This window comes from Sphaerodactylus townsendi, linkage group LG13 (assembly GCF_021028975.2).
Source record: "Sphaerodactylus townsendi isolate TG3544 linkage group LG13, MPM_Stown_v2.3, whole genome shotgun sequence".
Classification (NCBI taxonomy): Eukaryota; Metazoa; Chordata; class Lepidosauria; order Squamata; family Sphaerodactylidae; genus Sphaerodactylus; species Sphaerodactylus townsendi.
The window spans coordinates 56573065-56713216 of record NC_059437.1 but is presented as its reverse complement, the minus strand read 5'-3'; the positions used below and the strand labels follow the sequence as shown (position 1 = coordinate 56713216).

Below are 140152 nucleotides of genomic sequence, written 5' to 3'. Positions count from 1 at the left end.
GCGCAGAAAGAATTCAGAGTCTGAATATAGGAGGTGCTGGGGGCGGTATCTGTAGCAACTTTTTAGGGTTGCCAACTCTGAGGTGGGACATTCCTGGAGATTTGTGGCAGAGGGTGGAATCTCGAAAGGGAGTTGAAGGCTTTCATGGCCAGACTCAACTGGCCATGGTGGGCTTTCTGGGCTGAGTGGCCGTGGTCTGGTAGGCCTTGTTCGTAACGTTTTGCCTGCATCTGTGGCTGGCATCTCCAGAGATATATCACAGAGGGAAGTGTGCACTCTTCTCTCTGGGATGTGAAGTTGCCAGCCACAGATGCAGGCGAAACGTTAGGAACAAGATCTACCAGACCACGGCCACTCAGCCCAGAAAGCCCACCACGGCCAGTTGGAAAGGGAGCTTTGCAGGGAGGTGGTTCCACAGAGTCCGCCCTCCAAAGCAGCCATTTTCTTCAGGAAATGATCTCTGCAGTCTGATCTCTGTGGTTTGGAGACCGGGTGAAATTCCTGCAGAGCTACAGGCCGTGCCTGAAGGTTGGCAACCCTATAACTTGGATGGCATTGGGATTGTTCCCCTATTTCAGTGGAAGGAGAAATAAGAGGAACTGACCACCAGCACCAGGTTGGAAAGCACTTGGAGATTTCAGGGGTGGAGCCTGAGGAGATCTGGGGTTTGGGAAGGGGAGGGACTTCAGTGGGCTCCAGAGCCAGGCTCCGCCCTCCAAAGCAGCCATTTTATCCAGGTGACCTGATCTCTGTTGCCTGGCAACCAGCTGTAAAAGTGGGGGCTCTCCAGCCACCCCTGGAGATTGGCAACCCTAGAATTGATTGTGCAAGACTTCCCAGAGAGCACGCTGCTACCCTAGACCAGTGGTGGCGAACCTATGGCACGGGTGCCAGAGGTGGCACACAGAGCCCTCTCTGTGGGCACGCACAAACAGAGTTGCCCCCCCCCCCCACATATACATCTAGACTGGCCTGGGCCGCTGGGCTCGATGATTAGCATTAAACTTAAGACCTAGTTTTGGGGAAGCAGTGTAGGTAACCCTGTTAAGCGCTGTTAAACCCCATTGATTTTCATGTGAAGAACTAAAGCGTCATCCTTTACCAGGGAGTAAGCTTGGTTGTTGGCAATGGGGCTTGCTTCTGAGTAAACCCTCCTAGGGTCGTGATTCACCTGTTGGAAGAGTTGGCAATGGATTTAGCTTCAAAGCGAAGCCACCGGAGCTACCACCAAGCTTACTCCCGAGTAACCGTTTTTTCTAAACTAAAACCTCAGTATTCAGGTTAAATGGCCGTGTTGGCACTTTGCAATAAATAAGTGGGTTTTGGGTTGCAATTTGGGCACTCGGTCTCAAAAAGGTCCGCCATCACTGCCCTAGACCCAGTGGTGGGATTCAGCCGGTTCGCACCACTGCCGGTTCGCACTTCGGCAGAACCGGTTGTTAAAATGGTGCTTGTGTACAACCGGTTGTTAAATTATCCCACCACTGCCTAGACCCCAGCAACAGAAAAGAAGAAGAAGAGGTGGGGTTTATACCCTGCTTTTCTCTCTTGCAAGGAGTCTCAAAGTGGCTTACAAAAGCCTTCCCTCCCTCCGCAACAGACACATCTTGTGAGACAGGAGGGCTTTGTGTGTAGGAGTGGGGAAACAAACCCAGTCCACCACTCATGTGGAAGAGTGGGGAATCGAACTCGCTTCTCCAGATTAGAGTTCACCATTCTTAACCGCTGCACCATTCTTAACCTGCCGGCACCTCACTGATACAGCCAGTGGTCAGGGGCAGACCCGGGAGATCTGCTTCCTTGACTTCTGCCTTTTAAAATATTGGAACTGGCAAAGAATCCTGCTGGATTCGATTTCTCCTGCCGATGGTGCTTACTGTTAATTGGCCATGCTGGCAGGGGCTGATGGGAATTGTAGTTCATGAACATCTGGAGTGCCGTAGGTTCGCCACCACTGGCATAGGCACAATCCAGGGGCATTTTTTCAGGTCAGTTGGCTACCCAATTGGCCATGCTGGCAGGGGCTGATGGGAATTGTAGTTCATGAACATCTGGAGTGCCGTAGGTTCGCCACCACTGGCATAGGCACAGTCCAGGGGCATTTTTTCAGGTCAGTTGGCAACCCAATTGGATAATGGATTCAACTAGTCAAACCCCCTCTGTAGCTGCCCCAGTCATTTCTGTGGGGCTGGCATACGAGAATGGCCTGGTGGATTGGGTACTCCCAGCCCTGACCAAGTACCTCCACCTCCTGCAAATAGGCCTTGCTCTCACTTTGCCCCTCCGTGTTATTACTACCATTTTTTTAAAAAAAAGACTCCCAAAAAGGAGAGCTGAAAAGGAGTGTGATCGTTGTTCGTGTCTAATTGCAACATTAGGGACATTCTGTTTCACACCTCCTCTGCTCAGTTGTCAAGCTACTACATAACGCTCGGCTCTCGTGTTTGCAACGTTTGACGGAGTGCTAACAGGGGTTTCCCATTATATAATGAACCGCCATGCAAATCACGAGCTGCAGGGGGGAGTGGGAGAGGCAAGTCTCCCTGTGGCGGGCCCTCAGCGGCGGGGGACGGGCGGGGGGCGGCGGGCGGGGTGTCGCTTCATGAGTTTTTCTGGTAATACATAAACAGACGTTGAAGTTGCTCTTTTTTCTCCCCTGGATGTGCCATCCCTTGATCTTGTTAGACAGGATAGCCGAGTGGAGCCTCCATGTACAAAGGCATTGTACCTTTGAATGGGGGTAAGACAGGGGGGAATGGTTGTCTCGCTGCCCCTTCAGGGAGGGTCCTGGCTGACACTGTTGGAAGCGGGACTCTGAACTGAATCGTTTGACTCAGGAAACCACTTTTCATGACTCCTGCTGAAACCAAGTAATTTCCTGCTCTTGATACGATGCAAAGCAGGGCTCCCTTGAGGCCTGCTGAGTGTCTCAGACAGCGAGTGGGGCAATTATAAGGCAAGGCTTGCTACCAGCTTCCCTGATTCCTATGGAGGTTTCCTCCGGAGGATCCGGAGGGCTGAGGAGCCAGTGTGTGGTTCCGTGCCCCCTTCATGGCTTCCCAGAAGAGGCTCCAATTGGCTCCATCTTCTTTGTGGTGGTGGCGCTCACCGCCACTTCTCAAAATGCCAAAGGGGCCCAGCCTCTGATGTTGAGTCTATATATTAAAAAGAAGAAGCGTTTGGATTTATATCCCCCTTTCTCTCCTGTAGGAGACTCAAAGGGGCTGACAACCTTCCCCCCCCCCCCGCCACAACAAACACCTTGTCAGGTGGGTGGGGCTGAGAGAGCTCCGAAGAACTGTGACTAGCCTAAGGTCACCCAGCTGGCATGTGAAGGACGTGGGACGATGCTTTAAGATACGACTGTTGTTTTAATTATATGTATGTTTTTAGATGATGTTTTATCTGTACACCGCCCTGAGCCCTTCGGGGACAGGGCGGTATACTAAATTTAATTTATTATTATTATTATCATCATCATCAACAACAACAACAACAACAACAACAACAACAACAACAACAATGTGGTTCACCAGATAAGCCTCCACAGCTCAAGTGGCAGAGCGGGGAATCAAAGCAGGTTCTCCAGATCAGAGTGCACCTGCTCTTAACCACTACACCATGCGGGCTCTGTTTGCAGGGTAACCAGCAGGCCTCTCCTAGCTCCTAGAGAAGGTGGATCTCGCATGCCACATATGACAGATGCTGTCCAAGGCTTGCATTCTGCTTCCACGTGGCTGGTGTTCGAGGCCAGGGCGGATGGGCACAGAGTGCCCTGCTCCTGTGCCCCTGTGTGCACATTCTGGGATGGCAGAAGCTCTCCCACGACAGCACCCCCAACGGCTGGCTCCCTGACACTCTGTAATCTGCCACACTTGGCTTAGCACAGCGAAAAATAAACTCGCTTATGAAAAATCCAATCTGTTGGTTTTGGAAGGACGCGCTCGGCGGTGGCAGCCACCCTGTCATTTGTCTCGGGAAGCAAAGTGTCAGGCCCAGATATGGAGGGCGCTTTATCTCCAAGGGAGTGCAGCAGCAGCAGCAGCCATGCGGGCCCCCCCCCCTCCTCCCCGGAGGCACACCGTGGCAACTCCACTGGCAGCCCAAGGGCCTGCTGGAGTGTGAATTGTTTGATAGCACAGGATAGCAGGATTGTCCTCTAGACTCGGAGGGCAGGGAGGGGGAGCAGAGGGCCAGAGGCTGCGGAAACCCAGCCAGCAAATCCTACAGTGAAAAGAGCGTCTGAGGGATGGGGGGGGGGATTAAGGGGATGGGGGGGCACTTGACCTGTAGAGTCATGATTTGCTCCAGGGCAGTATGTTCAAATTTAACTATCAGGGTAGGCAAAGACTGGGTGGGTTAGCACTGGGGTGTGTGTGTGTGTGGGGGGGGGTGTCTACCAAGCCAGCAGCATGTCTCAAGAACAAACACCAGTTTATTGCCTGGGGGGCACGTGGCGTGCACAGCAGCTCCGTCCTGTTTGAAAAGCCCACAATATTCTAGCTCTTATGGTGGAAAGATACCATTAAAGATGTACAAGCCGTTGCAGCCAAAATCTCAGCATCCAGGAAAGTAATCCAATCAACGGGTCCAGCGTTGGGTCTCGCAGTCACCCTCCCGTGACAAGTCGGAATAAATTATTCAAAACATCAAAAACCGTTTTCCAGAATAAGAACCGGGAAGCAAATTTGCTCAGTTTGCATAACTTATGCAGCTCCGCACAGAACTGAGTGGGTCCGAGTGCAGAATTATCTGCGTCTTTCGGCGAGGGGGTCGTGGCTCAGTTGCCGAGCGTCGGCTTTGCCTGCAGAAGGGCCCAGATTCACGCTGCAGAACATTTTCCAGTTAAAAGAACCAGATAGCAGGTGATGTCGAAGCCCTTCGCCAGAAACCCTGGAGAGCCGTTGCCTTTCAGCAGGCCTGACCGATCTGGGTAGACAAATGTGCTGACTCGCACACACAACTGACCACATTTCTCTTCCCAGATCATTCACCACTTGTACCCCATAAGCACGGTTTCTTTCGCAGGGGGTCTTTAGGTAATGGCCCTGTCAGGCTGTACAGTGGCCTAGATTGACATCTTGTAACCAGGAAAGATTTCGCAGACAGCTTTAGTTAAAACAAGAACACCCCTTTCCAAAATGTGTTCCTCTACTGCATGCGGGAGGTAGGGAAGGGAGGCCAAGCCAAGGTAGGGGGCTTCCTCCAAGTTTTGCCGGCAAAATTGATCCCTTAGCTTTCTTTCCATCATTTTCTGGGTGTATCTTCAACCCCATCTCTTTACGCTTTGCAGAATCTGCACCCCCGAAGCTCTCCTTCACAGCTGCATTATTCAGCTCAGCTGTTTGTATCACCCTCTTTTATTATCTCTTCTAAGTAACATTTCTTTGCTAATCTACCAACGTCTGTCTGTTCTAATTTAAATCGATCACAATGACAGCCAGGCAAATGCACATTTCAGCTGGCATTAACCCGGATTCTGCTCTCAGTCTTGGTACCAGACATGCCTGCCTGCCTGCCTGCCTGCCTACCAGGTGAAATAAATAAAAGAGAAAAACGAGCGGCTGGCACAAGCTCCATCCAAGTATGGCTGCCGCAGTGGTGGGATCCAAAAATTTTAGTAACAGGTTCCCATGGTGGTGGGATTCAAACAGTGGCGTAGCGCCAATGGGGCATGGCATGATGGGGGCGTGGCCAGGCATTCCAGGGGCGGGGCATTCCTGGGCGGGGCTGTGGCAAGGACACAGCCGCTCTGCCGGTCCTTGGGCGGGAAACGAATGCACGCAGGCGCAGGCTGCCACGCCCGCCCATGCACCTCCTGCTAGACTGCTTCAAGTTCTGCGCGCTACTGCTGAGAGGAGGGGAGTAACTAAGGCAAAAATCACATGGCAAAATCACCAATTAGTAACCCCCTCTCGGCACACACAAATAATTAGTAACCTACTCTCGGGAACCTGTGAGAACCTGCTGGATCCCACCTCTGGGCTGCCGGCTCCAGAGACGGAGCCCAGGGATGGCAGGATTTGGGCAGGGGAGTCACCTCAGCTGGGCATGATGCCTGAGAATCCACCCTCCAGAGCAGACATTTTCTCCAGAGAGACTGATCCCCGCCGTCTGGAGTTCCCTGATTTCTATTGTAGATTCCAGCACATCTACAGACCCCACCTGGAGGTTGGCAACCTAACCCCAGGGAATGATGGGCCTATCCATCCTTTGCTCACCAGAAAGCCTCCCGGTTTAAGAACACGTGCCCCCATGGTCCTTCCCAGCTTCCTTCAATTGCCATCAAGCTGACGCCCCTGCCCTTGCTGTCCTAGAGGCTCATGGGAGTTGGTGTGATGGCAATTGAAGGAAGCTGGAGAGGACAATGAGGGCACCTGTTCTTAAACCAGGCTTCATGATAGGTCTCTGGACGAGACACAACAGACCACTTCTTGTTGGCACCCCTGGAACAGGCACTCAATTTAGACTCCAACAACAGTCCCAATCAGAAGGCCAGTCTGTGGTTTCAGCTTACTGTGACCTACAAGCAGTGATGGGATCCAAAAATTTTAGTAACAGGTTCCCATGGTGGTGGGATTCAAACTGTGGCGTAGCGCCAATGGGGCTGGGCGGGGCACGACGGGGGTGTGGCAAGGGTGGGAAACGAGCGAAACAGCGAGGCTGTGGCAAGGATGCAGCCGCTGCGCCGGTCCTTGGGTGGGAAACGAATGCACGCAGGCGCAGGCTGCCACGCACGCCGGTGCACCTCCTGCTAGACTGCTTCCAGTTCTGCGCGCTACTGCTGAGAGGAGGGGCGTAACTAAGGCAAAAATCACATGGCAACATCACCCATTAGCAACCCCCTCTCAGCACATACAAATAATTAGTAACCTACTCTCGGGAACCTGTGAGAACCTGCTGGATCCCACCTCTGCCTACAAGGCAGAAGGCCACTCGGCTCTTGACTGTTGCCACCTGGAGGAGGTTCCGTGCAAGCCTCACCCAAGCCAAACAGACTTCGGGTGCCCCTGAAGAGCCAAACCCAGAGTTTTGCACGGGTGCAAACAAAAGGAGGGGGGCTCATTCTTCCCACTGCAAACATCAGAGAAACGTGCGGGTGGCCAAGGGCCACGATTGGGTCACTTGAGCAGAAGTCTGCTTCCGAGGTTATTGGAGGGGTCTGGAGGTTGCTGGAGGGGTCTGGAAAGAAGGAGGAGGAGGAGGAGGAAGAGGAGGAGGAGTAGTTTAGATTTATATCCCCCCTTTCTCTCCTGTAAGGAGACTCGAAGGTATTGTCGAAGGCTTTCACGGCCAGATTCAACTGGTTGTGATGGGTTCTCCAGGCATGCTAAGTTCATGAACAATGGACTCCACCCAAACATAGGATTTGCATTCACCAATACTGCTGCTGCTGCAGGGCATGAAAAGGTGAATCACTCACTGGACTGATAAGCCCCACCCGCAATACAAGAAAAAGAGAAGAGTTTGGATTTATATCCCCCCTTTCTCTCCTATAGGAGACTCAAAGGGGCTGACAATCTCCTTGCCCTTCCCCCCTCACAACAAACACCCTGTGAGGTGGGTGGGGCTGAAAGAACTCCGAGAAGCTGTGACTAGCCCAAGGTCACCCAGCTGGCATGTGTGGGAGTGTACAGGCTAATCTGAATTCCCCAGATAAGCCTCCACAGCTCAGGCGGTAGAGCTGGGAATCAAACCCGGTTCCTCCAGATTAGATACATGAGCTCTTAACCTCCTACACCACTGCTGCTCCTGCAATACGATCAACCACATCTTTGCATAACAAGTTCTACCCAAACACTTACTGATTGGTTCCCCACCCTGGGACATGGACAATATATACACAGTGGTGGGATTCAGCAGATTCGCACCACTTCGGTAGAACCAGTTGTTAAAATGGTGCTTGTAAACAACCAGTTGTTAAATTATTTGAATCCTACCACTGGAACTAGTTGTTAAATTATTTTAATCCCACCACTTTATATACCCTAAACATTCCCTTTTCTTTGGACACAGAGGTGATACACCTCTGAAGATGCCAGCCACAGATGCAGGTGAAAAGTCAGGAACAAGATCCACCAGACCACGGCCACACAGCCTGGAAAACCCACCACAACCAGACTCAAAGGGGCTTACAATCTCCTTTCCCTTCTTCCCCCCCAACAACACCCTGTGAGGTGGGTCGGTCTTGACTTTGGCCTGTCTGACTACACCTTTGCTTGCTTCCCACCTTGATGTTGGACTGCCTGACCTCACCTCAGCAAACACCTGCCAGCAGCACAGCTGGAATTAGGAAGAAGAGGTTTTTTCCCAGACTTCCTTAGCAGGTGGTGGCACTTTTGTTCTTTGAAGCAAAGAATGATCATGAACTCCCTATAGTGTAAGGTGACCAGACGGCCTGCTTTTGGCGGGACAGTCCCGCCTTAAACCAATTTGTCCCGCGGGGTTTTTTTTCTGTCCCGATTTTTGGAAGGCTGCCGCACTGCCTTCTGGGGCGCTCCCCTGCCTCCCCTGCCTCCTCTGCCTTCTGGGGCGCTCCCCTGGGGCGCTCCCCCTCTGTCACAGGGCGGGAAAGAGGGAAGTACCCCAGAAGGCAGTGCGGCAGCCCTCCCTGCTGCAGCGGACCCACAGGAGCACTTACTGCCTTTAGAGGCTCCCGGTTTCCAGCCCGGTCACAGGAAGCGGGGAAGCAGGCTTTAAATCTTAGTCGCGCCCCTGTAACCAGCAATCTTTGCCTCTGTAACCTCAGCTTGTGGGTTCTGTGGGGGCAGAACTCTGGAAATGAAGGATTGGTAAACAACGATTTTGAAAAAAACAAAATGGTTTACTTTCTTAACACATAACATATAACATCAACATTTCACATCACACTTCAAGGTCCTGTTCAGGTTGCATTTTCAAGTCCTTATATTTACAGTCTACTGATATTGCCAAGTCCAATTCTTCTTTGCAAGTGGGTTGGCTCCTGAAGACTCCAAGGGCTTGGTGAACAGGATTCAACATGATGAGAAGGTTTCAGGAGATAACTCAAATTCCATCATTACAACCACAAAAAGAAACCCTTAACAAGGTGTTAAGGGCTTATAGAAATCAAGGTCCAAGTCTGGTAGCCTTGTCTCCTCCAAACTACATGAGGTCTGCTGCCTCGTGCTGCTCTGAGTCTCCACCCCTTACTGGGTCAACCCATTCTGAGCATGGGGGTTACACACGCCCACCCTGGTCCCCGTTTTAAAAAGTGACAATCTGGTCACCTTACTATAGTGGCCCACTCCCCAGGCAGTCCTTCCTTCAGCAAAACGGCACCCAGCGCCTTCCTTTGGACTCTGAAGACTGGCACAATCACATTTATCAATTACACCTGCATTTACGTCCCCAGCTCCTTCTCATCCCACAGTCAAATTAAATCTTGGAGGTGGGAGATAATTAAAACCCAGCAATTTGTCACCGATTGCAGCAAAGCGGCGGGTGTCCCAGTTCTTAGGTCTTTGCCTGCAAGGAACAAGTTGGGGGCAGAGCAATAAAGGAATTGTATTGTCAAAGGCTTTCACGGCTGGAATCACTAGGGTGTTGTGGGTTTCCCGGGTTGTATGGCCATGTTCCAGTAGCATTTTCTCCTGACGTTTCGCCTGCATCTGTGGCTGGCAACTTAACCCGGAAAACCCACAGCACCCTAATAAAGAAACTGCTTGCCCAGCCCACTCCTTATTGCCCACGCTGGACCATAAGCAGTGGTGGGATCCAAAAATTTTAGTAACAGGTTCCCATGGTGGTGGGATTCCAACAGTGGCGTAGCACCAATGGGGATGGGCGGGGCACGATGGGGGTGTGGCCGGGCATTCCAGGGGCAGGGCACTGCTGGGCGAGGCTGTGGCAAGGCAGTAACGAGCTGGCATCTTGCCGGTCCCATGGCGAGAGAGGAAGCGAATGCACGCAGGCTGGGCTGCCGCGCCGCGCCCGGTGCACCTCACTGCTAGAGCTGCTTCCAGTTCTGCGGCTGCTACTGCTGCTGCTGCAGGAGAGGGGCGAACTCAAGCGCAAAAAAATCCGCGAGGCAAAATCACCCATTAGTAACCCCTCTCGGCACACACAAATCATTAGTAACCTACTCTCGGGAACCTGTGAGAACCTGCTGGATCCCACCTCTGACCATAAGCACTGCCACCTGGATGGGAGGGCAGCTGGAGTCCACCACCGTCCCTGCTTCTCCGCCCTGTCCCCCAGAAGGGGCTAGGCTGCCGGCCCGTGCTATTGCGAACGTTTCTTATTTCAGCAGGGTGAAGCTGGGAAGCTGAAATATCAGCCGGCTATTAATACGCTTGGAAGCAGGGTGCCCTGGACTAGCTAATGTGTTTGCCGTACCAAAAGCTGTCAGAAGCTCTTAGGGGGAGAAGTGCAGAGAAGCGAAAAGAAGTGTGGCTTTTACGCCGACCTCTCCCGACCTTTTGCGCTCTTTGCCCTTTCCCGTGTCTTCCTCCAAATGCCACAGAGCCCCTCGCCCTGTCAGATTAAAGGTCAATCAAAGGTGCAGCCTGCATTTCTCGGTCTAACCAGGTGGGTCCGGAGGGCAGCAGTTTGGTGGAAGGAACCGGGCAGGATTCTAGCTCTGGCGGATTCTGCACTCCGACGGCAAACCAGTGGCATCCACAGAGCTGTTCAGGATTAAACAGATTTGTAGTGCAACGATCCAGGTGCAGTGGTGGCGAACCTTTGGCACTCCAGATGTTATGGACTACAATTCCCATCAGCCCCTTCCAGCATGGCCAATTGGCCATGCTGGCAGGGGCTGATGGGAATTGTAGTCCATAACATCTGGAGTGCCAAAGGTTCGCCACCACGGAGGTAGAGCAAAGAGCCTCAGCAGCACTTCACGATCACCGAAACAGAAGTCATAGGTAGAAATTAGACTCTACGTTGCATCCTGTAGAACCATTCTGTTAACAGTGGCACTTTCTCTAGGAGCAAAAAAAATTCCTTGTGGGGGAAATACTACCCTCAGAGGAATGGATCTGTGAGACCCAACCCAGGGTCTAAGACTCTCTCACTCATTTGGAGAGTTCTTGGTTGCAGCTAGAATTTCTGGTTGATCATCCTCTTTTATTAATCTTAGCGACTTCCCACCACCGTTTTCTGGCCTCCTGATTGGCACCTGTGGCTGCTTCTGCAAATTGTTTTGCAAGAAGGAGGAGGAGGAGGAAGAGGAGAAGTTTGGATTTGTACCTCCCCCCCCCTCTCTCTTGCAAGGAGACTCAAAGGGGCTAACAAACTCCTTCCCTGTGTGCTGTGTGGTTTCTGGGCTGTATGGCCGTGTTCTAGCAGCATTCTCTCCTGACGTTTCGCTTGCATTGATGCAGGCAAAACGTCCAGAAGGGTTACAGAACACGCCATAGAACTGCTAAGAAACCACACTGTAACAAAGCCTCTTTAACTGATTCGGCCGTGAAAGCCCTTCTGGACTAATACATTAAACTCCTTCCCCTTCCTCTCCCCACAACAGGCACCTTGTGAGGTTGGTGGGGCTGAGAGGTCGGAACCGTGACTAGCCTATGGTCACCTGGCAGGAATGTGGGAGCAGGGAGACCAATCTGCTTCCTCTGATAAGAGTCTGCCACTCATCTGGAGAAGTGGGGAATCAAATCCAGTTTTCCAGATTAGAGTCCACCTGTTTTTAACCACTACATCATGCTGGTAAGTTGTCAGCTCCTAAGAGCGGAAGCACAGCCATGCAGGAGGAGATGAAAGTCAGCCCAGGCCCAGCCTCCTGATATCAGCAGCAGCTGCCCAACGCCCCCAGGAAATCTACAAGGACCCCGCTTGCTTAGTCCAGCATCTGCTCTTCAGAAATATGCTGCCTCTGAACACCGAGGCTCCGTTTAACCAGCAGCCACCGAGAAACTTCTCTTCCTCCACGAATGTGTACAATCCTTTTAAAGTCCCTTGAGGCATCAGACCTGGATGACCCAGCCGCTAGACCAGGGGTAGGGAACCTGCGGCTCTCCAGATGTTCAGGAACTACAATTCCCATCAGCCCCTACCAGCGCGGCCAATTGGTCAGCGATACAGAGGCGTGACGAAAGAGCTGATAAGGTGCCTGGACCTAATTTATCTGGAAAACACAGGATCCATACCCTGCGCCTAGACTGATCATGTTGGATCTTACAAGCTAAGAAGGGTCAGCCCTTGGCCAGCCCAGAAGGAATCCCAGGAATGCTATGCTGAGGAAGGCAATGGCAAATCACCTCCGTTCGCCTCTTGCCTTGAAAACTCTGCAGGGCTGCCAGAAATTGGTTGTGAAGCGAGGGCGCTCTCCAGAGGTGGGATCCAGCAGGTTCTCACAGGATCCCCGAGAGTGGGTTCACTGGTTATTTGTGTGTGCCGAGAGGAGGAGGGGTGACTTCTAATGGGGATTTCTGCCATGTGATTTCTGGGCTTTCAGTTACTCCCTCCTTCTCAGCAGTGAAGTCGCAGTAGAACTGAACTGCCAGATCTAGCAGGAGAGTGCGCAGATGCGTGGCAGCCTGCGCCCTCGTGCATTATCTGATTTCCGCCCAAGGACCGGCACAGCAGCTGCGTCGCCTTGCCACAGCCACAGCCCTTCAGGAGATGCCCACGGCCACACCCCTATGCAGTAGGTGCCTCTCGGGCCTAGCCCTATATTGGCGCTATGCCACAGTTTGAATCACTTTGCATGGGAGAGACCTGTTACTAAAATTTTTTGGATCTCTCACCTCACTGAAAAACGCTTCCTCACTTCACCACCAAGAGTGAAGGAGTCCTCACCCATGCACAGCGGGGTGAGTGAATCCCACAAGTCAGAGACAATCCACACTGCACAAGTGAGGCACTCCTCTTCTGCAACTGACCGTGGGTGGAGCTGCAGATGGTGTCATAAAAACCCATCAAGGCCTACTGCAGGCTGACTCAGAAGTCAGATCATAGAATGATAGAGTTGGAAGAGACCCCAAGGGCCATCCAGTCCAGCCCCCTGCAATACTTGTCAGGAAGTTTTCCTTGATGTTTAGGTGGAATCTCTTTTCCTTCATCTTGAACCCATGACTCCTGGTCCTAGCCTCTGGAGCAGCAGAAAACAAGCTTGCTTCCTCACCGGACAAGTGACACTCCAGCCTGGAAATATCCTAGAACAGCTGGCTATCGTAATGCAGCTCGCTTCTTAACCTTCTCTTCAGCAAAGCTAAACATACCCAGCTCCCTACCGTCTCTCCCTCGTAGGGGCATGGACTCCAGACAACTGACCATTCTTGGTTGCCCTCCTCTGGATGGCCCTGTTCCAGCTCGTCAATGTATCCTTTCTTTGAAATTGCAGCACCGGGAACTGTACACACAATATTCCGAGTGTAAAAAGCTCTACAACCAATGCAGAATAGGAGAGAAACAATGAGAGTACATCCTTCGATCTAGGACACTTTGTACTCTGATTGGATACAGGTGCCAGTGAATCAAGGCGTGGCTTTCTTGAAAGCTGCCCCATCCAGCTGCTGACTCATGTTCGGTTTGTGGTCTATTCATTATCCCATTTAGCCAGCCCAGTTCAGTAAAAGGCCCCAGTTTTTCCTGGCAGTCTTCTTCTTTTTGTTTCCTTACGTCGCTGACTCAAGCCTTTGCATGTAAAATTGGGGCCCGCGACAGCACTGGTGGATCGAATTCATATCGTTCTTGTTAGTAGAAGAGGAGGGGTAAGAGCTCCATCTTTTGCCTTCCGTGCAAAGGTAACTGTTCATGTTACGTGCTATAATTTGCAACAGTGCAATGATCATAAATAAATTAGGGAAAGAAGAGTGCCCTGGACTGCCATGTGAAAAGCGGCACAGAACCACTTTCTCCCCATTACCCACTTCACTGATTTATAAATTTCCTGGCCAGCCACCAGAGAACAGGAAGTAATTAAGATGGAAACAGAAGGAAAGGATTAAAATTTAAAGGGCCCCGAGAAGTCTCCTTAGTGCATTGGCTGTGCATGTGTGTTAAGCGCCGTCAAGTCGCTTCTGACTTAGAGAGATCCTATAATTAACGACCTTCAAAATATCCTATTAATAGTCTTGGGCAGGCCTTGCAAACGGGGGGCCGCGGCTGCCTCGGCTGAATCAATCCATCTCGTGGTGGGTCTTCTTTTCCTGTGGCAGCACTGTCGTGTTTCCAGTGACTCTCAGGTCTTCTCTAAATGCATGACCAAAAGGAGGATAGCCTCAGTGCTCTAGTCAGTTTAGCCTTCTAGGACCGCGTGGCAGGATACAAGGAAGGAAGTTTCAAACTGCTCCAAAGCCAGATCCACAGGCTGTAGGCACCAGAGCCATACAGTTTTTCTTTATGTCATGATTCCGGCAACAGGAATGTGATTGAACCAGCCCGCTTGAAAGCCTCTGTGGTCTTGAGTTTGAAGGCAAAATCCACGATGCAAGATCATCACTTGACGTGTTGTAGAGAGTATCACTGAAATGTGACTTCTTCTTAGCGCAGATCCTATTATAATCTTCTATTAAACTGCACAAACGTTCTGTCACAGTTACACTCCAAGTTCTTTTTAAAGGACCAGAGCTGGTGAAAGATTCTACATTTGTTTGCCTGAGTAAATTAGAATCTGAAGATGTGGCATGAAAAAGATCCAGTCAAAGCGATCTCCAATAATTGGGATCTGGAGAAGGAACTTCCTGGAGCCCTGAGAATTCTGCATAATCCAACTCACAGAGGCAAGATTAAGGTGTCTGGGTTCAGGAATCGCAACCTCGCGGCTCTCCAGGATGTTCCATGGACTACAACTTCCCATCAGCCCCTGCCAGCATGGCCAATTAGTCCTCAGGAAGTTCATGAACGATCTGGAGTACCATAGGACCGCCACACCACCACTATAAGCGTTTGGCTTTGATTTGATCTAGATCTCACCGGATGTGTCTTTTGGTGGTCCACAGTGCATTGACAACACTTTTGACCAACCAAATCCCACCTTAACGAAATTCCTCTTTAGAAACTAACCATGAGTCGAGCCTGGGATTAGGCATTTTGAATTAAGGAGCAGCCAGGAATTCCTGGAGTCACCAATTAGAGCTCTGCAGTGGCAGGAAACATCCAAGCACCTCTGTTGGTCCCTGGCCTTGAAAACCCTCTGGGTTTGCCACAGGTTGGCTGCAACAGAACAGCCCTTTACATCCACAAATGGTACCTGCTTCAAAAAACATGTACCCAAATCAGGTCATTTAAAAGAGTCAGGGGAAAATGGCAAGGAAAACACGGTAATAAAGACTGGATTCCTGATGGGAAATGAAACTAGAATAAGAGGGTCTTTTTAGAGGGCTACAGGGCTGGGGAGGAGCTCCGTAAGGGGGCGATGCCATAGAGCCCCCACCCTCCAAAACTGCCCCCCCCCCAGAGCTTGCTGGGTGATTCTGGGAGCAATCCTGACCCCGCCTGGAGGTTGGCAAGCCCGTGAGCCTTTCCTGTGCTCAGCCATCGAAGCGGCATCGCCTGTGGCCAGCGGTGCATTCGAGCTCGAGCCATCTGCATCGGCGCGGCAGGAAGTGAACGATGCTCCGCTGCCTGCAGTAAATGACCCCGCCAGCCGCCCGCGTCAAGATTGTGGCCTGCACCTGCGCCCACCATCCCGTCAGCCGGCCAGGGTTTCTCGAAAGAGCACAGACTTGAAAACTATTTATAGAGGATGGAGCTCCTGTAGCTGTGACTTTATGTGTGTGAGCCATCCAGTCACTTGTGACTTTATAGTCAGCATTACAAAATGCAAGGGGCAAAGGGTACGCAACAGTTAAGGGGTACAAGGGAAAAAAATCTTTAATGGCAGGGAAATGCTGAAGATGCCAGCCACAGATGCAGGTGAAACATCAGGTGAAAATGCTACTAGAACGTGGCCATACAGCCCGGAAACCACACAACATCCCAATGTACAGTGGACATGCAAGAACAGGTAATGCATACATGTATGTCTGGAGCAAGGGTCTGCAACCTGCGGCTCTCCAGATGTTCATGGACTACAAATCCCATCAGCCCTTGTCAGCATGGTCAATTGGCTGTGCTGGCAGGGGCTGATGGGAATTGTAGTCCATGAACATCTGGAGAGCCACAGGTTGCAGACCCCTTCGCTAGAGAGAACAGAGAACAGTTGTGCAATGCTGTCTTTGAAGCATGCAATAACCAAGCAGGTGGCTGGTGAAAAAAGATTGATATTATCCTGCTAGGAGGCTCAGTGGCCTTCCCTCAGCAGCATTCTGGCTGTTTGGAGGAGGGGGAAACATGAAAAGCTCAAGAAATCAGAACACAACACTGTGCAGGAGCAGTCTCTCTGAGCAGTGAGGGCACTAGAGTTCAACAGCAGTACACTTAAGGACCTGTAACTGTTCTTCATTTACTGGTGAAAACTGAAGAGCAGAAGCTGCTATCGAGCGGCCGGCTCAGTGCCTCTGCCCGCCTGCGTCTCCGGTGCAAAAGCCCTGTTTGGAAGGAGGGAGGGGGAACGAACAAGCTAACCTTCCCTCTTCACCTTGGGACTGGCGAGATTAATCTCCAAACCAATTCCTTCTGTATGATGGGATCAGAAGTGCCACAAAGAAGGATCTTCGTTGGGCTGAAAATCCGGAGGGGAGTCACATAAACTAATCCCTGCTTTGGGGGGGAGGGGGTCCTTCTCTCAAAAAGAAGAGGGGGGATAGGCTAAATAAATACAATTCCTTCAACTTTCCCCAATCATTGTGTTGGGTTGGGGGAGATGTTATTCCAAGTGACAGACAAGGGCAATTATGTGCTATCCGCCAGCACTTTTAGCCTAATTTCATTACTGCGGTGCAATTCTCCCTCGGTTGCTAGTCTATCAATGTCTCCCAGAAAGGATTAGCCTGCACTTTCTTCATCTTCAAATGAATTTTAGCTGTCAATCCCTTGATGAATTGAACAGCCAGGGCTGCTGCCTAACCCTAGAAGGGCGTAGCTGTGTTATTGGCTGGGGGGGAGGCCCAGGAAAAAAATCCACACAACTGTCAGGGGGTGGGAGAGGAGGAAGAGAAACGGTTGCCCAGGCTGGGAGCTGAACTCACAGGCGTGGTTTCCCCCAAAGGTCAGCAGCACATGCAGGGATAGACTGGACCAGGGGTAGGGAACCTGCAGCTCGAGAGCCGCATGCGGCTCTTCTTGTCACTGCACTCGCGGCTCCACGCGTTTGGCCTTCACTGCCATAACCCCCTATCCTTGCGCACCCAATTCTGCGGAGCAGCAGGGCAGGCGCGCCAGCGCTGCCCGCGGCTGGCTGGGCCACGCTGTGGGCTTCCCCACTCCAGCGCCTGCGCCATTGGGCCGAGGCGGTGGCTTTCCATGCTGACGGCGGGGAGATCTGTCAGCCGCTGTCCCCATCCTTGCCCGGCCTCTGCAGGCAGCGAGCCCATCACAGCATCCCTAAGCCTCTTCTCTCCAGGGAATGAGGCGAGAGTAAAAGGCAAAAAAACCCAATATATACAGTGTTATCTTTATTTTAAATGTAAAAAATTATTTGCGGCTCCAAGTGTTTTCTTTTTCCCGTGGAAAACGGGTCCAAGTGGCTCTTTGAGTGTTAAAGGTTCCCTACCCCTGGACTGGACCATTCACCTCCCTGGAAAGTCCCTGCAGGGCAAGGACCGTTCTCCCCACCACTGGCCGGCCTGCTCAGCTGACCCAGTCTGCCCCGAGGATGGCTCAGACAAGCAACATTGGAGCCTCCAATTCAAACCTCCATTCAGCCATGAAGCTCACAGGCCTCCCTACAGCCCTGAGATGCTGGTCTAGCTGCAAGTGGGTCAGGGCTGCGTGAGCTTCAGATCAGGAAATTCTGAGAGGTCTGAGGGCGGAGCCTGAGGAGGGTAGAATTTGGGGAATAATGACAAAGCCCTCAGTTTGGAGAGGAGACGGCTGAGGGGGGATATGATTGAAGTCTACAAAATTATGCCTGGGGTAGAAAATGTGGACAGAGAGAAATTTTTCTCTCTTTCTCACAATGCTAGAACCAGGGGGGATTCATTGAAAATGCTGGAGGGAAGGATTAGGACTAATAAAAGGAAACGTTTCTTCCGCACTTGTATGTGATTGGTGTTTGGGATATGCCACAGGAGGTGGTGATGGCCACTAACCTGGAGAGCTTTGGGGTAAAAAGGGCTCTTCTGGCCGGATTTATGGCGGAGGAGAAGTCGCATTTATGGCTACTTCAATCTTGATCCTCCTTGATCTCTAGATTGCAAATGCTCTTTAGCAGACCAAGTGCTTTCGGGGCAGCAGCAGCAGAAGGCTCCTTGCTTTCACATCTCCTGCAAGTGAGCTCCCAAAGGCACCTGGTGGGCCACTGCGAGTAGCAGAGAGCTGGACTAGATGGACTCTGGTTTGATCCAGCAAGGCTCTTTTCTTATGTTCTTATGTTCTTCAGGGGGTTTCTGGAGATCAGATACAATTCCAGGAGACCTCCAGGCCTGACCTGGAAGTCAAGCAACCCTGACTGAATTTGACTGGGGGGATCTGAGGACTGGAACTTCCTGTTCTCAGAGCAACACTCGAACTGCTCCAGTCGACAGGCTGACGGGCAACGCCAGACCCGCTGAAAGATGCACTGGGCTGGTCGGCCAGTTGCCATTTTAGTTCGAGTGGCACCGTGTGGAAGAGCGCCCGTGGAGGAAGGGCCTCCTCCCCACCTACAGGAATAAGCCCAGCAGAGCGGGCTTCACATTTCTAAGCCTGCGGAAAAAGTCAAAACGGGTGAATTGCAGATTGCCATGTCAGCACCCAGAGCAGGAAACAGAATCCATAATGTAAGCCTCTCCTATGAAACCCAATCTGGAGGAGGAGGGTCACTGAGGCGGAGGTGGTCCCTGAGGGATGCAGCTGCCATTCTCTCCCCATACAACACACAAACACTTAAAGGCTCAGTAATTCTGAGGAAAGATGCAGAGCGTGGAGTTGTTCAGTCCTGCAAACCTCAGCATTCACATCTTAGTGAAGGAAATCCAACCCTAATATCCAGTTTCCAAATCCAGCTGACGTGGACAAGCAAATGCATTTCAGCAGCACTCAATCTCATCACCTGGAAATGCCAGTTCGTCTGGCCAGAGCTATATGAGAGACATCGCGGAATTGGCTACAGTTTAGAGAAACTTCACAAGCCATCCTTCGGCTCAAACTTCCCTCATTTCGACCAATCAGGAAGTTCTCGCAGCTTGTGGTTATTGGAGCTTCCTGAGCTGCCTCGAAATACTCGAGGAACCAATTTTTTAAAAAAGAATTATTTAAGGGAAATTTCATCATATTCATAATTCATATTTTATTTCAAGACATCTGCTGCTGATTACATTACATTTAACTAAAATTAGATGAAGCTCAGAGTGTAATTAAACCCCTGCCAAAATTTCTGGCCCTCCAATACCAGCCGAGCACAGCGGGGGCCGTTCGCAGCCTAATCTGTAATTAGGCGCTATTTTCTAGCTGTTTTTAAAGTCTGAAAATTAGCTGCCTTTATTAATCACACAGACAAATATAAAGCCAAGCCAATGCTAGCTGAAATTTCTAAAAAGGATTTTTTTTTAATTATACACCACACTGCACCGAGACTCATTTTGAATGTTGATTTGTTGTGCAGTGACATTTTGACAACTAGTTCTCAATTCGTCTGTCGCAGTTAAGCAACAACAAAAGGCGGCAGCAATGCTTAACTTTCAAACCTTCAGAGCACCACGAGAGAAGGGGGGAACCTCACTACGTGAGTCCATCAGCGAGTACAGAGCAGGCAGGCCCCGCCCCCGTTTCTCCCGCTGCGCGGGGCCAGTTCTGTCCATTTCATGCTGGTCCAAAGAGGAGTAGCAGGGTGGGCTCAAGGCCTTTTGTCCCCTCCACGTGAGGTACGCCTCCCGCCTCCTGGGCCCAGGTCTCCACTGGCCTTGTCCATACTAGGCCCAGGAAAGGAGGGCGTATGTCTCAGTGGGTAGAGCAGGCGCAAGCTCCAGCATCTCCACTTCATACCTGGTAGTAGGTGGTGGGAAAGATTCTCACCTGAGGCCCCAGAGAACTGCTGCCAATCTGAATAGAGAGTGCTGCATTCGACGGACCGCGGGTCTGATGTGGAAGAGGGCAGCTTCATGTGTTCAGGCTCATTAAACTTTAAAAACGTTTTATTTATGCCAGTGTGGAATATCTGCCTTGCCTGTCAAGTCCAGCATCAGTCTCTTTCTCCCCTCCATCCCCCAGAAAAAGCCCCTCCCTCCTTCCCTGGCCGAAGAGGCACCTGGGCTGCCTCGCCTCTGCCTGCCGGCCAGCCTGTGAATCGCCTTGTCACATCCAGAGCTCGGCGTCAGTGCCCGGCTGCACATGGCCCTTTGGCACATCTGCCAAGATGAACAGGATGAGGATGACATTGAATTGAACGAGCAGGCTCAGTCCCGGGAGGGCGATTCCATGAGCCACCCGAAGCCAGGTGGGGGCGGGGGAGATTCAGATACTGGTACAGGCATAAGAACATAAGAACATAAGAACTAGCCTGTTTGATCAGACCAGAGTCCATCCAGTCCAGCTCTCTGCTACTCGCAGTGGCCCACCAGGTGCCTCTGGGAACTCACGTGCAGGATGTGAAAGCAATGGCCTTCTGCGGCTGCTGCTGCTCCTGAGCACCTGGTCTGCTAAGGCATTTGCAACCTCAGATCAAGATTGGTAGCCATAAAGTCTACTCTCTCCATAAGGCAACCCGGCAAATGAAGCGGCCGAATAGACTCACCTGAGCTTGGCTGGATGCTATAAAGGAGCCCGCAAGGAGCCCAGCCTGGGCCTTTTCTATCATGGCTTCCTTAAGAGGGGGGGGGGGTCCTCCTGGGAGGCCTTCGGATGGTGCAAAACCTGCCTGTTTGTACTTAGCTCCAGGGGAGCTCCTGAACCGGCTGGGCGCCCTTCTTTCTGCATGGAGGGACTCGCACTTCACCAGGCACTGCAAGAAGTCAGCGGCAGAGAGCTCCCTTTGATGTATTTGTTGTCATTGACGGTCCACTTTCTTACTGGGACAGAAGGTGAATTGCTGGTAAAACAGAAAGCCTGCTCTCACCCCAACACACCGCACCGCAGGGAACGGGTGAACCACTTCCAGCCAAGAGGAAAAACACTCTCAGCCCAAGCAGTGTGGAAATCCCACTGCATAGTCTGGGGTGCCGACGGTCACTTTACCACCCCTGGATGCTGTGATGAAGGGATGAATACGTTTGTATGAATTCCCCCTCAGACTGGGTGCAATTTAAGAAAGGGGGAAAAAAGAAGGATGAAATTCACTGAGTGAATTTCCGGGAAGCTCTAAGGCAGTGGTGGCGAACCTTTGGCTCCAGATAAGTTAGTGGATCATACAATTCACATGACAGCCTTCTTCCAGCATGGCCAATTGGCCATGCTGGAAGGGGCTGATGGGAATTGTAGTCCATAACATCTGGAGTGCCAAAGGTTCGCCACCACGGCTCTAAGGGATGGAGGAGAACCTCTCTATTTCCTACCTGCTGTTTTGCTGCCAAACACCTGAGCTCAGGAGCTGTTTCCCCCTTTCTCCTCTAAAGCAGTCTCAACAGCCCCGCGCAGGGCCGTTGTTCAGGGGGGCCAGCCACGAATGTTCAGCTCCTCAGTCCGGTGAAGTTCAGGCTGCATTCAGACAGTCTGCTCATCCAACGCCAGATCAAAACCCCTGGTAGTCACAACACACGAGTGTGAACAAAACTGGATTTGCTGGTTGTTAGGACAGCAGCAGGTCACACCATGATTTGTTGGCCACAATTTGGACTTCCTGTGAGTCCTGAAAAGCTGTTTGTTGCCTAGATCCAAAGGAAAGAGAATACGGCCTTGGAGACAACCCGGGTGACTGTTCTGCGTTGAAAAATACCCTGGGGATTTGGGGAGTGGAGCCAGCTGAGGGTGGGGTCTGGGGAGGAGACGGACCTCAGCAAGGTACAATGCCATAGGGCAGGGTTGGCCAATCTATGGTGCTCCAGATGTTCATGGACTACAATTCCCATCAGCCCCTGCCAGCATGGCCAACTGGCCTCCAAAGCAGCCAGTGTCTTTGGTAGAACTGACCTCTGGAAATCGGTTGTAAAAGTGGGTGACTTCCAGATCTTACCGGGAGGTTGGCAACCCTACTAGTAGACCAAGCCATGCGTGTTGGCTGCTGTACAAACTACACCAGTGGTGGTGAACCTTTGGCACTCCAGATGTTATGGACCAGAATTCCCATCAGCCAATTGGCCATGCTGGCAGGGGCTGATGGGAATTGTAGTCCATAACATACGGAGTGCCAAAGGTTCGCCACCACGGAACTACACCGTCTCATAATGTCTGGACGCAGTGCTAAAGTTCAGTTAGCTAGTTCTGAAAGGGGGAAAGGGAAGAAGAAAGGCCATCAGGTTGAATGGAAGATCAGCAAGAGACCCAAGGAAGCGCTGGGGCCTTCTGGGTGGGGAGTGGGGGTTCTCTTCCCACAAGATGGCTCCCCCACCCCCCCCACCCCCGACTCCATTAGAATGTCAAGCTGCTTGCCTGACTCTTGCCGCCTCTTCGCCCCCTCAAGGGCTTGGCAGTCATTTGCCTCGGAGCAGACAATGAGCACCAAGTCTCGCTCGCTCGCTCGCTCGCACCCACCCACACCCCCAAAACAATGGAGAGCAGGGCTCACCCCCCCCCCACCGCCCCGCTGCCGCCTTTTATCTTTGCGCTCTGACATTTTCTATCACTGACCCTTTTTCTCTTCTCTCTTATCTCAAATAATGTCACTGCCTCTTTAGAATCTATTCATCAGAGCAGAAAGAAGCCTCTGCTGACATTGATTATAAAAAAAAATGCCATCTGTGCCTCACAGGGAAAGACGGAGCGCCCGCCCCCCCCCCCCCCGCTGCCTGCTTATCGCAGCCCCCCATCTCCCCTCCTCGCACCTGCCATTCCCATAGGAAAGCAAAAGAGGAATTAAAAAGTTCTTATCAAGGTTAACCACACAAAAGGGGCAGCGTTGGCGCAGGCCACAAAGCGCGGCACCATCCATTCACCTTCCCTCGTTCCGGGCAGCGAGGAGAGATGTACTCCCTTCACGTCTAGCATCTAGCAGATGTTCAGCCCGGGGGAGGCGGCCACGCAGGGCAAGATCTCGCCAGCCGGCTCTGCTAAGAGGGCATTTCCCTCTGGCACGGGGCCACGCAAGAGTCGGAAGGCTCCTTCCCCCACAGGGAGGCATCACAATTAGTGGCCCAGCTCCACGCGATGGCCTCTAATATCTTGTTCATGTGCTCAGCCGACCGTGCGGCCTCAAGTGCCCACACTGAAGCGCACTGACCGGATGGGAAGGAGGGAGAAAGCGCGGGCACGGAGATTTAGGAACCCACGTCAGGATGCGCTTGGCAGGGCTGGCCCCTGCAATAGAAGCCAGATCCGCTGGGTGGTTCCGCAGGCTTGTCAACTTTTAAATGGGGGCCCCAGCCTGCAGCCCCCTCCTAGCCACAGACTTAGTGCTCATTGCCCTCAAGGGATCTGCCCACAGATCAGTCCCAGAGAAACTGCTGGGTGAATTCTAAATTACAGGTCCATAATATACACTCCGCTGTCTCCCCCCCTCCCCCCACGGCTCTCCACCTGCTAATAAGCTGGGAAATAAACATTTCTAGCTCACTTTTGCTTTTAACTAGGTTGCTAGTTTAAGGAGGGAAAAAACCCAACACGGCTCAGATCTGGGGGACTTTCTCACATGCCAGCCAATTGCAAACGGAGCTACAGCCAGGAGGTCTTTTCTCTCAAGGTAGGATAACCTTTTACTGGCTTCCATGATCCCCTCAGGGGACTGATGCTCACCTTCACAGCCCTTCATGACGGGAACCCACAGATCTGACAGGCCACCTCCTCCCCACGCTGTAAACATGCGTGCCAATCACCTCCCCGCCCCCATTTTGAGTCACTGCCACCTGTACCACGAGCAAAACACACTTCATGCTGTGGCCCCTTCCCTGGGAACGCACCTCTTTGTGTTGACAAATCAGGCTACTGGAGCATTCTTATATCTAAAACCAGGAGGAGTTTGACAATGCTGGGTTCAAGGTACGCTGGCACAGGAGTGGAAGGCATTTTCTTTAGACTGTGGCGGAAAAACAGAGCACTTAAATCGGTCCCCACCTGGAGCTACTTAGCGGAAAATGCATTTCCTGCTGCCATTTAGGAGCACTCTGCCGGATCTCTGGCTGGCAGCTTGGCCGGGAGAAGTTCTCCTTTCCCGGGGGAGAAGCAGGCTTGGCTAGGACCTTGCCAGGTGGGGGGAGCCCTCTGCCCCCCACAAGCTTTCATTGAAAATGCTGGGGGGAAGAATTAGGACTCATAAAAGGAAACACTTCTTCACGCAACGTGTGATTGGTGTTTGGAATATGCTGCCACAGGAGGTGGTGATGGCCACTCACCTGGATAGCTTTAAAAGGGGCTTGGACAGATTTATGGAGGAGAAGTCGATTTATGGCTACCAATCTTGATCCTCCTTGATCTGAGATTGCAAATGCCTTAACGGACCAGGTGCTCGGGAGCAGCAGAAGGCCATTGCTTTCACCTCCTGCATGTGAGCTCCCAAAGGCACCTGGTGGGCCACTGCGAGTAGCAGAGAGCTGGACTAGATGGACTCTGGTCTGATCCAGCAGGCTCGTTCTTATGTTCTTAAGGCCATTGCTTTCACCTCCTGCTTGTGAGCTCCCAAAGGCACCTGGTGGGCCACTGCGAGTAGCAGAGAGCTGGACTAGATGGACTCTGGTCTGATCCAGCAGGCTCGTTCTTATGTTCTTATGCTCCATTTAAGAGTTCCTGCCACTGCAAACTGCCACAAGCGCCCCCAGCAGGGCTGCGCTGGAAGCTCCACGGGTTCTTTGCCTCCCCAAATCTTAGATGGAGCCTGACCTGCCTCTTCCCTCCCCTTCCCCACTCCAGTCATTACGGGGCGAGGCTAAACTTCATCAGTCTTCACACGGCAATGAAAAATGGAGCTGAAGAAAAATTAGCCAAATTCCAGGCTTCCAGCAGGAAGCAGCACCTCCGCGACACCCCCGTCTGCAGCAAAAGTGAACTGCAAAAGCCGAGGAAGGTGTTGAAAGGGCAAAATGAAGCAGCAGCTGCTTTTGAAAGGGACCAGACAAGGCAGGGGAGGGGCCGGCAGTGGGAGCAGCCGTCTTCCCTGGGAAAGAAAGGAGCCCGACTGCCCTCCTTCCTTCGAGCACCGCCAGGGATCCCCACACAAAGCTGCAGGTCTTCGGCACAAGGATCAAACCTGAGGATTAAATACAGAAGAGGGGGAGCTGAGAAGAACACAGTAAGAAAAGTCCTTCCCCACGGAGGCCACAGTCGGGGGAGACAATATAATGTCGGGGGAGACATTTGCTATTGTATACCGCCCTGAGCCCTTCGGGGGTAGGGCGGCTTATCAAATCGAGTTAATAATAATAATAATAATAATAATAATAATAATAATAATAATAATAATAATAATAATAATAATAATAATAATAATAATAGGAAGGGGAGGGGGAATAGCTGGGAGGCCTGAAAGCTTTAAAAAGGGCTTTAGCTTTAAAAAGGGGCTTGGACAGATTTATGGAGGAGAAGTCGATCTATGGCTCCCAATCTTGATCCTCCTTGATCTCAGATTGCAAAGGCCTGAGCAGACCAGGTGATCGGGAGCAACAGCCGCAGTAGGCCATTGCTTTCCCATCCTGCACGTGAGCTCCCAAAGGCACCTGGTGGGCCACTGCGAGTAGCAGAGAGCTGGACTAGATGGAATGGGGTCAAACTGTTTGGCTCGCCTAACCCAGGTCAAAGGGTGGTTGTGAAGACAAGGGGAGGATCTAGCCCACAACGGCAGGGGACATCCTTCCACAAGACACGTCAAGTCCTTCCCTAGCAACGGGGCGTCTGTGCGTGCACAGAGTCCCAGAGTAGCCTTGGCCAGAGAGCATGGGGAGCACCCCAGATTGCTTCAGCAGTGAAAAATGGGACAGCAGCCCCAGGTGCAAATCCTCTCCATGCTCAGAGGCGTGGTTTCCCCAAAGCTCTGGGGTCTGAACCCAGGCGGCTGGACTGTGTGCAGCCAAGGCTAGCTGACCCCTCAGAAAACAGGGGGAGTTTACTGGGGGGCATGGAGTGTATGACCAAGCGCAGTCCTACTGCCCACCCACTCCCCAGCAGAATTACGTCAGCTGTAGAGAAAATATGTGCTTGTACAATTCAAGTCTGCTCACAGCTGTCAAAAACATTTTCGCAAGTGTAGAATTTCATCTTTATTTTAACGTACAATTTTGAAATATTAATATTGCAGGGGGAAAAAAGCCAAGAATGAGTTTCTAGAGAGGGACAGAAAGGCGGGTGGCAGCTCCCCTCCCCTCCCCCCCAACCCAGAAGCCAGACTCTGCCCCCATCCCTCGCTCAGAAGGGGCTACTCAACACAGCACAGAACCCACTGAGGCCAAACTGTGTCATGCTGCACTCTGCGCCAAGGAGGACAAAAGATGGGAGAATCAGCAGACCAGCCCCTCTGCCTCCCCAGGTCTTCACAGCCACCCTTTGAGGTAGGACAGGGGAGCTGAAGACTCTGGCCTCATTCATCGTGATTTCTTTCTGGCCTCCTGGCTATTTCCCCACCCCCTTCCCTACATTGTCTCCCCAAGATTGTGACCCCTACGGGGCAGGGACCTTTCTTACTGCCAGCTGTGTTGATGAGCGACATCGGCAGCAATGCAATCACTCACAGAAATTAAAAAAATGGGGGGGGGGGCCTGGGCTGCTGGGACTCGCTTCATTGGAAAGATTTCTCTGCGGTGGGGAGAAGTCCCCCCCCCCTTGAAGATTTAAGGGGCCCTTGTTGGAGAGATGGACCTCTGCTGCCCCCTGGTGTCCACCAGCCATCAGCTATGCTATGGCTAAAGTAGCAAAAACACCCAAAATTTAAACCTGTGGGGACTTTTGGGATTTTGAACTGGGCTGGTGGTTGCCGCAACTAAATGGCTGCCACAGGAGGCAGAGCCAGGTACAAAATCATTGCCACGGGTTAATTTCAGTTACACACTGAAATTAATATTTTATAAAATCTGCTCAGCCAATCAAATTTCCAATAGTAAACCAGAAGTCCTACTTGGCCCTGCCCACTTTGTGAAGACACCCGGTGGTCCCAGAAATGGCATCAGCAGACACCATCGTGGGGACCCCTGACCAAGTGGCTCATTTGGCAAGAAACACTGAGGAGAACAGCAGCAGCATTTATACACTGATACAGGTCTATCAAAACTAGGACAAAGAGGCTTAGAGACAGCTTCTACTCTAGAGCTGCGGCTATGCTGAACTCCGCGGCTTCGTGTTGATGTGTTTGGGGCTGTGTAGGGATGGGTGGAGGAAGGGGAAAGTGAGGATGGGGGATGAGTCTGAAATTGTGTGCATCGAGGAATGCTGCTGTAAATTTCGTTGCGCGTGCACAATGACAATAAAATGCTTATGCTTATGCTTTCCAGGTGCCTGACACAGATTCCTTGGTGTGATCTTTACAGCTACCTGGTGAGGTGGGTCAGCAGGACACTGTTCACTGCAGAGGGGGAAGGACCGGCAGAGAGAGACAGGGTGGCTTTCGGCTTCCTCGTGGGCAGCTGTGCAAAAGGCTCAGATTCTCAGTGGCCATGCACTGCCCTCCCCAAGCCAGAGGCAACATTTCAGTTCTGGACAGACAGCCTCAGTGGCTGGGCCAAGAGCACACTATGCATCAATGAACCACCCATGCATTTGAATCAAAGCCCAGGTTACAAAACCCTCAGCACGGGAAGGGCCTTCAAGAAGCTGCTAAAGGAGGCCAATTCAGTGAACTGAAGCCACCGCTCTTGGATAGAAGGCCATCTTTAAGGTTCCATTTTTAATCCCTCCCTTGAAACAACAGTTACTCAATGTGCCTTTTGACTAACAGCTCCACTGATTAAAATCAACCCCGCAAATCAAGTCTTAGTTGATTAATCTGTACAGCAGACCAATTAAAAACTTCCAGTCTCAGTGTGTCCAGCAGGATTTTCGGCCTCGCCGGGACCAGTCAAGTTAGTTCATTCCTGAGGATGGGGATTCTTCGTGGCCCAGAAGCAAAGGAGAATTAGAACAGCAGCCAAATGTCTGAGAATCCAGAAGTGCATGAACAGCAGTGAACAGAAAGACTTTGCAAGAGAAAAGATCATGATCGGCTCACCAGATGCCAGCCCACAGCCCCGGCTCTTCAAGCTGCACAAACAATGTGCCAGCCAGGCACAGGAAGGCTGGCTGAGAACTCTCACCAACAGGGCCCATTTGTGCTGCTGCACCACGGCTCAAGCTCGATCTCAGTCCACGCAAATCTAGCGGAAAACCTCCAGAAAGATCCCACCACGCCAGAGGGCCAAGACAGGACCCCAAAGCAATTGGCAGAAAAACTCTTTCCTTGCCACGGTTACACCCCGCTGAACGCCTTCAGCACCTCTGCTCTGAGTGACTGTGGTGAGTGGGCGCATATTCCAGGGGCCCCGATGTCCGTCTCCCAGCACTCAAAGCCGCAGTCGCTGAGGTCTCGGACAGCAGCTTCCACCACCGGAGGGGTCGTGTCTGCCATGAAAGGAAGGTGACCGTTAGCGTGTGGAAGGCTCGATCCGCGACAGACTCAGCTCCCCAAAACTGCTGTTCTGCCCTGCATCGGGAACTGATGAGTTATGCACAGAAGTGCGCAAGCTGGCCAAGATCCACATTTCACACTTCCAGAGCAGAACGGATCCACAGGGCTCACCCTCACAGCTGGTGCTTTCCCAGATACAACTGCGTCATCCATCCCCACCAGGCAGGCTTCAAAAGAGGCCCGGACCCACGAGATCAGTGATGGCGAACCTTTGGCACGGGTGCCAGAGGTGGCACTCGGAGCCCTCTCTGTGGGCACACACACACAGATTTTGACATTTGGGGGGTGGAAAATCACCCCCTCCACACACGCACACACACACACACATATCTAGGCTGGCCTGGGCCACTGAGCACGATGTGCGCGCACTGCGGTGAGAAAGGAGGACTCGGCTGGCTGCCTGTGCTCCAGGTGGCTGCTGCCCGGGGGTGGGGGGTGCAGAGGAGGCAGAGATGCTAGAGAGGCACAGAGCGGTGCACGCGGGACTTGCTGGAGGCTACAGCAGGCTGGCCCCTGCTTGAGCGGGTGGGGCACGGAAGAGGGAGCCAACCGGTGTTTTCTAAACTAAAAACTCAGCATTCAGGTTAAATTGCCGGGTTGGCACTTTGCAATAAATAAGTGGCGTTTGGGTTGTAATTTGGGCACTCGGTCTCAAAAAGGTTCGCCATCACTGCACTAGATCACTGCCACACACTTGACATCTGGCCATCTAGGAAGGCATCCATGGCCTCACTAAAGCGCTGCAGGGGCCATTCGATCAGGCCACAGCCTTCGACTCTGAAGGACAGAAAGTGACGATGGAAGAACCTGACAAAGGCCAGCATTTCCAATCCCTGCAGCAAGCACGCAAGACGGACACAAGCCCGCAATCCTGACCTGGCCGTAGCAAGGTGACGGCACAGCCTCCTCCACCGGCCCCCGTCAGTTTGCTGTGCAGTCCGTGGGAGGCGGTCAGCTGACAGACTTTGTCCAGCGAGGAATGGCCCACGCCCATCACATTCAGGTGGTGCTGGTTTATGTCCATCAGCTCCTGTCAAAAAGGAGGTACTGTTTACCTGCAAGGAGGAGCCCCAGAGCTCCACCCTCTGGGCAGAAACACACTTTGATTGGGGGACTCTCTGCCCCATGAAGCCAGGGCTCTGCAGGATTTAGTGCAGCTCCGTAGGGTCTGTAAGACAGAGCTGTCCCACCAGGCAGATGGCTGAGCCAGTCACAGTTGCCATCTCTGGCCTCCCCATTCCTCCCCATGCCCTGTTAGCCTACAACAGGGTGGTTTTTGTCTGCCCCTTCCTTTGAAAGGTACAACAAGGGCTCAGTGAAATGGAAGTTTCATCACCTTGTTTTCGTAGGCAGACGTAAAGTCTTTTTAAAATGTTAATGCAAAGTAGATATTTATAGTTTTATTGTATGTTTTATATTTATTTCATGTTGGAAACCGCCCTGAGCCCGAGAGGGGAGGGGCAGTGTAGAAATTTAATACAATAAAAATAAACATTAAATCCTGAACCCGCTATTCCCACTGGCCTGAAGAGCTTCCAGACCCCTATCCCTAGAAATGGGAAGGCCTGGAAAAAGAGACCAAAGATTATTTTTCCCCTGAGAACCTCCCAATCAGAAAAATGAAGAACTGTTGGGAAGCGCTGAAGAAAACCCCCATGAGAGGCCTTCTGGAATGAAGAAATGCTTCGATCACGTTTTACCCACACAAAATACATAGCAGGAAAATTTTCCCATAAAACAAGCTGCATCAACAATTACAATTCCTATATATGCAACAGACAGAACAGTTGAGCCGATGAGTTTGACAACAAACACACTGCTCAAGAGCCAAAGGTTTGTAATGCCATAAAGTTCAACTGGATATCCAAATATGACAGAAGTATGAGAGCATTCCTGTCACAGTAAATTTATTTATTTATTTATTTTATTCTTTCGATTTTTATACCGCCCTATCCCCAAGGGGCTCCGGGTGGTGGAGTATACATGCTCCCTTTTACTACAGCCAGATGTTTTCAGTGTTTATTTTTTTATCTCAGATGGGAAAAATTGATACACATCCAAGGGAAACTATGTTGACTCTAGTACTTTCTCAGGTTTGCTTGCAGAAAACGAAGGAACTTGTACTTTTAAATTCCATAAATATACCGAATAGTTCGGTTTTATAAACAAAGTTCTAACCAATGAATGTTTCATTAGTAAAAACAGTTTAAGACTGACAAAAATATTGCTTTTTACTGTCTGTTTTTCCAAAAAAAGCATTTTCTACAGTTGTGGAATTGTTTCATCTCTACTTTGCTACTAGAGACCCTTCAAATGCAGAAGAAAGCAAGGACAATTTTTACACAAACTCAGGAAGCTCTGCATTCGACTGTGGCCCCTCCCCACATGACACATCTGGAAGCACGGTTTGGAATCTGATCCCCAGAACAGAATTTAGCATCCCGGAAGACTGCAAATGGGGTTGGCATTCTGAAAAACAAGGTTACCACCCTCAAGGCTGCTGTTCAGGACTCTCTCTCACCTCTAGAACAGGGTAGTGCTCCAGTGATGGATGTTCAGCCATCGCTGCAAGAACAGTTTCGCACTCCTGAGAAATGGCATCTACTGATGTGAGGACCGGCTCCATTATAGCAGGAAACTGCAGAAGGAAAGCAGAAGAAAAAGCAGAAAAGAAAGCAGAACTGCAAAGATTGTCATGCCCTTATATAAAGCAGTGGTGCGACCGCACTTGGAGTACTGTGTCCAGTTCTGGTGGCCACATCTCAAAAAGGATATCGAAGAGATAGAAAAAGTGCAGAGAAGAGCAACGAGGATGATTGAGGGACTGGAGCACCTTCCTTATGAGGAGAGGCTGCAGCGTTTGGGACTCTTTAGTTTGGAGAGGAGACGTCTGAGGGGGGATATGATCAAAGTCTATACAATTATGCATGGGGTAGAAAATGTGGACAGAGAGACATTTTTCTCTCTTTCTCACAATACTAGAACCAGGGGGCATCCATTGAAAATGCTGGGGGGAAGAATTAGGACTAATAAAAGGAAACACTTATCCACGCAACGTGTGATTGGTGTTTGGAATATGCTGCCACAGGAGGTGGTGATGGCCACTAACCTGGATAGCTTTAAAAGGGCCTTGGGCAGATTTATGGAGGAGAAGTTGATCTATGGCTACCAATCTTGATCCTCTTTGATCTGAGATTGCAAATGCCTTAACAGTCCAGGTGCTCGGGAGCAAACAGCCGCAGAAGGCCCTTGCTTTCACATCCTGCATGTTGAGCTCCCAAAGGCACCTGGTGGGCCACTGCGAGTAGCAGAGAGCTGGACTAGATGGACTCTGGTCTGATCCAGCTAACTTGTTCTTATGTTCTTAAGAGTAAGTTGGAAATCCCGAGCAACAGCACCATTCCGCATTTGCACCCTTTTGGGAACTTCCACAACCATCATAGCAAGAGAGCCTGGCAAGGTTCTCAATAGTGTGTGTGTGTGGGGGGGGGGGGGGGCGGAAATCAGCCAGCTGCGTCTTCTGAAAAATGATGTCATGAGGGGGAGGAGGGCCTGCCTTGTAAAGGTCAGCATTCTCTGCCAATTGAGAGCAGCAGCAGCATCTTTTTAGAGAGATACCAGCAGCAAAAGACGAGGAGTGGAGCCTCCGGGGAAGGTCTTTGTGGTCCAGTAGCCCTAGAAGGGCACCAACTGCAAACGTAGCTGGAGCCCTGCAGCTTCCCCTGGGCCTCCCATCTCTCCCGGGCCCCCACCTGCAGTCTTGTGTGCTGGGGAGACCCCAAACACCTCCATGAGGAGACACCAGTCATTTGGAGTGTTATGAGACATAGCAGCAGTTTCTGCCCCCTTAGATCTCAGGAAAAAGGAATTGATAGATATCTTGCATATTGACTCAGTGGGGGGCTTTGCAAAGTGAGGCAGGAGGCAGCCCAGGAGCTGGGGCAACCACCTTCTCTTCCACAAGTAATTCCAGCTGGCACCTTAAGCTGCGCTCAACAACCATTAAACACACGTTTGCAAACATCCTGCCGGCGTTCCTCCTCTTTCTGTGTACGCAGACCAGGGGGGAGAAGCCAGATACATAAGCAACCATGTTAAACTGCATACGTGAATGGTAAGCTGGTAAACCGTAACTTCTCTAAATGAATGAGAAGGCAGGTAAGACAGATACCTTCATCATCTTGTCTTTGACTCCTGCCACCAGCACTTTGGTGCTCCGAGGAACCCGCGTGTTGGTCAGCAAAATCCTTAATGTGGGCACTCTGGGACAGCGGGAGGGGAAAGAGATACACACTTTAGTCTCCATCCCGGCAGGGCCCATGTACATCATTCCATTGGGTTTTGTGCTTCCTCAGCCTTCCTTGACTCCGAAATTACTGGCTGCAATAATGAACAGTTGCCTACGTCCAGTGGTGGGATCCAAAAATTTTAGTAACAGGTTCCCTCGCCAGCCCCCTCTCAGCAAGGGGGGCAGAGGAGTACCTAGGCAAACCTGAGCCCGGGGCAAAACCTGAGTTGGATGCCCCCCCCCCCCATGGGCAGCCACCCCACCACGACCCCCAAAATGTTTTTGAACCAGGTCATTTCTAAATCATCTTCACATTATAGAAAATGCCCCAACTCACAAATCTGAACACAGCAATGGTGAAACACACAGGTTCTTTGATAGAGACTGGTGAGATAAAAGTTACGAAAGGCTGAGAATCAATGAATTGCAGTACTTGAAAGGGATTAACCCAGTTCAGGGAGTTACATTATTAGTCGCAATTGCTATATGGAACCTTCACGTTCAAAGGCAGGATGCCTCTCAGGGAGGTGAGGACATGGAGATGGAAAAGCGGACCCAATTAGTAACCCCCTCTCGGCATACACAAATAATTAGTAACCCACTCTCGGGAACTGGTGAGAACCTGCTGGATTCCACCTCTGCCTACGTCTCCAGACTTCAAAACAAGGGGACTGAAATCCAAGGACAGAACTTCAGAGGAAGTATGTATTGGTGCATTGGCTAGCATTTGAAGCTGGCATCACTGAGATCTGGGTTTTAATCATGGGGGGGGGGGGGGCTTGTGCTAGTCCTTTACCCCTCTCTCTAGGCCTTCTTCACAGGGCTGGTGTTAAGGACAAGATAAGAAAAGCAGCTGTTTGTGGTGACTTTAGATCCTCAGAACAGGAGTCCCCAACATGGTGCTCACAGATACCTTGGCACCCACAGACACCTTTTCCGGTGCCCGCCAAATGTTTTTAGACAGAGGGCAGGGCTAAACGGGCCTTGTGGCCAGCAAGGCTTTTGATTGGCCACACAGATTTCTTGTTAAATGTTGCTTTGGCAGCAGCGGCCACCACGTCACAAGAATCTTCACTGAACTACTGAGAAGACCCTGCAGCCGCCGCATTGTAGCTCCGTGAGAACCACCGGCACGAACATTAAACACAAACAGAGCAAAGCAATTTCACAGCCCGCAGGAGATTTTAACAGACTCTGACTCCGATGCATTAGCAGAAGGTGCCGGGTGGCACCACAGGAGTGCTTTCTTTGGAACACTACCCTCTGGGTTTTATCGAAACACCAATCACTGGCAAGGAGTCCCTGTCTCCCAGCTGGCCGTAAAAGTAATACTGCCCGGATGAATGCAGCAGCTATCAGGTGCCCGAAAGCAGGAGAAAGTCCAGTTCCCCCATCCCAGCCCTAAGCAGCCAAAGAGCCGCCACTCCAAGAGCAGAAAAGAGCAGTAAAAAACAAAAAATCAATTCTACTTCCCCCACCTCCCAAATAAATGATTTTCAGAATGTCAGAGGCAGATGCTCACATGCAGTGCGGACTAAGACTTACTCTAATACAGAAAGGCCAAATTTAAATATTCCTTTTTCATCATCTTAGGCATGTTCTATGTTCCCCATATTAATGCACCAGATCCAAAGGGACTTCAGGAGACCCTGGTTCTGAAGAAGAAGAGTTTGGATTAATATCCCCCCTTTCTCTCCTGTAGGAGACTCAAAGGGGCTGACAATCTCCTTGCCCTTCCCCCCTCACAACAAACACCCTGTGAGGTGGGTGGGGCTGAGAGAGCTCCGAGAAGCTGTGACTAGCCCAAGGTCACCCAGCTGGCGTGTGTGGGAGTGCACAGGCTAATCTGAATTCCCCAGATAAGCCTCCACAGCTCAGGCGGCAGAGCTGGGAATCAAACCCGGTTCCTCCAGATTAGATACACAAGCTCTTAACCTCCTACGTCACTGCTGAAGGCGCAAGGATCAAGGATACAGATGGCCACAAGGGCTGAAATGTCTTATTCTCATTGTCTCCAAGACCAACCACAGCTTCTTGTGGCAGAAACCACAACAGCCCGAAAGAACGCTACCTTTTCAATGAGCAGATCTTCCCCGACTGGTACCGCAGAGCTCCACCTAAACATGTGAAGAAAGAAGCTGAGTTACAGAGCGGGACATGGTGGCCTTTGTGACCCGGCCAGAGGAACTCAATCATACGTCAACTTTGTGAAAGAAATAGAATAAGAGAACAGCAAACCTACCCCAAGTGCTGACTGAATTGTCCACCCCGGATGGGTTCCCGTGGATTACCTGCTCCCCCCGGAAGGCCCAGCTGTTGATCACGGCCAGATTCTCTTTGGACCACCTGTTAGCAAAGCACACAGAAGAGACTGCAAGAGCAGCAAACCATCCCTATTCTGGCAGCGCAACCACTGCCCAGCCTCCCAGTAAGACCTTTGACCTTCCGAAACTACCACAGATGGAGAAGAAGAGTTTGTATTTATAGAAGAAGAAGAGTTTGGATTTATATCCCCCCTTTCTCTCCTGTAGGAGACTCAAAGGGGTTTACAATCTCCTTGCCCTTCCCCCCTCACAACAAACACCCTGTGAGGTGGGTGGGGCTGAGAGAGCTCCGAAAAGCTGTGACTAGCCCAAGGTCACCCAGCTGGTGTGTGTGGGAGTGCACAGGCTAATCTGAATTCCTCAGATAAGCCTCCACAACTCAAGTGGCAGAACTGGGAATCAAACCTGGTTCCTCCAGATCAGAGTGCACCTGCTCTTAGCCACTGCTCTTAGCCACTACGCCACTGCTTCTCTCCGTAAGGAGACTCAAGGTGGCTTACAAGCTCCTTTCCCTTCCACTCCCCACAACGGACACCTTGTGAGGTAGGTGGGGCCAAGATAGTTCAGAGAGAACTATGGCTGGCCCAAGGCCACCCAGCAGGAATGTAGGAGTGCGGAAATGCATCTGGTTCACCACAGAAGCCTCTGCCACTCAGGTGGAGGAGTGGGGAATCAAACCCGGTTCTCCAGATTCTCCAGGCTCTGCTGGAACCTTACCTGCTCTCAGATTGGCCCTCCTCCAGAGGGTAGCCAATGACTCCACAGCCAGAAAGCAAGGCTCCTGCCAGGCAGACCGAATATGCAGCGCTGGAGCCTAACCCAGCCCCAGTGGGCAGCTCAGACCACACCACGATGTCCGCACTCGGCATGAATCTAGGACAGGGAAGGATACACAGCATAAGCTGCAGTCACCTCTTTAGCTGGTGTCAAGAGAAAAGTGGTTTTACATTCACATTTTGGAGCACAGCAGCTCATTTTCCAGCTCTGAGGAAATTATGGCACCGACCAGAGGCCCGTTGGCGAGCCTGAGGGATCGCTATATATGCAGAAAACTTTGGTTGGGAAGAACTTTGGTGGGGAATCAATTGCTGCCCTCAGTTGCCAAAAGAAAGTCCCAATTTGTTCATGGTGTCAACAGGAGGGAAGCCCACAAGCTTTTCCACTCCTCCTTCCAGGGCTGAAGAGAAGCCCAGTTTGTGGATAAGAAACAAGCTCTGGTTTGTTCAGGCACCTGCTTCAACCATCAGAAACAGTGAGGGTGTCCAAAAAGTTCTCAACTTTGCCACAAGGAAGGGCCCATTTAAGCTCAAGGCCTTCAGGCCAGTTTATTCCACAGACAATCCAAGGTTTGTTTAGGGGATCAGGGTAGTGAATTTTTGGCACTCTAGGATACTATGAATCCATAATTTTATCAGTTTCGCCAGCATGGCCAATTGGCCATGCTGGCAGGGGCTGATGGGAATTGTAGTCCATAACATCTGGAGTGCCAAAGGTTCGCCACCACTGGTTTAGGACAACTGAATGTGCCCCCAATGCATTAGATGGCTTTGGAAAACACCTGAAGAACACTGTATCAGGAAGGCTATCACAGAAAATATAAAGAGACTTTCACTTTAAAAAAGATATTCTGATTACCTGTTGCCCCACGTATATGCAAAACTGCCTTCATACCAAATAACCCACCTGTCAAGCTCTGACCAGCTGCAGCTCACCAGAATCTCAGTTGGGGGATCTTTCACATCACATCATCCCCCCCCCCCCCCCCCCCCCCGATCCTATTGACTGGAAATGCCAGAGGCTGAACCTGGGACTTTCTGCATGAAACGCTCTCTCACTGACCCATTTCTCTACAATGAGAAACAGCACAGCCTTTGGGACCAAAGAGAAATGTTTACAAGTATCTCCAGGCACGTCCTGTAATCTGCTCTGAATCTGTAGGATAAGGTGAGCTATTTGTTTGTCTGCAGAGGACCCTGCTGCCTCCCAGTGGACAAACCACCAGCAGATTTAAGAGGCAAACTGGCCCCAGTTCTTCAGCTCAGATCCAAGTGAAATCTGATGGCTCTTGTTGACCTAGCAGATGTTGAGGATGCCCTTACCCACATCTGGATGCGATAGACAGGTACAGGTACAGAAATGCAAGAGTAGCCAGGCTTTGCGGGGTGGCAGTTGTGTTGTTGAGCCCTGCAAATGCTTTCAACTTCTCTACTTGTTCTGGGTTGGGGGGTTGAGATTCGGTTTGGTCAGCTGAGAAAAAAAAAAGACAGCCAAGACAATGAGATAATATTCTTAATGTGAAAGACTCTCCCCAACCCCCAATGTGCATAAATTACAGACAATAATGTGATTATTAAGACTCTTCTGGATAGAGACCTTGGTATTGGAGTACTGTGGATTTTCCAGGTTGTATGGCCGTGTTCCAGTAGCATTTTCAGAGGATGCCAGCCACAGATGCAGGCAAAACCCTCAACGTTCTAAGCGATTCCTACTGTGAAAGCCTTCGACAATAGACCTTGGTATTCTTTTTCAATCTGTACAACCCTGGCTGTGGTTTAACAGCCTGCCAAACTCTGCCACGGAGAAGCTCCTTCCACAGAGCCCCTCAATGTAGCTGAAGAGAAGTCTTGGCAAAGGATCCCCTTCCCCAGATTCCAGAAATCCACAATACAATCTGACCAGCCCTTTTTGATCTATTTATCATCCATGGTGCTTCACAGAGGAACATAACAGAGTCCTGAGAAAGGAGCAGCAGTGGCGTAGGAGGTTAAGAGCTCGTGCATCTAATCTGAAGGAACCGGGTTTGATTCCCAGCTCTGCCGCCTAAGCTGTGGAGGCTTATCTGGGGAATTCAGATTAGCCTGGGCACTCCCACACACGCCAGCTGGGTGATATTGGGATAGTCACAGCTTCTCGGAGCTCTCTCAGCCCCACCCACCTCACAGGGTGTTTGTTGTGAGCGGGGAAGGGCAAGGAGATTGTCAGCCCCTTTGAGTCTCCTGCAGGAGAGAAAGGGGGAATATAAATCCAAACTCTTCTCTTCTTCTTCTGAGGAAGTTACATCTAGATTTTGATCAAGAATGAAAGGAAAAGACCACAGCAGCAAAAGCAACAGACAAAAACCACTGGATGCTGTTACATCCAGATGGTCTGAAGTCTCTGCTCTGGATGAGGTCTTGAGCAATGCCAATTTCATGGCAAAAGAGAGATTTGAGAAGGGACCTGAAAGGGGGGAGGAGGAGGCATCACACAGGCAACCTGCAGGAAGAGAGGCTACTAGGTCCGAAGGGGCAAGCAAAAGAGAATGGCTGAATGGCAGGAGCAAGAGGCACCGACCCACTGCAATGTCCAGGCAGAAAGTATAGGAGGGGCAGGGCTCTCGCAAGGGGGCCCATCAGCTCAGCAAGGAATACCCAGTCCTCTCACCCCCAAACAGAGCCCAGGGTGCCGACAGCAAGTAGCCCCAGGCCTCCCAAAGATGAACTTTGGCAGATGGCCAGGGATTCTGGTGCGACAGCGGTGGCGAGAGGGATGAGGGAATTCCCTCGTCTACCGTAACATTCGTATTGCTTACCAGGGAAAGCCTCTAACAGCGGTTGAAGTTCTGAGGTGTCCCAGCACAGTCTGGTCCTGATATTTGGCAGCTCTACTAAGATTTTGCTGTCATTCCGAGGAGTCATTTTAAGGAAGGTCCTCAAGTTCACGGCCACGGCCACGGCAGCCTGTGAAAGAGAAAGGGATGAGGATGAGCCCACCAAGGTACATCTGCCATGTGCTGGGCAGGTCGTTTCAGAATGCTCCGCTTGGGTCCTAGTGCCTACCTAGTTCTGTTATAAATGAATTACTTCCCAGTTCATTTATCCAAGACAGCTGAATCCCACCTAAGCCACAAGCCAGGCTGTTCAGGAGACAGAAGCCAACACACCTACCTTGCCGTGGACCACAGCATGTTCACCATGAAGTATGACCTTCCCAGGGGCAGACACACATAGAGTCCTGGCCAGCATTCCTTCCTCTGCAAAGACAGGAACATACTGACACCCGTGCATTCCCGTACAAAGGTGCAAAGGTTCTTGTTTAAAAACAAACAGCAATTAGATCCCAAATTTGTTTCAGCACTCCCAGCACCCCCCACCCACCCACTGCACTCCCAGCTGCAGAATCACACACTTCCTTTACAAAACTCAGCACCTCTTCCCACCCCGAGCACCGGTGACTTCAGCGCAGAATTTCAGAGGGTAGCCATGACAGAGTAGAACACCTGGATTCTAGCACAGCAGCACCTTACAGATCAATACGATTGGAGGGGGGCTGGCAGAAGTTTTCAAGGTATGTAATGATGGAAGCTTTGGCTGCTGTGGTTTTTCCGGGCTGTGTGGCCCTGGTCTGGTGGTTTTAGCTTCTAGATGCAGATGAGACAAGAGGAGCTGAAGCCACCAGGCCACGGCCCCCAGCCCAGAAAAACCACAATTGCCAGTTGATTGCAGCCAGGAAACCCTTCCACAATACATTGCAGCTGACTCCTGTCAGGTGATCTCACTGGCCTCTAAGGTGTCACCCGACTCAAACAGGTGACCCCAGGGACAAAAATCTTAAGCTGTCCTACAGCAGACGCTTATGCAACTCCAGCCGGCATTTCTCAGAAATCCACCCCCATCCCCCAAGATCAGAAGGTGCTGAAACACACGGGGGGTTACCTGTCCTCCCCTATTTCCTACCAAGGGGGACACGGACACGCCCACCCCAGAGCACCCTCACACAGCTGGCAAAGAACACTCGGGGGCCTCCTGGCCAGGTGCAGCAGAGCTCCCTACCTGTCCTGACGAACCTACCTGCCGCTACCTGTCCCGGCCGCCTTCTCTCATAGTGCGCTCCAGGAAGGAGGCGTGGCCGGTGACGCCTAAGGGGGCGGGGCGGGAGGAGGGCTCCTCTGTCCAATCAGGCGCCGGCGGGAGGAGCTGGCGCGCCGGTCAGGAGATTTCCAACGGTGGCCGGGGAGGGACATTTTCGGGCGCCGGCGGGGATGGCGAGTGGGCGCTGCCTGATCCGCGTGGCCGCGGCCGCCCGGTGGGGACTAGTCCGGCGCGCGCTGAGCCAGCAGCAGGGCGAGCCGCCCAGGTGAGCAGGCGTTGCAGGTGTCAAGGACGCATGCGCAGAGTTTAGATGAGCCTGAAGAATGCGAAGTCATCGTTAGGGAAAGGAAAGAGAAGAAACAGGTGTCCAACCTTGGCCCTCCAGATGTTCGTGGACTACAATTCCCATCAGCCCCAGCCAGCATGTCCATGCTGTTAGGGGTTGATGGGAATTGTAGTTCACGAACATCTGGAGGGCCGAGGTTGGCACCCAACGTACTTGCAGGGGGTGATGGGAATTGTGGTCATGAACATGTGGAGGAGCAGAGTTAGACACCCGTTGTGTCTGCAGGACCGCCTCTCTCAATCTGCCCCCCCCCCCCCAAGAATATTATGCTCTGCAAACAACAACTTACTGGTGATCCCTGGCCCTGAAAAGTGCCCCACTGCCCTTGGCTAGGGTCAGAGCCTCCCCAGCTCTGGCCCCAACCTAGTGGATTGCTCTGTCCAATGAGATGAAAGCCCTGCAGGATCCATCTGCAGGACCTGTAAGGCAGACCTGTTCTGCCAGGCTTATAGCTGAAGCCAGCAGCAGGCTTGATCCATCTTGGATCTCTCTTCCCTTCTGTTTTGTACTGGTTTTAATAAGTTTCTATTTTTGTGGTATTTTTATGATTGTACCCCACCCAGAGACTTTGATGATGGACAGGAAATAAATATGCAGGAAATTAATAATGTTGTACATTTTTTTATTGGTACAGGGAAAGCTGCTCTTAGCCTGGTTTGACAGGGAGAGCTGGCTTTAAACCTAGTAAATAAATAAAGACCTGGAAAGTAAATATTATTGCTCATCCTTTCTTGGTTGTTTTATTTTTCAACCGGTCCAAGTTGATGCGAATCACCTAAACTAGTTTAAAAGGTTGTGTTCACACTGCACACTGAACCGTTTCAAGCCTGCTGCATTTTAATATTTACAACTATTTAATTATCTCGTTTTTTCCACCTTAGCCTAGATGCCAAACCCAAGAGGACAAGCCAAGTCCCAAAGATCTACACGAAGACTGGGGACAAAGGTAGCAACTGTGAGCCGGGGCAACGCTAAGAGCACCCCCCCACCCCCGAAGCTGGCTTATGGGGGACTGGCCCATTTTGACATTATCTGATCTGTTGATCATCTGGTGCTCGCTGGGGGAGGAGGCTCATGTCTCAAGCATCAGATAAGCACATTTTGCAAAGATCTGCTCATTGTATGTAAAGAAGTGGGGTGCAGTCTGTGAAAGTTTATGAATGTTGTTGGTCTTTTGATTGTGGCAAGACTCCTTTCTCTAGGAATGGCTCTTTAAGAGCTCCTGAAAAAGATCACTCCCAGCAACCGAGATTCCATTAATGGAGATTCCTGGGATTGAACCTGGGATCTTCTGCAACCTGTGGCTCTCCAGATGTTCATGGACTACAAATCCCATCAGCCCCTGCCAGCATGGCCAATTGGCTGATGGGAATTGTAGTCCATGAACATCTGGAGAGCCGCAGGTTGCAGACCCCTCCTAGACAATCTTGCTCAGGATTGGTTTATGCAAATCTCCAGGGTTCCAGGAAGCCCTTCTCCAGATCCCGCCATTGGAGATCCTTTGACTGGATCTTTTTCATGCCACACCTTCAGATTCTAATTTACACAGGCAAACAAATGTAGAATCTTTCACCAGCTCTGGTCCTTTAAAAAGAACTTGGAGTGTAACTGTGACAGAACGTTTGTGCAGTTTAATAGAAGATTATAATAGGATCTCGTTAAGAATCACATTGTGATACTTACAACATCAAGTGATGACTTGCACTTGTAGATTTGCCTTCAACCTCAAGACCAGAGGCTTTCAACGGGGTTGGTTCACACATTCTGTTGCCGGAATCATGCATAGAAAACTGTGCTCGTGTACCAGCCTGCGGGGTCTGGCTTTGAGCAGTTGGAACCTTTGTATCCTGCCTGTTTTAAAGGATTTTCCAGCACGTTCACTGGGGAGAGGAGAGCAAAAGATGACCAGATCTTTGACGCCTTGGGGACATTGGACGAATTAAGTTCCACCATAGGGTAAGTGGCAGAATAGCTAAAATGCATTTGCTGTCTGCCTGGATGTTCCAGAGAAGCAATGAATCAATGCTGTGAGGGTGCCAGTGAAAAATTCTCACCCTGGCTATTATTGAGACGGTCTGCGTCTTGGTCACTGGGCCTATGCATGATGTACATCCTGAGGGGAGCAGGAGGAATGGGGAGTGATGGTCTGTCAAAAGGCTGTGTTGCTGTTGCAGCCTCCACACCCGTGACATCATGCCCTTTCTGCTCCAGATGAACAATCAAACTGGGCCGAGCACTGAAGCCTCGCTATCACTTGCCATCAGCCCTGCGTGCCTTGGGATTGTGACAAACCTGGGCAGAAGCTATTGCATTTCTCAGCATGCTTCCGACGTGCACTGAGCAAACAGGGTGGTGAGAAAGTGGGAGGCGGTGATTTAACAAGCGTGGCACACACCCACAGAAATAAGGGCAGGTCTGCATTACAGATTTGAACCTGTTCCAGACCTTCCTTCCTTCTTTATTTCCTTGCTTGCTTCATTCCTAGTCCACCTGTCTCACGTACGCTCGAATATGGCCAGGGCAGCATTTCAGTTCCTGAGGAAACAGTGTCTGTGAAAGCAGAATGATAACCCAGACATGCTCAGAGAGAGTTATTGTGAAATACCAAATTCTTGTAGGAGTCAGGCAGAGAGCTTGCGATTAGTTCTGTCCTCTTGTTTTCCAGGTTGTGTGCTGAATTTGGCAGTGAACACAACCACTCCTTTTTGGAAGAGCTTCACAAGGTGAGGGGTAACTATTGGCTTAGGGCATCCGGTACACAAATTCATTGCTCGGTGCAAAGGACAGATCCCAACATATAATCCAGTATGTTGCTACCAGTGTGCAACGATGGCTAGACTGTTGAACTAGGGCCATGGTGGCGAACCTTTGGCACTCCAGATGTTATGGCCTACAATTCCTATCAGCCCCTGCCAGCATGGCCAATTGGCTTTGCAATGGCAACGGCCATCTTTTCCAAGACAGTTACTCACACAACACAAGCCTTTATTGGCATATAAAACAGGACAAAATTTTAAAACAAAACAAGGTTAAGAAATACAGTTAAAATTACTAATTTCCAGTATAAAATTTGCAACAGTTTCACAAAAGAGTACATCAGAGCTGTTCAGGAGATTGGGTATCTTATAAAACTCAAAAGCCCTTTCCCTCGCTTTCTTCCTGCAGGTACAGCGTATGCTGCAAGATGCCGGTTCCAACGTGGCAACTCCGATCTCCTCTGCCAGAGAGTCTCACTTAAGTAATTACAGAAGAAGGGGGCCAACCCCTCTTTCAATACAAGCCCTGCACTTTTCAGCTGGTTTCCTCCTCTCGACATGTTCTTGTTCCCTGGCGTAGGTTTTACAGCATCCAAGAAACAGCCAGAACTGTGCCAAGGGACAAAACTAGAAATTCAGGAAGCATCTGGAGGAGGGGGGGGCAGGGTCTGCAGGGGCGAGAGAAATGTGTGTGGGGTTTTTTTTCCTCCACTCACATCCTTTTTTCCTCTATAGAACGAACGTCCTTTAGTGAAAAGCCCATCTTAGAACTGGAGACCTGGATCGATCGATACTCGGACCAGCTTCCACCTTTGACAGCTTTCATTTTGCCGGTAGCTATTTTGCATGATTTTTAAGGTTGGGGTAGTAGAAGTGCGTGCCTACATCCACGTGATTCAGCAGCTAGTGTGGCCTCAGCTGCTGACTCCCCAGAAGAACGAACCCTAGGCAAATTCTCTCTCATCCCCACCGCACGTTTCCCCTTGACAGTTTTGGAGTGAGGGTGGGGGACGCTGAAAATTGCTGCCTCAGTGGCAGAAGTCTCTTCCCTGCCTCTTTGCTGCCTCAGTGGCAGAAGTCGAGGATGATTGAAGGATTGGAGCACCTTCCTTACGAGGATGATTGAAGGATTGGAGCACCTTCCTTATGAGGAGAGGCTGCAGTGTTTGGTACTCTTTAGTTTGGAGAGGAGACGTCTGAGGGGGGATATGATTGAAGTCTATACAATTATGCATGGGGTAGAAAATGTTGACAGAGAGAAATTTTTCTCTCTTTCTCACAATACTAGAACCAGGGGGCATCCATTGAAAATGCTGCGGGGGAAGAATTAGGACTAATAAAAGGAAACACTTCTTCACACAACAAGTGATTGGTGTCTGGAATATGCTGCCACAGGAGGTGGTGATGGCCACTAACCTGGATGGCTTTAAAAAGGGCTTGGACAGATTTATGGAGGAGAAGTCGATCTATGGCTACCAATCTTGATCCTCCTTGATCTGAGATTGCAAATGCCTTAGCAGACCAGGTGCTCAGGAGCAGCAGCAGCCGCAGAAGGCCATTGCTTTCACATCCTGCACGTGAGCTCCCAAAGGCACCTGGTGGGCCACTGCGAGTAGCAGAGAGCTGGACTAGATGGACTCTGGTCTGATCCAGCAGGCTAGTTCTTATGTTCTTATGTCTCTTCCCTGCCTCTTTTTCCTGTCGTTTCAGTCTGGGGGCAAGAGCAGCGCTGCTCTCCATCTCTCCAGAGCCGTCTGTCGCAGAGCTGAGAGGTGGTAAGTGCCTTCAGTAAGCTTCGAAGCTCTGCATGCCTCGAAAACGGAAGGGGATTGGCTGGCTGAAGAAGCCCTCTTGTGTGCCTGTGGGCAGTTGTGTTTTGTGTGTTGCTTGGGACGGAACCGTTGAACTGCCAAGTTACTGTCAGCCTCACAATAACACTCAGGGGTGATTTAACCGGGGTGCAGGCGATGCTGGTAGGAGTTTTGCAGAAACTGTTGCAATCTTTGAGTAAATTGGGCCTTTGAAACTGCTGATAAGCCTGGAATGCTGACATTGTGGGTGACTTTGGGAGTGGCAGCAATGAAGGAATGTTGCGATGTTGTGTGGGGCACCCAAGCTAGTCTGCTTTACATTATCAATCTAAATCTGACCTTTTAAAAAAATCCTCTGCAGTGTCGTTCCTTTAGTGAAATCTGGAGAAGCGGATGCGAACGTGGCCAAGTACTTGAACAGGTAACTTAAGCCTTGCGTGCTTCGTGGTGTCCGTGCTTCCTCCTGGGTCACCAGTCTGCAGGGGCAGGGGTCACGGGCCGTCTGTCAGTGGTATAAAGTTGCCGTTGACTGAGCTGGACCTTTCGTCTCTCAAGGTGAGGCTTCGCTCCTCGGAGTTGAAGTGACTCTCCAACAATTCAAGCCATCTTTTTTTTTTGGCGGGGGGGAGGAGAAAGGAGACTGAAAACGCTGGGTTCGAACACAAGATCTGCAAGCCAAGGAAATGCTAGCTCAGGGGTAGGGAACCTGCGGCTCTCCAGATGTTCAGGAACTACAATTTCCATCAGCCTCTGTCAGCATGGCCAATTGGTCAGCATGGCCAATTGGCCATGCTGGTAGGGGCTGATGGGAATTGTAGTTCCTGAACATCTGGAGAGCCGCAGGTTCCCTACCCCTGCGCTAGCTGAATTAGCCCAGTCTTTCTCCTGCCTCGTAGGATAAAAGGGTATTTCTGGTGCCTCTAGTTGTTCTGTGAACAATGCATTAACTCCTTGCTCACCCCAACTTCCAGGCTTAGTGACTACCTGTTTGTCTTGGCCCGTTACGCTGCACGGAAGGAAGGGAAGGAAGAGAAAGTCTACACCAGAACGGAGGAACGGTAGGCGCAAGGCGGCGACTGCCGCTGCAAGCTAGAGAGGACTCAATGAGACCAGATCCACGAAGGATGCCACTCTGAAACCTTGGAGCCGTGAGGAATAACATACCAATCGCAGCTGTGAGCCACTCCGTGAGCCACGGAGGGATTGCCGTGATTCAGAAGCCGCAACGCCTGCCAGCAGGTGCGGTGGAGAAAATCTCAGCTGGACTGCGAAGCTCTGGCCGAGACATCACATGCTCGTGTCCAAGTCCTGCCAGAACCTTCTTGCCAGCGCTGCATCCCTCAAGCCTAACCTTGTTTTTAATTTCCAAGCTGTCATATTTTTGCTGAGATTAATGCTCGCTCCTGGACTCTAACTGAGCCAAGTACTTTGACATGCAGCAGATGGGGCAGAGGTCCAAGGGCCAGGGCTGCGCAAGACAGCATATGGGGGCGGGGAGAAGGGAAATATTCTGTATGTTAGATGTGGTGTCCAAAGTCAGCAGGCTGAGGATCTTGTGAATTTGTCTTTCATTGTTTAAAGCAGGCAGCTATGAACATTGCAGTGGAGAAGAGCGGGGGGGCGGGGAGAGGATGAAATCACGTCAAGTGGCAACTGCAAGAAGACATGGAAAGCCTTTCCATTGAGGGGGGGGACTCAGAGCTGCAGCAATCTGGGCGGGGAGAGGAAAATAATAGCTACCAATTTCTCACATCCTTTGCATGACTTTAATCATTTGTCCTCACTTCCGATCAGGAAACGTTTTGCAGTGGATTGAAATGTTCAAAGACTGGACTTCCCCAAAGGGCTAGCAGATAGGAGAACGGGGCCCCAATTTACAGGAAATACAGTTCCCCTTGTGGACATGACACGCCTCCAGCAGCGTGAGGAGCTTGCTAGTCCCAGAAAGGGGGTGCAGAAGCGGGCAGAGTTTGCAAACATGTCCGGAGGCAAGTCTTTGACAGCCTAAGACAATCTAACCTCTTCTTGTTTGTGGTTCTTTGTACTCGAGACAAACGACGCCCTGAGTGAAATACATCTGCTGACTCCCACCCACTGAACATTTAATGGAAAAACTTATGCTGGGAAAAAAGCTCTTGGTAGAAAGCACTGTGAGTGAGTTTTGGATTTATATCCCCCCTTTCTCTCCTGCAGGAGACTCAAAGGGGCTTACAATCTCCTTGCCCTTCCCCCCTCACAACAAACACCCTGTGAGGTAGGTGGGGCTGAGAGAGCTCTGAGAAGCTGTGACTAGCCCAAGGTCACCCAGCTGGTGTGTGTGGGAGTGCACAGGCTAACCTGGATTCCCCAGAGAAGCCTCCACAGCTCAGGTGGCAGAGCTGGGAATCAAATCCGGTTCCTCCAGATTAGATACACGAGCTCTTAACCTCCTACGCCACTGTGCTTTGCTGGGCGTCTGGAGTTCCACCTCTGTGTGGAGAATGGCAACAAAAGTGGTTACTGTTCGACTCACACACACACACCCCCACCCCCACACACAACATGTGGGAGAGAGATCAACCAATGAGGCTGGCTGCAAAATTAGCTTCAGGATCCCCAAGCAACATTCCCCCATCCAGGCCTTTCTGTGGAGCAGCTGGGAGAAACCAAAAATCTGGGCCAGCCAGTTCCTCCCCTGGAGTTTACCAGTTCAAGCCCAGACACGTCCGCCGAAGCTCTGCAGCTGAACCCCCAGTCGGCCGTCTGCACCCCAGTGACCACCGCTAGGATCCTACGTTCACCCCCATTCCAAGGCACCTTGTGAAACAGAATTTAGAGATTCGTAAGGATGGGGGCAGTGAGCGAAGGAGTGTTTTGAGCCTGCCTCTCCTTTCTATAAGTGGAAATGCAATTTGCCCTGAGAATGGCAGATACCCTGCAAAGTGTGGGCAGGGAGATCTATGCGACAGGGCAAAGGTCCTTCCTGCTCAGAGTGCGGAGTGGGATCTTTTCAACTAATACGATGCCCTTTCCTACCAGCACATGGAGGCGTCCGCAGTCATGAAAGGGCGCCACCAATTTGAGGAGGGAGCCAAGGGATCCTGCCCCAGCTAGCCGCCGTTGCCAACTAGGTAGGCCACTAGCCCTCCCTGCCCTGCTCCAGCATCTGGGCTGTGGAAGTACACAACTCCCGGCCTAGAGACAGTTTAGTGGCTCCCACTTTGTGTAAGGCCTGTTTGAGACTAGGAAGGCTCCTGCTCTCCCGGCCGTCCACAAACCGAACTACCCAAGAGGGCTCTTCTGCACAGGCAGCAGGGTTGCCCCGAAAATGGTTTTACAAATTTGCTTGGAAAAATGACCAGGGACTGCCAAGTTTAGCTTACTGTAAACAGGATCGCATTACAGAATTTCTGTCCCACTTAATGCATCCTAGAAATAATTATGCTCTGCTTCAGTCCTTTCTGGTGGTTCCAGACTTCTGGAATCCTGACGCGCTGGCTACTGAACGTCCCACTTTGGTGACTCTGCCGCCTCAGAGTGCAATCTGCTGTGAGCCCGTGAGGGAAGCCAACTGTAAATAACGTAGATCAGGGGTCTGCAACCTGCGGCTCTCCAGATGTTCGTGGACTACAATTCCCATCAGCCCCATGTTGGCAGGGGCTGATGGGAATTGTAGTCCATGAACATCTGGAGAGCTGCAGGTTGCAGACCCCTGTTGTAGATAAATAAATGTTTAAGTGTACTGCAGCTACCGTGTTTCCCCGAATATAAGACAGTGTCTTATATTAAATTTTGCTCTCAAAGATGCGCTATGTCTTATTTTCAGGGGATGTCTTATTTTTCGGTGTTCTGTTCGTCGGGCATGCTTCCAAACAAAAACTTTGCTATGTCTTACTTTCGGGGGATGCCTTATATTTTGCACTTCAGCAAAACCTCTACTACGTCTTATTTTTTGGGGATGTCTTATATTCGGGGAAATAGGGTATGTTCTCAAAACACTCTTGAGACCCACCAGCAAAATCTGAACAGACCGAGCATTTGGGACTGACAGTCAGCATATCTCCCAGCTAGCTGACTGCCCCCACGGCTTCTCAAGTGATCCTGTGGAGAGAGAAAAAACCCAACAACCATATTCAATCAACAGACCAAGTTTATTTCCTGAATTTCTGCCATAGAGAACGCAGCAGGATTATAAACTCAAGATGAAATGGGTCAGGAGACAGGTGGAAGAAGCGCGGTTCCTTCATCTCTTGTGGCACAGATTTTCCTTCTGGCCACACAGAGTGCACCTGCAGGGCAAACAGGTCGAGGGTAGGCCTCTTCCTGGTTTCATGGCTTCCATAAAGAGAGAGCAGGTGGCCCCTGGCTGCCAAATCACATAATCAGTTTGTACACAGAGATGGGAGACGCGGTGCACTCTGGGCTGAGGAGTACATGGCCTTCTCCTGCACTGAAATTATGACAGAGAGTCAGGGAGCGATCATCCAGCCCCCGTTCCTGTTCCAAGAAATCTGTCCTTTAGGGTGTTGTGGGTTTTCCGGGTTGCATGGCCGTGTTCCAGTAGCATTTTCTCCTGACGTTTCGCCTGCATCTGTGGCTGGCATCTTCAGAGAATCACCTGAGCCTCTGAAGATGCCAGCCACAGATGCAGGTGAAACGTCAGGAGAAAATGCTACTGGAACACGGCCATACAACCCGGAAAACCCACAATACCCTAGTGATTCTGGCTATGAAAGCCTTTGACGATACAATCTGTCGTTTGCTTTGCTTCCCCTCCTCTGTACTGCAATATTTTCAGATTCCTGGAGAAAACCATGGAGCTCCTGGCCACAGAATATTAGAGAGCTTTTCATTCTCGAGAAACATTTAAAAGTCAGTGAAAGGGGTAGGGTGGGGGTGGGAATACACACACACACAGAGAGATGTAGTGTTAAATGTTTCATGCCTATAAGCTCATTTGGGCCCTGCCCATCAGTAGAGTTTTTTTAAAAAACAAAACTATTTTACACCTTCCAGCTATGCTGTTGCCGGTCAGCAGAACCCGCAAACCAGGAAGTGCCAACGGGGCTTCTTCGGCAAAAGAAATTAATAAAACGGCACATGCAACTTCCTTGAAAAATTCTGTACAATATTTACAGTTGCAGCTACCCTTTATCTGGGCACTTCCTTCCTTCACAGAATTCCCTCACGGGGGGTGGGAGGGGTTTCCCAAACAAGCAAGGGTCACGGAATCAGCCGGCAGCTGGCAGGAAGGGGCAACCTTGAAGACTGTCCTAGTTTCAATCCCTGAATGCCTTTGGGGAAAGAGATCGGGAGTTGCTACTGCCGCCGCCCGGGAGGGAGCAAGCCAGCTTCTGTTGCATATGCGCAACCAATCCATTTTGATGGGGAAAAGGTTATGAGAACGTGGCAGTGGCTGGCTGCCCTCTCTCTCTCCTCCTGAACTGCCCGAAGGAAGGCCAGATCCTCTGGGACAGACAGGAACGTTCCGTCAGAATGAACAGCCACAACCTATTTAGGGGGACAGCATCACCCCAAAGCTGCTCTAATCCAGGTTTTCAAAATGTTAAAGGGGGTGTGTGTGTGAGCAGACAGAAACGTGAAAGCCAACTCACACAAACCCACAGAGGGAACAGTTCACAACTTCAGCCGAAACTCACTTGGAAGTGCTGAGCTCTGCAGGAGTTGGGCACTCCGGAGTTCCTGGCGGTTTCGAGAAGGGAGCAAAAACAAGCCCTGGTGAAATTGGTGTCCCAAATGGCTCAGGGGACTCTGCAGCTACACAACCTCCAAGAGGCCTTTGTCACGGGATCTTGCGAGTGGTAGAAGGGTTGGCTCTGCTCACAGGCCAAGGGCTCTTCAGCCCTTCCTCTTCAGTGCGAGCAACAAGCAAGACTCTCGGAGAGCCCTGTCTGCACGCAGCTCAGACTACTCACTCCTGGACCCAGACGAGAGTCGGCTCCAGTGCAGCAGAAGGACAGAAATATGCCAGAGCTTCTGGAGAGGACAGGGTGAAAGTGCGCCTTGTCTCTATTTGGAGGCTGGCCTGTGCTCACAATCCACTGTCCCCTATGCAGGATCTGGCTGCTGAGGGCTTGCCAACTAGCCAGTGGAAACCATGCACACCACAGATCTAGCCAGAAGATGTTTTGGTTACAGCTTCCTGGACAACCTGGCCGCTGAAGGTCTCATATAATAAGTTAAGGGCAAAAGAAAGAAATTGACCAGGACCAAATTTTGCAGCAGGACCAAATGGACAAGTTTAAGGTGACGGAACAGACCAAGGTGAGAGATTCCGCTTGGAGGAAAGACGGAACAGAGGGCGGCTCAAGTCTCTGCAGGTGAGGTGAGGCGAGGCTTTTGGCAAACCAGCTGCAACTCCTGGCCACAGGGCAAAAGGCCGCCTTGGAGTGACCTCACTGCCCTTTCGGAGTGATGTAAACAACAGGGCTTGGGCCCCCTCCCAACTTTCATAAACAGGACAGGGAGAAGGAAGTACCCCCATTCATTACATGGCCTCTGTTCCAGCCCATCCTGCACACCCCAAAGTCCAACCATGTGCCTGTTTCACACAGAGAAGCTTTGGCCAAACCTCAGCAGAGCTGAAGGAGCACGCAGCAGCATCTCCACGCAGCTCTCCAGCTGTGGGCACCAGGCCCTGGTTCAGAAGTAGAGAGCCCCAGCTCCAGCCTCCACCGATCAGGACTCTTCCCGCTCCGCACCTTCACAGCCTTCGCACTCAAAGCTTCCTTTAATAGCAGACCAGCTGCTTTCAGATCCCGGTGAGTCACGGCTGCCGCCGCCAAGGCCGGCCCTTTCCCCTCTGGGGCCGCCACGCTCAGTGCCCAGCCCACACAGCGCAGAGCAGAGGACCGCTGCCCCTCCCGCTTCCCCCTCCTGCCTGGGAGGACCTGGCACGGCACACCCGGCCCAGGCAGCGGCCCCGGAAAGACCCCGGCAGCTACGAGAGCTCGAAGCCAGTGTTCATGCTGATGGCGTAGCGCAGCTTCTCCCGCAGGACGCTCTTCTTGCTGTAGTTGGGCAGCTTGAGGAGGTTGAAGCAGGTCGAGGAGGTGGGGAGGCGCCCGCCCGGCTCCTTCTTCCGGATGGTGAAGAAGCCCCGCAGGACGCTGCCCAGGGTGTCCCCCGTGTCCTGCGGCAGAAAGGAAGGCTGCCGTGTGATCGCCGCAGAGGCCACGCGGGCCCCTCTCCCCCACCGAGCGCGGCACCCCACGTCTGGAATGGGATCCAGAGCCTGCTGACCCACGTGTTACCACCCCACCCCTCCCTCTCCGACACGGCAGGCCTTGCGGTGGTCGGCTCTGGCAGCATCCCTCGGGCTCAAGGCAGCAAAGAGAAACACAAGAATCGAATAGCCTCTAGGACCGTGGTGGCGAACCTTTTCGAGACCGAGTGCCCAAATTGCAACACAAACCTCACTTATTTATCGCAAAGTGCCAACCCAGCAATTTAACCTGAATGGTGAGGTTTTAGTTTAGAAAAACTAGTTGGCTCCCTCTTCCTCCACCCCACCTGCTCAAGCAGGGGCCAGCCTGCTCTAGCCTCCAGCAAATCCCGCGCACAACGCTCTGTGCCTCTTTAGCATCTCTGCCTCCTCTGCACCCCCCACCCCCCCTTGGGCAGCAACCACCCGAAGCACAGGCACCAGGCCTGGCAGCCAAGTCCTCACTGCAGTGCGTGCACGTCGTGCTCAGTGGCCCAGCCCAGCCTAGGGGTGTGGGGGGGGGTGTGGGGGGGAGGGGATTTTCTGTCTGCACATGACGAACTCTGTGTGCATGTGCCCACAGAGAAGGCTCCGAGTGCCACCTCTGGCACCCATGCCATAGGTTCGCCACCACTGCTGTAGGAGAGAAGCCGCTTCCGCCCTTCAGCCGACCCTGCCCAGGTGGCATAAAAGGGGGGGGGGACCCAGAGCATCACAGCTGGGAAGAGGGAGGTCAGCAGGCAACACCTGAAGCATTCTGGCTGCCCAGCATCTCGCCTGGCTGTCTTCCTGCCTAGAGGACACCACCCAGCACCTGATCGTTTTGGTCGGGGAATTCACCCCTGCCCCACCATTTCATCACCAAACTGGGATCAACTGGTCCTCCTCACTTCCTTCCACTCAAGGGGCACAGAGGCATAACATGCCCCTCCATCCCCCCTGCCCACCCCCAGACATGTCAAGACCTCTTGCCATTTTCCAGAAGGATGGAAGGCAGGTTCTTGGCCCCTTTGGGTATGTGGGATGGACCGCTGCCCTTCACAGCCCCCAGCCACAGCCACGTACCTGATCATCCGAGACCTCCACGCAACGGATGGAGAAGGGAGGCTTGAGGTAGGCGAAGCCCAAGAGTGGCGGCCGGGAGCAGCTGGTGACAAACTGAAGCAGCAGACAGAGACAGCGTGTGACCAAGAGCAGCCCCCAGACCAGCACGAGGCTGCGAGTGCCAAGGAACGCCTCTCAGCGGAGACCCCGGAGTGGCTGCCTCAACAGACCAAAGATCTGACTCGGGATGAGGCCGCTTCACGTGTTCTGCAACTCCTCCTCTCTCAACCCCCCTTGTGGGGAGCAGGGAGCAACGGCACCGCTCTGATTTTGCTAAGGGGGAACTCTGACCCTGACTGGGAAAGCTTTCCCGGGGAGCGAGGGAGACAAAACGGGCACGCACGCACATCCCTCCTCTGCCACAGACTTTACCTTGAGAAACATGGCTCTTTCGTCAGGGCTGAAGTCATGGGCGAGGATGTCCCATAGCCAAATTATGACTCTGTGGCTGCCGTGGAAGCCCCCGTAGTACACCGTGTGTTTCCTGAGAAAGAACGGATGGGAAGCCAACAGGTCACGATACGAGCCACACAAGTCCTAGGGGCAGGGGTGTCCAATTGGCCATGCCAACAGGGGCTGTTGGGAATTATAGTCCATGAACATCTGAAGCGCCAAAGTTGGACACCCCTGATCTAGAGGAAGCCCACTTTCAGCCTGTTGCAAGTTGGGTGGAACAGCCACGACGTGGATGAGGGCAGCCGCTCGACCCCTCTAGGGGGCTAGCTGTTCTCCTAGCCGAGCATCGGCCACCTTCAACTGGAAATGGGGTGTCCAAGTAACTGGGCTGGGAGAGGGACCCCTTTGCTCAGAGGAGAACAAGGCTGCCCAAACTCCCTCGTACCTCGCTCTACTCCCCACCCCCAGGACTCTCTATGCCCCACCCTCAGGCCAGGAGGGTCACCAGACACCGTCTACTGTTCACTTCACACCCGCTTACTTCAGGTCTTCCAGATCGATCTCAGCATTGTCCCCGGATATCAGGCGCTGCAGCTCCGGCGCAGAGAACATGCGGATCCATTCCGGCTTGATGATGGAACGGAAGCCACTAATGAAAGCGGCCGTCTGGTTTTTGATCTGGGTGTGCATCCGGAAGTGGGCCATCAGATGGATGTAGCTGATCCTAGGAGGTAGGGGAGCGGAGAACGGTCAGACGGAGGAATCCATCCCATAGAGCCCCTGGGGGGCAAAACCTCACCCCCAGGGAGGAAGGGTTTGGATTTATACCCCACCTTTCTCTCCTGCAAGGAGTCTCAAAGCAGCTTACAAATTCCTTTTCCCTTCCTCCCCCAAAACAGACCCCTTGTGAGGTGGGTGGGGCTGAGAGAGTCCTACAAGAGCCCAAGGTCACCCAGCAGGGATGTAGGAGTGGGGCAGATCCCCCTCCCCACTTCCTGATCAACTGTGGATGCAAAGTCTTAGAACAGGGGTGTCCAACTCTGGTGCTTCAGATGTTCATGGACTACAATTCCCATCAGCCCCTGGCTAGCATGGCCATCCATACCGTAAGACTCACTGGGTGAATTGGGGCCAGTTGGTCTAATCTACCTCACAAGATAGATTTACTCAGCAAATAGTAAGCAGCAGTGGCGTAGGAGCAGCAGTGGCGTAGGAGGTTAAGAGCTCGTGTATCTAATCTGGAGGAACCTGGTTTGATTCCCAGCTCTGCCGCCTGAGCTGTGGAGGCTTCTCTGGGGAATTCAGATTAGCCTGTACACTCCCACACACGCCAGCTGGGTGACCTTGGGCTAGTCATAGCTTCTGGGAGCTCTCTCAGCCCCACCCACCTCACAGGGTGTTTGTTGTGAGGGGGGAAGGGCAAGGAGATTGTCAGCCCCTTTGAGTCTCCTAAAGGAGAGAAAGGGGGGATATAAATCCAAACTCTTCTTCTTCTATGGCTTTTTTTTTCTTTGCACAAACAAACCCAAAGTGATTCACTTCCGGCACATGTTTTCAGCAGCACCCCCCCCCCTCCCCCCAATCTGAGAGAGTCAAAGAAATGCCTTCCTATCTTCAGACTTTCCAAGACTTTCTCAGACTGCACCCAGTCTCGGGGTCAGCGGAAATCTTAAGAGTTAGAATCACCCCTCAGGCGGAGCAGTGAGCCAGGGGCACGGGAGGGCTCCTTACTTGTTTTCATTGGTAACTGGCATGGTTTTCCCACCAGGAACAAGTTCATGGCAAACAAGCTGGGGAGAAGGAACAAGAAGACAGACAGACAGACAGTGGATCACTTGCTGTGGAAGACCTTGCCCTATGGTGCCAGGAAGGACTATTTTTCCTTTAAATTGCCAGCACTCCCAGGGGCCTACCCCGCCCCCCCCACCCCCCACCACATCCCAGATACTTCAGTGCAGGTTTACCTAGTTTGTGGATAAGCAGTAGGAAATGCACTTGCACATGGTCAGAGGCACATCTGCTTTACAGTTTTGCTTACAAACCCTTGAGGGAGGAGCCTACGGCCCATTATGAACGGAGCGGTTACCTCGAGCTCTTTGCTGCACAGTAGGGTTGCAGCGGGGTCATATTTCCCTGTTTACACACGAGGCGGCACCTCAGGGCCTGCTGCACGGTTTGTCTGCTAAACTCTCCCAGGTCTCTGCTCTTCCTGGTTCTCTTAACTCTCCCCACCAACTCACTCTTAAAGGCACAAATCTCACCACGCAAGTCACAAGATTGCTGGCTTTGTTAACGTCCTTTAAATTGCTGTTATATTGATATTGCTGTTGTTGCAATCATATCAATATTGTAGCCCCTTTCCAAATATAATCCCTTCCCCCCGACAATTGAAAGAGGCAAAGCAGTTCCCTGGACCACACTCTGCTGAAGAAGCGGACCATGTCCTAGAACTGATATTCTCCCCCGCCCCCGCTTCACATACATGCACACACACTTGCTGCTGCTGCTGCCGCAGGAGGAGTGGCTTGTTATTTCGATATTCCTTCATATTTCAATATTCCTGTATTCAATCTGCCATTATTTCAATAGATCTAATATGGTACAAATGCTTGAAGTTGAAATAAAGTTTTTATAAAGTCCTCCCAATCATCAGGGAGTTTGGAAGTATAGAGGGGGAAGTGAGGTGGGAGGGAAAGAAATCAAAGCCGATTTATGGCAGGATGTAAAGCAGTGGTGGCGAACCTATGGCGCGTCAGATGTTCATGGACTACAATTCCCATCAGCCCCAATTGGCCATGCTGGCAGGGGCCGATGGGAATTGTAGTCCATGAACATCTGGAGTGCCATAGGTTCGCCACCACGGCTGTAAAGAGTGACCATTTTAAAAAAGACAGCTCCCTTTAACAACAGAGTGTGTGGCAGGAAAAGATGCTCGGCAGGAAATAAAGCATCCACCTTGCCTGCCCTCTAGGCTGGACAATTTGAAATTCGACAGCACGCTCAAGAAAAAGGGTGGAAAATGAGAGACCAGAAGAAAAGGGAAGGCCTACCTGGCCCATCACATCTTCATCATAAGACAGAGTCAGACCCAAATCGCTGGTGTCTCCATCGTAACGCTAAGAGGGGGAAAGAAGAGGTCAATTCTCCTGCAGCTTCCGCAATTCATCATCCGTGTGGCAAGGGTGCGTGGACTTGAACGCTAAAAGCCCCTTAAAATCTGTGCCAAGGAAAAGCTGAATTTGCCAGCAGGCACCAATGGGGCATCAGCTGGTTTGGCAAGGCATTTGCTCTGTACCAGGGGAGGGACCACAAGCTTTGCCAGGCAGAATCCTGAAGCCTCCCCCAGCCTGAAATCTCCCCCAGCCTCTGAGATTGTGCCACCAGACATGGCCTGCCTGCCAGCTCTTAAAGGGCTGAGACTCTCTGGGGGCCGGACTCTACACCCAACATGAATGCCTCTGCTTCTCTAGCATATTTGCACAGTCAGACACCGCTGGCTTTGCAAGTGTTTATGCTTTCCTGGGACCAAGCATGCCAAAGCGCAAATTGAAATCTGCCAGATTCTTTTGTTTAAGGTGTCTGAAGCATCCCTAATTCCCGGTGGTCCACAGGAGGACAGGAGAGTGGGAGGGACCATGCAGGTGAAAGCCTTGAGGGGCTACATGCAACACTCTGGGCTATGGAGACCACAACAAGCAGGGAGTAGACAGGGACCCCTTCAAAGAGGTCAGCCTGGAGCCTTAACCAAATTGCAAACGTTGGCCACCGAACCTTGATAGAGGTGAGGTTTTTATAGAACTCAGAGTCCAGCGAAGGAAGTTCATCCACTGAACTGTAGAAGATGCTGTGGTGGTGGCCAAGCAGCTGGCTCAGGAAGAAAGATGCAAAAGGGACGTCCACAACAATCCCCTAAGAATTGGGAGAGACGGCTGTTTAGCAGGGGGCTGCATTTGATGCAGCCATAACGGATTAGGGGGATCGTGCCCTGGGTGTAGGGAGGGACCTGGCCATTGATGAGGGGCCGCATTTGCCCCAGCCATGACTGACCGTGGGGACCACTCCCAAATCCCACCCTCGGTGACCACATCTAACCTCATAAACAGCTTTCCCAAGCATCTTCCCGACAAACTCAAAGAGCTGGAGGTAGTTCTCGTGGATGTAGGATGTGGGGGAGGGATACAGCCTCTCGTCGCCACTGGTGGTCTACACAAACAAAGCAAGAGGGACTGAGAAGACAGTGACACAGGCCAGTCACTGCGGAAACGTGGCAGGATGCATACAGGGGACATTTCTGTTGCGCAGTGCCGGTACCTTGAAAAGGTTGAGAGCAGGGTCAAACACTTTCTTGATGATCTCCTCCAGGAACTCCTTGAAGACCCCGTCTTGGTCGATGCCGGCCTCGTCCACCCCCAGATCGTTCACAAACTTCACCCGGATCACCCCCTTCATGGCATTCTGAGAGAGCTGCCGCAGCTGCTCGTACCCATCCTAGGGAGGGGAAATGTCACAAGGCAACAAGTGCAGAGAAACGCAACTGCTTCTTTGTGAACGCTGCAAAATTACAGACTCGTCCCAATTCCAGGCTTCAAAGGCCATCTCACTTGGTTGCCTGTGGCGAGTTCAGATCCCCAACAGGTTGGAAAAAACAACAACCAAAATGCCTGTCCCTGCCTCCATTTTCTGGGACTGCCGCCCCCCCCCCGCCCCCCCGCCACTTTGCTGTTTGAGTTTCAAATCAAGACACTAGAGCAGCCATTCTCAACCAGGGTTCCGTGGTACCCTGGGGTGCCGTGAGCCTGTCCCAGGGGTACCGCAGCAACACTACTGCCCCCCCCCCTCATTTTTGTGGTGACTCCCACCGGAGCCAGCAAGGACATGGAGCTGGCCCATGGGGCAGGGCCTGCCACAAGGTCAGCAGTCACCACCACCCCCAGTGGGGGGGGTGGCAAGCAGGGGCAATGGGAGGGGAAGGTGGAGGGTGGCGGCAGGGGTACCGTGAGATATGAAGAGTGAGGTCAAGGGTACCCTGACCTCGAAAAGGTTGGGAAACACTGCACTGGAGTGAAAAGTTGGCCCAGCATGCGGAAGAGCTGGTTTCTGTCTCCCACCCCCGCCCCCACTTTTGGGAAGCAGCATCCCCCCCTTACTTCCAGCATGCGCGACCGGCGGATGGTGATGTGAGTGACGTGTGGTGAGGCGGAACTAGTTTCCACCAGTCCCAGCTTCTCCTTCTCTTTGGTCACCATGTTCCGGAAGAGCAGCACCCTCTGCAGTTACCGAGAGAGAGAGAGAGAGAGAGAGGGAGAGGGGGAGAGAGAGAGAGAGAGAGAGGGAGGAGAGCCAGATGCCGTCAGCGCAACGTTCATGTCTAAAAGAAGCGTGTTCAATGGCTGCTTCGTGTGGATGGACCCGGCTTCCCTGGAGGGTCCCCAGAGCCCCCGCCTGAACACATCACTGACGATGCACGAGACGTCCCTTGGATAACGGCTGACACAGAGCAGCCGACCGAGAGGTTTTCCAATTATATGTTTAGAACGGTTTAAAAACTGGAAATTCCCATGAGGAGGTCTAATTCAGAGGTGTCCAACTCTGGCGCTTTAGATGCGCATGGACTACAATTCCCAGCAGGGGCTGATGGGAATTGTAGTCCATGAACACCTGAAGTGCCAGAGTTGGACACCCCTGGCCTAATTAAAAAATGGTCACTCCCTGATCCGGCGTTCACCTCCTTCCCGCCTTCCACGCTCCCTTCTCCTGACTGCCCACTTACGTTCTTGTGGGGGATGACGTGGGGGATGTACTGCAGGACCAGCTGGGCTCGCTTCCGGTCTTTATCAAGTTCCTGGAAGAGCAAGCTTGGTTTGAGGTCCCTAGAACAAGAATAGGGGGAGGTGATTCCAGGCCCCCGCGAGGACCACCCAGAGTCTGTCCTGAACTGGGCTGTGGCAGAGAATCCAAGGAAGGCGGGTCCTAGCACAGGTGGTTGCATCCCTGCCAATGACTCACCTGCTCGCCTGGGACATCTTACTTGCCCCCAGCCTCATCTTCTCCCAGTCAAAGGATTGGAGGAATTATGACCTATACCAGTGGTGGCGAACCTTTGGCACTCCAGATGTTATGGACTACAATTCCCATCAGCCCCTACAATTGGCCATGCTGGCAGGGGATGATGGGAATTGTAGTCCATAACATCTGGAGTGCCAAAGGTTCGCCACCACGGAATACTTTAGCTAGGAAGGCACGAAGGCTAAAAAAGACTGACCTCTGGAAAACAGCATTTCTGTCTTGATTGCTAAAGGCATCTTTTGGCTACTGAGATTGCACAGGACTGGTTCTACAGCCATGTCATGCCAGTAACTGCTGGGAGCAGAGCGATGCGGAGGGCACTGATGCCCCACAAGGGCTCAGCTCCCCCCCCGACAGGATCGGCCCAGGAAGTCACCAGCATCCCGCACTGGACTGGCGCTACCCGGGGATGAGCCCCAGCCAAGCTCCTGCAGAACTCCCAGGCTGACCTTCCCACACTCTGGAGGGAGCAAAGTTGCTTGGACCAGCCCCGTTTCCGTCACCTGCCTGACCCCAGAAGGGACACGATTCACCAGACCCGAGTGCTCACTTGCGCAGCCAGTGGTCCTCCAGGGCAAAGCGCCGGCGGCAGTCCCTCTCGTACAAGACCATCAGCCAGCCGTGGACGGAGTGGAACAGCTCCAGCGTCTCTCCTTTGGCGTTCTCTGGGGCAGACGGAGGACAAGAGGATGATGCAGCCAGAGCTGCCGATTGAGCCACTCCCACGCTGAGAAACGGGACAAAGCTCAGGAGGAAATGGCTGCACCCACACCTCCAGGTCCAGCCTGAACTGACGCCAGCTTAGTACGGTGGGCTAGGATCTGGAGGAGCCAGGTTCAAACCCCCACTTGGCCAAGGAAGCTCACCAGCTGGCCTCGGACCAGTCACACTCTCCCAGCCTAACCTACCTCACAGGGTTGTTGTGAGAATTACATGCAGCCAAGGAGAATGCTGTAAGCTGTTCTGGGTCCCCATTGAGGAGAAAGGCAGAGTATAAATGAATTAAATAAAATAACCTCCACTAAGCAACAGAAGCTCCCTGGGTGATGTCGAGCCAGGAATTCCCTCACACTAACCTACCTCGCAGGGTTCCTTGGAAAGATAAAAACAGAAGGAAGAAAAAACGAGCAGCTTTGGATTGTTGTTGGGGAGAAAAGCAGGGTATGGCAGAGGTCTAAATATGTGCAAAGCGCTTACCCACAATCCCGTCCCAGACCATCTTAAACACAAAGGAGTTCAGGAAGGATGAAATGGTAACAAGCTCTTCCAGTTTGAAGGAGACCTGCTCTTCGTAGACCTCGATGTCATCAAGAATCCTAGAAGGGGGGAAGGAGGGGAAAGGACCGGTCTCTGAGCATCGGGGGGGACGAGGCGCCAACACCCCTCTTCAAACTGCACCGATCCTTGATTCCTTTGCTGCCCTCCACCCCTTTCTCCCCACACAGGAGCTGGCGCACGGCAGAGGAGAGGGCCACAAAACAAACTCTCTGCCTCACAGACCACTCTGGCCACAGGTGAAGCAAGCCTGCAGTACCCCCTTTCCCACTCTTGTGGGAGCCACCCCTAAGGAGGTCCTGCTGCCCATCTCTGCCAGGCTTGGTTCTTCCCGCAAGGATGCACCCGGCAGGGTACCAGCTACCAGGGAGGCTCCTCTGCACAAAGGCAGGCTGGCCAGTCCCCTGGCTCCAAGCTCCCTCCAGTCCCAGTCTGAGAGCCTGCACCAGCAAGGCCCAATTCTCTTGCTTGCCAGCCACTTACGTGATGAGATGACGGGAGCAATCGCAGAAGAGCATCAGCATGGCCAGAAGCCTCTTGGACTCTTCCGTGTCATTGTTCAAGCACTCCAGGAAGAGCTTGAGGCCTCCCTGGGGCCCCAATTCACAGATGAAAGCCCACAGTTTGGGCAAGAGGTCGTCCAGATAGGTCAGGCCTACGAGGGGGAACAGGAGACAAGACAAACAAATGGATCTCGCCCTCAAATCTGTAAAGTCAGAAAACTCCCCGCTCCCTCAACGAGAAGTCACTCCTATCCCATACAACAAAATGCTCCACCCTGGCAAAAGACAACAGATTAATAGGCCTGAACTGGTCCAAAGTATCAACAGATACAGGCTCAAAAACCCCCAAAGGCACCCTTGTTTAAAACGTCTGTTCTGGAGAGTCAGAGTTTCAGAAGTGAGGAACAGAAGCTGTTTCTCGGATATCTATTCTGAGAGGGAGCCGCCATTCTGAGAAGATCAACGAACAGCTGTCCTTGGCCCAATGCAAGATACCAACCAGGCAGACAGAGAGGTTTGGGTTTCCTGGGGTGGCGAGCTGCAGCAGGCAACAACGCTCTTCATCAAACACGTGAAACGAGCTGAGAAAAATGGCAATTTCACATCTTTTCTAAGGAGGTGTTACTTTGTGCATACAAGAGCACATGAACTATTCACTGATTGTAAGTTTATCCCCTTTTCCAAGCAGCATCTGGCTCCAGGAGACCATATAATGGTTAATGAGCATCCTTAATGAGCCAGCGCGTTGTAGTGCAGTGGTGGCAAACCTATGGCACTCCAGATGTTAATGGACTACAATTCCCATCAGCCCCTGCCAGCATGGCCAATTGGGGGCTGATGGGAATTGTAGTTCATTAACATCTGGAGTGCCATAGGTTTGCCACCACGGTTGTAGTGGTTAAGAGCAGGTGCACTCTAATCTGGAGAACCGGGTCTGATTCCCCGCTCTGTCACTTGAGCTGTGGTGGCTTTCCTGGTGAACTAGATTAGCTTGTGCACTCCAATACATGCCAGCTGGGTGACCCTGGGCTAGTCACAGTTCTTCAGAGCTCTATCAGTCCCTCCTACCTCACAGGGCGTTTGTTGGGGGGTGGGGAGAGAAAGGAGGTTGTAAGCCCATTTGAGTCTCCTTACAGGAGAGAAAGGGGGGATATAAATCCAAACTCTTCTTCTTGGCAGCTGTCACTTTGCCTTGTGCCATGTGTAAGCTAAACTCGCTCCATGAAAGCACAGACACAAGGCACTGAACAAATTTCAGCAACCCAAGAATCTCAATTTTTTTAAAAAATGACCACGAGTTCCAAGTCTTCAAGGTTCTCAGCACAACCTCAGTACAAGGAATGGGGGTGGGGAAATGTCTGAACATGGGGGCAAGACCTAAGCATCTGCCTCTCTCTGTCCTGGCTGCTGTTCTTCAGATTTCCCGACGGCACCACAACATTCCTCTCAGAGAATTCCCCTCTGTCTGCTTTGCTTCGCTACTGGAATTTGTCCTCCCAAAATGGCAAGGACCTCGATTTCAGTGCAACTCCCCTCCTCCCGCCCCCTCTGCTGCCTCGCCATCCCACCCACCTGTGAGTATCTGCAGCCGGATCTGCGTCAGAGTGGTGAGGGCCATTTGGTAAAGGACGCAGACGCTACAGACCTTCTGCACCTCTGCGGAATCCACCCTCTTGCCTCCAACAGGTTTCAGAATGTTGCGGACAGATGCAGATTTCTGAAAGGCGCGCTTAAAGAGGCCTGGTGGGAAACAGCAAAGGAAGGCCTGGTGTTTTGTGGAGAGGATCACCCAAGGCAGGACTGTTTAAGGGCCAGCGTGGTGGCACCGTGAGTGTGTCAAAGTCCCAGCCCCACCCAGACAGGGACTCTGCACGGGGTCGTGTTGCCTAGGGGGTGGGTCCTGCAACATGCAAATGCCTCTCCTTCACACACTACCCAAGGGCCCTTTGCTGGCTCAAGAGATAAAGCAGGGAGGCCAAGCCTGCCAAAGGACCTTCGAACTGACCCTGGGGACAGCCAGGAGCCAGTCTCGGCCCTCTTAACCCCAGCCTAGAAGTCAGAGGACAGGCAAGGAGGGCCAAAAGGCACAGCCTGAAAGTGGGAGCCGGAACCAGCGGACTGACTTTTCATGGGCAGGCTGTTCTGCGGGGAGGTGGAAGGTGCTGCCGCATGAGCCGCCTCCGGGTTCTCCAGGAGCTTCTTGCTGAGAACATCACTGAAGAGGATGCGGATCAGGTGGACGCCCCAGAGGTGCTGCAACTGCTTGGTGAGGAGGGGCATCGACTCGTTCAAGCTGGGAGGAGGGAAGAGAGGCGGGTGAAGCATCCAGAAAGCACTGCTGGCTACATTCCAGAGTGGAAAACTAGAATTGGAGAGGATGGAAACTACAAAGGAGCCTGAAAGGGGCCAGCTAGGGGGAGGGCCAACCTCTGGGGAGCAGGTTCCTGTGCCTTCCAACCGCTGGCGGTGCTGGAAAGGGGTGTTAACTTGCGGGTGATTCATGGGGACTCCACAGGGTTTTCAAAGCAAGAGATGAACAGGGATGGTTTGTCATTAAGAACATAAGAACAAGCCTGCTGGATCAGACCAGAGTCCATCTAGTCCAGCACTCTGCTACTCGCAGTGGCCCACCAGGTGCCTTTGGGAGCTCACGTGCAGGAGGTGAAAGCAAGGGCCTTAAGAACATAAGAAAGAGCCTGCTGGATCAGACCAGAGTCCATCTAGTCCAGCACTCTGCTACTCGCAGTGGCCCACCAGGTGCCTTTGGGAGCTCACGTGCAGGAGGTGAAAGCAATGGCCTTCTGCGGCTGTTGCTCCCGAGCACCTGGATTGTTAAGGCATTTGCAATCTCAGATCAAAGAGGATCTGCCTTTACATTATCTGCCTTTACATCGTGGCCCCCAACTTCCTTGGTGGTCTCCCCCCCAAGAACTAAACAGGGCCAGCTGCGCTTAGCTTCTGAGATCTGACAAGAATTATAACTTCATTCACCATGTGCTAGACCCGTGGTGGCGAACCTTTGGCACTCCAGATGTTATGGACTACAATTCCCATCAGCCCCTGGCAGCATGACCAATTGGCCATGCTGCCAGGGGCTGATGGGAATTGTAGTCCATAACATCTGGAGTGCCAAAGGTTCGCCACCACTGTGCTAGACTGTCTTTGTTTTAGAATGCTCCCCTTGGGTCCTAGTGCCTACCTAGTTCATGCCCCCTTTTAAGAGGCTGCACATTTTAAGCAAGGGTTCCATTTATTCCGCTATCCAGAAACTGACTGCGGCAAGCCAAGAACCAGCGTGCAACTGAACTCCAAGCCAGGAGGGTGCTGACGACCCTCCGTATTTTCTGAGGGCACAGCTCTATGCAAACACCAGCTCTCCTCCAACCGCCATCCCTGATTCAAAGCCAGCAGCACTCAGTCAACAAGGGCTATGATCAGGTTCCCTAGAGAGGCAACTGAGGAATGTTATAAATAAGTTTAAGGGACTATTTTAAAATAGATTTGGAGGCTTTCAGGTTGCAAAGCAATCGGCTGGAACTCATAATCTATTATTAGTGCAGTGCTTTTCTGAGTTCCAGCTGAGCTCAGAGAGGTGTTTTGTGTTTCCCCTGCCATATAATCATCCCTTTTACAACAGGAGGGGACAGGGAGGACTGTCAGGGATAAATTAATAGCTTGTGGGCTAGGGCCCATTTCTCCAGATGCGTGAAGTGATTTCCTAGTCATCAGATTTTATAACAGAAAGAAAGAAAGAAAGAAAGAAAGAAAGAAAGAAAGAAAGAAAGAAAGAAAGAAAGAAAGAAAGAAAGAAAGAAAGAAAGAAAGAAAGAAAGAAAGAAAGAAAGAAAGAAAGAAAGAAAGAAAGAAAGAAAGAAAGAAAGAAAGAAAGAAAGTGTGTTCCATGGCCAAGAAATGCAAAAAAGAACCCTGCTTCTATGGGCTATTTATCCATAAGATGTGGAACTCAATTTCCTGAAGAAACATGCTTTATTGGTTTGTAGCAGAAGAGCTGCAGCACCTTAGAGACCAGTGAGATTTTTAGGGCAGAAGCTACCGAGAGTAAAGTTCCATTTTAAAAGCCTTCATCCTGAAAATCTTGACTGTCTCTACAGTGTTACTGGCTTAGAATCTAGCCAAGATATAGAGAGTCGCCATCTTTTCAATCATGACTAGAATGCTGGTGTAGGAAAGAAGAGACCAAAATCCACACCCAGGAAAACATTGCAATTGATCTCTTAGTCCTGAAGTTGCCAGAAGCCCTCCTTTCAGTTGCGCTGCCATTGACTGCACAGCCATCTGGTTGGAATTTTTAACCAAAGTGTGCAATTCGCAATGCGCTCGGATTTCCAGCAGAAACAGAAAAGATCTGTCTACAAAAGATGCAACTGAAAAGATGCTGCATCAAGCAAACGATCGGATCAGTCAACAACTGGGACGTAATTTGGGCCTCTCGAGATCACGGCACATCACACGGCACTCACCCGTAATCCACCGTCTGGGAAAACCAGCCAAGGACGGGGTGCCAGTGAGTGAGGTTGGACTTCTTTTGCGAGACGTACTTTTGGCAGTACGAGAGCATCTGGATGAGGACGCTCACAAAGTGGGCCGTCTCCTCCTCCAGCACTTTGTCATTCAGGGAGCTCAGACAGATGAGGTTGCCTGAGAAACACACAAAAGCAGCAACGGCCATCAGACAGGGAGCAGGGATGCCTGCGTGGCGGGGGTGCTGACAGAATCCACACGGCACGCTCAGCGGTCTGATCTGGCGACCAGATGCCAGCTCTGCCATCCCAGTGGATGTTAAAATTGCACCTGCTTGTAACTTAACACCGCAGGTTATGGTGACAAGATCTAGAAAACAGTGACAGAAAAAAAGGCAGCCCAAATCCTTGAAGGAACCACAGACCATCACCGGTAAAATCATAAAAGCCACCACCAGAAAATTAGCAATCATAAAATACACCATAAAAACCAATATTTATGGAGCACAAAAAGAGGAAGAAGAGTTTGGATTTACATCCCCCCTTTCTCTCCTGCAGGAGACTCAAAGGGGCTGACAATCTCCTTGCCCTTCCCCCCTCACAACAAACACCCTGTGAGGTAGGTGGGGCTGAGAGAGCTCCGAGAAGCTGTGACTAGCCCAAGGTCACCCAGCTGGCGTGTGTGGGAGTGCACAGGCTAATCTGAATTCGCCAGATAAGCCTCCACAGCTTAGGCGGCAGAGCGGGGAATCAAACCTGGTTCCTCCAGATTAGATACACGAGCTCTTAACCTCCTATGCCACTGCTGCTCCTCACACTGCTTGAGCTATAGGCAGAGCACAAAAACATCTTTTAAACCATAACCTGAAAGTCTAGATGTGGAGACGGGTTTTGACGACTCTCCAGGGAGGGTGGAATCCCAAAGGAAACACCCACATGCTTCTGAAGAGCCGAAGAACAGCTCCGGGAGCCAGGGACGGAACTACACAAGGGACTCTTTCCCTCCCTCCCTCCCTCACTCACTCACCCAGCAGGCAGAGCGTGTGGCTTCCTTCCAGACACACACAGACGTCCCGGCACTGTTCCTCGTCTCTCAGGAACCAAAGGAATTTGTGCAAGAGGTGGTGCGAGTCGATCACCGCCAGGCACTGAAAGTAAAGCGGAGTTTTACAGTATCCTGGCAAACATCAGCACAAGCCAGGAAATCACCAGTTCAAGCCCTGCTTCAGTCTGAGACCAGTTGGGGTGGAGGGAGGCGGATCCCTTCGTCCATCCGACAATATCAGGAAGATGATTATAATGCTGGCCAGTCTGACAGGCTGCCCGGAAGACTCTTACGGGGTCCCCAACATGGTGCCCACTGGCAGGCCCAGGGTTCGTTTTCAGAAAGTGGGAGGGGCCAGGTGGGGCTTCCCTGCAGCAAGGTTTCTCATCAGCCGTTTGAGATTTAATTGGCTATGCAGATTTTGTTGCACTGGCAGCCGCCACTGCTAATAAACAAGGATCTTTACTGTGTGACTGAAGGTAAGCAGAGGTAGCCATACGCTTGGCAGGCTGTATCAGAATTCCAACGTTGTCCACAGGGTTAAAAAGACTGGAGACCCCTGGACTATCAATACACTGTGTTTAGGAGTACTAAAAAGCATTATTTAAATTATCACCCCAAATCCATGACAAAGAGGCCAAACGGTATTTTGTTAAGGGCCTGGTTCTTAGACTCCTCTGCCAGACCAGTGCCATGGGCCACTGTCTTAGAGAACTGCCTGCTGAGTGAAAGCACTACAAAGATACCCCCCACTGCAAGGCTCTTATGTTTGTCTCTGGAGGGCCTGCCTACCTCTGGAGTCAGCATGGACAGATGGGTCACTACAGCTGGCACAGACATGATGTGGATCAAGAAGGATCGCAAGAGGTTGTCGGAAAACTGAGCAGCAACCACAGGACTGAGAGAGGGTAAAGGAAACAAACAGAGAGAGAGAGATATTAACCCTCTGAAGTGCTCAGGCAAGTAGTTAGCAATTTTGCTCCAAAGGAATCCCTGCGGCCAGAAGGGATGTTTCCAGTGTGTCCTCTGGGGAACCAGCTCCTCCTTGGATGTTATCGGAGGTCCCGCATCTTGAAGTTCCCTCCCTCAAAGTCAGTTTGCCCACCATGACCAGGACAAGATGTAGCGATGGGCACTGGCTGAAATGAGAAGCTAACCCCATTCTATCAACAGCTGTGAGTCTGGGCCATTCCATGGTGCCACTGAGCACCAGATGCTGGGACCAGCTGTGGATTTGTGGCCTGGTTTGTGGACTTCCCAGAAGCACCTGATCAACCACGTTGAGAAACGGGAAGCAGGACTAGACAGACAGTGGCCTCATTCAGAGGGGCTCTGTGGTGTTCCCAGTCTCCTCCAGGGAAGCAGGGGCGTATTTTCAGATGCATTCTCCATGTGCAGAGGGCCCTTGAGTCCACAACCACCCCCCACCCCCTGCATTACATGTTCCACCCACAATGCACTGGGCTGCCCGAATTCCTTCCTTGCAATACTCCTTCCACCTTCAGACTGGGATGCAAAGACTCAGGGATCCCTACCTTATAGGGATTCTGTATGGATTATTGTGATAACATATAGAAGTACCTTTGGAAATTGGAAATCCTATACAAACATTAAGTATTAAGAATCAAGAATAAGGAGGGAGGGGAATGGAGACAGGGTGTTTTTAGAGCTGAATTCACGGCTGCCAGGCCTCTCCCGTTGTTGGTCTTACCGCAATGCAAGAGAAAACACGGCTGTCAAAGTGCCTTTAGAAAGGGAGGGTCTGGATCGGGCCAATCCATTTGTCAGCAGAATCTGAAAAGAAAGTCAAGCGTTGAAAGGATACAGGGCAGGGGTGGGAAATATTCACGCTGGCTGTTAACACCAAGGGGCTACGACCTGGCTCCAAGTCAAGTCTTGGACAGTCACTCCGTCAGGGTCTGTCGTAGTCCTCAGACAACCACCATTTTTTTTCATTCTTAACACTGCAACAACTGGTGCAACTGACAGGTATCGGTGGGTGCGCTGCCCAAACAACCCGTCCCGGCCCTCAGTTTTTTTTAAAAAAGCAATATCATGAAATGTGTTGCTGAAGACTTTCATGGCCGGAATCATCTGGCTGTTGTGGGTTTTCTGGGCTACGTGGCTGTGGTCTGGTCATTCTGGCTCCTAACGTTTCTCCCGCACCTACGGCTGGCAGCGCTCTGCTCAAGGTGGCACCTGTCCTGGGTCAAAAAGGCTCAAAGTCTTGAACCTTTGTAAGGAGGATACTACCAGGATCCAGCCTGGTCTGTATACACACACACCCGGGCTTTTCTTTACAACTCCATTTTTATTTATTCCTATTACAAAGCATAATAACCTTACAACCACAATGAATTTTAGTGACGTGGAGTACACACATCTTCTGCACAAGACTGAACGTCTGAGGCTGGGAGCTGGAGAGGCAAACATACCTGCAGCACAGAATAAAAGCCTTTTTGGTTGAGATGGCCCATGATATTTGCACAGAGGTGGTTCATGGCTGGCCGCAGAGCTTCTCCTGCAACAGCAGTGGTCGAAAAGGAATTGATTGTCTGATATTGGGACAAAGCTCCTCTCCTGCTTTTGTACCCAGAACTGAGGAGAGCACCCCAAGGCCTTGCCCCACACCTGGTCCATACAAACCAATAGCTCCTCAGCCTCCTCCTCCCGCCTCAAGGCTTCTCCCACCACAGTCCAAATATGCAGTCCCATGATATTTGGCATGCAGGAAACCCATGGCTGGCTCATTGCAGAACTTCCTCCTGCAAACTCAGCAGTGGCTGGCAGTAGGAAATTGATTGCACTGGCGGGGCCAACTTCTGTACCCTGAGAGAGCTTTGACGTCTTGGGCCCCTCGCCCGCTGGTGGAATGCTCTCCTCCAGCTGTCCAGGGGGTCCTGCAGGACCTATAATGAGTCTCCTGCAGGGCCTGCAGAGACTGAGTTATTCCACCAGGCCTTTGGGGAGACCAGCTGCTGATGTGTGTGCCCGGAGCAAAATCTGAGGCCCACTGTTCCCCTCTTAAGAGGAGTTCTTAATAGCCGGGTGCCATCTACATTTTAGAATTGGTTTTATGATAAATTGAGCTGCATTTCTAATTCTGTAACTTTTATGTATTTTTTTGTTTTCCACTTGTCTCAGCTTATTGTTGTAAATCAGCCCTGAGCACTCGGGGGAGGAAGCGGTGTATATAGAATGGGAAACAATAAATAAATAAAATAAATAAACAGTCACTCTGGGTGCTGCACCTCAGCTCCTGCAACTTGCTTACAACACGACCCTCTGCATGTCTGCTTTCAAGCAAAGCCAGTGACAGCCAAAACAGCAGAAAGGCTAAAACACAGGACTGCAGACTTTGGTTGCATTTTCGAGGCTTTATGCATGAAGTACACACCAAAGGACAGCTTTCTGTAAGAGGCCAGGGCAAAGAGAAACCTCACTTTCTATGGAGAAAAGGGCCAGCCTCCTAAAGAAGGCCTTGAAACACTGGTTAGAAAATGGAACCTTCTAGAACCGCACACCTTTCCCCCGCAGGACCTTCCATGTGCAGGTGTCTGTAAAGGTCACCAACATTGCGAGATGCAAGTTCACCAACTTGGAATCTTGCAAGATGTCAGGCTGGGAAAAGAAACCACCAGAGATGTCAAACGGAAGCTGGAGACCAAGGCCCCCCCCGCCCCCAAAAGCAGGAGCAAAAAAACCCCCCAAATCTATTTTACCTTGAGCTGCTTGAGATATTCACAGCAAAGCCACAGAATATCTTTGACCTGTTTGATCCACAGGAGAGTGAGATCCTTCGAAAGCGCTAGCGACACGTACCTTCACACCTGGGGCCAAAAACCAGGAGGAAACAGTGAAAATGACTGGCAGGAGGGGAGGGGCCTCTTCGCCACAGCACAGGTGGATCAAGCCAGTGGAATGTCTCTGGCCCATCTACCTTCTCAGGCAGCAAAGCGGAGAGCAGCAAGACATTCACAGGCCAGCTTCCTGCAGGAGGCAGAGGGATCAATTCTGAACAGGATTCGGATCTCACTGCTCCTCCCTTTAGAAGGAGGAGCCATGCAGGGACAAACTCGGGACTGGGCAGTTAATTGGCGCAAGGGGGGAGGACACCTGGGATGGGAGGCTGAAGAAAATGGCGTGAAGAGACCCACCCACAGGAAACGCAGGGGGAACAAACAGGGACTTCTGAGAAGAACTTTGAGACTGGCAGCTAAAACGGGTTAACACAACCCTGCGGGATGTCAGCATTTCTCCACTTCCTTCTATCTTCTGTCCGTGGAAAACGCGAACTAGTATGTTTAGAAAAAAAAAGCTGGGACGTTTAACAAACCACAGCTCTTCATTAACTTCCACTCAGGCAATCCAGTCGGCTCACCTTAGATTCATTCTCCACGTCCATACTGCTCAGTATACATCGGCACAGCTTTTCAAATCTCTGCAACAAAATGTGGGGGAGGGGGACAGACAATCCATGATGGCACGCTTATGGCTTTGTGACCCTGACCCCAGGGCATGAAATCAAGGAGTAGACTCCAAACCTCAAGACAACAGGCACGCTTTAGAATAAGAAGAACACTGCGCTCTGACTCCCTCAGAGAGGATTCCGTCTCCTTTTGTCTCTGCATGAGTCAGTGATCTAGGCATACCTCCCAGCAGACCAACCCAGAACAGTGATGCCATCAGAGGTGCAACAGGGAGTCCCCTCATGAGAGTGGGTAATCCTGCCGTCCACTCTGCAGGCTGGTTCCTATCATCCCTCTGAAAGAGAACTGGCCATTACTCTCACAGAAGGACAGCTGTCAACTGACACACTGGGAGTAGTGCCCTGCACAGAGACGAGGGCAGGCTCCTTGGCCGATGTAGCTACAGGGCTCAGTTCAGTCCTCACAGCAATCTAACAGCTACCTTAGGAAATCAACTAGCCATGGTGGGTCTTCTGGGCTACATGGCCATTTTTACTCCTATAGTTTTGCCCACATCTATGGCTAGCATCTTCCGAGCCATGCCACAGTAAATTATGTTTGTCTTTATGCCATGGAGAGAAACAATTATTACATTGACACTTCTCTGAATATGCCACAGATAAATGTGACTGAAACATTAGAGGCAAAAGCTATCAGACCATGGCCACATAGCCAGAAAAACCCACAACATCCAATACAAGCACGCTGCAGTGCCCAGGGTGGGGATTTTATTTATAACACATAGGTCAGTTTCTGAAAAGCTCCAGTTGCTCCTCCTCGCTTTACTCTTTTTGTCTCTTGCTCAGCCCCCCCATTCTCATGCGTCCCAGGGCTGCTGTAACCTCCGCCTCCGGAGATGCTACTCAAGGATAAAGGGCAAGAGAAAATGCAGCAGGCGATCAGGCAGTTTAGACGGAGCCATACCTCTTTGTCGTTTCGGAAGCTAAACACAAACAGCAGCTTCCGGGAAGTCCTGAAAATGGAGAGGGCTGTTCTTTTACCAGGTCCAGAGCCACTGGCTTCCAAGAAATCATCCACCTCTCTCCTGGAGAAGGAAAGAAATTGCAAACAGCTGGCTCAAGATTCCTGGCTGGCGTTAGAGGGCAGCAAAGCAGGGAATTTGCCAGGACCTCAAGAGGAAAAATGAATGCCCAGGGAGAAAAGTGAAGAAGTTCCTTTACTTTCCTGACAGGAGACATCTCTAGTTCCAAGATGGGCCCAGGGACTGATGCCCCAGCAGCACCTGCCGTTCTCATCCTCCACACACCCACCAAGGAGGCCCTGGGGGCTCCAAGAGGACAGCCTGCTCACCTTGACTTAGTTAAGGAGGGCCTTGGGTCTGCAACCCCAAAATCCCAGAGCCCAGCTCTCCACCGCTTCAGGGGGGTCTCTGGCCTCCACTCCAGCAGCCCCCCCCCCGGCCACCCAAATTGGCCAGGCACACTGTAATCCCACACCTCCGATCTCCCGCCGCAGCCAGCAGCTGGCACAGAAACCTCCTCGGGACCAGGGTTGGGCCTGGATCTGCACAGCAGTCCGGCTCGCTGCCTTCAGCCAGCCACGCCAAGCCCCTCACGCGGGCCTGGCGAAGCTTTATCGAGAACTCCCAGCCTGGGATGATCATGGCTGCTGAACATGTTTGCAGACTTCTGGCAATGGAAGAATACAATAAGGGGGAGGAACAGGGGTCAATGCAGGGTGGGGGAGACTCCAGGAAAACTGCAGCCGGAAAGGGGACCTCCTCCACAGCACTTCGTCCAGCTAGCCACAATGCAGCTCTCCTTTCGTTCCTGGGTCCCCCCAGCCCCTTCCCTTCCATGCCTCTATTGCTGCTGCGACCCATTCACTCTGAGCTGTGCATTTTCAAAAACAAAGTGTATGAAAGTAAATAACAAGTGCCAGAAGAACTAGGACTGCCGCCAACTGCATTAGTCCATCTGGATGAACCAGGTAAGGTCATCTGGCAGCCGTCACTAAGAAGACTCCGTCTACAGTACTCTAGTAGGGGAAGCCAGCAAAGTTCCTCCCAGTGTCTCTGGAATGCTTTTTTTGTACAGAGAGGAGCTCCCTGACGTGAATTTGGAACCTCTTCAGTTCTGACAGATGGCTGAGTAATTCTGCAAACATCAGAACTTTACTGTGGCAGGCCAAGAAGGCGCCTGCAGACTCACGAGTGGAGAGTAAGCATTTCCCCCAGGTGAGCAGTTCCTGATGACGTGCACAAAATTGATGTGCACATGAGCAAGGAGGCTCTGAACCCTTTATGTGGGCTATAATAACTTTGTGGAATTCTGTGCAAGGCTGAGCCAGGATGGTGCTCTTGTGGTCCTCTGATGTAAGGAAATCTTTAAAGGGGAAAGCTGAATCAAATGCAGTGTTCACATTTTTAAAAAAAATGAGCTACTCACTCCAAGGACGTGCTTTTTACAGCGGAAGGATCCGAGGTCACCTGCAGATGAACATGATTCACCCTCACTCTGAATTCAACTTCTAATAAATGCCTCCTTTTCTCACTGCAGAAAGAGAATCAAGTTAATTGTCAGGGACCGGAGGTTCTGTTCCTTAGTGGCTTTCCAGGCAGATCCTTTTCTGAGCTGTCTCCACCAACCCAAAGATGCAGCAGATAGTAAATGAGAAAGAGCACATATTGATGCTAAGGATCAGAGAAAATTGTCCCTTGTGAGATCTCACACACCAACAAATGGTGTGCAGCAGGTCTCTCTCCGTCTTATTTGAGTAGACTTCAACCTTGCATGGTCTGCTTCAGGAGTGTTAAACTCTGGCCCTACAGATGTTAATGGACCCTGGGGCTGATGGAATTGTAATCCATTAACATCTGGAGGGCCAGAATTGGACACCCCTGGTCTACTTGGAGCTCCTGTGATCCGGGCATCGGTTGCAACCTGTACCAGGTGGGAGTGCCCACTTAATGTGCTCCAGAACAACCAGTCTGTACGGTGGCATCCTCAGCTGGCATCTTTCCAAGGCCTCCCCGGGCCAGCCTCCTTGGCAAGAATACCAGCAACCAGAATGAGCCAGGCGCCCAGAAACTAGCAGACCGCCCCACCATCTCCTACTTTGTTTAGAAATCTTCTAGGGGCGTAATGTTTTCTCCTGCGTGTCATCCAAGAACCCAAGAAAGTCCATTCGCACGTTCCTTGGGAAGGGGATGCTTCAGCGAGAGTCTCATTCAGAGCAGGACCCTTAAGAGAACTGATGCCAAAGCAGACCTCGGGGGCCCTTGAATCACCCCGGGGGAAGAGAGAATTTTAATTCGGTGCAGCTTCCAGCCTCTGATTGGACAAGCTGCCCCCTGCCATGCAGATAACGGGGTAACAACGTCCTCGCTCAGGCTGTCAGGCTGCCCTTAGCACGGGGAGGTAAACCTGGGGGCCAAGAGGCTCTCCTCCTCCCTCCCTCCCTCACTGTCGCATGAGGTTGTGGAGAATGGCCGACCTCGCGGGGCTGTTGTGACCGCTCGAGAGGGCCAAAGACTCCTGCCTCCCGCCCCCCCAGCCCTCCTTGCTCTCCCACTTGCCTCGGCACAGGGTCATCTCACCGCCTGCCTGTCTGCCTTCCTTCCCCGGCGGCTCCCAGGAGGCATAGAGTGAAGGGAAAGAGAGGCACTTCCGCTCTCCGACAGCCAGCCGGAAGTCGCGCTCTCTGTCCCTGAGAAGCGGCCCGCCCGTGGTGCCGCGGCGGCCTCTGGTCCAAAGGGGAAAGTCTGGTCGCTGCCGTCACAAGCGTCACGTGGGGCGCCCCCTTTCGCCTCCTGGGGCCCCTCCGCCGGGGGACCTCGGAGCAGTCTCTGCCTCATTACTGCGTGCGGCCGGAACCTCCTGCCGCGCTCTTCGGGTTCCGCTTCCTTTGGTTCCGGCCGAGAAAGGCAAAGTGCAGCGAGCCTTTGGGGGGCGGTGCTTGGGGCGGTTCCTCCTTCTGTCCCCTGCCCCTTCCCTCGTAATGTCATTGACTTCTCCCTCCCCGCTCCGCCTGGGTTGCTGCTTCCTCCCTCTCCGTCCTCGTCGGAACCTTGCGTTGCAGGGGCTCCTGCGCGGCTTTCTTTCTCATGATGGTGAGCACCGGACCACGCGGGGGGGGGAGTTAACGGGGGGGGGGATAGATATTCCGGGAGGGGCAGTGGCTACATTGATCCTGGGTATTGTGAAGGATGTGGGGCTCCCGGGGGGGGGGTCCGCCCGCCCTCCCTCCCTCCCTGGAGAAAGAAAGTCCCGCTTGTTCTTCTCAAGGGCACGATCCAGGCAGAGCTGAGCACTCCTGCCTGTTTGTTGGGGGGCGGGGGGAACAGGGAGACTGAAGGTCCCTTAGGGGGGAATAATGGGGGGGGGGGTAGCCAAATTGGGCTGGGCAATGGCCCAACTGCTCTGGGGGTGTTCTGTGAAGGATGGGGACTGGGGAGCCTCCCTCGAGAAGGTCCCACTTCTTCTGAAGGGCACGATCCAGGCAGAACTGAGCACTCCTGCCTTGTTTGCTTGGGGGGATGGAGCTGGGGGCACCCCAAAAAGGCACCCCCCCCACCTGTCAGTCCAGCAGCAGCTGTAGTGGCTCGTCCGACAGATGCCAGTGGTGGAATGCACCCCCCTGAAACAGAACTTCCTCCCTTTGCTTGGGTGGGGTCGCGACCCCCCCATCAGACTGCCCCCCCCCAATATCTCTCTACCGTGTATGCAGTCCTCTTCTGCAGTCAAAGACCAGCCCTTTTCTCAGCTATGGTTTTGCAGCCCTCTTCGGCCACAGCCTTTTGCTGCAAGGGGGGGGGTGCTGGGGGGCAGTGAATACCTGGAGGGCCACCAGCAGGGCATCTATGGGAGCCAAGCGGGTTTGCCAGCAGCCCCAGGTCAGAGGAAAGGCTGGAAGGCAGAGGAACGCTTCAAAGATAAAGGACACAATTCCCCCTTGAAACAAGCGTGGCCAATCATCCACCTCTGCCCCGACACATTTGCTGCACAGGCCAGGGTGCTGCTGCTGCTGTTGCTGTTCTTTGGGTTATCTGCTTGTGGCCAGGCTCCTCTTTAGTTATCTGCAGAGAAGGGGACCAACTTTTCTCAGGCCCTGGTGCATTTTCTAGGATGCGACTCTGAGCCGCCTGGTAACCAGAGCTCCTCTGCTGCTACCAATGATCCTCTGTGGAATGCTTCAGCCGACTGGCATGGAATTGCATTGGTTGATGGATTCCTCTGCCTCTTGAGTCTCACAGCATCGCCAGCACGGGCTGCCTGGAAGGTCAGGTCACCCCCCCACTCCCCCCCCTGCTCAGCTGAAGGGAGGGTCCTGGCTTTCGGCTGCAGTCTTTGCATTGTTCTGAACTGCCTGTTGGGCCAGGATTGCGGCCTGATAAGGAGCTGGGCCCAGAGCTCTGGGCGTTGGATTCCTGATCGAGCTCTTCAGCCGAGGGAGGGGCTCTAAAAAGAGCTGGTTTTTTAGCAGGTATCTCAGGTTGCTGCATCCTTGGAAGAAAGTGAACCGGGTAGTCAGAGGCGGCAAAAGCAGAGGGTCTTGGAGCCAGTGTTGTTGTGTTGTGTGAAGTTCTGTGGAGACCCAGGTTCAAATTCCTGTGCTGCCATGGAATCTTGCTAGTTGATCTTGGGCCAGCCCCACACTCTCAGCCTAGCCTACCTCACAGGGCTGTGGGGAGGAGAACAAATAAACCGCTTGGGGTCCCCATTAGGGACAGAGTATAAATGTATTAAATGCTGAGGTCATTAACAGAACTCATAATGGCAGGCCAGGAACTCCAAAGAAACTTTGCCCTCTCCGGCTCTGCTGTTCCTCTGCAAGTGGCGTCCTTACACACCCCCTCATCGGTACAGGCACAGGGTTCAGTAACTTGTGGCTCTCTCAGATAGCCATCGATCATAACCCCACCTGTGCCCCTGCCACCATGGCCATGCTGGCAGGGGCTGATGGGAATTGTAGTCGGTGAACATCTGGAGAGCCTCAGGTTGCAGACCCCTGGCAGGTCTTCCCGTTCCTCCGTGCAAACATACCCCAGTCTAGAAACAGGGCTGGAAACCTCTTCCTCCAGTTGGGGGTTAGAGAAGCCACGCACCCTTAGGGGTGCTCTTCATTCTTTATATCCATGGTCCAGTTCTTGTTAATTCTGGCAAATTCAAAATGTTCAAATCCTTTGCATCTTTTCAGTAACCCTCACAACAGCCCTTTGAGGAGGGCCATTACTAAAAGAAAAACACCCATACTAAGGGAGGGAAAGCTCCCCTAAGGCTCTCCTGTAAGTTCTTGACTGAGCCGGCATTTGGACTGGCAGCTCCGACTCTTGCCTCTGCTGTGTTGGTTCATGTCAGTTCTTGGATTGGAGGTGATGGGCTTGTCTCACCTTTCCAGCAGTTAGGTGCCAGGTTGTATGGAAAACAGAATTTCTAGCAGCATTCTCTCCTGATCGCTTCTCGCCTATCTCCTCCGTGGCTGGCATCTTCAGAGGATCTTCAGAGGATCTGAAGATGCCAGCCACAGATGCAGGCAAAACGTCAGGAGAGAATGCTGCTAGAACACGGCCATACAGCCCGGAAACCACACAGCACCCCAGTGATTCCGGCCGTGAAAGCCTTCGACAATACTTCCCTAGTTTGTCTGGAGAATAAAGCTATCCCAAAATTCTGAAGTTGGGAAACAAACTAGAGGTGAGAGCCCTGGCTGGGCAGATGCCACTCGGCACCCGAGCTGGACCAACTGGATGCATCCCCACTCCAGGATAAGTTACTACCCGAGTATCGTGTCTGAGGAAGGACGCTTCCAGCTCTGCCCTCCTGCAAGCTGAAACACTTTGGTCGTTTTCGTTTCATGAAGGTGCGCAGCGCCTCTTTTTATGAGGGCAGAATTAATTACCAGTAGCTAAAGTTCATGGGGGAAGGAGGCAAAGAGGGGCAAATGGAGAGCTTCTTCCATTGTTTTTCGCAATCTGGAAAATCTGACTCACTAAGCCGTTGCTTGATTCCTTTCTTGGGTCAAAACTCTGCTGGCGGGTGGTGGGGGTGGTACTCTGGAATTCCCAGGCCAGACCAGATGAAAAACAAACAGTCTGCAGGCGATGAAGAAAGGCCGCCTTGTCAGCTCAGGAGAGGGGCTAGAGGGGAATACCTTCTCTTGACAGAAGGAGCCGCTCAGCTTTGGCACAAGCCCAGCTGAGCAGCCCCCTGGGAGGGGACACCCAGCCCAAGACCTCTCAGAGGGGCTGCAATTACTCATCCCCCATTTATTTATTTATTTATTATTATTTTATTAGTCTTATATAATAATGCCTACCAATTTCCGGAAGGGCTCTGGGCGTGAACAACATAAAAGTTCAAATACAACAGACATAAAATCAAATACAAGAATCTTTCAATAATATAAGTTAAAATGCAGCAATTAATACATAACAATGCCCGCTAAAAATCCTTTTCTTAAGTCCTCCGGAAGGAGAGAAGAGAGGGTGGGTCCTGTAGATGATAATGGACCCAAAGTTCCTGTGGGGATGAAAGGGGAGGGGCAATTTCAGTGGCTGGACACTCCAAAAGTCCGGGCGGAACAATCCTGTCTTACAGGCCCTGGCGCGTGCAGAATCACTGCAAGATCCCGGTGAGGGGTCCGGACAGCTGGAGGGAAGAGTGTTCCATCAGGCAGGCCAGGGTTGCAGCGCCCCGCCCGAAAGTGGGAGGCTAGCCGCGATCATCACTGAGGGGCCAAGTGACTACTAGGTAAATTGGCTCCCGCCAACGCAGAGGTCTTAGTGTGGGAGCATATGGGGTAACGCGGTCCCGAAGGTATGAGGGTCCCAGGCCGCGTAAGGCCTTAAAAGTAAGCACCCATTTGCAGTTCTCTGGGCTGCAAAACCCTTCCAAGAGGCTTCCGTAGAGTCCCTCTCCGGGCTCTGAAAAATATTTTGAGGGGGAAGAGCTGAAATTGACAACAGGTGAGCTTGGCAGGCATGGTGTGCTCATGACGCCGTGGTGTAAACATCTGGAGAGGTTTCCCACGTGTGATGTGTTTGGAGCCTCTTGGGAAGTGCTCATGACGCCGTGGTGTAAACATCTGGAGAGGTTTCCCCGCGGTGATGTGTTTGGGGCCCCTTGGGAAGCGAAGCTCACGCTCTCTGAGGAGCCCCCGGCAGCGGATTGTCATCGGCTTCTGCTGGGCGCCCATGATTTCTCAAACGCGTACCTACTAGCACCTGGATCTGATGGAGGTTGTTTCCTAACGCCATTGGTGGCTGCGTTGTGGCTGCAGATCTCTTCTTTGCCCCCAAACCTTGAGGTCTCTTCTCTCCCCACCAACCTTTGCATTCCTTTGCCTGAAATGGGAGTGGGGGAGGAGCCACTCGGTTGGAGCCCGGCAGACCCTGCTCACCTAAGGCGCCAATTCCCAGCTTAGTTGCTGGCTGCCAGCCTGCTCCGTTTGGGCAAGGGGCTTAAGGGTGCAGCTTACAGCACAGCCCTCCCGTCAGAGACCTTGTCTTTATTTTAGACTTCTAATCCGCCCCTCACCTGGGTCACAGGGCTCGGGGAGGCTCACCACAGTTCCACGAGGGAGACGTCGCTGTTATCATCTGCATGCTTTTGTGGTCCCATTCCGTCACCAGGGACCAGGTGGCCATGTTTAGCGAGGCCAGTCCTTGGGCAACAACGGCAGCTCACAGCAAATCCCGCAGCAAGGCCCAGTGTCCAGTGACCAGATCCAAAGGAGACAGAAACGGCTGCACTGAGAATACGCCAGCAGCCTTCCATAATTCCCTCGGGCCACACCTGGACCTAGGGAGATTTCTGAATTACAAGAACTAGCTCTGCTGGGATCAGACCAGAGTCCATCTTGTCCAAGCAGCACTCAAGTTACCGCGAGTGGCCCACCAGGTGCCTTTGGGAGCTCACATGCAGGATGTGAAAGCAGAGCCCTTCTGCTGCTGCTTTGCTCCTGAGCACCTCTGCCTACCAAAGGGGAGCTGTTACTTGGTCTGTTGGCTTAGGCTAAGGTGCTGGGGGGGGTAGGGCCCTGGCACCACTTCCTGGGGGGGCACCTTGCAAGTGCCCCACCCCAGTGGACTCCAGGTGAGATGTAGCTGGGGGGAGGGGGAGGCTGAGCCAAAAGTATAAAGCTGGAGCCTGTCTGCTCCTCCGGTTCAGTTTGATCCTGGTGTGAGCCCAGGGCACTGTTTTGCAAAGCTGCGCCCGTTAGCCCTCCCACCAGGCCCAAGGGGGACTGAGGCCCTGACAGCAGCTCCCTTTCCTTTGCAGGAAGAGATGTCCGGAGAGACCGTGGTGAGCACAGCTGTGCCGGCAGCTGCCACTCGCACCACCTCCTTCAAAGGGGCCACTCCAAGCTCCAAGTATGTGAAGCTGAACATCGGGGGGGCCCTTTACTACACCACCATGCAGACCCTGACCAAGCAGGACACCATGCTGAAGGCCATGTTCAGCGGCCGGATGGAGGTTCTCACGGACAGCGAAGGTAAACCTCACCCCGTTGGGGCTGGGTCATGAAGAGAGGGGCAAGGGGAGGACCATAGCTCAGTGGCAGAGCCTCCACTTGGCATGCCGAGTTCAATCCCCAGCACCCCCAGTTGAAAGGACTGATCAGGAGGTGAATTCCTCCTGGAGAGCCGCCCCCCGTCTGAGTAGACAATACTGACCAATACGAGAGCCAGCGTGGTGTAGTGCTGAAGAGCAGGTGCACTCTAACCTGGAGAACCGGGTTTGATTCCCCACTCTGCCACTTGAGCTGTGGAGGCTTATCTGGTGAACCAGATTAGCTTGGGCACTCCAGCACACGCCATCTGGGTGACCTTTGCCCAAGGCCACAGTTCTTGAGTTTTCTCAGTCTCCACCTACCTCACACAGGGTGTTTGTTGTTGCGGGGGTGGGGGGAGGGAGGAAGGAGATTGTCAGCCCCTTTGAGTCTCCTTACAGGAGAGAAAGTGGGGGCTATAAATCCAGACTCTTCTTCCTGGACTGAGGGTCTGATGCAGTGGAGGCAGCTACAGTGAAGCCCCTCAACAGGGTTGTTACCTGAAGGAAAAGGCCGGCCAAAGGCTCAGGCCCTCCTTCCCCGCGACACGCCAGGGCCAATGCATTTTCAAAACCACTTTCGGGCTGGGACTGTTTGTTAGTGATTTTGCCATTCCGCGACAGCTCCCAAAGAGCACTGAAAGCAGCTTCTGAAGTGCATTATTCTGCATGTGCGGAATGAGCCTCAGATTCCCCCAGTCACTGCAGGGCTCCAACACATAACAAGTAAGTGAAGTGGTGATGAAAAACTGGTGACTCTGGTGGCAGATAGTGTTGGTGGTGGCTGCCAGGGGACCCGGTGGAGGACAAGCAGAGGCTTGGAGCCCTCCCTCCCACTCCCTACATTGCTTTTCCAAAAGAGCCAAGAAGGGGGAGACGTGAGCAGAGGACATCCAAGGGAAGTCTGGAACTGCGCAGGGAAGAGCGGGGCAGCTGGGTTGGGCCTCTTGTCTTGCACGCCGTCAGTACTTTCCAGGCAGCAGAGATGTGAAGTTGCTTCCTGGACCTTGAAGAGGCAGAAGAGGCATGCGACTAAGCTGCTAGATCAGCAGTGGCGAACCTATGGCACGGGTGCCAGAGGTGGCACTCAGAACCTTTTCTGTTTGCACACACCCACAGAGTTCGTCATGTAAGGGGGGTGGAAAATCACCCCACTCACACACACACACACACATCTAGGCTGGCCTGGGCACAATTCTTTACCTGGGATTAAGCTCAGTTGCTGGCAATGGGGCTTGCTTCTGAGTAAACCCTCCTAGGGTAGTGATTCACCCATTCAAAGTGTTGCACAGTTGCTTCACCAAGCTTACTCCCGAGTAACGCGTGCCTCAGAGCCAACTGTTTTTTTCTAAACTAAAACCTCAGTATTCAGGTTAAATTGCTTAATTGGCACTGCGATAAATAAGTGGGTTTTGGGTTGCAATTTAGGCACTCGGTCTCAAAAAGGTTCGCCATCACTGTGCTAGTTGCATCAGTGGCCCAACATGGACACAACTGGTTGATACCTCTGATACGTTTATCTTTCTGGTGAACATCCTCCTCTTTCCGAGAAGCGGGTGCTACGTAATCATGGCATCCTTCCGGACCATCTTTCTGGGCAAGGATTGGGAGGCTGCTCTGTAGTGGTTCTGGTCCTACCTGAAGGGTCGGTCTCAGCAGGTAGTCCTGGGGGTCGGCTCCTCAGCCCCTTGGCCTGTGCTCCTTAACATTTCAATGAACCTGCTGGGTGAGGGTTAGATTTGGGCTGGGTTCTCACCAAGATGGGGATGATGTTCAGTTCTATGAAGTGCTACAGATGAGCGAAAGGCCTCACCTGAGATTTGAGGTGTCACCTGATCTGTGTGGGGTGGCACTTCCCTTGAAGGAACAGGTCCATAGTCTTGGACTCCAAGTACGGTCCTTAGAGCCTAATTTCTTTGCAGCACACCACACACACACACACACACACACACACCCCACACCCCACACAGAGAGAGAGAGAGAGAGCCTAGCTCGCCTAGTGCAAAGCAACTGTGATGCCATGAAAGGGAGTCCCCCTGTACATTCTTTGGCCTTATTTGTCCAAGAAAAGGCCTCCTGCCTGCCTGCCTGCCAGAACTTTGCTCTGCCTTCCCCCAGAGGGCCTTCTTGCATCTCTGCCCATAGAGCTGGCCTTTGCTTAATTTATGGAAACTTGGGCCCCTCCTGCTGTTGTGCAAAATGACCTCTTCGGAGCAACTCCTTCAGGCCGCTGGAAACAAAAGCGTGGCGGCTGCTGCTGCTGGCACCCTGGTTCAGAAACAAGATGTTCCACTTTTCCATCACCCGCTCTTCCGTCTCTTCTCAGCTAGCAGGAGATTTCCTGTGCAAGACATGAGCCTCAAATGCCATTCAGCAGTCCGTCATCATTTTTGCATTTTTAAAATGCAACTCGTTCGAGAACTGAATCTCTGCAGGCTGGCTGGCTTTCCTGAGCCGGGGCTCTGGTCAAATCCGGGATCTAACAAAGCAGGCCAGTAGTTTGCAGAAGCTCTGAGTCGGGCAGCTCCCATATTCCTATTTGTGGCGCATCAGCTGCTTTTACAAAGGAGGGAGAGAAGTCCCAGGGAGATTCTAAAAAATAACATTTATTCTAACACCAGCTTTTCATGAGTCGGAGATCACTTCCTCAGAGGCTTTGGAGGATAAACCCCTCGCACTATTTTGTATGCATGACCAAAGGGAGGGGTGTTACAAGAGAGGCCTGTTCAAAACAACAGGCAACACAGACGGATCAGTTTGCTCAGCCTGGGTGTGAGAGGCTTCCAGCTAGTGCCAGGTCGGCAAAATGTAAATCTGGGGGCAGATGGAACAAGAGAAACAGATACAGGAGGAAATTACAAACATGTCGCTGAAGCAATTAACTCCTGAAAGATGTTGGATCTGCAAGATCCTGGGCATCAGCTGTGAGTTAGGGAATCCCAGGTCCCTATGAAGCCCTAAGGGGGCATCTTCTTGAATGGGTTGTGTTCACGTGTTAAGTGCTGTCAAGTCACTTTTGACTCACGGCCACCCTGCAAATGAACGACCTCCTCAAAGTCTTGCTCAGGTCTGGCAAATAGAAGGCTGCCGCTTCTTTGATTGAGTCAACCCATCTCAGGCCAGCTGTTCCTCTTTTCCTGCTGCCTTCCTTTTTTCCCAGCATTATTGTCTTTTCTTCTCATGCTGTGACCAAAGTACCACACTCTCAGTTCAGCCACTGTAGCTTCTAGGGATAGGTGGTCTACAGTAGCCATAAAACTCTCCTCCACCACATTTCAGATGAATCAACCTTGGAATATATTGACGAATTCTAGTGCAGTGATAGCCCAGATTGGCCAACACTCCTTAGAGCAGAGGTGGCGAGTTCTTGAGCTCTCAGATGTGTGCGGATCTACGTTGGCTCATCAGCCCCTGCCAGCACGGCCAATTGGCCATGCTGGCAGGGGCTGATGGGAATTGTAGTCCATAACATCTGGAGTGCCAAAGGTTCGCCACCACGTCCTTAGAGCTTAGAAGCTAAGCAGGGTCATTCCTGGGTAGTACTTGGATGGGAAGCCACCAAGGAAGTTCAGGGTCGCTGTGCAGAGGAAAGCAATGACAAACCACCTCTGCTCATCCCCTTGTCTTGAAAACCCCTGGTCCCACAGCTGCCATGAGGCAATTTCAACTTGCCATCGCACAATTATTAACTATATTTCAGGGGTAGGGAACCTGCGGCTCTCCAGATGTTCAGGAACTACAATTCCCATCAGCCCCTACCAGCATGCTCCAATTGGCCATGCTGTTCAGGAACTACAATTCCCATCAGCCCCTACCAGCATGCTCCAATTGGCCATGCTGACAGAGGCTGATGGGAATTGTAGTTCCTGAACATCTGGAGAGCCGCAGGTTCCCTACCCCTGCGAATGTTTTCATGTTGCATCTCCCTTTGGAATTCCTTTGTCAGGTCAATAACATTATGTTCTGTTTGTTTCCCTGCCTGCTCACCTAGAAGAGATTCCCGCCTGGCCCAGGGGACCAAATGGGGGATGTTTGCAAGTCTGGCCTTGCTTGCACTTCCCAAAGTTGAGTCTTGCATCTCCTCTTGCAAAGCTTGTGCGTCTTCCTTGTTCCACTCCCAACTTGGCGCCAGCAAAGTATTTTGGAGCCCTGGGGCTGAATGTGCCGATCAGAGAGCAGTGCTTGCTTTGGTTTCAGGGATTGCACCTAGTTGATTGAGATGCATTCCTAACTCAATGGAGTTTTATAAAATATATTGTCGGTGATTGTATCTAGGTGATTGAGATGCATTCCCAGCTCAATGTAATCACTACAAGAAATATGTAAACAGCCTGCTATATGTTACCACTGCTGTAATGGAACATTCTTTTCTTGATCTTTACTTTATGGCTTCACATGCTGAGTAGATAACTAGGCTTACCCCTGACACTTCTGGCCTCATGGGAAATTGAATGTTTCTGTTGCTCAGTGGGGGCAGGAGGCCAGGTAACTTTATCTCTCTCTGTCGCCAACCTTGGGGTGTCTTTTTTACATTTGGGAAAAATGGGAGGGATGATTACATCTGAATAAAGGGAATAGCAAAAGCCAGGTTTGGTAGAACTGGCTTTACCAAGCTGGGTGCTTCGTTGCCTACCAATAAACACTGCTCATCAACAATACAGAGTCTGTTTATTGATTCAAGGTCCGAGACCTAACATTTGGGCAGCATCTGTGCCCGTTGGCATCCATTCCCTTTTTTCTTTCCCCACAATGAGCCCCTTCTGCTTCTGTCTTGGCTCTGCCCCTTTCCAGGCTGGATTTTGATAGACCGCTGTGGCAGGCATTTCGGAACCATCTTGAACTACCTGCGTGACGGTGCTGTGCCGCTTCCAGAGAGCCGGCGGGAGATCGAAGAGCTGTTGGCAGAGGCAAAGTATTACCTGGTGCAGGGCCTGGTAGATGAGTGCCAGGCTGCCCTTCAGGTGGGCATACGAAGGATCCCGCACTGACCCATCAGTGGTAACAGGCTGGGCCTGGCTTGCTGGTTTTGAGCAAAGAGCTTGAAGCCTCCCCTACTGCCCCCGCCCCCTTCCAGGCCATCAGGATGAGTCCCAAGCCTTTGCGGTCTTACCTGCCCCAGGTTTGCCAACAGAGCAGAAGAGAAGGATGCACACCCCCAGCTGCTGATGTTGTGGGGAGGGGGGGAGGGTTCTGAATTTTCATGCACCCACAACAGAGAAGTGTCCCTGCTCCTCTGCAGTGGCACGTTGATGGACTCTGTTGCGTTTCCGTTGATTGTTGAAAAGCAGCCACAGGTTCTACCTTGGCTTGAGTCACCAGCCTTCCGGTGGGACCTGGAGATCTCTTGGAGTTAGGACTGATTTCCGGCCTACGGCGATCACATCCCCTGGAGAAAAAGCTGCTTTTGGAGGAAGGGTTGAACTCTTATAGCCTGCTGAGTTCCGTCCTCAAAACCCCCTCTCCCCGGTCTCTTGTGCCACACACAGACACACACCCCATCTCCAGGAATTTATCCACCCAGAATTGGCGACTGCCGCTCACTTTCTTGCCTCTGACCTCCGTGTTCTCCTTTCAGCAGAATAAAGATGTCTATGAACCCTTTTGCAAAGTGCCCATCATTACATCCTCCAAAGAAGAGCAAAAACTGATCGCCACGTCTAACAAGGTAAGCCGACCGTACACCTTAACAGGCTCCCTCTGGCGTCGCTGGTGTCGATTTGAGCGTTGCTTGTGCAGCACTCTCTCCCCTCGGCCTTCAGTGGGGCTCGTTCTCTCTGACTTTCCCCTCCCCCGTGGCTTTGGGCTGATCCTGATGCTTGGTTGGGTGGGGGGTGGGGTGGGGGGAGCTGTCAAGGTGGCCTCTTGGCCCGAGCACTAAAGTGACCTGTTTCCCTGCAGCCAGCAGTCAAGTTGCTGTACAACAGAAGCAACAACAAGTACTCTTACACCAGGTAAAACCCTTTCTTTGGTTTGGCAGTGAGCAAATGATCTATTTGACAATGTGTGTGCCTGTAGAATAGTTACAGGAAGCCACTGAGGTTTGGTGGGTGGGGCATCACACTGTGCTGTGGTTGACATTCTCACACAACCATGAAACTCGCTGAAAGGCCTTGAGTCAGTCAGTCATTCTCTGTTAGCCTACCTCACAAGATCGTTCTGCAGAGCGTACTGTGTATGCCACCCTAAGATCTTAGGGGGGGTATGTCATCAGATTCTTGAAAGCTTCTACTCCCAAAATCTGGGTCTCCAAGGTGTTGCTGTACTCAAGTCTAGCTGTTCTCTTGGGGAACATGGAGCAGAGTATGTTAGAACTACAATCCGAGAGCTGCAGCCCAGTGAGATGAGATAGCTGCGACCCTCCAAGCGCTGGCAGAAGAGCTTTGATCAGAGGTGGGAGGGCCTTGTGCCCTTCGCTGACAAAGACCACCCTGAGGAAGAAGAAGGCGGCCTTGGCAGTTGACTTTGGGTGGGGTCATGGCCCCCTGTTGGATTGCGTAACCCGTCCGTGTTGCCTTCCTCCAGCAATTCTGATGACAACATGCTGAAAAACATTGAGCTCTTTGACAAGCTGTCCCTGCGGTTCAACGGGCGCGTCCTCTTCATCAAGGATGTCATCGGAGACGAGATCTGCTGTTGGTCTTTCTACGGCCAGGGGCGCAAGATCGCAGAGGTCTGCTGCACTTCCATCGTGTACGCCACCGAGAAGAAACAGACCAAGGTGACTTTCTCAGCCCCTTCCTCTGCTGCCTCCTGATCCCCACCCCCCAGCTCCAGGCTGCGGCTGAAAACCCAATCATCTCATTGGACCCACCTGAGCTTTGACAGTTCTAAAGACACTCGAAGGACCAGTGTGCAGGCACAAACTGCAGGCAGGTCCCCACCCCAAAGAGATTTGGGGGAAAGGGGGAAAGTCAACAAGGGAAAAAGACTGGAGGAAGCTGAATGGAAGTAGAGCTGGGAACCAGGGGTGGAGCAAAGGACCGTGGAGCCGTGGGGTGGAGCAAAGGACCTACCGGAAAAGGAGAGCAGGTGGCCCCATTTAGGTGATCTCGTGTGTGGGAAGAGGGTTATTGGAGGCAGAAGGTGGTGTGGCCGGAGCAAGAGACCTTCAGGGACCATAAATGGAGGAGCAGTGGAGACAGCCAGGATGAGAACAGGAGCCGAGAGGAAGGACAGGGGGAGGCTATGCAGTTTGTGCTGGGTACAGTTGTTTGAAACTAATTTTGTGTGAGAGAGAGAGAACGATCCTATGGAGTGGTTTTATGGCACCTGGTCCAGCCCCATTCCAAAGCTCACCCGTGCTTCTTCCAGACTTTGGCTTGTCTTCCTGGCAGGAGGCTTGCTCACTTGGCCTGCAGCCACCCACAAAACGCATCTTGGGTTGTGCTTAGCATATAGACAGGATTGCAAAGAGGCCCTCTTAGTTGACCTGAGAACAGAGACTGTGGCTCAGTGGCGGAGCAGAAAGGCCCTGGTTCAGTTCCCGGCATCTCCAGTTAAAAGGGCCTGACAACATGAGAGACCTTTGCCTGAGACCCTGGGAGCAGCTTCTGGTCTGAGTAGCCAGGACTGGAGGGACCAAGGCTCTGACTCGATGGAAGGCAACTCTGTGGCTCATTCCGCACATGCAGAATAATGCACTTTCAAACTGCTTTCAGTGCTCTTTGAAGCTGTGCGGAATGGCAAAATCCACTTGCAAACAGTTGTGAAAGTGGTTTGAAAATGCATTATTTTGCGTGTGCGGAAGGGGCCCGTGTGTGTGTGTGTGTGTGTGTGTGTGTGAGAGAGAGAGAGAGAGAGAGAGAGAGAGAGAGAGAGAGAGAGAGAGAGAGAGAGAGATTTAAGAGACTGCTGAGGCTGAAGAGTGGAAAGCAGAATGGGGAACTTTTTCTAACCTTCACTGTATTGGTGGGGGGGGTCCAGGTTGAGTTTCCAGAAGCCCGGATTTACGAGGAGACTTTGAACATCCTGCTTTATGAAGCCCAGGATGGACGCGGGCCGGACAACGCGCTGCTCGAGGCCACTGGGGGAGCCGCCGGCCGCTCCCACCACCTGGAGGAGGACGAGGAACGAGAACGCATCGAGCGGGTCCGGAGGATTCACATCAAGCGCCCCGATGACCGGGCTCACCTCCACCAGTGAAGGCCGCTTGGCCCCGTTTCAGAAATCTCCGTCCATCATCCTAACTTATATCCTGTGAGATCTATCAACTGCATTTTTACCAGCGAGTTAAGAGTGTCGGAGGGTATTGGACAACGTAGTTCCGTCAGTAAAGTCCACGAGGTGTCTGACCCCACCACGGTCTGGAGGATCCAGGCAATACTTCAGGGGCTCGATGTCTCGGCTTTTCCAGCACTTTTAAAAATCCAGCTTGCTTCACCTCAACGAAAGACGACTTCCCTGCCTGGGTGTCCCACAGTTGTGTTTCACTAAGGTACTGCTGCTGTCATGTGCCCAGAAATCCAGTGTTCATGGAGGGGGCTGCTCTGCTAGCAGATCTCTGACACCCCCTCCCCTGAAAAGGTTTCCCATAAGGAAGGGGCCAGCCGTGCCTTCAAGGATGCACTGGGGTGAAAGTGCAGCAGAATCTGGCTACTTTGCTTGGCAAGAGAGCCACGTTGCTCTTTCCTTTGAGTCCAATTGTTCTTCTTTAGGCTGCTGGATTTCTTCTAAGAGGGACAGGAGGAGGCTGAAGCTGTAGGAGTTTCTTTAAGAGAAGAAGGCAGTGGGCTTAGCCACATTGAAGCCACGGCCTGACAGCTCTGCTCAGCTCTTGGCTTTCTTCACTTCTCTTTCCCCTCCTATTTCCCAGTTTGGGGGAGTCACCACATGAAACCCACCACGTTGCCTTAAGCCTCCCCTTTCCTCCCATCGTCCGTCGGATCTTTTGTGTCTGCCCCTGTCCGTCCGAGGGATGTTATATCCTATTTAGGCTGAAACGCAATTCCAGTCAGACAAGCCCGGCTGATTTTGGTAGTGGCCATGCAGGTCTTGATGCCGATTCGTATCGGAGCTGCCCTTGGCCTTTGTGTAAGAGACTCACTTTTCAGCAGTCTGAAATTGTCTTGACCCGCCGTAGCCGATGGAGGGGGGGGGGCAGGGAATCCTCATTTCCTCTGTTAGCCAGACCTGCTTGCGGAAGGTGCCTGAACTGCCTCCAAGTCCCACTGACCCAGGCCTGTGGGGGTGCATTCTGCTTGCGGCCTGAGGGGTCCGAGACCTCCTTTCCTGGTCACATAGGCCCCACCTGCTTAGAGCCCCTCCAATACATAGCAGCAGTGAGAGAAGATATTGCAGACTGGAAAGAATGTGGTGGCGACTCAGATGGTGTGGGGGGGGGGGGGGCTACACGTGACTTGGGGTGAGTTTGGCTTAATCTGCCTCTCAAAGCAGAGGAAGTATTGTGGGCTGTTCAGGGTATAATTAGCAGGCGCCCCAGAGATTAAGATGTGAGCTGAAGTAGTGAAGGTCCTCCAAAGGAGAAACGTCCACTCTGAAGCAGGGGGTGGCGCTACTTACCAAAAGGCAACGTTTGCCCGTTTCCCTTCCCATCTCAGCCATCTGTCTGCTGGTTTGCTGAGCCTCAAACTTTAGGAGCAAAAATAACCCCTCTGTCCTACCTGTTCCTTGGACACCTTAAAACACTGAAGCCTCTGATGGGCAGACAGGATAAAAGTGTGTTCTGTGTGCTGTGTAGTTCTGTGTGCAGCACCCTCCCGTGGACCAGCAGCAACAAGAAGCGTGGCCTCTGAAAAGGCCCCCAAGTTTCGCTGGCCGTGTTCACCTGCTGTTCCACCCTCTGCAGCCTAGCCTGGTTCCTGGCAGCCCTGGCCTCTTCCAGCTGGAGCTCCAAACAGCCGCTTCTGTCCTCTCCCTCCTTCCCCCTAAGCCTGGCAAGTCTGTCTCAGGCCAAGCGTCTCCACAAGATTGGCCTCTTCCTGGATGTGAAAAAAGGCTGACTAGGTAGAATCTTTCTAATGATGTCATGATGGGTTTTGTGCAAGGGGGAAAAGGGAGGGGAAGGAAGAGGGACAGCTAGCAACAGGAATGCTACAGTCATGGTGGCTTGAAAAGATCCAAGTGGGAGAATGCTGCAGCATCCTCTAGTTCTGTGGTGGCAAACCTTTGGCACTCCAGATGTTATGGACTATAATTCCCATCAGCCCCTGCCAGCATGGTCAATTGGCCATGCTGGAAGGGCCTGATGGGAATTGTAGTCCATAACATCTGGAGGGCCAAAGGTTCGCCACCACTGCTCTAGTTGCTATCTCTTTGGCGGGAGAATCCAGACATTGGCCCACACACGTCTCCCCACTTTCAGGATCGTGTAGCCAGCGTTAGAGAACAGGCTTGGCTTTCCAGCATGGGGTGTTCAGCATCAGGCAGGGGCTTATCATGCAGGTGAGGCATCTGCTAGCCCGTGCTGCCAGCTTCTTGAATTGCACAGCATTACCCGTCCTCTTGGCCGGGCTGCTTGTAGTTCCCCTCCCATCTTGTTAAAAGCAGAAAAGAGGCGGCAGCGGAAGGTCTCCAGGGCCAGAGGAAGAGGTGGAGGCCCCTCGTCTGCCCAGCGGTGTCATGGGAATGGCCGGGGGAAAGGAGGGCTGTTGGCTCAGGGTCAAGAATGTGCCTAAAGGAAGTGCGGCTTCTTGCTGCTGAGGACAGGGGTTGTGAAGAGCGTGGGACGAGCATCAGCTGAAAGGGGCAGGCAGAGTGGGGAAGCAGGTGGGGAAGCAGGTAGACCAGGTCCTCTTTCCTCTCACCCAGTCAGGAAAGAGGAACATTTATGATGGTTTGGCAGGAATAAACGAAGTGACAGGGCTGGGTGCTTCTTCGTTCTGTTGGTGGAAAGGGAACCGTGGCCTCGCCTGCATGAACACCCCCCCCCCCATCCCCTGCCCCAGGTTACTCTCTCCTATGGAGGGCTGCTCTGTTGTTGCGAAGCATTTGAGGGTGGCCGTTGTAGAAGGCCTCAGCTGCATTTGAGATGGCCTCAACTCCCACTCACAAAAGCAGCTGCAGTAAACCCCCACCCCCCACCCCACAGATGCTTTTGGTCGGAGCCCAGACATTTGGGAACTGGTGGCTGCAGCAGGCAGCCCACCAGCACAGAGATCCGCAGGGTGGGATTCTCTGAGGGCCCCAATATGTTCATTTTCCTCTTTCAGTGCATTCCTAGTATGGGCAGTAGAGATGGAGAGTGGGGGGCATGGCGTGTTGTCATTCAGTGACCTCCAAGATTTAAGTCCATTCTTGCAAAATGTATTGCCCAGGGGAGCACGGGGCCCTCAGAACTGCAGAGGGCCAGCTCTGCCCCCTCCTCAGGATGGTCAGAGGGGAAGCACATGCTGTGGAAAATGTCCAGCGCTTGCAGTTGCCTGGAACTAGCTGCAGGTCATTCCCCTGGGGGAGCAGGGAATGCATCATTCCAGTTGCACAAGGTTGCCACAGCTGTCATTCCCAACTCCTGCCTCTTTCCTGTACATAGAACAAATGATGGCTTCTTATGATGTGTGAGTGTGTGTTCTTTGTTTTACACTGATCTGGAAAGGTGCAAAATAAATTAGAAACGTTTCCTATTTAAATGTGCCTCTGAGCTTCCTTGAAAGTAGCTCTCTGCTTCTTCCTCCTGAATCATTTCAACTGCTGAGCCACGGGCTCATGACTTGCAACAGGCAGCGCAGAGTGTCCTACTGAATCCAGCACAGGCCTTTCCACTTTTTGACCAGTCAAGAGCACCCGCAGCCAGATCGAAATTCAGGGCATGCTCCCAGCCTGCCTCTCAGTTCAGGGTATGGACATAATGCAAAGGGAAAGGCTTTGCAATGGAGGTTGAAGAAAGGAGCCAAGAATTGGTGGTGTTTTGGCATCTCAGCCTCATCTGCATAGAACAGGGGTCTGCAACCTGTGGCTCTCCAATTGGCCATGCCGGCAGGGGCTGATGGGAATTGTAGTCCATGAACATCTGGAGAGCCACAGGTTGCAGACCCCTGGCATAGAATCATAGAGTTGGAAGAGACTCCAAGAAGGGCCATCAAGTCCAATCCCCTGCAATGCAGGAACACACAATCAAAGCGCTCCTCCTGACAGATGGCCATCCAGCCTCTCTTTAAAAACCTCCAAAGGAAGAGACTCCACCTCCACATGCAAATCTTGCCTCGATGCCCCAGTCTGTCATAAAATGCAACCACTGTGCCCTCTGTCCCCCACAGCTGCAGAATCTGCCAGAACAACTTTTAGCTTCAAGTGATTTTTGCAGCCAAGTCCCCTTCTGCACACGCAAAATAATGCGTTTTCAAACCACTTTCACAACTGTTTGCAAGTGGATTTTGCTATTCCACACAGCTTCAAAGAGCACTGAAAGCAGTTTGAAAGTGCATTATTCTGCACGTGCGGAATGAGCCTAAGACATTCTGCACATTGCTGAGGATCAGAGCACGTGCCTGCTTGGGCTGAGCATGCAAGCCCCACCGTACAGCCAACTCTGCCTGTGGTCGTGGACAGCAGGGAAAGATCCGCCAAGATGGGCAAGTTCGTCTCTGGGGGAATGATTTCCCAGGCAGAAGTCTGTGGGTTGCTCACGATAAGCCTCACTTTCTTTTCAGACTCAACCAGATGGAGACTTAAATATGGCGCACAGATCAGTTTCAGGCCCTTCTGACTTTCTCTCCATCTCTTTATTTGCATCACCATTTATGGTACTTTCTGCCTCGCCAACACAGAACAAGCCACAATTCCAGCAGCAGGGAACACAGCAACTGGCAGAAGCCACGGGCTGGGGCTGGGATGTCCATTCGGCAGCTGCAGGTGGCAAAATTCAGGGACGCTCTCACCCCTTCATGTTACCCGCTGGCAATTTGATCATGGAACGGAGGAAGTCAGGCCTCTCTTGCCAGCTGGAGGGTCATTGAGTTTTCCCCCTCTGCTATTTCTCTCAACTTGTAAGCAGTTTTAGCCAAGGCCAGAATCCCAGGCTGGAACCCCTCTTCTGCTCGTTGCAGAGTTGCTTTGCTTTAAAAAGGCTTAGAGCCATTAAGTGCAGCTAGACGTAAACTATCCAGAACTTGTATTACAGAGAAGGTCACAAAACTAGAGTTCTAACAGTATTAACATCAGTTGTTGGGGCATTTAAGGGCAATGGTGGGTTCTGTCATTAGCAGCTGTATGTATATTATGATATTGCTTGAAGCGCATCTGCGGAAGTCCTATGGCATCAGAACTCTCCAGGACACGGCTCTCCTCCACACAGGGGGATGTTTGAGATAGCTTTCTGTTCTGAGCAGTCGTGGTAATGAGCAAAACTTGAACTCGGGTTCCCATCAGGGTTTTTTCACTTTGGGCGATACCTTTGGGATTTAAACATAACAAGCAGTTTTCGGATGGAAAGAGGAAGCACATTCCTTTCTCGTTTAATATCCCCAGCAGCTGGCGGATGCCCAAATAAGAAAATGGGGAGATGTTGGCTGAGCTAGATGGGATTTTTTAAAAAACTGAAACATCTTTTGACAATCCACGTACGAGAGAATGGACTCTCTACTCAGAGGAAGTCCGCCTTTGATTATCAGGAAGCTACAACAGGGACAGGTCAAGCCTCTTCAGATGCTGGTAGGTTTCAGCAGTGGCGCAGGAGGTTAAGAGCTCGTGTATCTAATCTGGAGGAACAGGGTTTGATTCCCTGCTCTGCTGCCTGACCTGTGGAGGCTTATCTGGGGAATTCAGATTAGCCTGTGCACTCCCACACACGCCAGCTGGGTGACCTTGGGCTAGTCACAGGTTCTCGGAGCTCTCTCAGCCCCACCTACCTCACAGGGTGTTTGTTGTGAGGGGGGAAGGGCAAGGAGATTGTCAGCCCCTTTGAGTCTCCTGCAGGAGAGAAAGCGGGGATATAAATCCAAACCCTTCTTCTTCACCTGACTGGCCTGATCTCAGAAGCTTAGCTAGGTTAGCCCTGGTTAGTTCTTGGACGGGAGACCACCCAGGCATGCTAGAGTTGCTATGCAGAGGGAGGCTATGGCAAACCACCTCTGTTCATTTCTTGCCTTGACCTGGGTGACCCCGCCTAGCCTGATCTCATCAGACCTTGGAAGCTAAACAGTGGTCAGTATTTGGATGGGAGCAGAGGTGGGATCCAGCAGGTTCTCACAGGTTCCCGAGAGTAGGTCACTAATTATTTGTGTGTGCCGAGAGGGGGTTACTAACTGGTGATTTTGCCACGTGATTTTTGCCTTAGTTATGCCCTCCTCTCAGCAGTAGCGCATAGAACTTGAAGCAGTCTAGCAGGAGGTGCACCGGCGTGCGTGGCAGCCTGCGCCTGCGTGCATTTGTTTCCCGCCCAAGGACCGGTGCAGCAGCTGCGTCCTTGCCACAGCCCCGCCCAGGAATGCCCCACCCTGGAATGCCCAGCCACGCCCCTGTTGTGCCCCACCCAGCCCCATTGGCGCTACGCCACAGTTTGAATCCCACCACCATGGGAACCTGTTACTAAAAATTTTGGATCCCACCACTGGATGGGAGACCAGCAAGGAAGTCCAGGCAGGCACTGTAAAGAAGTGTCCATGCTGCCAGGGGCTGATGGGAATTGTAGTCCATGAACATCTGGAGCACCACAGGTTGGCCACCCCTGGGTTAGAGGGTTAGACTAAGACCTGGAAGAGTCAGGTTTGAATCCCCGCTCTGCCTCGGAACCTTGCCCCGGTCGCAGGTTCTCAGCCTAACTTAGTTCACAGAGGTGTTGTCAGGAGAAAATGGGAGCGAGGAGAGGGCCAGCCACCCCCAGGTCTGTGCTGGAAAGAAACTGAAGGACTCACCACAGTCAGCAGTCCACTTTTGGCCTTGAAGATCCGAGCTTCGTGTGCAGTTGAGAAAATGATGGTGGAGTTTTTTCCAGGAGCCAAACTGTACACGAGGCTACAGAACAGACACAGGCCCCAGGGATTGCATCAGGCTGTCTTCCAGGCAATGTCAAAACCATCAAGCATCTTAAGGTCATGGGACTTGCTTGCTTATAAATTAAAGCCAAGAGTCTCAGGTTGCTTCTCCCCATCACTGGCCATTCGTGCAGTGCAAGACCAGAGCCCTGACCAGTACTACGGGACCCCTGCACCCAACCACAGGACCCCTGCACCTAACCACCATGGCTCCTGGCCTGCAGAGAGTAAGCGGGATTTTCATTGCCATTGACACAGAGGTTCTATACCCCAATCTGTATTTACTGCCTGAGCTCTACAGATGTGAAAGAAAACATGTAGAAGGGAAGGGCCACACATTCTAAACCTAGGCAGAGGCTAAGGGAACAAGGGATGGAGGAGAGGCCACATCCTTTCTGACCACCCAGCTTTCCCTCCGATCTGGCTGCTGCCCCTTTACCCCTGACCTGGTAGCAGGTGAACCAGTACTTCATCACAATGTATTGTTGAAGGCTTTCACGGCCAGAATCACTGGGGTATTGTGGGGTTTCCGGGCTGTATGGCCGTGTTCCAGCAGCATTTTCTCCTGACGTTTCACCTGCATCTGTGGCTGGCATGTTCAGGAAGTTGCCAGCCACAGATGCAGGTGAAACGTCAGGAGAAAATGCTGCTGGAACACGGCCATACAGCCCGGAAACCCCACAACACTCCACTTTGTCACAATGCTTGGAAGACCTTCCAGTGATGCATTCCAGTGTCGTGTGGGAGATCAAGGTTGGATCTCTTGACACATTTTCATTTTAACAGAGGTATTGCGGGGGGGGGGGGAGCTTTCAATGTGACTGCAACAAGGGGCACAGAGGGAGCCAATAACTTTTAAGCTCTCTTGCCCCTGTGCATTTCGTTACTCTGGGAAAATGAGGAAAACACACGGGTGAGAGTCAATTCTTCTTCCCCCTTGCAAAAGTATTCTAAAGACTAAAAAGCTTCCTACAAAACACACGCACACGCACACATTACAGTTTTGGATTTGTTTTTAAGTAGGGGGGTTTACATGCTTCAAATTCATAGGAGCTCTGAAGGGGAAAAAACTCACAAGAGCTTTGTTTTTTAAGTGCCAAATGGAATTAGGGAGTTAACAAACTATTTGTGGTAGAGATTTTTAGAAGGATTTGAGTTAGAGTTCTGGGAAAGACTTATAAGCCAAGGATGCAGTTGTGGAGGGGCGGGGGGGTGGGGGGTGTGAGGAACTGAACCTTTGTGGAAAATGTCTACCTGGATTTCAATGCTGGCTTACTGGTTTCATAAACCTTCAAACTGGTTCACACATTACAAAGTCCTCCTTGTGGCGGTCATAAGGTTTTTGATCAGACATGCACTGGGAAACACAGGCCTGTTTTGGATCAGGACCGCAACACACAAGAAGGAGAAGAGGCATCAGACTTCCGCCTGCACTGACCTCCAAGGGCCAATGGCTGCATGCAGATTTCCCCAACCACAAATAGGGGCCGTTTCAAGATGGTAAGACAATACAGGGAGGAAGGCTGACATCCGTTCTCCCCCTGTGTATTGGTCCTGGAGTCGTGAGATCAGGCTTACGGAGTCCTGGGCAGCGTGGAAATCTCTCACTGAAAGCCCTCGTGGTTTTTGTAACATGTGAATCATTCTGGGTGAAATTAAACCCTCGAGCCGGCTAAGCAGTTCTGTGTTTCTTGGAACAACAGATTTGCACTGAAGAATAAAAAAACACCACCTGACCAGGAAGAGCCAGGATGGCCCGACCTCATCGGACCTCAGAAGCTCAGCAGTCAGCCCAGGTCAGTACTTGGATGGGAGACCATCCGGGAAGTCCAGGGGCGCTCTGCAGAGGCAGGTGATGGCAAACCACCTCCGAATACCACCCCCCACCCACCCCCTGCCCACAAGGGGTCAACCAAGAGTTCGCTGCTCCTCGGCCGCCCAAACAAAGGCTTGTTGCTGTCAGAGCCCCAGTGCAGGTGTAAGTGAACAGGATGCTCACCTCCCTTGGGCGATGGCGATCTCCTCCTTGTTGGCCATCATGCAGAGTTTAATGGCCGTCTCAAATAGCTTTTCACACTGCAGGATTAAATCTCCCTGGGAGCAAGCAAAGCGTCCACCTGTTAGGCTCAGCAAAACCAAAAGACTGACACACACACACACACACCCCGGCAGAGCTTCCCATTCCGGGGACGCCCCCCCACCCCCTTCAACACTGCGCTATGTCTGGTCAGAACATGCTGATTATTTTAAGGAGGGGCCGGGGATCAACAGTGCCAGGAAACGACACAGCGGAACCCAACCTGTTATGCTTAGTTATGAAAGTATTACTGAAGGGATCCATAAAACCACCCTGTAGGGTAGGCCACTGCTATTATTTTCAGCATGCTGACGGAGCAGCCAAAGATGGCAGTAAAGCTTGCTTCAATTTATTGATTGTCTAAGCATATTGGTGGCGTAATTTTGGTACTCCAGATGTTAGGATTATTATCAGCCTCGCCAGCATGGCCAATTCGGCCATGCTGGCAGGGCTGGATGGGAATTGTAGTCCATAACATCTTGAGTGCCAGTTCGCCACCAATGGTCGGAGCATTGGTGGCGGAGCCTTTTAGCACTCAGATGTTATGGACTACAATTCCAATGGCCTACCAGCAGCCCAGTCAGCCCATGTTAGCGGGAGCTGTCAAATTATGAATCCTGCCCCTCTAGGTCGCCAAGAATGCTGTCCGAAGAGCTTCTCACATTGGGCCGAGATTCTAAAACTAGGATTTCTTGGGTGGGTTTTCCAGGCTGTGTGGCCGTGGTCTGGTGGATCTTGTTCCTAAGGATGTTTCGCCTGCATCTGTGGCCGGCATCTTCAGAGGTGTATCACAGAGGGAAGTCTGTTGCACACTGGGTCCAGTGAGAAGGGGATGTTTTAGTGGGGTATAAATTCAATTCATGGCTGAAGGGAGCAGGAAGGCTGGACGGGAGAGTTTGCTCCCATTATGTTTTGCCATCTTTGGTTCTCATCCTGGAGAACTGGCTGTAATGCAACACCGAGGAATGCACTCTGCACACACACAGAGGTGTTTATAACGTGTTCTGAGCCCTGGCACAGTGTATAAAGCTGAGTCCCAGCGGGGACCAAGCCCTGAAAATAGATTAGTATTTAAAATAAACGGACAAGAAACAAAGTTCTTGTCTTTCTTTGCTAACAGCACGCTGACTTTTGGTCTGGCATTTCCTACACACACACAGGCTACCTCTGCAGTAATTGGTTACCTTTTGATGCTTACAGTCATCTGAAACGTGGACAACTAAGATTCCATCACTCAGGCCGCTGACGGAAAGACCTTGGAAGAGGGAGTGCAAAATGAGGTCCTGATTAAACCAATGTTCAGGCTCTTTTTATTTGTTTTGGGATACCAGTCAACCCGGCAAGAGATCAGTCTGCAACCTGTGGCTCTCCAGATGTTCATGGACTACAAATCTCATCAGCCCCTGCCAGCATGCCCAATTGGGCATGCTGGCAGGCCATGGGATCTATGAGTCCATGAAACAATCTGAGAGCTTTCACAGGAATTGTACGAACCTATAGTGCCAACCCTGAGCACCATAGAAAGATCCCTCTCTCCCCACATCATGTTTGGAATGAGATCACCCCCACCTCAATGACTCAGCAGTTTTGCAGCGGCCTGACCAGCTAACAGGATTTTGGTCTCCACATGATTAAAGAAACCCCTGCCCCCAGCCCCAGAATTCTTCACAGCCAGGTTTTTGGCTCATTTTGGCATACAAGAGAACCTTTCTTCGCATGCATGGAATATTTAGCTGGTTTGTTTCAGGTTTTCAAATCACTGTGATTTTTTAAGTCATTATCATTTTTAATTTTGTGTAATTTTAGTTGTGGTTTTGTTGTTTTAATTGTGTACTCATTTATTATTACATTTATTCCCCACCCTTTACTATGGTCTCAGGGCAGGTTTAGGATCTGAAATATTTGCAGAAATTTAAAAGTAGTAAACAGAACAACACACACACAACGTTCGGGGCAGAAAAGAGAGAACCCAAGTGCCTTTGATTCATTCCCAACACACGCAGACCCCCAGCAGTTTTTCAAATTACCTTCACAGTGAGAGCTCCACCCTGGTCAAGATATCTAGCCAGTGGTGGGATTCAAATAATTTAACAACTGGTTCCAGTGGTGAGATTAAAATAATTTAACAACTGGTTGTTTACAAGCACCATTTTAACAACCGGTTCTGCCAGAAGTGGTGCGAACCTGCTGAATCCCACCACTGTATCTAGCCCACAGCTTCAGCACATGCCAGAGGGTTCTGGGGAGTTTTTTAAGGACCTATGCATCCAGTACACAGAGACAGGGTCTTCCAGCTGTTCCATGCAAACTGAAAGCAGGCCCTGATCAACTCTCTGGGGAAGGTGTGACTGTCTTTGAGGGCTATGGGTGCCATAATTTATCTTCTCATTGAAGAACCTAAGATAAGCTCCCAAGAGGCCCTTGGTCCCCCCAGCCCACTACAGTCTATGCCAGAGGTGGGATCCAGCAGGTTCTCACCAGTTCCGCATAGTGGGTTACTAATTATTTGTGTGTGCCGAAAGCAGGTTACTAATTGGGTCCACTTTTCCATCTCCACGCCCACGCCTCCCCGAGAGGCATCCTGCCTTTGAACGTGAAGGTTCCATATAGCAATTGCAACTGATAATGTAACTCCCTGAACTGGGTTAATCCCTTTCAGGTACTGCAATTCATTGATTCTCAGCCTTTCGTACCTTTTATCTCACCAGTCTCTATCAAAGAACATAAGAACATAAGAACATAAGAACAAGCCAGCTGGATCAGACCAGAGTCCATCTAGTCCAGCTCTCTGCTACTCGCAGTGGCCCACCAGGTGCCTTTGGGAGCTCACATGCAGGAGGTGAAAGCAATGGCCTTCTGCTGCTGCTGCTCCTGGGAAGCTACCCTGGACTGTTAAGGCATTTTGCAATCTCAGATCAAAGAGGATCAAGATTGGGTAGCCATAAATCGACTTCTCCTCCATAAATCTGTCCAAGCCCCTTTTAAAGCTATCCAGGTGAGTGGCCATCACCACCTCCTGTGGCAGCATATTCCAAACACCAATCACACGTTGCGTGAAGAAGTGTTTCCTTTTATTAGTCCTAATTCTTCCCCCCAGCATTTTCAATGTATGCTCCTGGTTCTAGTATTGTGAGAATTGCCAGGGTTTAGAGAAAAAATTTCTCTCTGTCCACATTTTCTATTTCCCATGCATAATTTTTATAGGACTTCAATCATATCCCCCCTCAGCCGTCCTCCTCTCCAAACTAAAGAGTCCCCAACGCTGCAGCCTCTCCTCATAAGGAAGGTGCTCCAGTCCCTCAATCATCCTCATTGCCCTTCTCTGCACTTTTTTTTTCTATCTCTTTGATATCCCTTTTTGAGATGCGGCTGACCAGAACTGGACACAGGACTCCAAGTCGCGGTCGCACTGCGGCTTTATATCAGGGGGCATGACAATCTTTTGCAGTTTTATTATCAACTCCTTTCCTAATTATCCCCAGCATAGAGTTTGCCTTTTTCACAGCTGCCATGCATTGAGTTGACATTCCCATGGAACTATCCACTAAGACGCCCAAATCCCTTTCCTGGTCTGTGACTGATAGCACTGACCCCTGTAGCGTGTATTTCTGTGTGTTTCACCATTGTGCATTTCACCCTTGCTGTGTTCAGATTTGTGAGTTGGGGCATTTTCTATAATGTGATGATGATTTAGAAATGACCTGGTGCAAAAAAAAATTGGGGGGGTTGTGGTGGGGTGGCTGCCCTTGGGGGGGGGCATCCAACAGGTTTTGCTCAGGGCTCAGGTTTGCCTAGGTACGCCTCTGCCCCCTTTGCTGAGGGGGGGGGGCTGGCAAGGGAACCTGTTACTAAAATTTTTGGATCCCACCACTGGTCTGTGCTGAAATCTACTTCCCAGCACGTGCTACCTGGGCAGAGCAAAGACAGAGCGAGGGGACTTCTGCAAGCAACTCATGTGCTCGAAGGCACAGCCACTCACCCAGCACAGGTTTCCGGTTTTTCTGGGCCTTGGGCAGACAGTTTTCAGAAGGCTCCTCCCCACCCTCAGCGCCTCCAGCCCTCCTCCTCTCCCACCCCACAGCTGCCTGCAGCCCTTTCCCCAGTGGCACTGGGCAGTGATGCAGCAGGGAGCATGAGTGGCACAGCAGGGCTAGCCACTGAGTGGGCAGGGGGTGCCAGCAGCAGGACCGCTGGGCCCCGGCAAGGGCCCCACCTGAGGGTATGCTGATGCCGGCCCTGGACTGACCCACTTAACCTCTCGGCCAAAGATCGACTAATGGGGCGCTTTTCCCTCACTTCCTCAGCTTCCATCCCCCCCCTATGCTGCCAAGCAGCTCTCAGCCAGCGGCATCCCAGAAGCGATCCCCACGACCCCGCCGGCTCTGTCGCAGTGGGTGCGTCCAAAGCGCGCCGGATTCAGAAGAGAATGTCTGGGATGCCGCCAGCATGAGCAGGAAGCCAGCCGCGACAGCAGCAGCTTCAGGGCAGCTGTGCTGTCGCCGCCCCTCTCAGTGGGGAGTGCCGAGGGACCCCGCGCTACTCTCCTCGAGTAGCGCGGGGGCTTAAGGGAAGTGGGGAAAGGGCCTAAGCCACAGGACTCTTGATGACCCCTGCCTCTTTTACCTTTGATCGCTGGGTAGTCCACCTTCTCCTTGATCTTGGCCATCTCCACCAAGTGAAAGGAAACTCTGGTCAGGACAAGCAGCCGATCTCGGGGTTTGAAGCCTTTTTGGTCAAACTTCACCACAGGGGTCACGTACTGAAAACCACCACAGACTAACCCTCAGCAACCACAGAAGATGATTCTGACGCCTTCGCATGAGGCAGCACGCCCCCCCCCCCGCCCCAGAGAACCAGGTGCTGACCTCTCTCGCCCTCCCCGTGTGCAAGATCTTCCCTGCATACCTTAACCTTCTCATGGCGGATCAGCGACAAGACTTTGGGGTGTAACTCTTCCTCCTCTAGAAGAGAAACAAGGAGGAGTAGCACAGGTCCCCATACAAAGGTGTAGAGGCACAGGTGCACAAAGGGTGCCCAAGGAGGGGATCTTAGTGAAGCCCTCCTCACGCATCTGGCACCCCAGCAAGGTCGCCCAGAACACCCCTTCTGCCAAGCCCAAGTTCTCAGCCAGGGCTGTTCTTTGTCCATCAATTACTTACGTATCCTGGTCTCAACGAACAGCTCAGCCACACTTTTGTCATAGCCCTCTTTCTTCCCAAGGAAAATGGTGCTCGCAAGCAACTTCTGCTGCATCTGTTTGGGGCATCAAAGGAGGCAGGAGGCTGTCTGATATTCTGACACAGGAACATTGGGACCAAACCACAAGCGACCCTGGAGACCAGCCACTCAGCCCCTTGATGGGCACTTCAGCTACAAAAAGCAGCCTTTAAGAATATAGAACGTTCTAAAAGGGTTTGTTCTTGTGATCTGGTTACAGTTGAAACACTTGACCACTCTCTCTGTTTGTATGCCCTAAATATGATAAGATACGCATGAAATATATGAATTCTATTTTCTTGCAATGTTCTCAGTGGCATGAGTGTTATAAGATACCCAATCTCCTGAACAGCTCTGATGTACTCTTTTGTGAAACTGTTGCAAATTTTATACTGGAAATTAGTAATCTTAACTGTATTTCTTAACCTTGTTTTGTTTTAAAATTTTGTCCTGTTTTATATGCCAATAAAGGCTTGTGTGTGTTGTACAAAAAACAGTCAGAAGGAGCAGTAGGGAATGCAGCACTGGGGAAAGGGGGGGTTAATGTTCACACACACACACACACACACACACACACACACACACACACACACCCACCCACCCGGTGATTTTTCCCCAGTGGGAAACCCTGACTCCTGGTCTGCTTTAGGTCAGGGGAAAGGTATAGGTAGCCTATCTGCTTTTACTCTTCATGCAGCTTAAAGCAGGCAGCTGTAGGAGTATTTTCTATCGGCAACATGACATCGGTGGGAGAGAAGAGGAGAAATAGTTACACTGCCCCAGCGCTGACCTGTATTGCTGAATCTTGCAGCTGAACTACATATCCGGGGGCTCTTCATGACTCCACAGCATCTCCTGTGGCTTGGGACTCAAACGGACATTTCCCATCAGATCTGAATCCAGCAGCCCCGTTGACGCAAACAAGATTTGGGAGGCCTGAGTTCCCAGGGATCAAAGCTCCCTCCTGAGTGTCGCAGGTTCCTTTGACTTCTGAGTCCCAATCTTGCCCCCAGACTCAAATCTCGCAGTTCTACTGCAGACCAACAAGGTTGGCCTCTGAAACTCACTTTATCAGTGGGCAAAGAGGTACGACGTGTGGGCGGGTTTTTAAAAACTGATATTTTACTGCTGTTAATTTTGTAAGCTGCCCTGAGACCTCCGTACAGGGCAGGGTACAGATAGCCATAAATAATAAATAAAATAATATTAATAAGAACATAAGAACAAGCCTGCTGGATCAGACCAGAGTCCATCTAGTCCAGCTCTCTGCTACTCGCAGTGGCCCACCAGGTGCCTTTGGGAGCTCACGTGCAGGAGGTGAAAGCAATGGCCTTCTGCGGCTGCTGCTGCTCCTGAGCACCTGGTCTGCTAAGGCATTTGCAATCTCAGATCAAGGAGGATCAAGATTGGTAGCCATAGATCGACTTCTCCATAAATCGGTCCAAGCCCCTTTTAAAGCTATCCAGGTTAGTGGCCATCACCACCTCCTGTGGCAGCATATTCCAAACACCAATCACACGTTGCATGAAGAAGTGTTTCCTTTTATTTGTCCTAATTCTTCCCCCCAGCATTTTCAATGAATGCCCCCTGGTTCTAGTATTGTGAGAAAGAGAGAAAAATTTGTAGAATTACAGAGTTGGAAGAGTCCTTAGAGTTGAACAAACCCAAAACTTACTTGCGCTTTCCTCTCCTCTGTGAGGCTGCGGCAGTATTTCCGCACGAGCGTCCTGATGCACAGCTTCTTCAGAAGCTCAGAAGTCTTTATAGAAGGGAAAAAGTGGTCAGACGCTCAGACACTGAAGAAGAAGAGTTTGGATTTATACCCCCCTTTCTCTCCTGTAAAGAGACTCAAGGGGGCTTTCAAGCTCCTTTCACTCCCCCTCCCCCCCACCACAGACACCTGGTGACTTAGGTGGGGTTGAGAGAGTTCAGAGAGAACTGTGACTAGCCCAAGGTCACCCAGCAGGAATGTAGGAGTGAAGAAACAAATCTGGTTCACTCAGGTGGAGGAGCGAGGGAATCAAACCCGGTTCTCCAGATTAGAATCCGCCTGCTCTTAACCACTACACCACGCTGGCTCTCCTGGAAGCAGGGGGACCCAACTTCAGTCACTGGCAAGTCCTGTTGAAAAGCTCTCCCCAAACGGAGTGAACATGCAAAGCTGCCTTCCACACAGTCGGATGCTGAGACCACCACGCTCAGGTTCCTTTACCTGGCGATGCCGGGATTGAACCCAAGACCTCCAGCATGCAAAGCTGCCACTCAGGTTCAGCTGTGGCCCTTTCCCTGCGTGCTTGGAGGTGCCTTGCCTTGGGGCGACCACTGCTCCATGAGGTCATTTCTTCCGATTGGCAGCCAAGATCTCTCCTGGGACCTTCGGTGTGCAAAGTAGATGCTCCACCACTGAGCCGCAGCACCCCACCCAAAGCACGTGTACACATGACGGTTCTGGCCCTTCATTGAACTCCTCAGTTCTTACCTCTTGCAAGAGCGCAGGCGGCTGAAGCCAGGTTTGGTCCAAGACTGTCTTCGGGAGATGGCTCCGGAGCTTCGTGATGTAGGTGATCCGTGCGAGCTTCACGTAGTCTATGTTTTCAGGGTTTGTGGGTTGGTTCCGGTTTATAAAGCCTTTTATGTACCTGCAGAAATGGAGATGCCCCATTCAGGACTGACCTACCCCTCAAGACCAAACAAGATGGGCCAAACTGCTGTGACCGCCATCATTATCATGGATTTATTTCAGCTGCTGGAAGGAACAGTATCCTGGACTAAGCTTTTCTTATTTTGTCACACATTTTGTGTGAAGGAACAGACTGTTGAGCCTCTGTCCCTTCAGGTACCCGGGAGTTTGGAAAACTCTGAAGCCAGCTCCAGTCAGCGTGACTGACTCTTTCCATGGCTGTTAGGGTGGGGGCCGGGCCACTGGATACTGACCACTGCCTTGAATAAATCAAAGCACATCTCCCCCTGGGCAGATCTGCACATCCAGCTCTGTATGTCCATGTTGCCGTCTAGAAGTCCCACCTAGTTCCTGCCTCTCCGGCTTGGCTCCTCCAAGCTAGTTTGGGGATGATGGTCAATTGTACTTTTGAGCTCTCGTGCTCCAGAGTCAGCCGGCTGACCTGCAGCCTCTCCCCATCACCAAATTCCAGATAGCAAAGTGAAACAGGTTAAACCATAAGTTCTGCAGAAACGCCAGCATTGTGCTGACAGCATTTTTGGGTGTACAGGTGTTCTGGTTGTTGCTGATGCCCCCTGATTTTCACCCCACCAGCCAGATGAGCCAGTGGGAGAATTGGGGGGGGGGGGTGTCTCCTGCACCCATAGGGGTGAGGACTGACAGCCCTAAGTATAAGGTAGCTCCATGAGTTCAGAGTGACTTGTCAGGTTCTTGTATTGTTTCCAAAGCCTGCAAATGCTTGCTTGGCCAGTGGGCAGCCAAAGAAATAATATGCGTGGACCAGAAGGAGGCAGGCTGTTCAGGCCTTGTTTTGTTCTCTCTAATATAAGGTGACCAGATGGTCACCTTTGTAAACTGGGACGGGCGGGTAGGTGGGTGGCCGCGCATGCGCGTGCAGCCACAGGAGCGCACTGCCTTCTGGGGCGCTCCCATTTCCCGCCCTGTCACAGGGTGGGAAACGGGAGCGCCCCAGAAGGCAGTGCTCCTGCGGCCGCGTGCGTGGGAGGCTGCCGCACTGCCTTGCGCCCCAGAAGGCAGTGCAGCAGCCTTCCAAAAATTGGGACACTTCAAAAAAAATTGTTTTAAGGCGGGACTGTCCTGCCAAAAGCGGGACGTCTAGTCAGCCTACTCTAATACCATCTGCAGCCTGAATGAACAGGAGTAAGACCACCGGTGTCCCAGAGGCCCCCAGCCCTCATGCTTTCCAGGGCAGCTGCCCAGTTCTTTCCACTGTGATGTGCCACAAGGTCAGTGGCAGGGGAAGGCCAGGCAAAAAGCACACTCACTTCCGGATGGTCTGAGCTGCCCACGCCCTCTTCTGGGCCTCTTTGCGTGCCAGAACCCCCCTCCAGCGAGCCTCCAGCTTGATGGCTGCAAGAGAGAATCCCAGTGCAATACAGACACATGTGATAACCCCTGGGCTGAAGGCTCAAGCCGGAGTGAAGAGGCGCCAATGCTCTTTGGCCTTTGGTATGCTTATCTTAAGCAACAGAGACAGCCAGGGCAAACAGAGCCAGCGTCAACACAGGCCCCCCCAACCAAAGACTCTAACCCTCTGCCTCCGCATTCCACAGCTCAGTCCCAGCCCAGACTGCTCATAAAACATCGCCAGAAGCCCAGTCCAGCTTCATAAGAGGGGCCGTGGCTCAGTGGTAAAGCATTTGGCTGGAATGCAGGATGTCTCAAGCTCCACCCTCAGCATCCGCAGGTCAAAGGATCAGGCAGAAGGCAGCGTTAAGGATTAGCTGCTGCCAATCTGGCTAGAGTAGACAACCCTGACCCGGACAGACCAAGAGTCGGATGCAGGAGAAGGCAGCTTATTTATTATTTTATTTTATTTATTTATGGGTTTTATATACCGCCCAACCCCCGAAGGGCTCTGTGCTAATGAGCTTCATGTGCTAATGTGCTAATGTGTGTTCATGGACCCCCAGGATAGCCAGGGCCTCTGGAATTTAGGTGCACCCCCACCCCCACCCCAGAGGTGGGATCCAGCAGGTTCTCACAGGTTCCCGAGAGTAGGTTACTAATTATTTGTGTGTGCCGAGAGGGGGTTACTAATTGGTGATTTTGCCACGTGATTTTTGCCTTAGTGACGCCCCTCCTCTCAGCAGTAGCGCGCAGAACTGGAAGCAGTCTAGCAGGAGGAGAGTGCACGAAAGGCGTCGCGTGGCAGCCATCGCCACCGTGCACTTGACTTTCCCCGCTAAAGGACGAGCGCCAGTGGCTGCAAAATCACTTGCCACAGCCCCGCCCCAGAATGCCCGGCCATGCCCCCGTCATGCCCTGCCCAGCCCCATTTAACTACGCCACAGTTTGAATCCCACCACTATGGGAACCTGTTACTAAAATTTTTGGATCCCACCACTGCCCCACCCCCACAGTGACCCCAACATGATATGGTCTAATAGCTCAGCTATCTACTTGCAAGTGCCTGCTCAACATTATCAGAAGCAAGCTCTAACCCCTCCTGAGATGAATACCCTCTCAAAACAAAATCCATGAACACAGCATCACAATACCTGCCCACCCAATTAAATATATCAAACTCTGCCTTAAACAATATTATCCACATTAGGATCAATTAATGCAAAAGAAGGAGGTTAGAACAAATATGTCAGAGCGAGGCCTCTTCAGTGGCGACTCCACAGTTCTGGCATTCCTTTTCTTTGGAGAATGGCCACTAGTACTATGGTGACGATTTGCAGGGCAATTTGCAACAGTAGTTCAATAAATGGTGGCCATGAGCAACACTCATATCATTACATTACATCATTGTCTGTCTGTCTGTCTGTCTGTCTGATTGACTGATTGACTGATTGACTGATTGACTGATTGATTGATTGATAGGCCGCGTCACCCCAAAGGGCTCGAGGCGGCTCACAATACAGCTGTTCCAATAACAGCACATAAAATACATAACTAAAACTAACCACATTAAAACAAATTTCCACAGCAGCAATTTCTTAAAATTTAAATAACAAAGTTAAGAGCAAGCAAAATTAAAGACATGGTTAAATCATAATTTTAAAAAGTATGACGTTAGGCAAGGTTCAAGTCCAGTAGTACCTTAGAAACCAAGAAGGTCTTTTGAGAGGTATATGTTTTTGAGAGACAAACCTCGCTACTGGACTCAAGTAGTTCTCCAGAACATTGCTTGGAAGCTGCCCAGCTAACACCATGCAAGGGAGCATGTCGAGACAGACAATGGGCAGCAGGTGGCGCAGGTGCCATAAGAACAGCCATTCAAGAAGACCCCGTTTTTAGACATTTTAACAAGCTCATCTTCAGATCCTCTGAAGATGTCAGCCACAGATGCAGGCGAAACGTCAGGAGAGAATGCTGCTAGAACACGGTCATACAGCCTGGAAACCACACAGCACCCCAGTGATTCCGGCCGTGAAAGCCTTCGACAATACATTTTAACAAGCTATTAATAAGTTTATATTGGACTAACAGGGGTCCCCAACATGGGGTCCATGGAAGCCCCTGCGCCCACCGTATGTTTTCAGAAAATGGACAGGGCCATGTGGGGTCTTCTGCCCAGCAAAACTTCCAGTAAGTTGTACATATTTTTAAAAACTTTGCTTTTCACCTCAGAACAAGGATATTCATTACATCACTGAAGATGAATTGCAGCAGCTGCGGCTACCCTAGAGTGCTTTCCTGCATCATTGAACATCCAGATTACAATGAGAAAGCAGCAACTTCACTAAAGTGGAGAAGCACGGCCAGCTCTGGGTTGGGAAATTTCAATAGATTTGGGCCTGGGAAGTTCACCCTCCACAGCAGACATTTTCCGCAGGAGAACTGGTCCCCATCACCTTGAGATCAGTGGTAACCGCAGGTCTCCAAGCCCCACCTCCCTGTCCCAAGCAGTTCCAACTTTTAGTGGAGTAGCATTTCAAGCTCTAACCCACCTAGACCCACCAGACCCCAAAGAAGCACTTACCAGCTTGCCTCTTCTTCTGGTACTCGCGCCTCCCCACGCAGCCTTTGTATTTAGCTTGCGCTCTGGAAACTGAAAGGGGGAAATGTTAATGACCCCCCATTCATTGCCTCTGTTGTGGGCTTCTACCACCATAAATCTAAGCGAAGAAGAAGAAGAAGAAGAAGAAGAAGAAGAAGAAGAAGAAGAAGAAGAAGAAGAAGAAGAAGAAGAAGAGAGGAAGAGAAGAAGGGAGGGAGGGAGGGAGGGAGGGAGGAGGAGGAGTAGTTTGGATTTATATCCCCCTTTCTCTCCTGTAGGAGACTCAAAGGGGCTCACAATCTCCTTGCCCTTCCCCCCCCCCTCACAACAAGAAACACCCTGTGAGGTGGGTGGGGCTGAGAGAGCTCCGAGAAGCTGTGACTAGCCCAAGGTCACCCAGCTGGCGTGTGTGGGAGTGCCCAGGCTAATCTGAATCCCCCAGATAAGCCTCCACAGCTCAGGCAGCAGAGCGGGGAATCAAACCCGGTTCCTCCAGATTAGATACACGAGCTCTTAACCTCCCATGCCACTGCTGCTCCATGAAGGCACCCTGTTTGACCATAGCTCACTCCCAGGGCAACACCCACTCCCATAAATTTGGTTTTCCCTGGAATTTTTGCCTAAACTGGTCCTGACCCAGCTCCAGCTGTGCCCACTCCTGGATGGAATTTCCACCTGGGTTCTTTGCAGCTGCAAACTGATCACCTGACTGATTCATTATTACAGGGGGAATCCTGCTTGTAACAGTACCCTTTCACAGTGAGAAAGTTTGTCATAACTATAAAGGTAACTCCAGGTTCTGGTTAAAGCTCAGGGCCCGTTCAAGGCATGCAAGCAGATCACTTCCGGGGCTTCTGTGGTGCCAGCCAAGTCCCCTTGTGTGCCTGGGATGCTAGGGCTGGGGTGAGCCCCGGAACTTTATTGAGTCGCCCTCGGCAGCTGCCTCTTTTTCTTGTCCACAGAACCGTCCTGATCCTCATACCTACGCAGGAGGGCTGGCTGCCAACAGAGTCCTCCTTCGCTGAGCGCTTCCAACTGCCTGACCCCACTTCGCTCTAGGAATGCAGAGGCAATGCCAGCCACACCCAGCTCTTTCTGTCCTAACCCTCTGCACAAGCCATGCAAATTCTGCCGTCTCTCTTTTCTGTGCCAGCCTTAATTCTTGGAAGCCACCGCTAGGAAGCAGCTCCAGAAAACAAGGAAAGCGTCACAGGATTCCAACCAAGTACATACTGAGCATGTGTTTTTTCTGCTCAAAGGCATCTTCAGTGGCAAACAGCGTCCTCGGGAAACGAATGAAGATTTTGGTCCTGAAGGAAGAAAACATTTTATGAAACAAGGATACTGCATGCTGTAGAATCTTAGGCGGAAAATATTTACCACCATTTAATGGTCCTTCCCCCCCCCCCCCCCCAACATTGCCGAAGAATAAGTGTCTATTTTCACCAGAAAACAATGATCCCCAAAGGGTTTGTGTGTGTGTGAGCGCACATGCAGGGGGGAGTGGCAAAGTAGGAAGGAGGGTAACAGAACCAAATCATTTTAAAGTGGGCCTGGTTTCAGGGCAGGGGATGCTTCATTGTGCCAGGCAGACTCTTTCTGACACAGCACAAATGGAAGTTGTGGATGATCCACACGGCCATCGACAGTAAAGCAAGCAGCAACAGAGAGGAAAGCCCTTTTCAGCTGTGTCGTATCCTAAGGAAAGCCCTTATTAGATGCACTGCTTATGAGCATGGGGGTCTTTGTTCCCCTTTGCCATCAGGCATAATAACTCTGTCCTGCTGCCATTGTTTAAGTTACTTCTGTTACTTCCCTCATACACACACACACACACACACACACAAACAGAGAGAGAGAGAGAGAGAGAGAAAGGATTTTTTTGGTTTTTAAGTTTTCCAGTTCTCAAAGAAGGAAGTGCGGCAGCCTCCCGCACACGCAGCCGCAGGAGGGCGGGAAACGGGAGGGCGGGAAATGGGAGCGCCCCAAAAGGCAGTGCACTCCTGTGGCTGCGCGCGCACGGCCACCCGCCTGCCCGGGTCCCGGTTTACAAAGGTGACAATCTGGTCACCTTAGACTATGACAACCAGGTACCCTGTCCTAACACGGGTACTCACTTCCCCATTTTATACTCATCAGGTTTGTATCCGAGATATTGGACCAACTTCTCCACTCCCCTGGCTGCCGAACCCCGCCAGTGAGGCCAAGTTTCTGGGCACAGACTTTTGTACCTAAAAAACATCCAGAGAAACAAGAGAAAGGTGTTTTCATACCAGGAAGGCCAGAACATGTGGGACCTGCTACAACTGCAGCTGACCGTTGTGGGTTTTCCAGGCTGTGTGGCTGGGGTCTGGTAGTTTTTGGTCCTAATGTTTCACCTGCATCTATGGCTGGCATCTTCAGAGCCATGTCACGGTGAGATGTGTTTCTCTCCATGGCACAATGACATGCCTCTGAAGATGCCAGCCATAGATGCAGGTGAAACATTAGGACCAAAAACTACCAGACCATGCCCACAGGGCAAAAACCCCCACAACAGCAAGCTGATTCCCGCCGTGAAAGCCTTCGACAATACAATTCCAGCGGAGATGTATGGAAGACTGAGTTCTCAAACTGCTTCCCCAGCCGGTTGTGAAGAGCCAAGCTGACATGTCTCCCAGATTTTCTCTGAGTGTCCCCAGTTTGAGCCATCAGAGCCTCAACCACACCTGAAGAGCCTCCCATGGGTTTACCTTTGCAGAAAGTGCTCATACTTCCGACGGTAAGCAAAGCCAGCTCGCCTGACCCGCAGGTGCTCCATCAGGCCCAGGTACTTCACCTGGTGTCTGATCAAGGAGTCATCAAATTTGTCTGCAGAAAAAACAAGCCACACAAAGTTCTGAAGATCGCTACTGACTGAACGAGGTGAGGGTTACAAGCTGGGAGCCAGACGGCAACCTGGGAGGAGGAAGGTGGACCACGGTCTGTCAGCATAAGCAGGCAGGTGGGCAGTTTAGAGGGGGATGGATATTATTAAGGGCAGATTTTAAAAAATTGTCAGGCATGGGTCCACCTGACTCAGTGTCACTGAGCAGGGGCCCTACCCCCAAGGGTAAACATAGTGAAACTACTTTACACATTAAGAACATAAGAACATAAGAACATAAGAACAAGCCAGTTGGATCAGCCAGCTCTCTGCTACTCGCAGTGGCCCACCAGGTGCCTTTGGGAGCTCACAGGCAGGAGGTGAAAGCAATGGCCTTCTGCGGCTGTTGCTCCCGATCACCTGGTCTGTTAAGGCATTTGCAATCTCAAATCAAAGAGGATCAAGATTGGGAGCCATAAATCGACTTCTCCTCCATAAATCTGTCCAAGCCCCTTTTAAAGCTATCCAGGTGAGTGGCCATCACCACCTCCTGTGACAGCATATTCCAAACACCAATCACACGTTGCGTGAAGAAGTGTTGTGGGTTTTGTGTTGTGGGTGTTGTGGGTTTTCCGGGTTGTATGGGTGTGTTCCAGTAGCATTTTCTCCTGACAGTTCGCCTGCATTTGTGGCTGGCATCTAAAAATGCACAGCTCAGTGGCAGACAGCTTTGTATGCAGAATGGCCCAGATTCAATTCCAATTAACAAGAACTAACCTATCCACTTTTATCCCATCCTGCCTCAGGGCAGCATGATAGACACCGCCCCCCCCCCCCCCGGCATTTGTCCCAACAGCCTCCCAAAATCAGCTGGGGGCTTCAAAATTGATACAGCAAGAAGCAGGTGCTGACATAACAAATTGGGGCGGGGGGGGGAGAGGAGGGGTGAAAACAAAAGGGTCTATCCAGTGGTGGGATCCAAAAAATTTAGTAGCAGGTTCCCATGGTGGTGGGATTCAAACTGTGGCGTAGTGCCAATGGGGCTGGGCAGGGCACAACGGAGGCGTGGGCGGGCATTCTGGGGATGGGGCATTCCTGGGCGGGGCTGTGGCAAGGATGCAGCCACTGCGCTGATCGCGCCAGTGAGGAAATGAATGCACGCATGAAGCGGGGCTGCCACGCATGGCGCGGTGCACCTCCTGCTAGACTGCTTCTGAGTTCATAATCGCTACTGCTGAGAGGAGGGGCGTATCTAAGGCAAAAATCACGTGGCAAAATCACCAATTAGTAACCCCCTCTCGGCACACACAAATAATTAGTAACCTACTCTCGGGAACCTGTGAGAACCTGCTGGATCCCACCTCTGGGTCTATCTCAAAAGAACTGCAGCCCCAAAGGACGAAAGGCACCAGAGACATCAGAGCAATGAAATGCTTTGGATGTGCACAGCACTGTAGGTACAAAATCAATCTAACCTTAGCAACAGACCTTATATGCAGAATTGCAAAGCATGATAGGAAAAAGCAACCACATGAGAAACCATCTTGACAGCTTCCTATCAAATAACAAATGGACCCAGAAGTCTACAAATAGGCAGGGTTCATTAGACTTGAAAAGAAACCACATTCCTGAACCTTCTCCCCCACACACACACATACACACACACACACACACACCCCATCATTTTTCTCTCACATTTTTTCGCTATTGCATACGGGCTAGCAATTTGGAGGGTGGGGTTAACTGTGTGTATGATTTGCTCCTTTATTCAATATTGTATGAATTTTATGCTGTACACCGCCCGGAGCCCTTTGGGGATCGGGCGGTATAGAAATCCAATAAACAAACAAACAAACAAGTAAGTAGGTAGGTAGGTAGGTAAGTAAATAAATAAATAAAAGAAAGCCTGGAAATTAAGGATAATAGAGGCTGCCTCAAAATCCACGCAGAGCCAAGAAGACGCCACTCGCAACGCTGCGTCCTGCTGCCAGCCTTACCAGGCTCCTTGTTGTCGTTGGGTTTAATACACCTGATATAGGAAGGTTCTTTGGACATGAGGATTTCTATCAGGCTGGCCAGGCTGTTTTTGAACTGAGTTGCAACCTGCAGAGAAAAAAGAACTCGGTGAAGCCGGTGAACGATGCTTGAGAAGTGTCCCCGGCTGGAGAGCTGTCCCTTTCCTTTCTTCGCAGCTTTCCCTTCTGACCAAAAGAATTAAGAGGTTTATTTGTAGCTGAGACAGCCCGTGCCCAGAGTTCATCCTCTCACAAGCCACTCAAGGACATGCATGGGGCAGGACAAGAAGGGCAGGGAGCGCCAGGATCGGCAGTGAGACCCCTCAGCAGCTGCCCAAGGGTGCCATCCGCTGACACCAGCTCAGCTCACTCCCAGCCGCTCCCAGAATGCACAGTGACCGGCATCCCCTCCGGGGGCTCACTCCGCTGCCAACCAGATTCAAACAAAGCCTCTGCAGCATTTTGTGGACCTGCCTGGTACACACCAGTGGTGGCAGCCCAAGAGGTCAAGGGTGCACCTAGCTTGGCCTGACAGAGTGCAGGGTTTCCACACGAAACTTTTACAACTTTGAATCAGTATCACTTCCAACTAGGGTCGCAGAGGAATAGTTTTGTTTCCTTTTTTACACATGGTAAAGCAGCTCAGAAAATTTATTGCAATATTTTAAAACTGTGTTCTGAAAAGCCTCCTGTTGTGTGGGAGGTGGAAGGTGACAGCCCAAAAATGCCTGCGATTTGGGGACTCCTGCGTACCTGTGGGGGGGAACCACTTTTCTCTAATGAAGAAGAAGAAGAAGAGTTTGGATTTATATCCCCCCCTTTCTCTCCTGTAGGAGACTCAAAGGGGCTTACAATCTCCTTGCCCTTCCCCCCTCACAACAAACACCCTGTGAGGTGGGTGGGGCTGAGAGAGCTCCGAGAAGCTGTGACTAGCCCAAGGTCACCCAGCTGGTGTGTGTGGGAGTGCACAGGCTAACCTGGATTCCCCAGAGAAGCCTCCACAGCTCAGGTGGCAGAGCTGGGAATCAAATCCGGTTCCTCCAGATTAGATACACGAGCTCTTAACCTCCTACGCCACTGCTGCTCCTGACCAAAACAAAACTGACCATCGACAAAACTGATGACCTACATATGTGGCGAAAGTAGGCTGACATCCAGTTGCCTAATCTTGATCAAATTATTCTTCCAAAATGTGGTGTTGCACTACACTGGCGAAGGGAGCTTCAAGATTTACCTTAATGCCAGGGTGTCCCACTCTGGCCCTCCAGATGTTCATGGACTATGATTCCCATCAGCCCTTGCCAGCATGGGAATTGTAGTCCATTAACATCTTGGGCACCAGAGATGGACACCGCTGCCTTAATGCATCATTTCCCAGGTCGCTGGATCAGTAGGTGTGGTTTAATTCCAGGGCCTCCCTGCTTTCCTGATATAACTCCACTAGACTTTTTGAACTGTTACCATCCGGCAGACGATACAGGTCTATCAAAACTAGGACAAAGAGGCTTAGAGACAGCTTCTACTCTAGAGCTGTGGCTATGCTGAACTCCGTGGCTTCGTGTTGACGTGTTTGGGGCTGTGTAGGGATGGGTGGAGGAAGGGGAAAGTGAGGATGGGGTATGAGTCTGAAATTGTGTGCATCGAGGAATGCTGCTGTAAATTTCGTTGTGCGTGCACAATGACAATAAATGCTTATGCTTATGCTTATGGTTGCGGCGATAGGTCAAAGACTTTGTGTACCAAGGGGAGGTAAACCTGACAGCGATGTTTGAGCAAACCTGGAGAGAATGAAGGTTTCAATTTGATATTCTCCAGTCAAAAAGGAGAGTTCAGGTTGGAGTAGAATTTGGAGAATGGTATAGAAAAATAAACTTTTGGATACATTCTATTCAATAAAACAAACTTCATCACTGTGTGTATTTTCATCCATACTTATTGTGATTCAGAGCTGTAAAGGTTTCATTTAAACACACTGTACTTTGAACTAGCCCTTCATGGAGGTTCAGACTTCTGGGGGCAGAACTCACTGTCTCAGGCCTCCTTCGGCTGTCCAGCTCCGACACGTGGAAACAATCCCGGATGATGCCATTTTTGGATTTACACAGCACCTTGGAACAAACCACAAATGAAAAGCTCCAACAAGAGACTATTCAACAGACCATAGTAAGCCTGTCCTGCTTCCCTCAACTCCCCTTCAAGAATGCTCCTCCCTTTAACTGAGGGCTGTCCAATTCTAGCGCCCCAGATGTTCGTGGACTACGATTCCCATCAGCCCCTGCCAGTATGGTTGGCCGTGCTGGCAGGGGCTGATGGAAATCGTAGTCCATGAACATCTGGGGCGCCAGAGCTTTAACCCTTTTCATCTCCATTCCTGCTCTTTCCCAACAACAGGATTATAACAATACAAAAAAGAGGTTTTTCTCAATATCATGATGGTTGAGATGTCTGGGGTCTGGCTGGGATAATTTGGTGTCGAACCCTATGATCCAGTGATCGGCTGTCCACTGATTGAGGGCGTTTTCCCACTTACCTTCTGTCCTGCGCTACTGTAGGCAAGTAGCACGGGGTCCCCCGGCACTCCCCACTACAGGGGCGGCAACAATGCAGCCACCCCGACGCTGCCGTTGTTGCGCCCCCTCAGCATGCGTCATTCCTGCCGCTCTTTCAAAGCTGAAAGCCTTTTGATGACCCGTGTAGCAGCGTGGGGTCGTGGGTAAGGAAGCCAGGCGAAGGCGCGCACCAGAAATGGCGCTGCGGCTGAGAGCAGCCGCGCGGCATACGGGGGGATTGTGGCAGAGTGGGGGAGGCCGCCCTGACACAAATTACTACAGTGATTCTGACTGTTGAATATGTTTGCTGACAAATTTGACACAGTTCGAATTATTACATAAGAGCACAAAGGCAAGATATTAAATAAAACAAATATAACATCCATATGGGGGTGTGCAGCTGAGAAGGTGCCAAACCTGAGGCCACCATTTCTAGCAGCAGCACAACTTGAGCCAAAGTCCTCCCAGGCCACTGCGTGGCCTCTTGGCCGCAATATCTACTGTCATGCAAAGTGTCTGAAATGATTGCAAAAAGCAGCTCCCAGCTAAGATGTCTTGAAGCCCAAGTAAACCAGTCTCCTGTGTGTTTACCTCTTTTAGGTTTCGGTAGAGAAGATCATTATTTTTCTCCAGAAATCCTGAGAGGGAATAGAAGTCAAAAGAACACACTGAAAAAGTAGAAAAACGGAAAGCATCTAAATAGAAGTCAAAATGACTTGTATGAAGCCGTGAACATTGAGTTTAGAGCACTAAGCCCTGCGCAGACGGCCAACATTCAGGGTAATTAGCACTTGAACTGTGCCCAGTGGTGGGATTCAAATACCGTAATTTAATAACTGGTTCCAATTGAGTGGGGGGGGGGGGAGGAAGCATCTTAGGCCCCTTCCACACGGGCCAATGAACCCAGGCTTACCACGATATTAAAATCTGTGGTCGTTTCCCCACTTCCCATCTGCTGCGCGCTACTCTCCCCAAGTAGCGCGGGGTTCCGCAGCACTCTTCACTACAGGGACGGCAACAACGCAGCCACCCCGACGCTGCCGCTCTCACGCCCCCTCAGCGCGCGTCATTCCTGGCACTCCTCAAAACGGTGCCTCAAAACGGCGCGGGGTCATGGGGAAGCCCGGGAGTGTGCCAGAAATGACGCGCGCTGAGACTAGCGTGCAGCAAAGGGTGGTCGAGGTAAGTGAGGAAACGACCTGTGTTGGGAGGGAACTTCGCACGGATCCTGCTCCTAATGTGAGTCGACCCTGTGTTTTCCCCCACAACCCAGGTTTTTCAAGAATTGCATTGTCAGTCATTCTTTAGTTGTAATGTGGATTGCAGCAAGATGCCTGTTGTTAAAGGTCCTCGCTGCGCAGCTCGATGGCAGCCCACATGGCTTCTGTGGGCTCCATTCACTGCCTGCACAGAGGCACGTGAACGGGACAGCAGGAAAGCGGGTCGCTTTATCCCGCCTGCAACCCGTTCTCCCGGTGCTTTGTGGAAGGGGCCTCAGAGCGGCCAGCAGGGTTTTTGGAGGATGAGCTTCCAAGGGCCAAAGTCCCCTGGTTGGTCTCTCAGGTGCTGGAGGGCTCAAATCTGGCTGAGGCTGCATGTCTGGGGCTGCTCTCCCCAAGCACTCAGGAGGAGGGCTTCCACTCACCTACTGCGCAGTAGGTCACCTCGCCAGCATAGTGAAGGAGACGGAAATCAACCCAGCCAATGGATTTTCGGCTCTTCTGCTTCGCAAGCTTTTTGCTAGAAAGAGAAAGAAGAGGGCAGAGAAATGCAGGAACTTTTCATCTGGCAGCCCTGGGTGGGATAACTTTGCATCTAAGATGAAGTTAATATATGTGTGGGTCAAGGGGTGTGTGTCTGGTGGGGCTGGGAGGACAGGGTCTTTAAGGAGGCTTGGGAAAGGTGACAGAGCAGAGGCGCATACGTCAGGAAGTGGGCGTGGTGTCCTACTTTCTCCTCTAACTTTTCCAGGAAACTCAGGTCAGTTGCTTCCCCAGGCCGCAAGCATTCTTCATCCTTAAAAGAAGGAGAAGGACAAGGTAATTGGCCACCCAACTAAAGCTTTTCCCCTGAGGTGAGAGAGCATCCAAGACCAAAGCATTTTTATTGGGACCTGGTTCAGAGGCACATCCTAGGTCCGTGGTGGCAAACCTTTGGCACTCCAGATGTTATGGACTACAATTCTCATCAGCCCTTGCCAGCATGGCCAATTGGCCATGCTGGCAGGGGCTGATGGGAATTGTAGTCCATAACATCTGGAGTGCCAAAGGTTCGCCACCACTGTCCTAGGTCCCCGTGACTCACCTATGGACACAAAAAAATTAGTTTGCTTTTGTTTTGTTTTCCAAAGGAAGTTTTTAGATTTTCAAAGAGGGTTTAGAAGTCTGTGGATGTTTTGAAATGTATCTCTTACCAGGTGGCGCAATAAAGCACAGGGCTACTAACAATCACAGGAAAGGACAGTCATAAATTAGAGGGCCAAAATGATATGCTGTAGAAAATTATTTGCTCCAGTCTGGAGATGTACATGCCCAAAATACTGCACGTGCTGCTCCAAAGTGCTGCGAATAACTCCCCCAAGGCTGTTGTGGCTTGGGGAAATGGCAAGAGGGGGTAGGCAGATACTCCTCCTGCCATGCCATGATTTCAACCCAAATCAGGCCCCCATAGACTTTAAGCAACGTTCTCAGGAGCTGCTGTGTGGCTGCATGAAAGTTAACTCTCCATGAGAACCTGAGTTAGTAAGCCCTGGTTTAAAAAGTATGGTGCAGTTTGGTCCACAACCGCGAAATAAGTTCAAGCCGGCTGTTTCAACAGGTGACACACAACATACATAAGAACATAAGAACAAGCCAGCTGGATCAGACCAGAGTCCATCTAGTCCAGCTCTCTGCTACTCACAGTGGCCCACCAGGTGCCTTTCGGAGCTCACATGCAGAATGTGAAAGCAATGGCCTTCTGCAGCTGTTGCTCCCGAGCACCTGGACTGTTAAGGCATTTGCAATCTCAGATCAAAGAGGATCAAGATTGGAGGAGAAGCCATAAATCGACTTCTCCTCCATATATGAGCTCCCAAAGGCACCTGGTGGGCCACTGCGAGTAGCAGAATGCTGGACTAGATGGACTCTGGTCTGATCCAGCAGGCTAGTTCTTATGTTCTTATGTTCTTATATCTGTCCAAGCCCTTTTTAAAGCTATCCAGGTTAGTGGCCATCACCACCTCCTGTGGCAGCATATTCCAAACACCAATCACACATTGCGTGAAGAAGTGTTTCCTTTTATTAGTCCTAATTCTTCCCCCAGCATTTTCAATGGATGCCCCCTGGTTCTAGTATTGTGAGAAAGAGAGAAAAAATTCTCTCTGTCAACATTTTCTACCCCATGCATAATTTTATAATTTATACATAAACAGAGTATAAGCAGCAAACTGAAAACGTTTGCCTTGCCAAATGCTCAACAGAATATTTTTACCAATTACTTTAGGACAAGAAATGTAGTAAATTGGTAGATGCCTTTTGTATGGAAGTTTGCAATGGGGGGCTGCTACAGAATAGGCCTTGCTCTTTTCCTGTTATTTGATGAACTCTCCGAAATCACAAAGAAGTTGTCTGGGATTTCCTTATGCTGGGAGGAGGGGGATCCAGACTTCAATTTTATGTGTCCATCCCCCATAACCAGCAGAGGCAGAATAAATTATATAAAGCAAGCAAAACCTACTGCAAAATAGTAAAATCATAAAGATCACACAATTCAATCTTTACTCTATTATTATCTCCTTTTTAAAGCCTAGAGAGCTCAGCACAGCGCATGGATTGAATTCTGTTCTTCAGACATGCATGAAATAGGAATTCCACAATCAAAATAGTACTGTGTGATGTACTGTCGAAGGCTTTCATGGCCGGAATCACTGGGGTGTTGTGGGGTTTCCGGGTTGTAAGATGCCAGCCACAGATGCAGGTGAAACGTTAGGAGAAAATGCTACTGGAACACAGCCATACAACCCAGAAACCCCACAACACCTCAGTACTGTGTGAGTTTGCTTGAAACTGCACACAGCTGCATGGGAAAACCTGACGGAACTTCAGGTCATGACACTCTGGCCTCGGGTTGCCCATGTATTAATCATTCGGTGCCGTCCTCTGTCAGCAGGTGATGAGGGTTTCGGCACACACAACTCCATCCTTGAGTTCATTCTTGAGTTACTCACCTGTTGGCTTTACCCAGGAGACTTTTCACAGGCAGAATGTTAAGGAGGTCTAGGGTGGGACACTTTCTTGCACAGGTCAGTGCACACAACACCTAATGCCAGTTTCTGCCACATGAAGAGAAGCCCTGGGGGAGCCTAGAGATCTCCTGGAATGGCAAGTGATCTCCAAATCCGCTTTTGGAGAGGCCGGCCGTGGTCCTACTGCCCCCCACCGAATCTGAGGCTGCCTGTCTCCATCTTTTTATCTTTGGTTGGGCCTGATCCATTGATAACATCTCGGGCCCTACCTTTCTCCTCCCTTCCTTGGCCTTGGTTCGGGTGCCTGTTTTAAATAATTTTCGTTTTAAAATACTTAGTTATTTAATCTATTTGCTGCATAGGTTTTAAGGGATTAAGTTTTATAGGCTGATCCGTTGATTTGTTGATTTGAGTTGTTGATTTGCTGTTTGTTGGAATAGCCATGTTGTGAGCCGCCTCGAGCCCTTCGGGGATGAGGCGGCCTATAAGTTTAATTAATTAATTGATTGATTGATTGATTGATTGATTGATTGATTGATTGATTGATTGATTGATTGATTGATTGATTGATTGATTGATTGATTGATTGATTGATTGATGGCAGAGATCAGTTCTCCTGGGGGAAATGGGGTTCTTTGAAGGGTGGATTCTATGGCATTTACTGAGGTTTCTCCCTGGGCTCTACCACCAAATCCTCAGGAATTTTCCAACCCAGAACTGATAACCCAAAACCATGCCCCAAAATTACACGAACATGTTTCTTACCAGTATAGAAATAATCCCTTTATGTTTCTCTTCCACTAGATCACAAATTGTCTTGTTGTTGAAATATGGAATTGGCTCCCACTAGAATTAGAAGCAAAAGACAAAGAAGGATTTTTTAAAATGCACACAGAGAGAACTCATTGCAAAATCAGACACCTTTTGATCTGAGCGCAAAACGGGCTTCTCTTATGAACATGGCTAAACCCATCAACCTGTTGGGTAATTTAGTACTGAAGCATGCGTACGACATTGAAAAAAGTCTAGACGAAGTCTGGAGAGGGAGGGAATCATGTTTAAGAGTCAGAAAAGGCTTGTGATCACTATCACTCCCTTAAGGCCATGGACCTTAAAACATTAAACATGGCTTGGAAAATGTATTATTGTCCATGGTATGTACGCTTATCTCAGTGGAGTGTTGTGGGATTTCCGGGCTGTATGGCCATGTTCGAATAGACTTTTCACTTGACGTTTTGTCTGCATCTGTGGCTGGCAGCCACAGATGCAGGTGAAATGTCAGGAGAAAATGCTACTGGAACACAGCCATACAGCCTGGAAATCCCACAACACTCCAGTGGTTCCAGCCGTGAAAGCCTTTGACAATATGCTTATCTCACCTTCACCTGTACGAAATGTATCGGCAGGGGTGGAGCAAGCGGAACTGTGCCCAGGGCACACGCTCGCCCTGTGCCTCTGTTGCAGTGCCGCCCACCCCGGAACGCCCCCATCCCCTCCTTGGCTTGGCCACAACCCTGTTGCAGCGGCATCCAGGGTGTCACGCCCCCCTCCCCCGCCCCGTTGGCGTATATCACTGCCTATTTGGCAGGCTTTTGTTTCAAAGAACCTGCAATACCCATTGAAGCTGAGGCAACAGGGGACCAAAGAGCATCAGGGAACGACCTGTGCCCAACACTCTCTCAGACCACTTTTTCTTCTCCCAAAAACTACTTCCACCTGCAAGTATTTGCTTTGCATGCACAGGGAGCTGCCTCACATGGAGCCATCCAATCACATTCTGTCTGCTCTGGCAGTGGCTCCCTGGAGACCCAGATTCTCCCCAGCACTTGCTGCCAGATCCTTTAACTGGGGATGCCTGGAATTGGACCTGGGATCTCCATGATCTCCTGCATGCAAAAAAAGGTGTTGCGCCACTCACCCATGGGCTCTCCACCCCTCTAGCCATTTAAAAACCATTTTCTTGTCCACTGAAAAGAGCATGCACACCTAAGCAGCCCACTGAGGGGCTTTCCACACTCACCTTCTGCTGCGCGCGTCATTCTTGGCGCGCTTTCGGGGTTCCCCACGACCGCGCGGGGTCATCAAAAGGTGCCGTTTCTTCAGCGCCAGGAATGACGCGCGCTGAGGTGGTGCAAGAGCAGCAGCATCGAGGCAGCTGCGTGGTTGCCGCCCTTGCAAGTGGGGAGCGCCACTGGACCCCGCGCTACTTTCCCGGAGTAGCACGCAGCGGAAGGTGTAAGTGGGGAAAGCCCCTGAATCAATTTCCCCATCCTAGGCAGTCAGATTGCAGTTCCACACGGGAGCCAAAGAGAGGGAAGTAGAGCGTTGGGAGGGGGAGGGGGGCTTACCTCTATGCCCTCCAGCTTGTATTCCTCTTGCTCTGCTTTCAAAGTCATCTCTAGCAGCAGCTGCTGGAGCTTCTCGTTGCAGTAGTTGATGCAGAACTGCTCAAAGCTTGTGAAAATGTCAACAGGATAAAGTCAGTGGAAATGGGCAGTGGATGGGCAGGGCAAGGTTGCCGGGTCTGGGTTGGAAAACTCCTAGGAGGTTGGGGATGGACCTCAGTGAGGCGCGATGCCAGAGAGCCTGCCCTCCAAAGCAGTCAAATTCCCACCCAGAAGCCAGCGGCATCCCTACTTGAGAAAAGAGGCAACACTTGCACAAACTACTTTTCAAAGTGTTGCTGTCTCTTCATCCTTGCAGAAGTGGCTCCATTCTGGATGAAGGAAGCATCAACCCTCCTGACCCTACAAAATCCTTTGCCTTGTAAATCGCACTAAATCCACGCCAACCACAACCCAAGTCAGCACCAGACCACTACATTGTCTCCAATGCAGCACAGCCCTACACAACCGAACCCATGAAGCTGCCCCTTGTTCAGTATAGTCTGCTCTGACCAGAGAAAAGTATTTCCTGGCACCTGGGGCCCTTTCAGTGGGGACTAAACCTGGCCCTTCGACTCTATGCAGAGCCTAAAAGGAAGGTATCCATCTTTCTTGTGTCTCCCAACCTTTCCCAACCGTGTTTCCCAATCGTGTTTCCCAACCTTTTCGAGGTCAGGGTACCCTTGACCTCACTCTTCATATCTCACGGTACCCCTGCCGCCACCCTCCACCTTCCCCTCCCATTGCCCCTGCTTGCCACACCCCCCACCTTCCCCTCCCAGGGTGAAGGGTAGCACGGGGGGGGGGTGGCTGCTGACCTTGTGGCAGGCCCTGCCCCATGGGCCAGCTCCATGTCCTTGCTGGCGCCGGTGGGAGACACCACAAAAATGAGGGGGGGTCGGTAGTGTTGCCACGGTACTCCTGGGACATGCTCACGGCACCCCAGGGTACCACGGAACCCTGGTTGAGAATGGCTGGTCTAAAGCATCCAAACTGAATAGATACAGAACAGACTTCCTAAAATCAGACAAGTTTAGTTTCCCACTCCGCTCACCTGTTTGTCTCAAAGACTTCAAAGCCATAGATGTCAAGCAGCCCAATCACTGTCTTCCTGGTGGGATCCTGCTGAGCAAAACACAGTCAGCACCTGAACTACCAGCAACTCTTCACAATCCTTCTGCCAGCAGGAAACAAATTGTTAATTTGAGGCCTCGCAAGCCAGTCATTCTGCATACTGTCCAGTCCATAACAAAGAAGCAGAACAGAACTGCATCCATTTCCTTTCAGACCTGATACCACACCAAGGACTTCCCACGTTTCAGCTGCCCAACATAAATGCCATTCTCTGTTTGCACACAGACTGTAAACAGCTGTTCTTTCCACACAGTCAAAACCCCACCATTATTTAAAACCTGTTAAAAATGGCATTTGCTGGGCAGGAGGCTACGGGCAGAAGCAGTTTGTTGTGTTTGACTGGAAAACAGAGTAATTGCAACATATTGGTCAAGAGCGAGTCAATTACTCTGCTCATTTATTGATGACTGCAAGGGGTCAGTCCTTGGCAAAATCAGCATAACAAAAGGGAACAGCCTGCCTTTTAGACAGAGGGATTATTGCAGGTTCTATGATCAGGAGAATATTTTAAAAAGGTGTTGCATTATTCCTGCTCAGCATTAGTCATGTGCATTTTTTAAAAAATACAGCATCATCCCCAGCTCCTCCTGCCATTTAGGAAGGGGAAGGGAGAGTCAGAGGGGTTTGCTGCAAATGCTTGGTCGTTTTTTCAAAAAAGTTTTTTTTAAGATATTGTGTTGCTTCTCTTGGCATGGCCTTGTCTCCTCAATCTTAAAAATGCAAAAGTTGGCAAAAAAAATCCTGGGAGTCATATGTGGGAGCTGGGAGGAGAAAAGTTTCAGTGCACAGAGTGAAAGTGAAACCATCACTAAAAATTTAGAGAAAAGTGACTACCTGAAATCTCCACCACGAGGGTGATTCCCCACAGAACAGCGGGCCTTTCCCCACTTTTCCCTCGGCCGCCGTCGCTGCGCGCAATTCCCAGTGCACAGCATTCCACCGTGCTGGCCTTGGCGTCCCGAAATACGATTGAAACTCTGCAGGCTCATCAAAAGCCCTTTGCAAAGGCGCCAGGGGATGTACCCTAGCTGGTAAACTGCCGGAAGTAGCGACTGTGAAGTAACAGAATCGAAGGCGTGCTGTTATATAAGGGGACCCGCTTTCTCTCCTCAAGTAAGCGCATGGCTTAAAGGTAGAAGTGAAGGGAAAGTTGTCATCCCAAACTACCACATAAAAATATCTCCTTGATGTGGAAGAAGACCTGGATTTTGCAGTGTGGCGTCCTCACTGGATATGTATTTAGATATTTATCATAGAAGAAGGAATTACCAAGACATCTGACACACACATCAAAATCTGCATCATATGTTAATCCACACAAATGTCATGGAAATTTACAGTGGATTCTTAAACGATGCACAAGAGAACCTCTGATACAGTGAATTGAAGCAGCACAAAATGGAACAATAGGCCCGTGCCCAGTCCTGGAAACACCAAGAACCAACCTTATTTGCTAGAGACCCATTGATTTTGTTATGGCCGGTAAGGCATCGTCCATATCATAAACGCTGCCGCATCTCGGGCATAATACGCCAGGTCCACATTCAGTGGGCTCAAAACCTCCAGGGAGAGTAGAGAAAAAAATAACATGTAAACACATTTCTGCATTTGAAATTTCCTGTCTTTGCAGCTAAGCAGGAAAGAGCACATTGTACCTCTCCTCACAGCGAGCCTCAATTTTCCGGTTTGTAAGAGCTTCTTGTAGAATGGACAGGTGGACACCCAAGAGCTAGAATGAGAGAGAAGAGACACCTTCAGTAGCAACAGGGAATGGCAGTGATATCTCCTCAAGGCTGGAAGTTTTCTTGGAGTACGCAGTATGTATTCTCTAAATGTGTTCCCAGCAAACTTCAACATTCTTATGTCCTATCCTTCCATCTGTTAAGATATCCAAGGCCACACACAGTCGATGGATTGGAGCCCATGTTTCAGTTCCACTCACGGTAGCACTTCCATTCCATGTAACTCCTGCGCTTGAGAGAAGAAGGCCAATGCATCCATGGGGTACAATCTCAGGGCTGTATTCTACTAACTTTATCACTGGTGGGAGAGGGGAAAGGGGACCTCCCCAAAAAGGCTATGCTGAGGATTGTGGGACCAGTTTGGTCAAAAGCCACATGGGACAGGGGTACAGTGAGAGATCGAATAAGGGAACTGCTAGGATGCGAACTGTCAGGCAGAACAGAACCTGAACATAACGATTAACGGCAGGGTTGCTACTGCCCACGAATTAGTAAAGCTTCGCGGCCCTCACGATGATGTGGACTGCGGTTGCGTAAAAGCCGCCCGCACCAGCGGAGTTTGGCACCTGCTCGTAACCCCCACTCTTTTACTGGTAGCTCAAGGAAACTGGCATCCACAGGGATAGGTGCCAGCGGAGATCCCGTTTGATCTAAAATTTGTTGAGACCATTGCATGGCCGTTTCGCTGCTCTCTCCGAGCTGGATGTTGCCCCAGATGGAGGGCATTCCGCAGTGATTCCAAAGAGGTTCATGGCAGGCCAAGAACCGCGGACGGCTGTAAAACCAGTGGTTGTGCGTGGCTGCTGGGAAGAAAGCAACTCATCGAGGCTGGTGGCCATCGCATATGAGAGATTCAAAGCAGAGTCTACAAGGACTGCAGATGAGTGCGAACATTTTTTAGGGAAATGCACCATATCTTGCGTATTTTTTGTGCGTACCTCCTAGCCACAGAAAGAGGCTAGAGAATGCCCTTCAAAGGGAAGGAAGCGGAAAGAGAGCATCAAGGACAGCACGGAGCCAAGGCAGAATATTTATTCTATTATTTGTTTGATTACATCTACTTCATTTACACCCTCCCTTGCTCCACAACAGGGACCCAAGGTGGTTTACATAATTCTTGCCTCCATTTTATCCTCACAACAGCCTGTGACAGAGGTCAGGCTGAGAACATGACAGATAAAGAAGAAGGGGCCCTAAAACTGGTGGTGAAGCTGACCTAAGGCCGCGGAGTTCGGTGGCATCAGAGCTCTCTGTGGAGCCTTGGCGCGCACAGAGTTGTCATGGGAGGCTTGCTACGAGGCCAAGCCACCTCCACAAAGTCATGATTCACTTGTTCGGAAGCGTTGCCGCGGATGCTTCAAAAGCAAAGCCACCAACCTACCACAGAAGCTTACTCGAGTAAATGCATTGCCGTGTGCCTTGGAGCCAACCATTTTCCTAAAGCTAAAACCTCAATTATTCAGGTTTTAGGTGCCATGTTGGCACTGCGCGATAAATAAGTGGAGTTTTGGAGGTTGCAGTTCTGGGCACTTTCGGTCTCAAAAGGTTCGCCATCTGCTGGCTACTAAAGCCATGATAGCAATACCTTAAACTGAGCCCAGTAACTGATGGCCAGTCAGTGGAGGGGCTGCAGAATGGGAGCAGCCAAATGCTCTGCCTAGCTCTGGCACTCTGGACCAGCTGGAGTTTCCAAGTGGATGTTGAGGACAGATGAATGTACAGTGCATTATGACAGTCTGGTCTCAAGGTCACTATAATTAATTATCTATCTGGGATAGTTAAAACACACAACTGTTTTCGTATTTTTTTTATTTACAGTTTATGTATTGTTTTATTTAATAATAAAAAATAAATTAAAACACAACAACACACAGCTAAGTAATAGGCACGATGCTTTTGCTGCCCGTTCACTGTTTGGTTTCCCTCCTACCTGAATATCTCTCTCTGCAAAATCGATGACGCTGAAGGCTTTGCAGACGGTTCGCCAGTCGCTCCTGTCGTTGATGGACAGCACTTTGGCACAGTTTCCCTGTGGGACAAAGCGGGGAGAATGAAAGCATCAGCTGTGGAGCCGCTACTGCGAAATGGCCAGATAGAGGGGATGCAGATCCCTGGCCCCAACTCCGCCCCCCCCCCATGGCCAACCCTCTGGCTGCCAACCTCCAAATGGAACCTGGAATTCTCCCAGAATTACACCTGTTCTCCATCTGTAGGGAATTACACCTGCTCTACTTCTGAAGGAAAAGGCTACTTTGGAGGATGGACTATGACATACCATGGATTCCAGGGAAAATCCCTCCCCAAATCTCACCCTCCACAGGCCCCACCCCCAACCTGCGGTGGCGAACCTATGGCACTCCAGATGTTCATGGACTATAATTCCCATCAGCCCCTGCCAGCATGCTGGCAGGGGCTGTCGAAGATATGAATCCACTGAACATCTAGATCTCTATAAGTCCTCCCTGTGGTTTATTCACCAAAAGATGGCAGAGTTGGCAGCAGCACGTGACTCTTGTAGGAACAAAGTGTGTTCTTCTGACAGAAGTGAGTAGATGGTGTCTCTTTCCCTCTAACTGCTGCAAGGAATGAGGAGAGAGGAGAGATACATCCCGTCAGTTTTTAATTCAGCAAAGTGTGCCAGTTCTGTGCATGTCACCAAATGAGAGGGTAGAACAGACTGTGGCCTTTTCCTCATGTACCCCGTATTGAAAATGTTTTGGCTCCCACCCATTACCACGATATTAGTCCACGCTCCACTCCTCAAAACTTTTTCATGGGTGGTGTATTTTTTCCAATTTGTTTGCTTATTTATTGAAGCAATGCTTTGCTGATGTGTTGCATCACTGCTTCACTTGTTGAAATGTCACTTTGTTGTTTCATTGATTTGACCAAAATGGTTTTTACAAAAGGAAACTAGGAAATGAAGAGGCAAACAGGAAAGAAGCAAGGCAGGGGACACAAAAAGATAGCAGGCCAGGCTATGAGCGAGGAAATGGAGAAGGATTGAGGCGAGACAAACACAAAAATGTTGGGCTCTCAGACTCCAAGGGGAGGTGAGCAGCAGCTTTTGGCGGCATGGAAAATGGCCCAGCTTTTTCGTGGGAAATGTAAACATTCCAAGTATGATCATCAAACTGCAAGGGAGCCGGCTCAGAAACGTTTCAGAGTGAAAAAATCATCATAAAAGCTGTTTCAGAAACAATGAATTAATTTAAAAGGTAAATGAAATGTTTCCAGCACCAATGGGGGAAACTGGAATGCAGAAGTCCCAGGAGGAAACATTTCACTGTGTTTCCAGAAACTTTCTAAATGTGTAGAAATGGCTTGTGTGGAAACGGCCTGTAGCCCTACTGTTTGCAAAAGTGAATTTTAAAAAATGTTCCACTGCATTAAGAACTCTCCAGCTGCAGTCTAAACTGGGACAGGTTCCTTCGCCACCTCATTTTGCAGCATGCCCAGATTGCCTGCCTCGGAAACGCCAGAAGTCTGGGTCGTGGCTTGCAGAACTGTGTCAGACACACAGAGGCATTGAAAAGGCTGCACAACCTGTATTAGGTAAAGGTACTTCTGAGGAGTGCGCTCCAGCCCAAGCCCCCGAAGCATATCCTCTTCCCCGCCTTCCAGCAATTGGTAGAAAATGTGGAAATTCCGTTCTCCGGGATTCTGGTAAACGATGCGGGACTTTTCAATCAGGTAGCTGAGGATATGGCCTCCGACAGGAGTTCCCTGAGAAAAGAGCAAAACGAAAAGGAGTGGGAAGAGGAGAGGTCCTTTCCGCACAAGCCCCTGTAAACATTTTGCAAACATTTTCAAGAAACCCTGTTTGTCTGCATCACCCTCTTGAAAACGCTTCCTGGCTGTCATTTTGTGACCACTCCAAGGCTGTAATGATTCTCAGGGGGGGGCAGGGGCGTGTCTATGTAGCAACTGCACAATACAGCCCTAGGAAGAAAATAAAAAAAAACTGATGGAAATACAGCACATGATGGCCAGTGTGAGCTGAGAACCCTAACCCTACCAAAGTGCAAATGGCTTATTATTTAAAGGTTCTATCCAATCCCAATCAAAGGTGGGGCCTCACTAGAGTTAGGTGTAACTCTTTCCCCTCAGCCTATCTGCAAGCGCGTTTTTCGAGGACCCCTGTACAAGCCCGGGTTTGCTCTCATTGCACCAATACTCCCAAGATGATGCTGCATGTTTTATTTGACTGTCCTAAATATGCTGATTTTAGACCTGATTTTCATTGTATTATCCCTCCATTGCTAGGGCGTTCCACCCCTAATTTTGGGCTTGTTTTCTGTTAAATAATAGCTCTTCCGATACAGGAGATGGTTGCAGATTTCTTGGGAGAGGTCCTGATATGTTTGATAATGCTTGTATTTCCAGAGCCCTGCGCTGATTCTTGTTTTCAATTTTGTTTGTTTTTATTAATGCCTATTAAAGGTCTATCGTTATTGAGCTTAGAAAACGGCACTAACGAGGAAGTCTGGGGTCAGTGTTTTAGGCCCAGTATGCATGATGGAACCCTTACCTTGGGGCTCTTTTTAGGCTAGAAAAAATGTTTTGGGCTAAAAATTATGTAGAACTCTATGGAGGAAGGAACAGTTTTATTTCCCACCTGAAAATGTTTTATTTGTGTTGTGCAGAAAGGCCCATAGACATGAAGGAAGAGCTCAATCACTCAGAGATCGAACACACAATATGTTTAACACATGTAGGATCACAATTGGAATGACAGTCCGATGGGCTCGCAGTCTGGGTTCACTCATTCACTCTTTCCCATGAGAGTTTGCAGCAAGGGGGGAAACGAGCTTCTGATTTCCCTCCCGCCCTGCTTTTGCCCATGGAAAGGGCAGCAGGAGGGGTACCAAATGGCTAAAGAGGCATCTTCACATAAAGAAATACTCAACATGTATTCCCAAGAGGCACTTTCTTACTGCCAAGAGACCCCCGCATTTCTTTTACCTTAAAATCAAACTGGATATCCATGTACTTTCCAAACCTGCTGGAGTTGTCGTTGCACAGAGTTTTTGCATTTCCAAAAGCCTGGGGGGGGTGGGGGGGAGGATATATAAATAGCAACCATAACAAAGTCATTCAACTTCAACATGTTTATCTTTTGAAATTATTGGTGGGGGGGTTGCCTTGTGACTCAGTTTGCCTGGGCATGGGTGGGAGGTGGTAGCTACATTGTTCTAAGTAATCTTCTCAATTAATGAGCTGCCTCCCTTTGTCTGGAACGAGGAACTTCTGAAACAGCGTGATGGGCACAGCCACAAAATCGTTCCCACAGTTTACATTCAGTCATACAGTAAAGATTCTCGAGCTGCAGTGGCAGATGCTGCCAAAGCAACATTTTAAAAAATCCACATAGCCAATCAGAAGCCTTGCTGGTCAAAAGCTGACCTGGCCTCACCCACTTTCTAAAAACACTTGATGGGCACCAGGAAAGGTGTTGGTGGGCTGCTTGATGCCCATGGCCACCACTTGAGGACCCCTGGTAGAGTGCCTCTCTTGCCCACTGCTGTCTAGAACAGAAGGATTCCAGCCTCTTGCAGAGACACTCCTTTCCCCTTCCATTGTCTCTTCATATATCATGACAGAAAGTGTGTGCATTGGGGTGGGGAGGGGGAAATCAGTGGCATGGGGGTCTCTCCATTAATCGGTTGGTAGAATGGTGGATGCATCTAACATGGCAGCTTCATTCTTCTCTTTGCATGCTGAAGAAGAAGAGTTTGGATTTATATCCCCCCTTTCTCTCCTGCAGGAGACTCAAAGGGGCTGACAATCTCCTTGCCCTTCCCCCCTCACAACAAACACCCTGGCAAAGAAGTGGGTGGGGGGGCTGAGAGGAAACTCGAAAACTCCGAAGCCAGCTGTGGCCCAAGGTCACTTGTGGCTGAATTGTGTGTGGGAGAGCACAGGCTAATCTGAATTCCCCAGATAAGCCTCCACAGCTCAAGCGGCAGAACTGGGAATCAAACCCGGGTCCTCCAGATCAGAGTGCACCTGGTCTTAGCCTGTACACCACTGCTGCTCTTAGCCACTACGCCACTACGCCACTGCTGTTCTCTTATTTACCTCCAGCACAGGGTTGGAGAGAAGCAGGCGGTCCCGGACAATCTGCAGCTGCTCTGTAGTTGGGCAGGTTACCGCAAAATACTGCAGAAGCTTCTTGGAGGCCTCTGTCTTCCCAGCTCCGCTCTCCCCCGAGATCAGAATGAAGTGGTTATTATTTTCAGTGCACATGACCCGGTAGGCATTATCAGCTATGGCATAACTGCATAGGACACACAGAGTCAGTGGGAATATACAGATTATCTTAGCCCTGCCAAACCTTCATAACCTGACAATTACCCAAGCTACTGCCGGGATCTGCCTGTGTGTGTGTGTGGGTGGGGGGGGGGGGAGGGGGAACCACATGCTACAATTTTCCCCCATGGCCTTCTCAGTTTTGGACCACAGCTCCAGAACTCTCTGCCCAGGGAGATTCGCCAGTCTTCTTCTATTGCCATCTTCCATCAGCAAGTGAAGGCTTTTTTGTTTTGTTTGGGATTCCCTCAGTGACCCCTCCTTCCTGAGGAAAGTTTCAATTGTTGTTGCTATGTCTTTGTACATATTTCAACTCTGTTTTTTAAATATTTTTAATGATATGTGTTTGGGGGAGTTGATTTTCAGCATGGAGAGCAACTTCTGAGTTACAAAAAAGCTGCGGAATACTTAGCATGGATGCATAATGATCTTCCATTTTAAAACTCCTTCAGGAAAATAATAACACGCCCACCTGACTTATCCCTCGATAGAACAACAGAATATAGAAAGGAAGTTGGAGGTTCTATTTACATGTGTGGTGGCAGCTCAAAGAAGTTGACCCCTTTATATTGCTCCATCTGCTTAACTGTGTAGATGTCCAGTTCCTTGTATGGATTCACAGACACTAAGAGGGTGCCAATGTACGTCTAGAGGAAAACAAGAGCTGTTAAAACATCCAGTTTAAGAGAGGAGCTCATAGGACAGTGGTGGCGAACCTATGGCACGGGTGCCAGAGATGGCACTCAGATCCCTCTCTGTGGGCACGCACAGTGTGCCCCACCCCCAGCATCTAGGCTGGCCTGGGCCGCTGGGCTCAATTATTAGCATTAAACCTAAGACCTAGTTTTGGGGAAGCAGTGTAGGTAACCCTGTTAAGTGCTGTTATACCCCACTGATTTTCATGTGAAGAACAACTAAAGGCGTGATCCTTTTACCTGGGAGTAAACTTGGTTTGCTGGCTAGTAGAGTATTTGCTTCTGGAAGTAAACCCTCCTCTCACGATGCGTGAATTCGCCCGTTGGAAGAGTTATCGCACAGTTGCTTCAAAACAAAAGGCACTGGCTTCCCGCAAGCTTACTCACTGAGTAACTCCTAGCGCTCTCAGAATAGCCAACCGTTTTTTCTAAGCTTCAAAACCTCAGCATTCAGGTTAAATTGCCATGTTGGCACTTTGCGGTCAATAAGTGGGTTTTGGGTTGCAATTTGGGCACTCGGTCTCGAAAAGGTTCGCCATCACTGTCATAGGAGACATCTCCGGATGAAAATTTGTGGTAACAAATATATGCATTTGGGGGGGAAAGGAACAGTATTTACACGACCAAACACAGACTAGTGTTAAATATTCCTAGTGGGGTGTATTAGGGATGATGCTCTTTATTTCTGTGTCATTCACGCCTGTGTAAAGCCATGAGTCCATTCCTCCATGTTTTTCTCACATAGGTTATAATGGAGACCAATATTGTCCCACGGCTCTCATTTGCATGTCCCACAATGTTGTCCCTCAGTTCTCATCTGTCTGGACAAGAACCAGCTGTCCTCTTACTACTACAGAAAGGACCTCCAGTAAGCAATGTTGTAGGACTCACAACCACAGCAAAAGGCAAAACACCCCAGTCTGTCTGAGGCAAGCCAATGCTGTAATACAGAGAGTGGGCTACAAAGTTAGAATGTGATGAAGCAGGTTGGAGCCACCACGGAGACTGTGAGTGAATTGGCAGTTGCCAATCTTATCCATTTTCAGAAAGCTTAAGAACATAAGAACATAAGAACTAGCCTGCTGGATCAGACCAGAGTTCATCTAGTCCAGCTCTCTGCTACTCGCAGTGGCCCACCAGGTGCCTTTGGGAGCTCACATGCAGGAGGTAGAAAGCAGTAGCCTTCTGCTGCCGCTTGCTCCTGAGCACACCTGGTCTGCTAAAGCATCTGCAATGGGAGATCAAGGAGGATCAAGATTGGTATGTATAAATCGGCTTCCCCTCCATAGAAATCTGTCAAGCCCTTTTTAAAGCTATCCAGGTTAGTGGCCCATCACCACCTCTATAATGTAGCAGGATATTCCCAAATGCCAATCCACCACGTTGTAGCAGAGAAGAAGTGTTTCCTTTTATTAGTCCTAATTCTTCCCCCCAGCATTTTCAATGAATGCCCCCCTGGTTCTATTTGAGGCTTCATTTGAGGCTTGGCTCAAATGAGCAAACTCGGGGACATTCGCCTCCTCATATCTCCCTCTCCCTCACAGGGAAACTCTAGGGCCCCTCCCACATGGGTCATAAATGCAGGCCAACAACGGTATAAAACCTGTTTGGGTGGAGGGACTTTGCACAGATCCCGCTCCCAATGCAAGTCCACCCCAAGTTTCTCCCCCAACCTGGGTTTTTCAAGAATTGCAGTATTTGCAATTATCTCGTTTTAACACAGTTTGCAGCCGCTTCCAAGTGAACAGCCTGGCAGGGAGGTGCTTGTAATGAGAGTTGGAGTTCGCTTTATGTAACACCCTGCCTTTAATCTGCGTATGCCATGCCAGTGCTGCGGGATCCTAACATCCATGGCGTAGCTGTGTAGAGGTCCGGTGTGCATGCCTCTGCCGTCCACGCGCGCGTTGTTGCAGGAGGTAGGTTTTAAAAAAAATCCGCCCGTGTGAGAGGTGTGTGGCAGCCTGCATTGCTTCCGTAGGCTCTGTTTGCTGCCTTCATGGAGGCATGCAAATGTGCCAACTGGACAGTGGTCTAGTGCTTTATCGCAACTGCAACCCGCTGTACTTTTGCTGTGTGGAAGGGGCCTTGATTACAGGCTTAAATCCCTTCTCCCCTGAGATTTGTAGGTCTAGGGCCGTGGTGGCAAACCTTTGGCACTCCAGATGTTATGGACTACAATTCCCATCAGCCAATTGGCCATTCTGGCGGGGAGGCTGATGGGAATTATGAATCCATGCTTATCTAGATATAGGCGATCCTCCTGCTGATCCCTAGGGAAGAAGAACCAGAGTTATCAGGCATCCCTCTCAAACGCTGGTCCAAGCTCCCCTGGGGAAATGCTTAAACACTGATATGGTACTGATGTAAGTTTACAGGATATGTATTCAGTGAGAGCAGGAGCTAGGGTTATTTATTTAAAAATATTTACTTGCTGTACTGAACAAATGTTTAAAAAGCAATAACTCTGTAGCCATGACAAGAACAATAGCAAAAATTAGGTAATCTCATCACTAACTGCAGCAAATGGGAGACCAGATAAGAAGGTCCCACTCAGAGGATGCCAAGGGCCGCTGGACTCCAAAGCAACTGTTCACATGACAATCATCCCATCAAGGCTGCAGCATTTCCAGCACCACTCCAGCTTTCCACCTACCCTGCAAGGGGTCCCAATCCAACCTAGTGGTTGTTCTCACAGTCTATCACCTGCCAGCCCCCTTTCCCCACAGCCAGACATCCCAAGCAACGCCATCACTCAACAGACAAGCACGGTCATCTGCACTTACATATATGAGGTTCTCTCGGTATCTCTTGCGGAGGTTGTCCAGGAATGCAGATTCACTCGTGAAAACCTCAGGAATCCAGCAGGACAATAAAGTCTTGGAACCCCAGCAACGGTCCGGGCTATCAGAATTGCCCTTCCATGTTCAACGGGTTTGGCTTCACCCTCGACGCTTGCTTCTACAAAGCACAAAAACAAACCACTTCTGGTTAAGGATTGCCCGGAAGAGCAGCCTTTCTCTCCCCCTCCTCCCAACAGGCCTGTTCTCTGGCCAGAACTCCCAAGTGACTAGCTAGGGTGGCCCAGTGATGGTAGCACCAAGGCACTGCAGGAGTCTGGCTGATGCCAGCCATAACCAGCACAATGGGGATGGGGGGTGGCATCCCCTCTGAAAAGATATCTGTTGCTTACCCAGCTGGATCCCAAGCAGTGCACAATGGGCTAGGCCTGGACCCAGTTGGCAGTGGTGCAGGCACAGTATGTGATGGGTATACTGTTCCTTATCAGAGGTGACAAAACACCTTGAACCAGCTGTGCCCCAAGGAAGACCAACCAGTAAGAGATTTATGTACAAGAGCATCTGACCAGAAGAATTGCTTTATTTGTGTGTTCCTGAATAAAACCATCCCGTGCAGGGCTTTCTCCACCGGCATACACTGGTGATCCCTTTTTCAAATATTTTTTTTTTAAAAAGGAGATTGCAAGCCTCCTTAGTAAAGACCCTGTTTTAGAAATCCAGCTACAATAAGTGAAAGCATAAAGATTTAAAATGACAGCAAGGACTAAAGTAGTCGTTACCACGCCAGCAGTGCAATAATTAACCCCATGATGTAAATAAAACATAAAATCCAGCACCAGCCTGCAGGTAGAAATCCTAAAACAGCTGCTTAGGAGGCAGGGGAAGTTAAAGCCCAGGGGAGGCAAGGGGGGGGTGTGGGCCCGGGAGCCCCAACCAGATAATCAGATCAGATCAATGATGTAACTGGTCTCTGCCAGGGCCAGGGCCTTCACTGCTCTGGCCCCTGCCTGGCGGAACACTCTCTCTCCGGCCATCAGGGCCCTGCAGGACCCTGGACAGTTCCACAGGGCCTGTCAAACGGAGCTCTTCAACCCTGTTTTTCTTAGGACCACTTAAATCATCCACTTTGCCTTACAAGCTCATACACACACCCAGGGGGGTGGGGAGGGAGGTGGAGTGGAGTTGAATTTATATTCCTAGTGGCAACTGCCATATGGGAAAGAATTAAAGGGGACCAATGTTAGATTTGGCACTTATATATTTGGAGTGCTGTGTGGCTTCTGGGCTGCATGCAAGCGTGTTCTAGCAGCATTCTCTCCTGGCCCGTTTTGCCTGCATCTGTGGCTGTAAGGACCTGCCAGCCACAGATGCAGAGCCAAACTATCAGGAGAAAGAATGCTGCTAACTAAATCTGACCATGTCTAAGCTTCCACAGCACCTAAGTCAATGATAGAACCTTTGTGGCACTCCAGATGTTATGATCTACAATTCCCATCAGCCCCTGCCAGCATGGCCAATTGGCCATGCTGGCGAAGCTTGATATTATGAATCCATAATCTCTTATCTGGAAGTGCCAAAGGTTCGCCACTTCCTGGGTTCTAAAATGATTCCGGCCGTGAAAGCCTTCGACAATACACTTATATATTCATTTATAAGAAAAAAAAATGGACATCGCTTTTGGTGGGCGGGGGAGGGGGAAAGAATCATCATAGTGAGAATTTTTTTAAAAAATGAAGGAACTTTTAGTCATGTGAGTACCCACCTACAGCCTGAAGGGGTACAGCTCAGCCACAGGTTCAGAGTTTCAGCAAGAACCAGACCTCTTTTATAAATAAAGAATCCACCATGACCTTAGCAGTCTTGTGAACACCCAAGCAGACTCACTTAAAACACTAGCATATTCCTGGCCTGGAAAGCTGTGTTGGAAATAAATACAAAGTTTGCTCCCCAAGGCCATGGTAGCCAAGTTAACAATAAAGAACTCTTTGGAAAGACAATGGAATTGAACTCATCCAATTCTCTCTGTTCTCAACTATTTGCTTCTAGCCTGGAAGATTAAAAAAAAGAAAGCCCCTCCCCCTCCTTTCCCCCAAGGTCTCCTGTTTGGAGAAGACATGAGCTACAAAATAAGCAGCAGGACAAGGACCTGACCCAGAGGTTTTCTACTCACCTCACCAGGTGGCTCCAGGACAGCCACTTCACTTGACCTCACCCTCCCTCCGTCTTGCAACATGTTTGTATGTATTGGGAGAGGGGGTTATAATACATCCATCTCTTGCTAAAAGGTCCTTCGCAGCCTGCTTCTAAACATGTTTACACAAAATGAACCTCACTTGAGGACCAAACCATACAGAAATTGGGAGTTCCATGTTCAGCATTGCCCGTATTTTTTTAAAAAAACCCTCAACTATCAAGTGTGCAGAGGCCCCATTCAGATCAATCTATTAGATGTGGCCGTGACTCTTGACTGTGGATGACGGTTGTTCTTCCCATCTACCTTCCCTGTCCCTAGTTCCCAAAGGGAGGGCTGAGGTAGGCACCCCCATCCCACCGCCACACAAACACCTCCCCAAAACTGCCTGCTGCCATTCCAACCTGCACTGCCACACAAGGAGCTTACCTGACCAGTCCTCCCTGCTTCTCTGCGTATTCAAGAAAGGGTTTCTTTGTAAGCCAGCTTGACTTTTTATTGTTGCAATATTGTTCTGGACCGGAGTGCTGTTCCCTCAGTGGGAACACAGGACTGCGGCTGGAAAGGAAGTGCTGAGGGACAGACTCTCTTTATGCTCAGACCTTGCTTCCCAAGGGTTTATCAGTGTTGGCACAAGATCAGAAGCCAAACAACCATCTTGAAGAGAAGCAGGGCAGGATCCAAAGCCTGCCTTGAACGAATCCCCACTGTAGCTAGTGGGTGAAAAGATCTGGATATGCGGAAAGAGACTCTCAAGAAACTCCAAATCGGCCACATGCATCTTGGTTTACTCTGCAGGGCTTCCAGTCAGAGAGTCTGGCAGAATTCAGCCCCAGTACATTTGCTTTTCTCGTTAACTAACTACAGTTTGTTTCCCTGAAGAATGACTGAGATTGTGTTTAAAATGAGGTCTGGTCTGTCACCTCTTCAAAGTGAATTTACACATCAGTACTTGAATGCAAAATAAGCCTTACCTTCTCCAAGACCAGAGAGAGAGAGGGAGAACGAGAGGCCTTGAAATCCCAGTAGCTGCCGACTGGATCGGATTTCCTTAACCTATTTCTTTTTACTGAACACTCTGCAAACTGTCTCTCTTTCCACCTCCCTCAGAGATCAAGATTCTTCCTTCAGCTGCAGCCTATAAAGAACGCCCCGTTTCCACTTAAAGATGGGACCCAGGGAAAATAACTACTGTCCTCATCTCCCAAGAGTTACTTGCTGGCATGTAAGAGGCATGGGCACAGTTTTTGCAATGGGGGTGGGGGGGAGAGGTAGTACCAACTCAGAAATTT

The 140152-nt window shown here is 51.0% G+C and overlaps 5 protein-coding genes across 8 annotated transcripts; 2 read left to right on the top strand and 3 right to left on the bottom strand.

Annotated features, from left to right (window-relative positions):
- Window positions 1-27865: 27865 nt before the first annotated feature.
- Window positions 27866-40203, bottom strand: MVK (mevalonate kinase). 3 transcript variants are annotated; one of them, XM_048515021.1, is made up of 11 exons: window positions 40111-40203; window positions 39208-39293; window positions 38853-39000; window positions 37381-37528; window positions 35999-36154; window positions 35200-35303; window positions 35029-35074; window positions 32841-32931; window positions 31191-31307; window positions 29546-29699; window positions 27866-28602 (listed from the first exon to the last, which is right to left on the bottom strand). In XM_048515021.1, the coding sequence occupies exons 2-11, from the start codon at window positions 39283-39285 to the stop codon at window positions 28451-28453; spliced, it is 1194 nt and encodes a 397-aa protein (XP_048370978.1). In that variant the 5' UTR covers window positions 39286-39293; window positions 40111-40203; the 3' UTR covers window positions 27866-28450. The 3 variants fall into 3 exon arrangements, with proteins under 3 accessions (XP_048370978.1, XP_048370979.1, XP_048370980.1); XM_048515022.1 differs by having other exon boundaries at window positions 40107-40152; XM_048515023.1 differs by having other exon boundaries at window positions 40093-40141.
- Window positions 40204-40265: 62 nt separating this feature from the next.
- MMAB (metabolism of cobalamin associated B) lies at window positions 40266-47078 on the top strand. The gene is made up of 9 exons (XM_048514284.1): window positions 40266-40396; window positions 41359-41423; window positions 42340-42433; window positions 43143-43200; window positions 43643-43715; window positions 43969-44066; window positions 44944-45008; window positions 45406-45465; window positions 46016-47078. The coding sequence occupies exons 1-9, from the start codon at window positions 40302-40304 to the stop codon at window positions 46104-46106; spliced, it is 699 nt and encodes a 232-aa protein (XP_048370241.1). The 5' UTR covers window positions 40266-40301; the 3' UTR covers window positions 46107-47078.
- Window positions 47079-49695: 2617 nt separating this feature from the next.
- Window positions 49696-72635, bottom strand: UBE3B (ubiquitin protein ligase E3B). The gene is made up of 25 exons (XM_048514283.1): window positions 72512-72635; window positions 71500-71559; window positions 70841-70948; window positions 70643-70739; window positions 69554-69639; window positions 68830-68912; window positions 67911-68016; window positions 67101-67221; window positions 66074-66251; window positions 63716-63885; window positions 63165-63332; window positions 61573-61744; window positions 61012-61130; window positions 60365-60479; window positions 59519-59618; window positions 58896-59015; window positions 58060-58236; window positions 57841-57951; window positions 57520-57657; window positions 56799-56864; window positions 55480-55538; window positions 54290-54472; window positions 53725-53836; window positions 53314-53406; window positions 49696-52176 (listed from the first exon to the last, which is right to left on the bottom strand). The coding sequence occupies exons 4-25, from the start codon at window positions 70692-70694 to the stop codon at window positions 51985-51987; spliced, it is 2721 nt and encodes a 906-aa protein (XP_048370240.1). The 5' UTR covers window positions 70695-70739; window positions 70841-70948; window positions 71500-71559; window positions 72512-72635; the 3' UTR covers window positions 49696-51984.
- An 8186-nt stretch (window positions 72636-80821) lies between these two features.
- KCTD10 (potassium channel tetramerization domain containing 10) lies at window positions 80822-92684 on the top strand. Of its 2 annotated transcripts, none has more exons than XM_048514537.1 (6): window positions 80822-81043; window positions 85891-86060; window positions 86678-86764; window positions 86998-87050; window positions 87622-87817; window positions 89023-92684. In XM_048514537.1, the coding sequence occupies exons 1-6, from the start codon at window positions 80836-80838 to the stop codon at window positions 89239-89241; spliced, it is 933 nt and encodes a 310-aa protein (XP_048370494.1). In that variant the 5' UTR covers window positions 80822-80835; the 3' UTR covers window positions 89242-92684. The 2 variants fall into 2 exon arrangements, with proteins under 2 accessions (XP_048370494.1, XP_048370492.1); XM_048514535.1 differs by having other exon boundaries at window positions 86675-86764.
- A 1072-nt stretch (window positions 92685-93756) lies between these two features.
- MYO1H (myosin IH) lies at window positions 93757-138902 on the bottom strand. The gene is given in 33 exon segments (XM_048513882.1): window positions 93757-94445; window positions 95907-96006; window positions 98026-98120; window positions 99288-99358; window positions 102727-102862; window positions 103009-103064; window positions 103263-103356; window positions 104996-105079; window positions 105800-105959; window positions 107287-107371; window positions 109953-110021; window positions 111204-111280; window positions 112088-112201; window positions 112703-112820; window positions 114813-114918; window positions 116858-116938; window positions 117971-118017; window positions 119025-119119; window positions 119304-119395; window positions 122370-122450; window positions 123953-124058; window positions 125043-125099; window positions 126557-126622; window positions 126624-126682; window positions 126771-126851; window positions 128795-128893; window positions 130411-130590; window positions 131830-131910; window positions 132946-133144; window positions 133708-133823; window positions 136655-136732; window positions 136734-136772; window positions 138840-138902. Coding segments are annotated over 33 exon segments (3012 nt in total). The 3' UTR covers window positions 93757-94418.
- Window positions 138903-140152: the final 1250 nt, after the last annotated feature.

Coding starts and splice junctions, on each gene's coding strand:
- MVK (XM_048515021.1), bottom strand. CDS start 39,285: ATGCTGGCCAGGACTCTATGTGTGTCTGCCCCTGGGAAGGTCATACTT. Junction 35,075..35,199: donor CAATTCAGTCAGCACTTGGG/GTAGGTTTGCTG, acceptor TCACATGTTTAG/GTGGAGCTCTGCGGTACCAG. Junction 29,700..31,190: donor AGCACTACCCTGTTCTAGAG/GTGAGAGAGAGT, acceptor CCTTTTTGACAG/GAGCTGATGGACATAAACCA.
- MMAB (XM_048514284.1), top strand. CDS start 40,302: ATGGCGAGTGGGCGCTGCCTGATCCGCGTGGCCGCGGCCGCCCGGTGG. Junction 40,397..41,358: donor CAGCAGGGCGAGCCGCCCAG/GTGAGCAGGCGT, acceptor TTTCCACCTTAG/CCTAGATGCCAAACCCAAGA. Junction 45,466..46,015: donor GTGGCCAAGTACTTGAACAG/GTAACTTAAGCC, acceptor CCCAACTTCCAG/GCTTAGTGACTACCTGTTTG.
- UBE3B (XM_048514283.1), bottom strand. CDS start 70,694: ATGTTGGTGACCTTTACAGACACCTGCACATGGAAGGTCCTGCGGGGG. Junction 57,658..57,840: donor TTGGGAAAGCTGTTTATGAG/GTTAGATGTGGT, acceptor CCCAATTCTTAG/GGGATTGTTGTGGACGTCCC. Junction 55,539..56,798: donor ATGAAGATGTGATGGGCCAG/GTAGGCCTTCCC, acceptor CCTTCTCCCCAG/CTTGTTTGCCATGAACTTGT.
- KCTD10 (XM_048514535.1), top strand. CDS start 80,836: ATGTCCGGAGAGACCGTGGTGAGCACAGCTGTGCCGGCAGCTGCCACT. Junction 81,044..85,890: donor GGTTCTCACGGACAGCGAAG/GTAAACCTCACC, acceptor GCCCCTTTCCAG/GCTGGATTTTGATAGACCGC. Junction 86,765..86,997: donor TGATCGCCACGTCTAACAAG/GTAAGCCGACCG, acceptor GTTTCCCTGCAG/CCAGCAGTCAAGTTGCTGTA.